This window comes from Colossoma macropomum, unplaced genomic scaffold, assembly GCF_904425465.1.
Source record: "Colossoma macropomum unplaced genomic scaffold, Colossoma_macropomum, whole genome shotgun sequence".
NCBI classification, from domain to species: Eukaryota; Metazoa; Chordata; class Actinopteri; order Characiformes; family Serrasalmidae; genus Colossoma; species Colossoma macropomum.
Window position 1 is genome coordinate 145067 of NW_023495950.1, and position 121896 is coordinate 266962.

Here is a 121896-nt window from a genome sequence, read left to right on the forward strand (position 1 = left end):
TTTTAGTACTCGCTGATAGAGTCTGATGCAGAGTCTGATGCAGAGTCTGATACAGAGTCTGATACAGAGTCTGATAAAGAGTCTGATACAGTCTGATACAGAGTCTGATAAAGAGTCTGATACTGAGTTTGATACTGAGTTTGATACAGTCTGATACAGAGTCTGATGCAGAGTCTGATACAGAGTCTGATACAGTCTGATACCACACTGAGTGACCTGTTCATAATCAGGCAGCGGTCAGTGTAAATGACTGCAGTGAACCTGAACTGTTAAATCAGCTGAATTTAAATGAAGTCTTCAGCTCTCTGTGCTATACTGGATCGAGCAGTGCTGCAGTGGAGAACAGCAGGTTTAGCTCCATGTCTGAAAAGCTCTTCTGTACAGCTGGAGTTTTGATCCTCATCTGTGTCTTTCATTACAGTCTCTGTAGCTCAGTGACAGCAGGAATCACATCAGAGGCTCATCACTGAGCTGTAGCTGAAAGTCCTCTAAATCCAGACAGACACTGTTTGATTTTAGAAATCTTTTTCTTTGGTGATTCACACTGTTTGAACAGATCATCATGTACAGACAAAGCCTCTGATTTATAAACTCACACTGTGTGAAGACGCTCAGTCTGTGCTACGTGAAAACAGCCTCTACAGACTCTGTCTACGGACAATTTTAAATAAAGCTGTTTCATTCGAAATCACACTCTGAGAAACTCTGCAGCTCTGCTAATACTGTGTACTGAAGCTAAATGCCAGGCTGTGATGTAGATGGTAGGATGATACAGTCTCTACAGGCTGTTTTACAAACTGTATTAACTGTAGTGACGTTTATATCTCGTTATTGTATTCGGACACAGCGTATGCTGACGGGAATATGCCAAGGCAGTATTAGTGGTGCGGTATAGGCAAAAAGTCATATCACAGTATAATTAAGATTACTGACTTTTTTCAGTATTTATCGGGGTGTAGTGTATTTGTGCATATTTTTATAAAATCATTTTAGATACATTTAGAGGCATTTTCAAATGTCAAAAACTGAAAAACAGCAAAAATGGAGATGCGAGTTGTTGTTCTAACAGCTGTGAAATCTGAAATATTTTTATTGGACAATTTGCAAACCGGTATGACGATAATAACTAAACTAATACCCTAAAAAGAATTTCGACCGTTATACAAGATGAATCAGTAAAAGTGGTTAAAGTGTCCAGCAGCTTTGAGTCCGACTGTGATGGAGCCAGTAACATTCCTCTGTGTGAGTAGAGGCTCCTTCACTGCGTTTGTTCATTAGCGCGGCAGCGAACATTCGTCTTACGCCACACAGTGTCAGCAGGTACCTGAATTTTAATATAAAAGTAAAAGTAAATAAATGTGGTATCGGACTGATAACAGTACCGGTATCAGGGGTTGGATGGCAAACATATGCAAAGCAATACTGGTTTAATACTTCATTAAAAAGAACAGGCCTTCTGTCTTTCTGTTAGACTAACTTAGTTCATTTCTGATTTAGCAGGTTTTTATTTAGGAGTGTCATTTAACTGTCAGAGTTCTCATCTAGAATAGAACTATTATTATTACTAATTCTGACCATCATCATACAATGATCTGATAGCTGGGTCTGTTATCTGGGTGCAGAAACAGTGAAAATATTTTCAGTATTTTGTGTAAAAGACACAACCAACACTGCACTGTTTAGGTTCAGCTCATTAGCTCCTCTGAAGAGGCTGCTTCTCTAACTCATCCAACACCCCGATTTCCTTTGGTTGTTTAAAACATGTTTTTAAACTCTAGCCTCCACTGACATCACCTGAAGAGTAACTTACAGTTCTGTGCTTAATCTGGCTTAAGTCAGTTTTTTTTTCTCTCTTCCTGTTCATTTTTCCATTCAGTTACCGGTTATCTGTTTATTACCACTTACAGATTGTCGAATATCAGAATTGGTCAAAATGCACATCCCTCATAAATACATCACCAACTAAATGACCAGTTAATATTCATTCAGTTTATTTACTGAATGTTTCTTTTAGATTCAGGTCTCCAGGTCGCAAATTACGTTTAAGATATCTTCAGCTTTATCAACAATGATTCAAAATAGTAATAAAACCAACCACAAAAGAAAAACCCAAAACTGACGTACCAACAAACAATACTCAAAAAACCCACAGTTGAAGATGTGGAAAATTTATTTAAATGATAAAAATCAATTTAGCAGCTCTAGAAATTCCTCAATAATAAACTATAGGAGTCCCACAAAAGAGTCTTTTCACAAGTCTCTGTTCCAGCCACTCCCACCCTGTTCCAGGAGTCCAGTCCATATTCCTCTAAGCTTTTCCAGCTCTACAGCAGTTCATTTTGGAAATCCACTCTAGTCCTTCAGGGCTCCAGGGGAGGATCTCAGCTGCTGTGAAGGGCAAAGGGTGAAGTAAACAGTCATCCCAACCTTAGAAGTAGCAGATCTGTCTTAAACTTTTACACAACACAGATGTATACGTCCCTTTATCAGAACTGTGTCCCTTCAGGAGTTTTTCACTGTCTGCTCTTCAGCTGATGTGCTACTCCTGCAGTTTCCCTCAGGTCTGCTGCTCGTGTCTCCTTCTCCTCCTGGAGAAAACAGAAGCAGGGCTCCTCATGCTCTAGTAGAAATGAGTTCAGAGCTAACACCAACATTCAGTTACACACTTTTACTTCCATTAGAATTAGGCAAAAATAATCAGCATGATATTAAAAATCATGTTTATCAGTTATATCACCACACCAGTACATGTGGTCTGCTGCAGCTTTGACCTGCTTTCTGTTTTATTTTAAGTTTATGCACTTTTTTTAACATGAGCTGTTTAAAGTTATCAAAACTATTTCAACTGCAACTTATGTGCTAATAGCACTCCCCACTTGAGAAACTGAAGACTGCAAGCTATTTCCAAAGCCACGCCCACATGCTTTACATATCAAAAACAAATTGAGGTGTTATTGTGGAATTCAGCTGAAGATGCATTTGGAAAATACATGTAGAATTATATTTTAACAATTTTCATAAATTTACTCATCTACACCACTGGGATATTTAACCTGTGTGGAAAATACCACGATTTTTTCTCAGACAGTAAATCTCACAGCACAGACAGCGAAATTTACTCAGTCATGTAGTAGAAACTTCTCAGCAATGTACCAGATTTTTCCAGATTAAAAACAGATCATTATAAATGGACAGTTCTGGTCCTAACATCTGATTGGCTGAGCTGTTTTCAAATATATAGATATAAACACACCTATGACGCCTCACAGCACCTGAACTCTGTATTATGTAGTCCTTGTGCTGTTAATGGAATAATTGACTCAAAAGCTGCATGGAAGACTGAGTTTACTGATGAAGTAAGAACCCGTTTTTGTTTAAACTGAAAAGCTGATGACTTGTTTTCTTATCTAGAACTAGACTCTTCAGCTACATAACAGGCTAAAACACACAGGCTAAACACCTCAATCATGAATATCACAGGCTTGAATTAAACTACTTACTATATGATTCACGGTAAAAGTAGCATCACACAGGCAGCTTCTTAACAAACCTCCCTCTCTCTCTCTCTCTCTCTCTCTCTCTCTCTCTTTATATTTTTCCCTAAAGGAACATGAATCCCAATTTCCCAGTATATATGATTAATGGTAAATTAGTCCTCTCCAGTTCACCTCTCTGGTTCTCTGCCAGTTTCATAAACGATTATCACCTTTTAATCATCATCATGATGATATCTGATTACACAGCGCTGTCACCCAGGCCTAGTTAGAACTAGACAGTGGGCTTTTCTAATCCTCCTTTCTCTTTCTTTCTCCACAGGGGCTGCAGCAGAGGTCCACAGAACACAGCAGCGCTCGTGGCTGGATCGCCCAGGTGAGTGTTCTCTTTTTTCTTATATAGGGTCCAGAACAGGTGAGTCTACACATGAACAGCTCTGTAATAGGGTTAGTAGATGGTCTCAGTCACAGTCAGTCCAAACACAGATCTTTACTGTCTAATTCATACAAACACAGCTCACACGTGAAGAAAGAAACTCATTTAAATGGTTTAACCCTTAACGCGAGTCAAATCAAAGCTTAGCCACACTTTAATAAGACTGGACTTTGCTTTGCAACACTCAGTGAACACTATTAGATTCATCTGCTTTGTATCTACATTCATTCTCTATTTTTCGTCCATTTTCTATCTTTATGTCCATCTGTTTCTCTGCATTATTGGTCAGCCTGTCTTTACTCCATTCGTCAGTGGTCAGGACCCCACTGGACCACTTTGAGCAGATATTTTTTGGATGGTTTCCCAGCCGTGAAGTAACACTGACATGTTAGTGTCATAAAAAATATCTTTGTGGTTAATTAGAATATACAATTATAAAGTGTGACAATTTAACTTTTAAGTAAATTTAGTCTTTAAAAAAAACAACTAGAGTAAAACTCAAAAAGGTATTACCTTGGTTTTATGTGGATTGAGAGGTTTGCCATGGGGGCAGTGTGTACATATTTTTGTGTACATACATTTTATTTATTTATTCATTATTGTTTAGTGAGGGCAAACCTGGCAGGATAGATTCGAGCATTTTACTCTTCAGGGCTTCTGGTAGAACGGTTGAAATATTAGGCCAATCTGGGTCATTCACACTTTCTTTGCTTGGAGGTTTTTTGTCTCATCTATCTCTCTTTCCTCTGCCCTCTTACACTTTCCTCTCCATGTTCCTCACTATGTTCCCTCTCTGTCTATGTAGGTAAAAGTGCACCGGGGGAGGGGGCTGGACAGGGTTCGTACGGGTGCTTAAAATCCTTGAAAATGCTTGAATTTTACTTTTGTCTTTTCCAGGTTTGAAAAGTGCTGGAATTTTGGATAAAGTCCTTGAAAATATTTGAAAGTGTAACTGTATTTCTTTCATGACAAATAGCTCTCTGACTGAATAATTCGGTTATTAAATAGAAAAATAAGTCACAGCCTAAAATGCAAACTCCGCCTGGGTTCGCGTGTGCATCTGCATGTGTGATAGTGATGGGAATTTCGGCTCTTTTTGGTGAACCAAGATCATTTGGCCCAGAATCAGTCAGAAGCTCTGACTCTTTCGGCTCCCAAACGGCTCTTCATTATACCACCGCGGAGAGGATCGCCCTGACATTCTGCCTTGTATTAAGTTTCAAAAAAGAAAGAAAGAAAGAAAGAAAAATGGCTCTTGGACGGGAGCCAGCTCTCATTGTTCATTTAAAACAGGAGTCGGCAGCATGCGGCTGTTTTACTGCCCTGTTGTGGCTCCACAACTGAATTAGATTAGTAGGTAAAAATAAAAAAATCCTCCTTTACAGTAAAATAAAGCTCTGCTGATCGTTCAACACAGTTTAACAATAAATGGTCTTAAACACTGGAGTTAATGTAGAACTGCTAATTCACCAACCTTTGACCCTGAAGGTTGACGTGTAGACTGCTAGTCACCATAGCAACACAGACAATCTCACCTAGCTAGTAGCTAACGAAAAGGCAAAGAGAAAGATTTAAGACGAACATCGATAATTTGGAGATGAATGGACTTATTTGCATTTATAGTCACTCCAGCTGGTTTCCTGATACGTTTGATCTGCAACAAGAAACTAAAACACTAAAAAGTTGCGAAGCTGATGCCAGATTCTAGTTCGAATTGTCCTGTTCCACCTTAAATGGTGTAGCAGTTGCATTCTGGTTCCTCAGGCACCATTTAAGGCGGAATGGCAAAATGCGAACAAGAAGCTGACGAATAAGAAGCGACTTCAGCCTCGTAAAAAGTTGAACATTAAAAGACGTTTTACAAGAAACTGTTCTATTTTTGTTGAAAAGTTTCCTGCTGAACATGCATATAGCTGAGCTTTGGCTTAAAGCAAAGTAAGTCTACATTTTATATTATATATGTTTTAGCTTATACTAGTACATTAGCACACACTGAGTCATATTTACAGCCAAGATGTTAAAATGGACTTAAAATGTTGTGACTCACAAGGTGGTTTGTAATATTCTGTATATGACAGTTTTTATAGTGTATTTTCTAATATATGTCTGCTCAGACCTGCATATGTACAGACATTCATATCTGCATATATACAGATATACACATATCTCATATGTACAGATACCCACACATCTCTTTAGTTTCTTTCACATGGCTCTTTTTATTCTTATTCTTTATTCTATTTATTGTATTTTCTAGTATTTTTCCCTTATTTAAATACTTGTTAACAGTCTGAGTATTTGTCTGGCCTGTTTTGTATGTTAACATGTCATATGTGAGCACTCACCAACCACCATACTTGACGAAATAAAGTGATTCTGATTCTGAAATAAAATGGTTATTTCACCTAAGTAGTTTACAATAAATAAATAAATAACATAAATATACACTCAAAAAAATAGTGGCGCCCAGAAAGAAGTGTTGGATTTCAATGCTTTTTGGAAGGAAGATAAATGTTACCAGGAACAATACATGATTAAAAATTTAGACTGATATGGACAATATTTATTGAGCTACATATACAGAATAATGTCTCTCAGTACGGCCTAACGTAACATGCCAGACGTCTCAGCATAGAGTTGTAGAGGTTTCTAATGGTGTCCTGCCATAATCCATCCCATGTAGCTTGAATATTCTTACGCAGTTCCTGCAGATTTTGCGGTAGGGGTGGAGTGTTGATGGCATGTCCAATAGCGTCCCACATATTTTCAACCTGTGTCTTCAAGGCAGCTCTTGAGATGGCAACAGTCTGCAGACGAGCGCTGTCCTGTTCGAATAGCACACCGGAGTGTACATTCAGAAAAGGAAGGGCCACTGATTGCAGGACCTTATCAATGTAACGTTAGGCTGTCAAAGTGCCTGTAATGAAGACCTAAGGTGACCTGGCATCCCCACACCGTAACACCTTCTGGACGTGTGACCACAAACCGTACATTTTGAGGCCTCCACACATGGATTCGTTGGTTGTCTCCACCATGACAAAAGCAGGACTCGTTACTGAAGATGACCCGCCTCCATTCTGAGTCACTCCATGACAGTCTGGCATGACACCATTGCAGTCTTTGGCGACATTGATGTGGTGTTAAGGGTAGTCGTCGTAACAGTCTGCGTGCATGTAGTCTTGCATCATGCAACCGTCTGCCAATGGTGCTGGCACTCACAGGATGACTCATGGAGGTCATCACTGCTCACTGAATGTCCACAATCATGGCTGTTGGGTCACTCCGCACATGTCGGACAATCCGTCAGTTCTCCCTCTCTGTGGTTCGTGCATGTCTCCCAGATCCTTCATGTCGCTGGTGTGTGTCTCCTTCTATCCACTGCTGCCAACAGCATGCTATTGTAATTTGCTATGGCGTCGATAAGACTATTCCATTTCTCAGAGCCCTACGATGTTATCCTTCTCAAACTCTTCCAACTGCTCAAATTGCTTTTGAAAAAAACGTTGCTTGCGAAGGACAACAACATCAGAAGTCAGAATGGAAAGCACACGCAAGACGACCTTATATAGTCAGTCAGGTACAGCAATAAGGCTCGTCCTTGCTTATGTCATATGAGCATGAAACCTGAATCATTTGCATGTCTCACAATGTCAAACTTACCCACCAAGTTTCATTCCTGTTGGCTGATTCTTTCTGGGTGCAACTAATTTTTTGACGATGAGTGCATTGACCTGTTTCCACTTCTCTAAGGACTTAATGAAAGATAAATGACAATAAGTATATGTTAAACACTATAACATTTTGAAATTTTGAAAAGGTAAGGCAAAAATCGAAATATTAGTACAGAATGTCACATTATGCACACACCAAAAGTATTTCTACTGCAGTTTTAATTGGCAGACAAGCATCTCTCACCTAAATTGAGGATTAGACCATGGCTGCCCAAAGTCCAGCCTGTGGAATAAATTGGCCTGTGAGGACGTTTAGTCTGCCAGAAAGCTACATAATCCCAACCCCATCCCCCAATGAGTGAACAAACATTTTTATAATAGATATGATTTACTGAATTCTTATTTTTCCTTTTAAAATTGTATTTAAGTATTCTTGTGATAAAATAAAATGCAATATCATAAATCACAAACATTGCATTTGGCTCTGATTAGACTCAACTGTTCAACAAGTCAACTGATATTTGGTCTGCAAACCAAAACCTTGAGGACATCAGCCCTGTGGTCAGAAAGTCCACTGTTTTTCTCATTTGTAAAGCATTCTGAATGACAGCAGTGTATGAAAGGTGCTAGATAAATAAACTTGCCTCGTGGTGCCCTACCTTAACGCAGAACTAGAGGTTGGCAAAACTGATACACTCAAATGCACTGAGAAGACCGTGCACAGATCATGAAGTCTCAAAGCATATATCCATGATTTTTCAACCAGCTTTGATTTTCACTGCTATGCTGATGATACTCAGCTGTATGTCTCTATGTCACACACCTCTCTCTCTGTTTTGCCCTACATTTCAATCTGTGACATTAAGCAGTGGATTACTGCACATTTTTAAAGCTAAATACAGATACAACTGAATTATTGCTCATTTGACCTAAATCCCTGGTTGCATGACACCCAGATTTTCAAATTTTGCTTGACGCAGTTTCCGTTAAAGCACATTTCTGTTGTTTGTAACCTCTGTGTACTTTTTGATTCTATTCTCTCTTTCAAACCCCACATAAGAGCACTTGTTAAAAGTGCCTGTTTTTCATCATTTTAGTATCGCCAGCCTACACCCTATATTGAGCACGAAAGACACTGAAACACTGATCCACGCATTCATAATGTCTCACCTAGATTATCGTAATTCTCTTTTCGTTGGTATCCCAGCAAAAATCTTGCCACACCTTCAATACGTTCAAAACTGCTGCTCACCTATTTGTCTCTTCCAAAAACTGCTCACATCAGCCCAGTTCTCTGTCAGCTGCACCAGTTACCTATTTCTGTTTGCATCAAGTGCAGGGTCCTTCGCTTGACTTTCAAGGCCCTGAATGGTCTACCACCACCTTATTTGGCTGACCTCCTTATCACCTATACTCCTTCCTGTTTTCTCAATACTTTCATTGCTTTCCTTATCTCACCTAATTTTTTTGGTCTACTGTGATTATGTGAAATCCTTATTGTAAAGCTGCCTTTGGTATGTGAAAGGCATTGTAGAAACTGAACTGAATTTGGATTTTTAAAATGCTAACTTACCAAAACAGATCTTCATTTTAGAAGAGAAGAATGTAACTCCCACATCGCATCCCACACTGTCACACACTGTATAAGATAACTGATATTTTTAAATAATCCAGTTATATGCTAACAGAAAAATGACTTTAAAAATGTCTATTAGAAGAGTTTGAGTAATTCAAAGATTGGATTTTCAACACTTTTTTCTTTTTACTATGTTTTACTACTTTTGTTATATTTCACATTGAGTGTTTTTTCTTGTCATTTCTTCAGAAACGTACAAGTCATCTCCAGCCCCTAGTGCCCACTTTCCTACTAAAAAGTTTCCAAAATATAAGAACATGATGTCTAGAAGGATCGCTAGTACTCAGGAAAAGTCCTCTGGTACTCGACACACCAGAACATCTCAAAGACAAACTCAAATACAGGAAAGACGAAAACTCATAGGAAGTGTGGAAAGAGTCCCATCAAAACACACCAGCTCATTCACACAGGAGAGAAGTCGTATCAGTGCTCAGAGAGTGGAAAAAGTTTTAGTCAACAGAGTGGTCTCCAAAAACACCAGCGGATTCACACCGGAGAGAAACCATATAACTGCTCAGAGTATGGAAAGAGTTTCAGAGACAGAGGAGCTCTCAGAATACATCAGCGTGTTCACACAGGAGAGAAGCTCTATCAGTGCTCAGACTGTGAAAAGAGTTTCACTATTAGGAAGCATCTCCAACTACATCAGTGCATTCACACAGGACAGAAACCCTATCACTGCTTAGACTGTGGAAAGAGTTTCAGAGACAGAGGAGCTCTTAAAATACACCAGCGTGTTCACACAGGAGAGAAACCATATCACTGCTCAAAATGTGGAAATAGTTTTACTACACAGAGTAATCTCCAACAACACCAGCAGATTCACACAGAAGTTAGACCATATTACTGCTCAGAGTGTGGAAAGACTTTTAGAGAAGCATATGTTTTCAAAATGCACCAGCGCATTCATACAGGAGAGAAGTCGTATCACTGCTCAGAGTGTGGAAAGAGTTTGAGGCATTCAGATACTTTGAAGACACACAAGTGCATCAAGAGCAGTGGTGGAAGTAGCCAGTAATGGGTGTACCCATAACGCCAATCCAGAGGAGAAAGTCTGGAGGGAATGTTACAGCGGCTCAGGTCCAAAAATGGTTCAAATTCAAGTTTTTAGAGATAACAAACTACTGTTGTTTTACACTGTTTCTGAAGTACATGAATTTTTATATTTTCTTGTTCTGAATGCCAACTCTGGCCTACAGTTCATACACCCAATAAAGAGGTGTGGTATGTCCCCCCAACCCAGTTCCCAAAGTAGACTCAAACATTTTGCTGCTTTATTTACTTTAATCGTTTAGTTTAATCAAAAGGATTCACATTATTAAATGAATTGTATTCTACATAGAAAAATAAATTGTGAGTACTTAATTAATTTATCAGTCTAACTTTTTTCTTTTATTGGGTTGTTACTAAATACAACCCTAAAAAAAGGCCCAAAAAAGTTGGGACGATGTGCAGAATGTGTATAGATGTAAACCATATTTTTAAAGGAAAATACTACGAAGACAACATATCACATGTTGAAAATGACAAATTTTATTGTTTTTCGAAAAATATATGTCCATTTTGAATTTGATGCCAACAACATGTTCCAAAAACGTTGGGACCACTGTGTTTCATCACCTCTTCTTTTAGCAACACTGTAAGCATTTGGGAACTGAGGAGACACTGCTGTAGTTTTAAATGTGAAATGTTTTTCCAATCTTGTTTGATACAGGATTTCGGCTACTCAATGTATTTTTCATGTCATAATGCCAAATGTTGTCAGTGGTGACAGATCTGGACTGCAGGTAGGTCAGCACCCTGACTCTTTTAGTGCGGAGCAGTGCTGTTGTTATACATGCAGAATGTGGTTTGACATTGTCTTGCTGAAATAATCAAGGCTGCAAACTGTGTTCACAGACAATGTTTTTCAGCAGTGTTCCTTAGCCCATGCAGTGATTTCCACTACAGAATCATGCCTGATTTTAATGGAGTGCCGTCCGAAGGCTCAAAGATCATGGCCAGCCAGTATTGGTTTTCAGCCTTGTCCCTTGCATACAGAGATTTCTCCAGATTCTCTGAATCTTTTAATGATATTATGTACTGTAGCTGATGAAAAGCAAAAGTTCTTAGCCTCTCTGAGATGCTTTTTTATACCCACTTACGTTACTGACCTGTTGCCAATTAACCACCAGGGGCCATATTACTGAAACAACTTAAGTCTGAAATCTTATCGGCTTAGTCACCATGACAACTTCACTTAAGTCTGAATTTAGAACAGAAGCTATTACAGAACAACAGTTCTTAAGTTCATAATCTCATCCTACCTCCAGATACGAAAACAGTATTACAGAAACATCCCAACTCAACAGAATTTCCTAAATACTGTCCTAACTTTAAGATAAAGGTGTCTTAATTTTTATTTTAACTGCCTATTTCTATTATTTCATGCAGTGACAGGCAGCACAGTTCACTATAACCAGCATAATGACGCTACATTTATCCACACTGAAGACGATGGGTTTTTTCCAAAAGCGTTTTAAAAGCCCAGATGCTGCAGACTTGATAGCCACTATACCCTCTTATTACCTCTGTGTGTTATTTTGATGAAAACTCATCAGATAAAATATCGCAGTGATGGTGGTGAATAATGAGGAGACAGAGCTGAACGTGTGTCTGTTTATTAGGAGGAATAACGTTAGCGCGCTCGACTAAAGCGTTTGGGAAATGAAACTGAAAGTGGAGAATAACAACGCTCTGAAAAAACAGCACTGAACATATCACAACATTATAAACTTAAAGTTTATAGCGCTTCAGTTTTGTTTGACATTTTTAAATCACCAGAATGTAGGAAGTGTTCACTGCATTTGAGTGTAAAAGACAACAAATTTAAAGACTGCCCTGTGAACAGGAGTTTCAAGAGGTTAGTAAATGTGACTCGCCCCACTGACACTGAACAACTGAGATACTTACATATTGTAGCTTCTCTTTCATAATGCTTCACCTGCTGGCCTGCTGGGCGTTTGAATCTAGCTCTGCCAGGCTGCTCTCCCCAGTTGACCATCACGCCACAGAGAGTAGGGACTACATTTACAGTCATGGTGGTCCAAAGGGAATGATAGACACGCTTTATAAAAAGGCTAGTTTTCTAAAGGATTAATCGGCGGTGTAAAATTAATTTTCTTTTCAAGATTCAAGATTCCTTCATTGTCACTACACATGGTATAGTGAAATTAAAATTATCATTAATGGGTATTAATTAATGGTTATTAATGGTTATTAATTAGTCAGAAATGTGTTAAAAATAATGAGTAAGCAGTTTTTACAAAAATGAAAAGCGCAACAGTGACCTGTTGTATCTGTAGCTGACCAGTATAATGCTGACTGACGGACAAAACAAAGCAATTTAACTAACAAGTAAGATCTAAGGTTTAACAGAAGAACTGAATGTGGGCTCACTATTTGGCAAGCAATGGGTCACTGATGCCCTTTTCCTTTAAGCCGCAGGAACAACAGTTACATAGAGAGAAATAAGGAATGAACTGCCCCGCAATAATCTCTGTTTCTCTGTACCCCAAGTGAAAGAAGCAGAGTGAGTTCACTCCCCTGGGTTAGCTCACATATGTGGTGTGTTAGCTAAGCTAGTTAGTAGAAGATGGTTATCACTATTCTTTATTTCACTATGAACTTCACTGGGATTTTGTGCTCACATCGTAGCACTCTCTCAGTTTCTTTTTTTCATGACAGTTTTGTTTCAAAATGACATTTCAGTTCCTCTTCTTTTTTCCAGCGTTAGTTTGTTTTGGGAACACTCACAACTTCATAACAAGCATTTTTTCTGTTTCTGGGTTTTGTGTCTCTGTGCTGTCTATGGTAGATGATCTGTGTGATGTTTGTTCTCCTCCTGGACATCAAAGTGCCTCCAGGGTAACGCTTTATGGTTGCTGTAACGTAAGACAAGGACTTGCTTACACCAAACTATCCTACCAGACAAGGCAGCTCAGTCTCTGGTAGTGGAATCACTGTGGATCTGCAAGAAAGGTGACTCTGGGGAAATGAAAGTGTCCAAAGCAGACTTGTTTAGAATATGCATGAAGGACCCTTATGAACGTCTTTGCTAACCTAATCAGTGACGTTGTGCTTAGTTAAGCTTGTGAACCAAACCAAGTATCCATTATCATAGCTTTATGTTTTAGCCTGATTACTGATTAAATGATTGATTGAAAAAATCAATCAATCAATCAACTTTTATTTAATCTCGGAGAACATTGAGGGTGATCCTCATTTACAATGTTGCCGAGTAGATACAGAGCAAGGGACTGATGATGTGTAAAAACATATAAAAAAATAAAAGATTCAAGAGATTCAAAAGAGTTTTATTGTCATAGGCACAGCAGAAACAGGCAGTTACACTGTACAATGAAAATCTTACTTTGCTGTTCCTCCATTCACCAAATATAATCTTAATATAGTCTTAGAATAAAAAATAGAAAAAATAGAAAAATATAAAATATAAGAATAGCACTAAAAACAAAAGTAAAGTACAGTTATGTGTGCAAAGTTGAAGAAAATTAAAGTTACATGTGCGTAGTGCAAATATGTAGAGCAGCGGTTCATAAAGTGCATTAACAGATGTAAACAGTAGTATTCTGACATCAGCAGTACAGTGTATGTAAGGTGCAGTTATTGAGTGCAAAGTCAGCCAAAAGTTAAACCAGTTCAGAGTGGGAGGGGGGAAGAGGTAGTGTGTGAGGTGTTCACAAGCCTGATGGCCTGTGAATAGAAACTGTTCGTCAGTCTTGTAGTCCTGGACTTCACACTCCTGTAGTGTCTGCCTGAAGGTAGGAGTGTGAAGAGTCTGTGCTGAGGGTGTGTACGGTCCCTGATCATGTTGTGGGCCCTCCTGATGACCCTGGTGTGGTAAATGTCCTGTATTGAGGTTAAGGCTGCTCCTGAGATGGACTGTGCAGTTTTGATCACACGCTGGAGAGCCTTTCTGTCCTGAGCAGTGCAGTTTCCATACCGGACCGTGATGGAGCTGGTAAGAACACTCTCGATCGTACTCCTGTAGAAGGTGCTGAGAATTTTGGCTGGCATGCCAAATTTCCTCAGCCTTCTCAGAAAGTACATTCGCTGCTGGGACTTCCTGATGAAAGTAAATTTAATAAATAAAAAAGAATCAGGTAAAAAAAGTTAAATATCAATAATACAAATACATAAAAAATACAATAAAAAATGCATAAAAATACAATAAAAAATTAAAACCATAGTAAAACATGCTAAAATGTAAAGATTAATAAAAATCAAAGCAAATCAAAATAAGATCAAAAAGTAAACAAAAACTATTGAAAAGACTAAAATAATAATAATAATATGAATAATAAATAAACTAACAAATAAATTGTAGTGAACACCACCATCTGGTTGAGCCAAAATCACCTTGTTTAGAAGAACTCTCCACATGACCCAAACTAAAAGCTTTGGCTCCACAAAGTCAAAGAGGTAAAAGCCATAAAACAGGATTAAGTTGCTGACAAGTTTTACAGCTTAAAAGGACGTTACCTTGGGAATCTGGACACTGTGGGAGGTTAGCAACCCCCCTTTGCTCCGTATGGCGTACCAGGCAGCTGTAAATCCTTGCCTGGAATCCAGCTACAGGCCTCACCAAACTTTCAACTAAACTTGTGAATTACAAGAAGTTAAGTTTCTAAAGTGCGCACCAATACAGAATTGCCACCATTCAACAGGGTGCATTTCAACTAGTCTGGAGACACCAAGAACGAGGTTGTTATGAGAATCTATAACAAAGTTAGCCTTTTTTAGATTTTATTGACAATTTAAAAATGGAGCCACAACACCCCCAAGTGGTGAGAATGAGGCACAACACACCACCACCATAAGGACATGTGCTTATAAAGAACCCAAGAAAACTTGTTGCGTTGTCTGCTTGATTATCAACATTTATATAATCTGTAAGCAATACTACTTATTTTATTAATCTTATTGTTATGTGTATTACCTAAATATTACCTGTATCTTTTTCTACTATTAGGTGCTAGAAATATGTATTGTATAACTTTGATAACAGAGACAACCATTTCATGGTAATGAGTTTAGGCCATTGACAAATATGTATCCTGAATGTGGTTCTCTTTTCTTTTCTTCCTTTTGTTCCTTTTCTTTCCTTGTCTTCATGCATTGGGTCATATCCAGATATTACAGGCAAACATTACCTGTGTTCTTTAACATGTGTTGTGTATAAGGTAACAAGGGTTAAACTCTCTCTTATACACATACTGAATATACTAGTTGTTCATTGCTTGATTTTGAAAGTTAAACCAATTTGATGATATAAGAATGTTTCTTTTTCTTTGTTTAAAACTAACTGAAACAAAGACGGCAGTGATTCTGGGGAAGGCATTCCTAAAATTATGCACAACCAATCAGAGTTGGAAACAATGAATGGCTAGTTAACCGTTAGGTGAGGAGAACCTAACAGCACTCTGGCTCCACCTCCAAAGGGTAGGGCCTACAGCTGAGGAAAACCGGAGCGCACCGCAAATTTCAGGAGTCCTGCGTTCTCAACAAGATAGCTAAATTTCTAAGTTTGTTCTGGCCTTGGTCAGGGAGACAGGTCAGAAGTATTAGAACATTAAATTTTCAGATCTGAAACCTTTGTTTGTTTTGTAACTTGTCTGTCCGTCTACACAACTTAAGTTTAAACCACCCTCAGAGAAGGAAGGTGGATATTTCTTGTCTGGCCAGGGAGAATATATCCACAACATTCGAATCTGCTAAAGAGAGGTAGTCAGTCAAATTAGTATTACCAGCCTCAGAACCCTGATTGCAATTTAAACCTCATCAGTGGAGTGGGAGCAGTTCTGACACCATGGAGACCCGGCATCGCACCCAGAGCCACGCAATAATCGGTGAACAGATTGACCATCAAAAGGCTGATACTGTTATCCTCTATTTACCCTGAAAGGTGTTTCAGTTTCACTTTAAGTTCAGTTTGTTTCGTCTATTCAGCTGTAAATAAATCAGATCTGAGTTTATCAACACTTTATTTATTAATGATCATAATTATGAGAGTTTAATCAGCTCTTTATTGATCTTCCACTGATTCTGTACATCATCTCCATCTGAATCACCTCCAAACCAGAGAAATACAGACTGAACTACTTTATAAATGAGGCATAATACAGCACAGCCAATCAGAACAGAGCTCATTTACATATATCAGTCTTAAAGGTACAGTAACAAATGCAGACTGTTTATTTACAAAGAACAAAGAGAAGATCATGTATATGTAAATGATCATGTAAAAGTACATGTCGATACAGAAAAGAGTAATAAGGAGAGAAAGAGAGACAGAGAGATAAAGAGACAGACAGAGAGATAGAGGAAGATATAGAGACACAGAGAGAAAGAGAGAGAAAGAGAGAGAGATTACCGTTTTCTATTTTTGAAATTTTGTTAAAAAAACACAAGAGAAAAGAGGGTGTGTATGTGTATGTGTTGTGTGTTTTCTGTTTGTGTGTTGTGTTTTCTGTGTGTGTGTGTGTTGTGTGTTTTCTGTGTGTGTGTATGTGTTGTGTGTTTTCTGTGTGTGTGTTGTGTTTTCTGTGTGTTGTGTGTTTTCTGTGTGTGTGTGTGTATGTGTGCATATGTGTATGTTTTCTGTATGTGTGTGTGTGTGTGTGTGTGTGTGTTTTGTGATTTTGAAGATTTTCAAGATTATTTATTTTAAACACACTGAGGAGCCCAAACCCCAAACTGTAAACCCAGCGCAGAGTGGTTCAGTGAATGTGGTGCTGAATGTGTGTAGGTGTGTCAGTGTGTGTGAGGAGATGCTGTAGAAGGACAGAGTGCCGGCCGGACAGTCCACATACACTCCTACTGTCTCAGAGCTGGAGGGACGAGCAGAGAGTTCAGTGCTGTTATTATTGTGATAGACAGAGTAACTGTCATCAGAGCAGCTCAGAATCCAGGACTTTACATTCCATCCAAACCGACAGTCAGCACTGTCTCCTTTCCTGCTGATTGAGTTATATGTTACTGCTATATCAACCATCCCGCTCCACTCAGCCTCCCAGTAACAGCGTCCAGTCAGACTCTCTCTACACAGAACCTGCACACAGCCATCAAATCTCTCTGGATGATCAGGATACGACTGTGAATCTTTCACAAATTCCACCTTTCTGTTCCCGTCAGACAGAGAGAGATAACTGTTCGCTGTGTTTGGATCCAGAGTGAACTCACAGGAATCTGCACACAAGAAGAGACATTAGAGTGTGAGTGTGTGTTTATGGGGTTTAAATGCCTGAATATGCGCTAGTTTAGTTGTTCTATGTCGTTTATGGGGTTCAAACGCCTGAATATGTGCTAGTTTAGTTGTTCTATGTCGTTTATGGGGTTCAAACGCCTGAATATGTGCCAGTTTAATTTAATTAATTAATTTAATTTCATCAGCAGCACTGACTACATAAAAATAAATGAAAATCAATAATCAATAATAAATAAATATCTAAGCCGATCCATAGTGTACCAAGATGATCTATACCTTAATATCTAAATTTGTGTATTTGTAGTCATTTCCATTTTAATGATGCCTTTAAAACAGCCTAATTAAATGTGAATCATTTTAGAGCTAAACATACAATACAGTGTATATCAGCAAAAATTATCCATGTAGAAATTACATTGCATACAATGATATGTGCACAAAAGGTTTTATTTATTTATTTATTTATTTATTTTGTGGTGCCTGATGCATTTTTCCACAGCATACGTTCTCTGTAATGCCTCTGTTTTTTATCCCTGTTTTCTCCCCTAAAAACCACCTGTTAATGCACTGGAACTTCTAACTGGTTCTAACTGCACACCAGAGATCTGTGAGCTACACTGCAGCAGAAATAATCTAATCTAATTAAACCATAGATTAATCTAATTAAACCATTTGAACTATAATAATAGTATATTTCTGATTTCCCCTAATATATATTGCTGTAATAGACCAGTAACGTTGAATTAGTTGCTAAAAACAGGTAGTTAACACCAGGTAATTAAAATAGCTAGCCAGTGATTTTTATCATACAAAGTCTAACGTTTCTGGTTACTATCGTTTGTATTCAGTCAGTGGTATTAATATATTAAATGTAAATGTGTATTTCTGATTGGGCCAAAGTCAAAATATGAGCAATAAACACCTGTAGCGGTTAGCATAAATGCTAATACCCTTAGCGACAATACCAGCTAGTTTACATTATTGGACTCTTTACAAAATTATTAATTTACAAATAGTAGTTGGCTCAATAATATATCGCTGCAGTTTATATTCTGGTGCAGTCTGTGAACATGTAATAGTGCAAACATGAAGCTGAAGTTGGGTTCTTATTCACCAGCTTCTCGTGCAAATTTTCCGTTCCACCTTAAACGACACCACAGTTACGTTCTGACGCCTGTGCAAATGTGCATCATTTAAGGTGGATCAGAAAATCTGGACGAGAAGCCAAATTCAGCTGATTGTTCTTGCGTTCTTTATGTATTTCTCTGGTGTAAATGATTATCTATTGTTTGTCTCCGTGTTCAGGTATAAAGTGAATAAATACATTGCTGCTGTTGAGTCCAGTGCAGCTGGCTAATGGTAACGGCAGCAGACATTCAAGCAACACGGCAGGAAGGAGTTGATGCTATAAACATGATGGTGCAGAGGTTAATTTGTAGAAGGCTGTGTCTCTTAATCCTGCTCCCCAGAGCAGCTGATCCAGCTAATAAAAGACTCCATAATCAGTTAATGAGCTGGATCAGGGCTGTTCTCTTCAGGAGTACCTGAAACTGTACAGTGCTTCCCAGGTTGAGAATGTGTGTGAATGTCACACCAGGCGATATGGTTGTAGCCTAAGGAGACTTTAAAAGATGCTTAGATCTCAACAGAACGGTTTACCGGCCCTTAAAGCACAAACATCAACATTACTTTTGAAATGACTCTGCAGCTTCTTATTTACATTTAAATAAAAACACTATTGGATTTTTGGAAAAATAATGTCCCAGTTGTCTGTTATTCTGCCTAATGTTACCTTAATAAACACATGTTAAAGTGTGAAACACTAAAATTAATAATTTGACTGTTGCTGGCTAAGCATGTCAGTAACCAACAATATGTTCATTCAGTTTGATGATGCGGCGGAGAATCACCCGATAAGTGATGCCCTGCGTATCACAACATCCACAGACTAAACAGAGGAACTGGAGACAGAATTCTTCATTCTTCATAAAGGTTTATGTATCCAAATGGGGTTAAATAATGTTATGGCAGTGAACAGTGGCATGTTTTCCATATTCATCAAGACGCTATAGAGCTATTATATCAGGACTGTATGATTGGAGTTAGAATCTATATGATGTGTTAAACGACATGGAGGGGTCTTCACTGGCAGGAGCTCCAGCAAAAATATAATTTAAGCTGTTAGACAGCATCTTTGTTTCAGTTGAGTGACAAAAACAGACAAGCTGAGACTGTTAGTACTGATCATTCTGTTTTTTACACTCCTAAAGTGTTTTACTCTTCAGTAGTAACTTTGTGTGTTTTTACTTTAAAATGTTGTGAAACTAAAGGAACGGTTCACTGAAAAATCAAATTCATCCAATTTTCCCCTCACAAGCCTCATGAGCCAAGACCTGTTTAGTGTCTTAAGTTTGCTTCTTTATCTTTAGCACTACGAGGCTAATTGAACCTGTTAGCTACATTAGCTTTGTAGCTCCAATTCTAAAACTAAAAGTAAATTTCAGACACCAAACCTGTCTCAGCTCATAAGCTGTGTAAATGTTATTCTGCTGTATAAAGGAGCATCCAGACGCCTTTTTAACTCTCTCATTTGTGTAAGTGAGTGTGTGTGTGTGTGTGTGTGTGTGTGTGTGTGTTTGTGTGTGTGTGTGTGTGTGTGTGGGTGAGTGTGTTTGTGTGTGTGTGTGTGTGTGTGTGTGTGTGTGTGTGTGTTTGGGTTTGTGTGTGTGTGTTTGGGTTTGTTTGGGTTTGTGTGTGTGTTTGTGTGTGGGTGAGTGTGTTTGTGTGTGTGTGTGTGTGTGTGTGTGGGTGAGTGTGTGTGTTTGTGTGTGGGTGAGTGTGTGTGTGTGTTTGCGTGTGAGAGTGTGTTTGTGTTTGTGTGTGAGTGTGTGTGTGTGTGTGTGTGTGTCTTTGTGTGTGTGTGTGTTTGTGTGTGGTGAGTGTGTTTGTGTGTGTGTTTGTGTGTGGTGAGTGTGTTTGTGTGTGTGTGTGTGGGTGTGTGTGTCTGGGTGTGTGGTGAGTGTGTTTGTGTGTGTGTGTGTGGGTGTGTGTGTCTGGGTGTGTGTGTGTGTGTTTGTGTGTGGTGAGTGTGTTTGTGTGTGTGTGTGTGTGTCCACATTCATTGGCTCCAGTTCAGCTTGTAACCAAAAACCAAACTGGTTTAACTGATCAAAGTTTCACAAAAGAATATTTTCCAATTTGGTAAGTGGTGCTCTGTGGTCAGTAGTTCTATCAGTGGTGCTGTGTGGTCAGTAGTTCTATCAGTGGTGCTGTGTGGTCAGTAGTTCAGTCAGCAGTGCTGTGTGGTTAGTAGTTTGATACGCAGTGCTGTGTAGTCAGTAGTTCTATCAGTGGTGCTCTGTGGTCAGTAGTTTGATCAGCAGTCCTGTGTGGTCAGTAGTTAGAGAAGTGGTGCTGTGTGGCCAGTAGTTTGATCTGCAGTGCTGTGTGGTGAGTAGTTTGATCTGCAGTGCTGTGTGGTCAGTTGTTTGAACTGCAGTGCTGTGTGGTCAGTAGTTCTATCAGTGGTGCTCTGTGGTCAGTAGTTTGATCAGCAGTCCTGTGTGGTCAGTAGTTAGATAAGTGGTGCTGTGTGGTGAGTAGTTTGATCTGCAGTGCTGTGTGGTCAGTACTTTGAACTGCAGTGCTGTGTTTTCAGTAGTTCTATCAGTGGTGCTGTGGTCAGTAGTTAGATAAGTGGTGATGTGTGGTTTCCACTGCAGAGTCATGTATGTTTTTAATCCAGTGCCACAGTTGTCAATCATCAACCACCCGGTGTTTTTTTTAGCATTACACAACTTTACCAGCCTCTTGTTGCCCCGTCCCAATTTTTTGGAATGTGTTGTTGGCATCAAATTTAAAATCAAAATAAAAAAACAATAAAATTTCTCTAAATATAGGGTTTTGCACATAATTGCATTTTGTTTTTATTTACATTTTGCACAGCGTCTCAACTTTTTTGGAAATGGGGTTGTAGATAATTACAAACAGACCACTATCAGAATATCTCTGACATATGATGAGAGGCACTTTAACCAGCTTGTGGGCCCTGTCTGTCTATTTGCACACAGCATCCAAAACATGAAGCTAGTTTCTTATTGTCTAGTTCTTTTTCAGATGTTATGTGTGACACCATTTAAGGTGGACTGGAAACTCTGACTAAGAAGCTGAACAGGAAGCCGGTGTCCCCCTCACTCATACCTTTTGGCTCAATAACAGCGAGTTTGAGAAGAGTTTGTTAGCTGATACCAAACGTGATGAACTAAATTAATCAAACTTGATGTTTGAAAAACTTTTATTTTGTTAAAATAATAGAAGTACAGTAAGTTTGAATATAAAAATCTGAACATATCTGATCTTGAGATGAACTTGTATGTGCTCTAGCTGTGAAGCGTCCAATCTGTTGTGCAGCACAAAACAACTGAGGTCTGTGACAAGCTATAGCCTATTGTTTGATCCAGTGCCATAGGTAGACATACATTTTTGGGTAGGCCTGTGAAAAAGTGGGTTGGCCAACATAGTACATGCAATTTCCAAATGCGCTAATGTCCCATCAGCCTACAGCCTATTCCAGCCATGCAGTCGTCACCCTACCTATTCCAGCATTACTGCTTTATGGTAATTCAAAACAATAGCAATTCACCAGAATACAGGATTCATATAGACACAATCAACACTGCAGCACCCTTCACTATAAAGCCTATGTCTGCTCATCACAGCCATGTTTGCCCGGTGAAGACGACATTACTGAGATAAAATCAGACAGCTGAGACGTCCACAGATGAGAAAAAAACAAAACAGTAAACGTTAAAACCTAAACTTAATCACTGTAGGCTAAAGCGTACTGCCACAGCAGGAATGAATAATACTTATGATCCATTCATGTCTTACCTTAATGCACTAAAGCAACGTTAGATGCTTATTTTCACATTTTCACATTTTCACAAAGCCCATGTTAGCCTTTGTAGTAATATAACATTGTAAGTACAAAATATTCAGAAAATTATCATCCTTTTACCCGACTGGAGCTTCAAATTCAAACACTGACATGCTGAACAAACTGAAGGCTTGAGACAATGGTGGATAGCAAACGTTGCTGTGCATTGAATGGAGGGCTAAGAAGAGAAGACGGAGTTTGGGGGAGAGTGTAATGATTTGATTGGGCATAATACAGACAGCTCTCACAGAAAACAAATCAAATTTCCCCAAGACCTGTGATCAATCTGGGCAGGTGCAGGTAGTGGAAGGGAAATAAATAACTAAATTAAATAAATAAATAGAAAACATACAAACAGAAAAACCAGCCAATTAAAGGCCCTGAATTACTCTGGGCCCTGGGCTTCAGTCCCTGCTTCAAGTTGCACGTGCATATCATCCCTTTCAGAACAAAACCTTGTACCTCTATTTTTGTTGTTTTTTAAAGTTTTTGCAGAATTTGAAATTGCCAGCTGCTCCTTAGAATGTGTTAAATTTCATAATGAATTGGTGAATAGAAATGCTACAGAATTACTTGGAAATGCTATTCTGTTAACTTCCATTCAAAGTTAAGTAGATTTATTTCTTCCTCTGTAAATAATTTCACTAAACACTGATTATCGGAATTTAAAGATTTTTTTGCTGCCTTCAACTCCAGTCAGTGCTGTGAGGCTTTAACTGTATTGTACAGAGACAGTCACAAACAGATAAATATATTTAAAGGAGTGCAAAATAAAAACAGCCTTGAATAAATACAGAATGCAGATCTGTAGGCTAAAGAAAAATATACACAGTGCAAAGAAACATACTGCGAAACATTATATAAAAAACCTATAGAATGTAGTAATCAGAACTAGAAAACAGCAGAATTGTTCAACTTTCTATGTAGACATTGGCAAATGATCACAACTGAACTGAAAACTTCATCTCTATAACCTCAGTTCAGTTTGAGAGTCTGTTTCACACTGAAAGTCAAAACAAGCAGTAAATCAGAAATAATATCCATTAAAAGCTGAGAGCAGAGTTACCTGATTCTGAGGTCAGAGTTCAGAGTCTTTAAAGCTGAGAGCAGAGTTAGCTGATTCTGAGGTCAGTGTTCAGAGTCTTTAAAGCTGAGAGCAGAGTTACCTGTTTGTGAGGTCAGAGTTCGGAGTCTTTAAAGCCAAGAGCAGAGTTACCTGATTCTGAGGTCAGTGTTCAGAGTCTTTAAAGCTGAGTGCAGAGTTACCTGATTCTGAGGTCAGTGTTCAGAGTCTTTAAAGCCGAGAGCAGAGTTACCTGATTCTGAGGTCAGTGTTCAGAGTCTTTAAAGCTGAGAGCAGAGTTACCTGATTCTGAGGTCAGAGTTCAGAGTCTTTAAAGCTGAGAGCGGAGTTACCTGATTCTGAGGTCAGAGTTCAGAGTCTTTAAAGCTGAGAGCAGAGTTACCGGATTCTGAGGTCAGTGTTCAGAGTCTTTAAAGCCGAGAGCAGAGTTACCTGATTCTGAGGTCAGTGTTCAGAGTCTTTAAAGCTGAGAGCAGAGTTACCTGATTCTGAGGTCAGAGTTCAGAGTCTTTAAAGCTGAGAGCAGAGTTACCTGATTCTGAGGTCTGTGTTCAGAGTCTTTCAGAGTCTTCAGGTAGAAAAGTTCAGCTCCGTCTTTATCAGGATCTCCAGTCCTACAGCAAAGACACACATCAGCTCATGTATGATAATATGATCTGTAGTTTCTCACAGTCGACCAGTTTATTATATCACACTCCTGAACACACACTCAGCTTCTCTACTGGAGTTTAGACTGAATGATAAACTAGCTCTTCCTTTCCCTCAGAAAGAGAAAACCAGTTGGAGCACATTCCGTCACATTAGAGTGTATCTGATATCCAATCTTAACAAGACTGGGCAAGCAGAGTTTTGATGGATCAACATCAACTACACTGCATTTGTCACACAAGTGTCTATTACACTGGATTTATTTACATACTAAACTTTATATACTAGATGGAGAATTCTAGAGGTGTAAGTAACGTACATTATATTTACTCTCGTTGCTGTACTTGAGTACAGTTTTCCCTGTAACGGTACTTTTTGGAGTAGAATTAAATCATAGTATTTTTACTCTTACCTGAGTTAATATTTAATAAAATACTTTTACTTAACTACTTTATTTTTTAATTAACCAATTAAAAAACAGCAGCTCTGGCAGGAAAAACACTACAGAGAAGTTCAGTTTAGTGGAGAAGGACAGAGGAGAACTAAACCAGCACACACAAGGAACAGACCATCCAAACGGTCATCTGTGTTCATTTAACATGAAATAAAGAAATGGTGTTATTATCAGTGGCCAAACACGAAACCTGCTGAGATCCGCTCTTACAGCTTGACTCCAGCCTGAGGCAGCGTTAGCCGAGCTAAACAGGTACCGAGTTTATGGTTTTCTTCTTTCTTTTATGATGATTCTGTTTATTAAACTTAACATCTGCTGCGTATATTTTATTACAGTGTCTGTCAGCTGCTTTAGTTAACAGGTGTCGACCACAGTTTCCCGTTTATAAAGCCTAGTTTAGTGGCTGTTTTGGAGATAAACAGTCGTTTACGGCTGTGATAAAGAAATCTAGTCTAATACAGGTTCTTCATAAACTCTGGACATTGTTGCGCTGTCGTTGTTTAAGCTGACTGGCCTGATCTGATCAGACTGTGGTGGAGTATGACGTTTGTGTGCTGTACACAGACCAATCAGAGATCACCTCATATTAATAACGAGCTCTCAGAGACATCAGAGCATCACTCAGACTCAGTTTAAACAGTGAACCATATTATTCAGACCATCGTTCAGTCTGACTGTAAAAAACTGTACAGTTATTAGTAGACTTTGTTCAGTCAGTTCATCACAGAACTCTGGCCAACTCTTCTTCCTCTCTCTTTTTATTTCTCTCTCTCTTTCTCACTTTGTCTCTCTCTCTCTCCTGGTGTTTGTCTTTAACTGCTATTTAACTGTCTAATGCAGTAATAATGTCTGATTCTGTATCAAGTGATCAGCATGATTAGTGAAATATATTACAGTAAAATCAAAGCTGGTTAAATTACTGATGCTGCTGTGATTTTAATGGTGTAAATGTTCTGAACAGACAGTGAAAATACACAGTTTGAAGGCTGTGAATGTGTTTACTGTTTGTAGAGGTTCACACCTCTTAACGTAAGCTAGAGTCCAGGGAGCTGATGGGCAGCAGGACTCTCACTAAAATCTACTGTAATTCTGACTCTTAATCAGTTTATTTCTTTTTAAAGAACTTAATTAAACAGCAAAATCCTCTGCTCAGTCTTTCAGGGACTCTGAAATACTTTACTGGAAACAGATAAACTAGGATGTCTTATATAATTATCTAACCATGAAACACATGCAGTTTAATGTAAACCTTGTTCCTTAATCAGTTCACAGAAAGATGTGTAACTAGCAAAACTGTGATCAGTCTCAGGTCTCAGAACTTTTTTTTTCTCACATAATAATGTTTTGTTTTAGTGTTTTTCTGTACGTATTATTTCCGATAATGTAGCCGAGTCAGCTCAGAAATATTTTCAGGTTGTGACAGCAGAAATACAAAAAAGTAACTCAGTACTCAAGTAGTCTTTCAATAAACTACTTATTTACTCTTGAGTAATTTTATTTACTAATACTTTTACTTGTATTTGAGTAAATTATCACTACAGTAACAGTACTTGTACTGATGTAGGGATATCCAGTACTTTTTAAACCCCTGTCAAATTCATATTTTAGCCCACCAGCTGCAGTTACCAGTCAATTTTATCATTACACTATTAACTATCATACGTATATGACTGCTACTGCTAATCATAATGATAAGAAGAACATTCAAAGGGTTCAAGTACAAAAAATTAGACTGTTAACAGTTTAATTATAAGGGATTCTTATTCTGATTGCAGGTGCTTTCAATGGTCAGTCATCATCCAGAACTGACAAAGGAGTTTCCTGACTAATCTATGTTCTTTAATGATTTGTTTGATAATTATTATTATTATTATTATTATTATTATTATTGTGACATAATGTGCCTACTGCTATGTCTTTAAAGAATCCATAAAGACAGATTTAGTAGCTGGGGCTAAATTAAAATAATAAGATGTTATTAACATACTAACAATTTGTCAGACTTTGAGATAATTTCCGCTATTAAACATCCGTCATAGAGCTACTCAGAATCACAGTCAAGCAAAATGTACATTTTCTCTTGAGAGTATAAAAATAAAAGCAAACACAACTAATTCTCTCTAGCATACATGCTAGTAGTGTTAGCTTTAAAGCTTCTGAGCCAGCTAATGTTACACTGGTGAATCAATGTAACTTTATAAAGCAGTAATTCTGGTTGGTGTAGTGTAGTTGGTAATACAGTGGACCAGTCAAGTGGTACAAAAATGCTGTCAGAATAATCTGGGGGTCAGGATGATTCAGGAGGAATAAGGTGCTTCTTCTAAAATTCCATAAGAGAAGCATCATTAGACAAAAAGAGACATGAGACACTACTGGCCCCATTTAACACCACATAACACCATTTTATATACATATACATAACACCTCATAAACACTTTTACAATGCAATAAGCACTTATTACACATTAGGCCAACAGTGAAAAATGGAACTGGGTAGAATGTGTTTATTTAGCTGTTCAGACTTGGAATAGAAATTTGACACATTATCATTTTGAAATACTGTCATAATAAAAAAAAACTACTGTACACCCTATTACTGTTATACTGCCCAACTCACAAGCACTAGCTTGTTATCAGTTCTCTAGAATCTGATTCTGTGACATTAAAATCACAGATATGCAAACTAGTCTGTGCAAATTTACCACTTTCAATGATAAACATGCTACTCGATGCGTCACTGACTATCTGTTAATCTGACTTTTACAAGCGTTAAATGAAACCTCTGAGGCTGAAACGCTATTTGAAATCAAGTCTCCTGAGCAGTAAAGTTGGTTTCATTTTAGTGTTTATTATTTCTCTTAGTTTTTGAATGTTGGGTGCAGAAACGTCAGTGTGTGTAATTTATTATTGTTTTTAACTAAAACAGTCAGTTTCCACTTTGTGAGAAATCAATGCCTTTTAAAACTCATAGGACGCTGATTTCTGTGGACGGCAGCTGAACTGAGGAACCACCTACAAATTACACTGCTTGGTTTCTGAACTTTTTCAGTGATTAATATTCAGAGTTTGTCTGTCTGAACTTAAACAGATTACACTGATTTGTCATCTTTATGTTTGGATTTCCACATTTGGCCATTTCACTAAATATGAGATCAGTGACCCTCTGAATGAAACACAGTTTCAGTTTGTGTTCCCACTGTGATTCTACATCACACACTTAGTACAGAAAAGTACAAGATAAAATATTCATTTCATTTTTTTTATTCCAAACTACACAGGACTTATTTATTTACCTGATTAACTCCAGTAAAATATTTCATGATATTTTCAAATGGATATATGCAATTATACGGTAAACGGAATACACTTTTATAGTAACTCTATATACCATGTGTTAGAGTGTTATAACCAGTGAAAAGTCTCAGTGTTTCCTGTACATTATAATATACATTATAATATTGTATGAAATCTGTTGTAGCTCATTCTGTCCTTGATGTAATGTTAATCGCTTACACTGAGGCAGTAATACAATCATGATCATCACCGATCGCATACATATACCGGTTATTAAAAATGATCATGTCAGTCAGTGTTATTAATAATAATAATAGTAATGAACTGATTGTCCTTTTACGCTGCAGGGTTTCCTGATAAAGCTGATAATGTTCAACTCAGTTTAACCAACAAAACCTAAACACACACTTTAATCAAACTACATAAGGAAGAACTGAGTCCATACAGTGAACAGTACACTCATACAGGCTTGGGCTTAATCTGGGTGAGTTTATTTATATATTTATTGACTTTGCTCTGTAAAACTTGTGTGGAAAGGTCTTTGTTTTTGTCACACTCTCTAGCTGTAAGGTTCAATAAATCACACTTTAGAAAACAAATTTCTTTTTGGTAAAATAAATAAAGGTGAGTACGGAAATTAAAATACAAATTTGATATGCAAAATGAGTAATATATTTGTATGCAATATTGGGCTCAAAATAAAAGTTCAAATGTAATGCAGTCATTTTTTTTTGGCATTTGGTTCAGTATTGACACATTTACACAGAGATTTAAGCACTTTATTATTTTTCAATTAAATGAAAATGTCTTTCCAGAACGGCATATTCATGCTTTATGTTATTATAAAAGAATGGCGTCCAAATGATACATTTACACTCTGTAATAATGCATTTGAAATCACATTATAGAAGAGAAGATCGAGCTAGAAAGCTGATAAAACTCAAATCTAAAAAGGGAAACGGAGCCTCTCCTGTTTGCAATCACATGTTTTCACCTACGGCTGTCATTTTGTGGCAAAATGATTTTTAAAACTCACTTTGATTGCATTTCATTTTTCACCTGTCAATCATCCCATCAGGGCGGGACCAACAGCCTCAGTGGAAAAGGCTTCATCTGAACATGGCAACTAAAGAGTATTAGCTATTTTTCAAGTGAAGTAGATTAGTATATCCATTGGTGATGTTTACTGTTTTCTGTATACGTGACCTGATGTACACAGGATTATACATGACTGAGAAAGTGTTCAATCAAATGTGTGGCCAGGTTTTCTGGTCTATCAGTCTGGGAGTCACTGATAAACATGAGTCTAAAGTTGGCTTTTTATTTGCTACCTTCTTGAATTTTCTGTTCTGACTTAAAATCTGATACATTCTGCTGTTTAAATACACCAGAATAAGAAGCTTAAACTATGTTAATATCTAAATAACTTGAGCCTTAAACTGAGAGTGGAGGTTGAAAGACTGTGCTTATAACCAGGGCAGTGGGGAGGCCCACCATTCAGATATCTTCTACAAAGTGAGCATCAGATGTGGATACATTGCTCTACCATCACCTGTTTACATGCTATATTAGCTGCAGAATTAAGAGCTAAAAGTCTGTGTTAATATTAGCTAATGTCACATTCCCAAACAAGGCCTCCATCTACTGTTTTTACCAGCAAACATGAACAAGCTCACTGCGTCACACATAAACCAGCGATCTCTGTAATATTAACTTTTAAAAAGGAAATGAGAACTTTTATGTTGTGTGGATTTGATAAGAGTTAATTTATTTTGATCTACTGGCAGCTGTGCAGTTAATTGGCTCCAGGTGCTGAATTAGCAGTAATAGTATGTATCCTACGCACCGTGTCCTTTCAGTGTCATAAGACTGTGAAGCAGTGTGTCACTGTTACTCCTGTTTATAACAGACCCATAATATTACATTTACTCTGAATTTGGCTGAAATATGACATTGTATTGAAAAGGTATTATGGCTGCTCCCAGCTCAGCTACTATGACTAGGTGGCTGTGTGACCTACATGTATCTAAGTAACTGTATAAGAACTTAAAATCTGTTTTTATTAACAGAGAAGAACACAGGAATACAGTAATATATCTACGTCTGATGCTCACTATGTGACGACAGCCCTCAATGCTGGATTAAATGATTTAAAAATTCAGTTTTAAATTTTTAAAAGTTAATATTACAGAGATCGCTGAAATATGTGTGACGCAGTGAGCTGTTTCCTTCAGAAAGGCGTATTGAGTTTGATGACGTATGTGATCTGTGTTATACTGTTTATGAAATGATATTTAAGAGATGTAAAGGACTCCAAAGATTCTGAAAGATGTATGTAGCCATATAGTTCACCCTGTGGAATCTCACACCTGTGACTATCTACTGGATAAAAAGCTGCTTCCCATTGTTATGATACAAACTGTTATTTTTCAGTGATTGTTTAATTATTTAAATTTCAATATGTTTAGGTTTACCTATTCAGTTAGAGCTCAGTGTACATGCTTGAATATAATTCCTACAAGGAAAACTGAATTTTTAATGTTAGAATGTTTGAGTTCAAATATTTACTTGTTTGCACTGAATTTCTGATATGAAAAATATGAATAAAACATGAACAAAAGCTAAAATGCCTAACACAATTTAGATGTTTCAAAGCTTCAAGCATGTCAAAGTCAGCTGCTGTCTGCATCTTCACTTACATATGATTTTACTTCAACTTACGATGAGCCTAAATCAGTCTTCTGTGTTACCTGTTTCATCAACCTCATCTCTACACTGTAAAATACCTGGTTTTGAGGTTTGGGTTGTTTAAAAATATCACTTTTGTTCATCTGAAGTATTATTTAACTTTGTTTTGGATCAGTCAAAGTATTTCTTTGACTGCTTGTTAAATATTTTTGGGTTTAACTGACAAAACACTTTTTACAACATACCAGCAGACGAGCAGAGAATTAGTGGGAGCATAATGGGTTTACCTGTGTTTACATTTTTCTACCACTAGGGGTTTCTGCATATGCATAGACTAGTGTGATTCTATATATACAGACATTCTCACACACAAGTAAAAAATGATAAATGGTAAGAGACCCCAGGACTGAACACCCCAGGCCAGCTTCTTGCTTGTAAATCATCCAGCAACAGATGGGCTGCAGTCAGTAACTGTAAACCTACAAATAGCGCTTATAGATGTTAATGATAAAATGGCCAGTGAGTGTAGCTACGAGGTGTAACTTGAAAATCTTGAAAACCATCTTAAAAAATCATTTTTAAAAACTGTTCAGATCAAATTATTCTGACAGCATTTTGCTATCAGGTAATTACAGGACACTGTGTTTGGGTTTTAAACAAAAATGTAAATAAGTAAACACCAGCCTGCTAGCAGCAGTGCTCAGAGTAGGCTGGGTAATGTTGGTGTTTCAGAGACATTAAATCCATTAATTGTGCTTCAGTGTTTTCTACCTCCATTCAGCGCCACACTAAACGTGTTTGACCGTTTCATTGTTATTCATTGTCTAAGGGAGAATTATCTGATATCTGATATATATAAACAACACATTAAACTACTGCCATGTTTTTAAAAGCCTCATCCAAATTCAGAATAAATAACAAGGGTTTACTTGGCAAGACTGACCTCAACAGGTCACAGTCGATGTTACCTTTGATAATAACAGCTACTGAACATATTTATTATTCCTCATATCTCAACACTCTTCTCTCTATATTACACACATATAGGTGTGTGTGTGGCTAGAGAGAGAGAGAGAGAGGTAGAGAGAAAGAGAGAGAGACAGAGAGAAAGAACAAGAGGGATAGACAAAGAGAGAGAGAGAGAGAGAGAGAGGACAAAAGGACGCAACAGTGTAAATGTTTAGCATGTTGTTACCGCTAGATGGCGACACTGGATCATGTATGAAGAAACACTGAAACGAAACTGAAAGTAACTATAAGCTGCCGCAGTTAAAGAAGGAGAGAAGCTGCAGATTTCAGTGCTCTGGACTTCACTCTGTGTTCATTAGGTTTGACTGCTCTAATGTGAAACAGTGTAAAACAAAATGCTTTTGGGTTTTTAGGTTAATCTGATTCAACTCTGAAGTATTAAGTTTAAATATTTTCAATAGATTTAAAGTTATTGTGTTTTCCTACTGCTCTGTGATCGCTGTGAAATCTGGTCTAAAATCCTCTAAACGTGTCCGAGCGACACCCCTGAGGGTCTTTTTTCTGGGTTGATTTGTTTCTGTTAAAAATAGACCTAAACAGACAAACTGTTTCAGGACACTGAGTCTGTGTTTATTCCTCTTTCAGCTCTCCAGAGTCACAGTCTGCACAGCTCCTGTTTTTAGTTTTATTCTAAATAATAAAATATGGTGTTTATTTTTTCATTTTGCTAAAGTAATAAAACGCCTGCTAAATTATTTATTGCTTTATGTTATCATTTTAGTTTTATGATACAGTGTTATGATGGCACATAATTTAAACAGGTGTTCACACCAGCACCAGTATCTCGCCTAAGAGCACGACCTTGAGTGTATTATTGTCATTATACCACAGTTTAATCACTGATAGGCCTATTTATTATTAAACTAAGAGGAAAAATGGTGATGAAAACTTATAAACATGAAATCAGTGTGATGTGGTGAGTCTTATACTCCATCACCAGCCCTGACACATGCGGGAGACTGGTAGTGTGACCATCAGAAGTTTGGACATTTAAGTCATGTAAAAGGTTACTTACCTGAACTCCTTTGACGTGCGTCCTTTAGGGGATGTCGGCAAGAGCTGGGGCTCCTCTTATCATAATCGGACAGACCCACTGACGTAGGGAGTGGGGGTCCACTCTCATGTGGGTCCTGTACAGAAAAGGAAATATGTTAGAGGGATTGTGATCTTTGTATGTAACGTGTATACTGTCATGTGTTGCAACCAGGTGTGTGTTACTGTACAGTGTGTGTGTGTGTATTAGTTATGTACGCCAGGGTTGTTGTTTGTTGTAGGCTGGGGCGGAGCTTAGAGTACAAGAGCTCCAGGTCAGCCATTCAGAAAAACCTGTAAACAACAGATTTTATACTTTAAAACACATTTCACTACAAACCATTTTACAAACAATATAAAAATTTGTTTACTCCAAAGAGAAGAACGAAGTAGCTACTAACACAAATGAATTCAGCCTATCTAAGCCCCACAGTGCAGCGTCAGCGAAGTCATGATTTCGATATGCACAGTGAGAGGAAACAGGTGGAACTGAATGTACCGTAACACCGGGTCTGCTGAATGGTCTGATATGTGTATCATGACTGTAGCTTAAACTGCTCTGAAGTTATGAATGCTAGAACTCAACTGAACATTTTGGGTTCTGGGGTCTGAAGGTGTCAGCGCTCTCTGACTCCAGTTAAAGCTCTGACTGAGTCACAGTTTTTCAGCAGTACAGGTTTCTACATCTACACTCTCAGACAGCACGTTATTCAGAGTTACACCGTAAAAGAACAGCAATGAAAATACAAGTATAGCATCTGTAAGAACATTAAAGTCCATCTGAAATCAAAATTAAGCTCTTTTACCTGGTTAGTTTCCCCGGTCAGGGTAAGAATGATATCGTTTAAAAGACACAATTCCTGTTTCCCATAATCTTACCATGAAAATATAAAGACTTCTGTCCATCTCTAAAACATCGGTAACATTTCACTTAAACTACATTACACTGACATAAACATGCCATAAACACATCATGAAAGATGTCATATGCTGTCAGATGATGTTCAGAAATAAAGTTTTACCAAATCATCTTCTGATTCTTGATTATGTTGCTGCGCAACAAAAATAATATTAACCAATCGTGTCATGTTTCCCATGCCCCTCCCCCCACCCTCACCTATTGTTGAGACAGATTCTCAGCTCGCTCAGAGCCCCTCAGAGACCCTAAGCTCAACTCAGAAATACGTCACAGTAAAGAGTGAAAATGGGTTATATTTTCTGACTCACACTGACTTTAATACTAATCACCCACCGCCAGGGCTGAGAGGGTCACGGTTCTCCTACCAAATTCAGGTACTATGAAAATACAGTCATGTGAGGATGTTATAAAGTTCGATCCAGCTCATCTTAGAGCAGCAGTTCTCAAATCAGTCCTCAAGTCTTGACAGTCCATTTAGTGTTGTTCTGTTCCTGTGTTGGGTTTGGACAGAGTAAAAATGTAGATGGTCTGGAGGGACCAGCTGAGTCAGTCCTCAGGGGGAAACCATACATTTTCAGTAGCAAAATTACATCCTCACTGTTCTGTCATTCACTCAGTAGTGGTTTAGCTGTGGATCTATGAGGTTTAAATGCAGCAGTCAGTTCCAAGGAATCACAGACAACTGAGCATTAAAACACACGGCACTGTCAAAATAAGAATGAGTCCACCTGATAAACCAGGCCATCACATTATCTCATGATTGACTGAACCAAAATACTAATCATAAAGGCTTATTAGTCATTTAAAAGTAGATTATTGAGGTCAAATATAAGATTATTAAACTAAAATATAGTGAAGCATATTATATATTAATTAACTCTAGTACTGTATTATATTATATTGTATTATATCAGATATAAATTATGAAATAAACAGTTCTGGATCTAAAATGGACAGATGCTGTTTCATTTAATTCTGCATTAATATGGCATAAAAAATGGTTATGTTGTTTGGTAACCATAGATTTAACCAATTATACTGAAAAACCTTTAACAAAACATTAATTCATCTGTTGAACATTGGTGTATTTTAACATATCCTATTTTGTTGCTGCAGTAAAGCTGTGCACTGCAGTGGTGTTTCCACAGTTAAACACTGCTTGAGGACATTGGGTCCAGCTGGACATTTAAAACAGGTTTATTTGCTTCATGAAAAAAAAAAAATACACACTGAAAACCCACAAAAGAATTGTGGGCCGATGCAAATTTACAGTATTTGGCATATAAGAAATCTAAACCTTAAAAAATAGTAAAATAATATGCAAATAAATAAATACTTCAGCCTCACTAATAAATAAATAAATAAATAAAAGCCTCACTAGTTTCTGCTTTTGGTGTTTTCTTGTGAGATGTTTCTCTCCGTAAAACAAAACAGACACATGTAAAATGGCAAGAACATAATTATAAAGAGGAGAGGCACTGATAGCATTTGATTTTTGCCATTTAAATGCGTTATTAAAGAGTGAAAATGCACCTAAGATATTAAAGCAATAAGCCACGAGAGGTAAGAGGTAAGTATCTTTGGTCACCAAATCACCACCGCGAGTCTCCTGTCAGTCTGACGACGCCACTTTTCTCACGCTGGGGCTGAATCTCAAACGGCTCCCTGCTCCCTACATAGTGCACACATAGTTAGTGCGGTTTAATTTCAGCACTGCTCTCCTTTTAAAGCGGATTCTGCCCACTGAAGTCTGTTAATCCAGGCTGTAGCTCCACTTGATCCAGCGCTGCTGAACAATCCTCGTTTCTGTTCTGCTCTGAGCTGAAAAAGGTCCCGAGCGGCTCCATACAGACTGTGAGCGCCGTTTGGAGGAGGTTTTATCGGTGAGTAAACCGGTAAATCAGCTGGTGTTGATGCTGTGAGCGAGTCGCTGTGAGCAGCTCGTAACGGTCGCGTTCGGTTTAAACAGACCCCCCGAGCGCCGGAAAGAGCGCGCGCTGCAGAGCGCGGCCAGGTAAACACTCCCGCCGGATCTGATTGGTCTAAAACTCCTGACCGGCACTCGATTCTCCTCTGACCTGCCCGCTTCGCTCAGCTCTGCTCTGCTGAATGACCCGCGCTGTGTTTTAAATCCAGACGCGGCTGAAAAGTAAAACTCAAATATTCAACATTTTAGCGCTTCATTCCTCTGAGAATCGGAAGAGTCTCGATTCACTGAGTCACTGGCCAAGAGTCGATTCATACTCCCTGACGCGCTGGAGTCGAAGAATCGGTTCTTTTGGAATCGACTCCCCATCACTGCTTCAGCCTCGTATGATTCATCACCATAGCAACGGAGCTAAGAAAGCGCGGGAACGGCAGAGGAAAGAAAGGCGACTGAAACCAAAGCAGCTCCACATTTTCTCTGAGGTGAAGTTTAACAGGCGCTATAAAAGCTCCTGTTCCGCAGTCCGAGTCCGCCAGCTGTTTCACTTCCGGCGCTCATTGCTCTAAATGAGTGAAGTGAGATTAATAATGATTTGGCATCAGTTTGAGCCTTTATACATTTAGTGCATATGAACTGTTATTTGTTTCATATTTGTTTGTTTCAGACCTTCTTACTGAACTCCTGTGTTCTCCTTTTTTTTAATAAACGCTGTTTGAACTAACTGAGCTAACAGAACTAACTGAACTAGGGAAAATCAGGGTTCAGTCCGGATCATTTTCCCTGTTCATCAAATCAAGTGTCTGTGAATCGTATCAGTGCTGTGAATCTGATACTGCTAACCCTGCAGTCGTTCCCCTTTATAACCAAAGTTCACTCGTTTATTGTTTAACTGCTCTCGCAGCACTTACAGTATGTACTGTAACAGATCTGTGTGTTTCACAGATTCTGATTCCCTTCTTGTGCAGCTGCAAAGCTGCCAGTGTTCCTGTGTGGCAGGTACAGCTTTGTGCAGCCATGTGGCAGCACTTCTGTACCAGACTGCACATTATTCTGACCTGAAGCCCACCTGTCCCCCCAAAAACTGACCTTTCCGTTATCTCTGTACTTCCCTCGATGAACAGACTGAGATAGAACTTACTTGAAAGTAAGCTTAATTGAGCTTAATTAATTGTAAGAAGTGACAAATTCCATTTACTGTTTATCATAAATATTAGTAATTACAATATTTTATCATTTAATTCATTTATTAGAGCTCAGTAAATTACAGCTGTTACATCAGTAAAATGTTGCTGTTAGGCACTGCATTTCATAATTTTAAACATGCCCTGAGTTTTCATAATTTCACAGGGGTGTCCATTTACAATTTAAACACGTTGTTTTATTATTATTGTTGTACATCATTTGTATATGTAACAGGTTTATATAGGAAATGATTAACAGTGTAATAAAGAAACATGACTAGCATTGGGGGGTTTTATTGTCTTGTGTAAACTATGGTGATGGTTAGAGGAGCAGGACTGATGTAGGGGAGCAGGACTGACAGGTAGGTGGCCAAAACACTGAGCTAAACTGATTTTATTACAATAATTCAGTTTTCAATCATGAACAATATAAAACAGATTTAATATAAGTATAGACAGATAATTGATATTTACAAGATTTACATTTTGTCTTCAAGACAGTAAACACCCTCTGATAGGCTTTGGGGTTGGAGGTGGTGGGAGGCCAACACTTCCATGTTCAGAAAGGCCCAGCAGAGGACCTCACTGTCGACAACATCAGCTGACTAAATGTAAATGCAATACATCACAGGTCCCCAACCCTGGTCCTTCAGGACCCCTGCCCTACAAATTTGAGTAGTTTCCCTGTTCCAAACACCCCCACTTCAAGTGATGAAGGGCTTGTTAATCAGCTGATTAGTTGGATCAGGTGTGTTGGGCGCAGGGGAAACACTGTGCAGTACAGGGGGTCCTCCAGGATGAGGGCTGGGAACCACTGTAATGTATCAGTGCTATGCTGGCTTCTTTTCCTGAGCCTTTACAAGAGGCCCGTTTTCATAGTTAGTCAGGAGACCTGCAGCAGTTTAGAGCTGATTAATATTAATATTACCAAAAAGCCAGAGAGGAATCTACTACTGCGTTCCAGTCGGGAGGCTGCTGTCTAAGTAGGCAGCATTCTAAGGCAGCATTTGTGCTCTGGAGACAAGTGCTGTCCCATTCGGCAGGCGGCATAAGGCAGCTGCCTTCTAAGGTGCCTTATTTTGACCAAATCTGAAGGCAGCATCGCATGTATCCTTGTCGGTGAAGACAATCCCATAATGCTGTTCACCTGCTGAGAGTTCCATCGCTCCGGTCTGATAAACATGGCGGACGAGGAGTTTAGAATGTGAGTTATCTCTTCACTTCTGTCTTTACTGTTTCGATTAATTGTTGTTTTTGTGTAAAGTATTGAACATATTTGTGTTCCCAGGTAACAAAATTACGTTCTCAGAACGTTCCCCTAACGTTCCATTTTGGTTGTGGGAACGTTGCATTGGAATGTTCCCTCAATGTTATTTTGTTCAGTTTTCTTAATGTTCTCAGAACGTTCTTTATATTATGTTATGAGAACGTTCCCAGAACATCACCTCAGCCTCATTTGCAACAACAGTTTAACATTTAAGGCTGTCTTGGAACGTTCTGACAACGTTCAGAATCATGTTCTCTGAACGTTCCTCTGACGTTCCATTTTGGTTGTATGAACGTTTTATTGGAATGTTCCCCCATGAATCTGTCCAGTTTTCCCTAAACATCAACCCAACCCTGCTGGAAACGTTCTAGGAATGTGGTCTTGCAATGTTCTGAGAACGTGAAAACATTCCTATAATGTTCTATTAGGGTTGTGAGATTGTTGCTAAATTTAAAAAGGCCATTTTTATGTTTCCATAACATCTTTCTTAAAACCACCGACCCAGATTATCACCTCAGCTTTACATACACTGACCACTGAACATTCCTGGAATGTTATCTTTAAACGTTCTTCAAAGGCTTACAGTTCCAGTTTTCTTAACTTTCTTAGGACATTCAGTGCAAGTTAGTAGAACATGCCCTAAAACGTCTTCCCAGTATTTTTGTGCAGCCAGCAGTGCTCAGAGTCAAAAGTTCAGATTTTTCAATGTTACTTTAACATTTCATTAACATTTTCTCAGTCTAGTTAATGTTGATCCCTCCCAGTCTTGACTTCCTTCCCTCCATCCACATTCCCACCCACTGAGGCAAAATCAATGAAAGCATAGTGGATTTAATAAATGTTTATTATTATCACTAATATTATTAATCAATTCAAGTGAATGACCAACAAATGAAAAAGTGGTGAAGTCCATTAGGGTGTCTCTGTATTCTCCACCTGCAGAGTAAACAAATCGGTTATTTTTCCACATTTATCAGTTCATGTAAAGCATTGTTACACTCTGTTCAAGCCATTCTGGGCAGTTAAACACAAAGCTTTCTTTAAGTTACGTTGCAGTCTTTGGTTTATAAGTCAAATGTGCAGGAGGTGCCTGTGGCTCTTTTTCATGGCTGAATTCCTCACATGTGATTGGAGGCTCTGCACAGCAGATATTTAAATAATGTTGATCAGTACTGAGGCCTTCTTAGCTTCAGGGTGTTTGATTGGCCTGTATAGTGGCCTTGAAGTGACATTATCACTGACATTTCGTTCCCCTGCAAATGTCCTGGTCGCTCTACACTTGGATTTCATGTGCGCACTGCGGACTACGGCAGAACTGAATTGCAGTGACCTGGAAGTGTCTTCCTCCTTCTTTCAGTATGCGACTCTCTTTCAACACAGATTTTGAAGATTTAGTCTTAAGTGTAATTAAACACTTCAAACACAGCTACAATCCGCCTGTTGACAGTGTTCAGAGTTTGGTTTTCATGTTTTTTCCACAGTGAAAATCATGAAATGTCACTGTTTTATGAGGTGAATGGCAGCATTTAATATGCCATAAAAATTAAACAGCCAACTTAAACACAACTCCAACAAAGGAAGAAAATTACCCTGTTATCAGAAACACTGCAGTGTTTAAACATACTTTCTGACACACACGGGTTATGAGCTACATTTCATTTTACTATTTAAATTCTGAACAAGACGTCTGCAGTGCTTGGGAAAGTTAAATACATATATGCCCATGTTAAAATTCCATAAACAGAAGGAATCAAACTGTTAGCAGAAGACTACCCTGCAGTGTTGAAGACCTCGGGTACACAGAGAATGAGGTTCATGTAATCTCACAGTCTGAATGTGGTACTGCAGTGAGTTCCCTGGTAAAAGCTTGATTTGAATATTTTATGAAAACCTAAATATAATATGTAATAAAACCTGATTTATTCTGCCATTTGGGAAAATGTTATTCAAAACTGAAACAGTAAAACTACACAAACTTATTCCATGTGTATCTGGGGAGGTGTTGTTCAACACTGCAGTCCCTGATAACATCTTGATTTCAATGTTTTATAAAATTTTAAAAGCTGCCTTATTTTTAATGAAACTTGATTTTTTTCAGAATTTTAAGCAAAGATTATTCAAAAAGACCTAAATTCTTTGTAAAACCCAGGAGTTTAATGTAACTGCAGTCTGTAGTAGGGCTTCATCAATACCAATCACTTGTACTCTTGCTTATACAAATTTACAGATACCAACATCTGGTACCAGCTGATACCGTGTGACATAAGCATAGAATATGCTTTTTTGTCATATGTGACACAGATGTGTTACCTGTGTGGCAGTGTAAACGGGAAAAAAAACAAAAAACATATTGAATCTGACATTGAAATCCCATATATATCCGAATTGTGGTAAAGCAACTCCGTCTGAACAACCAGATCAGAATTCAAGCGATGCAAACATCAACTCAACTCAACTCTGAATGAGCTGTAGTGTTCTGTGATAGTCATAGTATGAGCTGTGATACTGTGAGTCTTGTTATTAATTTATTTAAGTTATTTAAACGCAGAAACCAGAGTGATAAGTTCCACTTTCCTTTTATTTCATTATTTTATTTCATTTCATTCATTATAGCCCATTTGGGGTTAGGTGCCTTGCTCAAGAACACTTCAGTCATGGACTGTCAGCCGAGGGGATCGAACCGGCAACCTTCCGGTCACAGGGCTGGTTCCCTAATGTTAGGTAGTGTCAGCATTCTTCAGATTCAGAGGATCTTCTAATATGTGTCTGTTTAAGAAGTAAATAAACGGTGTCCAACATGAATTACTGTGTTAAATTATATCCTTTTCAGTGTCCAGTGCTGCAGATAGGGAGATCTGTGTAAGTGCTCGGTGTTACCGGTCCTTAAAGAAAAGTGAGGAACCACACAGACTAGAGGTCCAAAGACTTCAAAGAAGGTTGAAGGAGTTGAACCAGTTCATTGTTACAACATTGCAGTTCATGAACCCATTTTAATTCACCCAAGTAGATTTACTGTTTTATAAGCTGATTCACCTTTAGGTTTATATGTATCACATATAGCCACACACCTTACCAGTAACCACCTGCCATCACCTGGGTCACAGAAGTTCTTTGATGCCAGTCTCGAGGGTCTCGAACACGAGCCGTGATTTCAGTCCATAACAAATAATCCACGCATGGGGAGAACATGAAAACTCAACACGCATGACGGTTCAAATGTAGTACACAGCTAAACGAAAAGAAATAAAAGTGTGGAAATTAAAATGGGAGCAGACTACAGTGGCTGTTCTGTTTTCATTATCTTTTTGTTCAGTTTATACGTAAACATATTATTCTTCACCTTCTTTTACTCTAATGAAAAGGTAAGGTTATGTCAGGTGAAGGATGAGGTTTCTTGAGTTTATGATATTCAAACTCCAAACGCTCAGGTACTTCTCTTAGATAAAGCTCCTCTTGGTCTTTCACCACTTACCATTTAACTCACTCCATTTTCTTCAAATAACAGAATACCTGTGCTAGCAGATCATACATCTCTACAGCAAGGGGCCCAATCCCAGTCCAGGAGATATACAGTTTTGGTAAGTTCAGATCTCACATACCTAACTAATATTCAGAAGCTCCTGAAGACCTTCATTACCTGGATCAGGTATGTTAGAGTTGAAGCTAAACCCTGCTGGACTAAGACTGGGCACCCCTTCTCTGTAGAGTCCCACTGTTTGTTAGAGTTCTAGAGCAGTAGTTTCCAGCTCCAGTCCTGGGGGGACACTAAAGTGCAGGGCAGTGGGCCTCGAGGACCAGGGTTGAGAACCACAGCTCTAAAAGGCAGTCAGGGCCCCACAGTATTTACCCTTTTAGGACCTTTACCCCACAGTCTTTGCAGCACTGTTACAGATTTCCCTGGATACTGAAAACAGGACACACCTCAAATGTTACACGTGCACATGTGCAGCTGGTAAAGACCAGTGTGACCACACAGTGGCACTGCTGTACCAGACTGCCCACTATAGTACAAAGGGAATCAAGGTCATTCCCATCCCTGCTGCCGGCACAAGCAAGCCTCAAACATGGCACAGACCTCGGTAAATAATAGCCTATTACTGGCAGTTATCCATGCATTAACATGATTACAGTCACTGCAGTCACAGAAGATCCACCATTTGAAACAGTGGAAGTGAAGTGTCCCAATGTTGAATCCATCGCCCATGTTCCTCATGTCCAACTTGCCAGTGGAAGAGCACACCTGAAAAGGTCACACAAATACTACACACAGATTCAAGGTGACACCAAGAGTGATTCCACTGTGGAGAGAATCTGGAGGAATGAGACATTTATAGTCATGCTGAAAGAAAACTTGATCTGTTCTACTTCAATGTCTACATCGACTCCTACCTGTCCAAACACTGGTTTATGTTCTCTGCATCAAAGTTCATTCATAAGACTTTTTTTAAAGAAAATTAAAAAAATAATATTTTTTCTCTGAACATTCATACAGTCTGTTATGTGTTACCTGTTATGAGTTAATCCATTACTTCTTATATCTGCCTATAAAGAAAGAAAACAATAAGGAAATGAAGGATTTAAAATATTGCATTGAAAGCCAAATTAATAATTCTATCGCACTAATGTTAATGTTTAATTAAAAATATAAATAAAAATATACCACACTTACTTTGTTGACTGCTGCTTGTTGTTTACTGCTAACACACAGAGATGCTAGCCTGAGATGGAAAGGATAACTATTTAGTGTCTCTCACAGTTTCTTTCTATTTCAGCCATAAAACGTTACTGTGAGAACTGGGTTTGCCTTGGACAGACTGCACATCCATATCCAGACAAGTTTAAGTCCTCTTTCTTTATTAAGTTCAAACATTCAACTTGTAAAGTATTTACAATCCTGATAGTATTTAAAATAGTTTCTGCTACAGTGACTGTATTGGCTCTTCTGCAGTCCCTCTTGCCAACTGACCAACACTCAGTCTGTCACATTTACTCACCCGGAAGCCGCAAAGGCCGCACAGACATCCATTACAAGAACAGTGTAGTCAGTATTTACATGACCATTTCCTCATCTGTACAGGTAAGTATACATTGAGCTACAGCTTTGCTTAACTTGTTCATCTCTTCTTACAGGTTTTTAGCTACTGTTACTCCTCTCCCAGGATTACAACGGCACCAACCGGCCCCGAGAAGAAGACACAGACTGCTGCAGACTGCTACAGAACTAGAGTATCAACATTTTAGTCCTTTTAACTGTCTCTCTGTTATTCAGGTGTAACGCTCTAAAACAGTCTTGGTGATGTTCCAGGTCTCACTTGCATCGTCACACAGTCCTCCAGTGTGTTTTAATTTGAAGTACTTACAAGCTGACAACAAGGAGCAGTGCTGCCAGGTGACTCAGTCAGTGTGGTTCCAGTTCCACGGGTCCTTGGTAGTTCACCAGGAGACAGCAGTTGACTCATATCTGATTTATGCTGCCAGCTAGTTTAAGAGGAATTACAGAGTCAAAGATGTGAAATATGGGAGGCAAATCCGGCCAAAAAAGAAATTATAATTAAAACAATAAAATGTAAATGCAAACCTCTTTTTGCCATTTCTTTTTCCAAACATCTGCGCAAATATCCTGCCAAGATTGAAAATGAAATGAAATACCTACATTTGCAATTTCATTATTCACATGAGCACGAGTGATTTGTGGCAAAAATAAAAATAAATTTAAAACAACTATTTGTCATGTCATTTTAGTCGTTATTCTGAAATGCAGAATACGAGTCAAAACTAAAACCAAAATGCCGTGTTTACGTTCTTATTTCTCTTTCACAGCGATCAGCTGCACATCTGACAAAATGATAATGAAAATGCAAAACTGATAAATTAACAGCAAAGTGACAGTTTGTGATTCAGTTTTCGGCGGGACGCGCTTTAAGTGTCAGAATGAAAAGGCAAATGCAAACAAACATCAGCGCCACCTGCTGGAGAATTACGTTACATTTCCGACTTTTCGTTTTCGTTTTCATTTTCAAACTGACCAACATGCAAATATATGTTAATTAGCACTGGGCGGGGCTACGGGGTACATTTTAGGACATCCTTAGGCCTCCGAGTCAGACGGCATCATTCCTCAAGCTAAACAACTTTGAGTCTCGAGAAAAACCACCGTCATGACTCAGATCTGGTGAAACTGAACGTCAGACCAAACAGCTTCAGAGAAAAGGAATCAGACCAAACGCAAGCTTGGTCGATCATAGACTGGTTCATATAACTTAGAAAACTATTGTGTATCTCGATATAAACACCAATATAACATTTCCAGTGTTTTCTGACGGTGTTTGTTCTGACGGTGGCATTGGGCCTAACTCCCTCCACTCTTCTGGAAAGGCTTTCCATAAGATTTTGGACTATGTCTGTGTTTTGTGTCCATTCAGTCAAAAGAGCATCTGTCAGGTCAGACGCTGGTGTTGGATAAGAAGGTCTGGCTCACAAATGTTCCAGTTCATCCCAAAGTTGTTCAGCAGGGTTGAGGTCAGGGCTCTGTGAGGCCACTGGAGTTCTTCCACACTAAACTCGTCAGACCATGTCTTTATGGAGCTGCTTTGTGCACTGGGGCTCAGTCATGAAAGTATGGTCGTATATTTGTTCAGTTTTGTGAAAATCTGTGCATGAGAGAACATTCCGTGCTTAAGACCCTCGTTACTGCACTCAAAAGGGGTTTCAAATTATTTTCATGTCACGACTCACATTTAGAGGCAGCGTTTGTCCTGAGACCCCCACTATTTTGTGAAGTACAGTAAATTATTAAGTCTTTAATCCTTTAGTCCAATTTTACTCAATATACTGCTCTTCAATCAAACACACTGTGGAAAAGAATGAAACAGCTTATGTCTATGTTTTAAATACTACAGTGAAACTGTGGAAACTAAAATATTAAATTTAGATATTACATTATTTATTAAATGGTGTCAGTTAGATCTCTAGGCTACCTAGCCATGAACTCTGACTGCTCTTACTTTGGCATGATGATCACTGATGTGTTACCAGTAAATAATCCCCAATGAGAGGTTTTATTTTAATATTTCTACATTATTGTAGAGTCTTACAACAAGTGGCGGAAACTGTGTTACCCCTTGGCGTAGTATTGTTTACAAATTGAGCCCTGAGGTGGGGTGGGGGGGCTTGGCGGGGAGGGGGACGGTATATATTTTAGGCAGTGATGCATTCTGGATCTTTCTTTACTGTTTTAATAGACTTCATTCATTCTTACACTGTAAAAAGTGGAACAGAATAGAATTTGATTTGAAATGTTTTTTGCCGGTTTTGGTTTCTGCTTTTCAAACCTAACAGAGAGGAAAGCCTGAATGGTCCAAACAGGACTGTGAAATGACGCTGTTCTGTCTGAACCGACGTGCTTCTCTGTATTACGAAATGAGAAAATCAGGGAACTATGAAATCATTAAAAGTGCTGTTCTGTATTTTTTTCTTCAGTTATTTACATTGAAATTTTGTGTGTTTTACACATTTCATTAACAGCGTATCTGTCAGTGTGTCTTCATTACCTGTGTCGTCTCTCTCTCTCTCTCTCTCCCTCACTCTCTCTCTTTCCTTCTCTCTCCATCACTCTCTCTTTGTCTCTCTCCCTCTCTCTCTATTTCTCTCTCTCTCTCTCTCACTTTCTCTCTCTCTCTCACTCTCTATTTCTCTCTCCCTCACTCTCCCTCACTCTCTCTGTCTCTCTCCCTCTCTCTGTTTCTCTCCCTCTCTCTCTATTTCTCTCTCTCTCTCCCTCTCTCTCTATTTCTTTCTCTGTCTCTCTCTCTCTCTCTATTTCTCTCTCTTTTTATTTCTCTCTCTCAATTCTTTTCATATAGCTTTACTGAAAATTGTAATTAAGAACTGCTGTCAAAGTAATGAATAGAACACTTAACATTAATATTCACAAGATTGATTAACTTAACATCTAAAATGAAAATGTTTTTATATTGAATAATAATTTATTAAATTGTTGATTTGAATATTCTAAACAACAAATGGTGATTTCAAATGTTTTGTTGCAATTTAAATTATTTTGGGGAAGAATAAGAAATCATAAAATGATAAACAATTTAGTGTAAATTAGTCTACTTAGAACATTAATCTGACAAATCATTCACATTACATTGTTGTTACAGGTAATTTATTTCAGATCCAGCACTTTTGAGAGATCCACCTGTCGGCACATACAGAAGCTGAGCTTTCTGGAGAGACAAAGGTTACACTTGTAGTGTCCAAATCAAATATTCAGAGTATTGTCATATGTTAACTCACTCACAGCAGCCTCAGAGAAGGACACTGAAGCCTGGCTGATGTTGTTGAAGCCTGTTACAGTGTTGTAAACATTGATCTTCTCCACAGTTGGAGAATCTGCCATTATCTTTAAATCCTGGCTTCAACAGAGTTCTGTGGAATGGGTTTCCACATGTATGGAAACTATGCTAACAAACACAGCTTGCGTTCAATGAACACTGCTGGATTGCAGTAAGATTGAGGAGACATTATTTACACTTAACATGTTAAAAATGCTGAATTGCAGTATGAGTGAGAATTATACACATGCACTGTTAACCATTTCAGTGCTGCGTTATTATGGAGTTTTTAAGCAGCCTTTTATCATAACGCTATTAAACTCACACTCTTATGATCTAATCAAGAGTTTTATATTTTCCTTGGATATTCCCTGAACATCAGAAAGAACAAGAAGTCTGGAGAGGGCCTATAGGAGCCCCTTGTACATTTTAGGCCCATCTTTGTCCCCAGAAACCCTGCAAGAGAAAATAGCATAGACCAGCTTAGCTGGCCACCAGCAAACCAGCATATGTTATGTTGTAGATGCTGTTATGGTGGTTGAACAGCTCAAACAGTAACAGACCAGCATAAACCAGTGTAGACCAGCTAAGACTGACGTGGCATGCAATGTCCAGTCATTGTTTTATTTCTAAAAAAATATAAGCACAACATAAGCATTCTTTAAGGAGGACTAAAAACATTTGAACTGGAAACCACAGTCATTAACTTAACGTATTCTGTAGATTAACTAATGGGTTGAATATTCAATTCTCATTCAATTTCTACAGCCTTCAATCAAGTCTCACTCAAAAAGAGCTCATTACTGTAAAACTTTAATTAACAGTCTCTCCATTACCAGAGAAGTAATGCAGACCCAGTTTTTTTTCTTTAGAATTTAAGGTTTTGCTGAATATGATGGCCTTTAATAATCTGACTGACTAATCCTCTCAGTACATGTTTTGCTTTGTGAAGCAGAGCTGTTTGTTAATGGCCTGATCCCACTTTGATCTTCAATCCAGCCCCCCCGATCCTACAGTGTTGTTGGAGAAACAGAAACAGGACCTGTGTAGATTCAGTACTGAAGTTATCCGGTATCAATCCAACACTAACACACACAGCTTTACACACCAACCCAGTAGCACACGTTTATCCAGTCCTTTACTGAAGATCAGATTGTAAATCTGAACATCTGTGTGTCTGAATCTGTCTGTGCACAACTCATCTGTAAATCCACACAACGTTCTTTTAGCTTTTAATATTTACCGAACACAGGTTGTACTAACATTACATCGCACTGCTCTGTGTGCATGAACTCTCACACATGTCTACAACAGATAGATTCATAGATTGTTCTGCAGTGCTGTGTGGTCAGTAGTTTGATCAGCAGTGCTGTGAGAGAAACAGTAAAGAATGGTAAAGAAACGCTGACACTAGATAGCATGACAAGATTTTCCTGAACCCAAAACACAGCAGCACCGACACATTTACAGCGTCTGAGAGAACCAAAGTCTTGGCTTATCATGTTGATCAGAAGACTGTGGATCAAAACCCCCTTTTACATTTAAATGTAATAAAACCTTGTATGTATAATCTACGTGTCTTTTAAGGACAAATTCTTCAGCTCTAGTATTATAAATACTAGAAATCAGAACTGAAAGTAGATCTTAAGGACTGAACGCATGTTGAGAGAAACACACGAGCACCAGCTTGGTGTCATTTCTCTGAAAAAGAACTGAATAAGAATCTGATGCTCTCTTTTTGGAGGTTCGGACTTTCAGACCAATTACAGGAAGGTGAGACAGGCTATTATCAGCCACTAAACAATAGAAGGAGAAAAAGAACCAGAAGAGAAGAAACATGAGCCACGGAAGCACAATAAGTAATAGTAATCTAGCTTTTGTAAATATTAGCTGAATATTATTGCTGTAGAGAGTTAACAGTAACATTAGCTAACAGTCGGCTGAATCACAGAAAGGAATCTGAATCTTCTGACCAGTAAAGCTGGTTTTATTTTCACTTTATGATTCCTGCTCCAATAGTTTTTGAAGGATGGGTGCAGGAATGTTATGATGTATAATTTATTATTATTTGTAACTGAGACAGTCAGCTTCCTCTTTTTTCCACAGCTTTTGTGAGAAATCAATGCTTTATAAAACCTGTAGGACACATTGATTGTAAAGAACTTTAGGTGAAGAACATTAATCAGAGATTTTCCTTTCACACTGCAGGGTTTCCTGATCAGCTGATGGAGCTCGACTTAGGCTGCGTTCACTCAGCAGGTAAAAGAGGCCCAAATCCGATAAACACACTGAATCAGACATTTTCAGATTTCATATATGCTTTCATATTTGGTGCCGAAATCCGATCTGTATCCGATCTGCGGCAATGCGACTCAGTCTGAACAGCCAGATCGGAATTCATGCGACTTCTACGTCAGTCCAACTCGACATTCGTCATAATTTGGCGCTGCTGAGGCTGATAAACATTTAGTCTGATGTTTCTGTACCAAAACATTAGAAGAGACTCATCAAGCCGCTCCGAGTCTGAAGAGGTTTTGGACGAATCGGCCGAGCGCGGCCGGAGGAGCCCGAGGCTGCAGTGTCAGACACCAGTTTAAAGAGGACCCGAACCAAAGAAGCGACCGAGGCTGAATAACGAGCCCTTTTTACGGCGAACTCGGACACACTGAGGGTGATGAGTCCAGCTGTCAACCACTGGAACCTCATAATCGCTCCTGTGATGCTGGCGAAGACGAGACTAAAGCTCCGGGAGCGACTGGCGTTCACTGGCCGTCATGACTGTTTACCTCTGGACGAGCCGCGTGAAGCTGTGTTTAGGAGCTGATCTGTTCAGACTGATGTCGCAGATTTAAAGGATAATCTGAACAGACAAACAAACAAATCGGATTTGGTGAGAAAATCAGATTTGGGCTACTTTTACCTGCTGTGTGAATGCAGCCTTAGTTTCATTCATCAAAACCTAAACACACTTCAATCAAACTCCATAATGAAGAACTGAGTCCATACAGTGAACATTACACTCATACAGTTATAAACAGGCGTTCATTTCCTACCTTTATATTTCTGGACACTGTGTGATGTTAAACAGGCCGTTTCTCCTCTGGAGTGAATGTAATGTTGTCTGTTCTGTTCAGAGAGATGATGAAGTCACAGTGGGTGAAGTTCACTGAACAGCGTCACTAAAACAGGTTCAGTCTAAATCTCAGTGATGCTGTGAGGAAGAAAACACTCTGCATGTCATTTGACCTACAGTCTCACTGAGACACACAGACTTATACATATGACTCAGATTACATGAGGCAGCATCACATTAATCACACTGATCGCTGACATCTGGATAAAACTTTGATAAGTGGGACTTTGATCTATGAACCCTGTGTAATACCTTAAACTGTATCAGCTGAATTCTTGCACAAGGAACACCTGACCGTACTTTATATATGGCTTTGTCCCACCTTTGCTCCGTGAAAATAGAGCCCAGCTCATGTTCCCAAGCACTTCTGCTCCTATTAAGAGAGAAAACATCCGTACCCATTAGTTGTGAATAAACCCTAGATATAAGAGGTTTCTGAGAAGGATCAAGAGTCAGAATGTTATCCAGTGGTTGTCCAGTAGGAAGGCAGGTATAGTCTAAAAAAGGGAAGAAGCCCTATTTCTCTATGGCCAGAATGAATAGGGTTTTCTGAAAATCACCTCTATCGCCCCCTGTGTTAAATAAAGATGTTCAGAACCCGATATGTTTAGTTCTGTGAACATTCTTCTCCTGAATATCACTGGACCAAAGCTTTAGTAAACAGTGGAAGAAGGACTATTATTACAGATTCAAGCAATTTTGAGAAAATAAAGTCGAGTTTACTGCTAACAGTTCAAAAGAAAAATCATTCTCTCCACAAATATCCATGTGCAAAATTCTTCAACTCTCCAAGTCAGTATTTTGTGGCACATCCTTTACACTTTATAACAGCCTTCTGATATCTCTCTACCGGAATATTTGCCCATTCCTCATATGCAAGAGCTTCCAGCTCATTAATGTTCATTGGTTTCTGTGTTGGCACAGCTTACTTGAAATCCCACCAAAGATTTTCAATGGCATTTAAATCCAGGGACTGAGAAGGCCACTCAAGGACATTCCAGGACCAATCCCTGAATCAAGCTTTTGTTGACTTGAATGTATGTTTGCGGTCACTGTCTTGCTGGACTGCCCAATGATCACTATGTTGTAATTTATGGACTGAAGAACACATTCTTCTCCAAAATGGCTTCGTTTTGCAAAGAATCCATGATGCCAGACTCACAGTTGGGATTGCCTATTGCACCTGCAGCAAAACACTCCCACAACAGGACCCTCTTCCATGGGGGTGGTGTTTTTTTTTCATAAGCCTTGCTTTTCTTATCTCCCAGTGCTCCACAGACCTGTCAGAATTCCTTCTTGCATATTAAAGTTGACTTTTTATGTGCTTTTTGGTGGAGTGCCACAAGATGTTCAGGCATGGGGTTGTTGCTTATGTAATGTTCTTATTATCGTGTTCACTGATACTTCCTGCCTTCATCATATTGTACTGCAAATCTTTTGCAGTAATGCAAGGGTTTTTCTCAGCTGTTCTTTATTCCATGCCCAGGTGGGTTTCTGCTGAACCCTGAGTTTTAAATGTACATGTAATACTTTCAGCTGGGTCTCTTGAAACATTAAGTGTCTGGGCCAGTTTCTTTGCCATGTTTGCTGATTACGAGCCTGAACACATAAATGGGCAGGATTTATATATGTATCAGAGCTGAAACAAATTGATTGTCATTATAGAATTCCTAAAGGCTTAATTGTGTTATAGAACAATTTTGTAGCCTTACAGCAGTGATTTAAAATCTAACGATATTAAATAGGGGTTTAATAATTTTGAGTGCACTGTGTCAAGCATAAAGTTTGGTGGAGGAGGGATAATGCTGTAGGACTGTTTTCAGGGGTTGGTCTAGAACCCTTAGATCCAGTGAAGGGAAATCTTAATGCTTCAGCACCAAGACATTTTGGACAATTGTACACTTTTAACATTGTGGGAACAGTTTGGGGAAGAACCTTTCTTGTTCCAGCATGACTGAGCCTCGGTGCACAAAGCAGCTCCATAAAGGTATTGCTGGGTGAGTTTGGTGTGGAAGAACTTGACTGGCCTGCACAGAGTCCTGACCTCAACCCCATCCAACACCTTTGGGATGAATTAGAACAGCAATTGCGAGCCAGACCCTCTCATCCCACAGACACACTCCAAAGTCTTGTAGAAAGATTCCCAGAAGAGTGGAAGCTGTTAGAGCTGCAAAGGGGGGACCAACTCCATATTAATGTCTATGGATTTAGAATGGGAGTCATAAAAGCTCCTGTAGGTGTGATGTGTAGGTGTCTGAATACTTTTGTCCATATAGTTAACATTTAACAGCTATGGCTCCTCTAAATTTGCGTTTTCTGTCAAGAACAAGTGGAAAACATGTATGTTAAAACCTGAGCACAGTGCCTGTTTTAAGACACTTGTGTTAAAAATAACTTGTGCATTGTTTTTAACACAAACATTTTAAGTGTGAATATCTTTTTAAATTTTATGTACAAAATGTAGATGAAGATGATCTTACATATGAAAACATCTGGATGATTTTTAGGATTTACAATTTTCTTTTCACAACTGTATATTATTAAACAGTGTACAGGTTAAAAAATCATTGTGATTGTTATTACAGTTAACTATATACAGTTAGCTGTATATTAACCCGCTAGATGTGAAACAACATGCTAGCAATATATGAACCCGCTAGCTGTGAAACAACATGCTAGCTATATAGTGACCCGCTAGCTGTGAAACAACATGCTAGCTATATAGTAACCCACTAGCTGTGAAACAACTTGCTAGCTATATCTTTACCCGCTAGCTGTGAAACAACATGCTAGCTATATAGTAACCCGCTAGCTGTGAAACAACATGCTAGCTATATAGTAACCCGCTAGCTGTGAAACAACTCGCTAGCTATATCTTAACCCGCTAGCTGTGAAACAAGTTGCTATATTTTAACCCGTTAGCTGTGAAACAATTTGCTAGCTATATCTTAACCCGCTAGCTGTGAAACAAGTTGCTAGATATATCTTGCTAGCTGTGGAACAATTTGCTAGCTATATCTTCATCCGCTAATTATGAAAGAACTTGCTAGCTATATCTTAATCCGCTAGCTGTGAAACAACTTGCTAGCTATATCTTCACCCGCTAGTTATGAAAGAACTTGCTAGATATATCTTAACCCGCTAGAGGTGAATCAACATGCTAGCTATGTCTTAAACCGCTAGCTATGAAAAAACTTGCTAGTTATATATTAACACGCTAGCTGTGAAACAACTTGCTAGCTATATATTAACACGCTAGCTGTGAAACAACTTACTAGCTATATTTTAACCCTCTAGCTGTGAAACAACTTGCTAGCTATATATTAACACGCTAGCTGTGAAACAACTTACTAGCTATATTTTAACTCTCTAGCTGTGAAACAACTTGCTAGCTATATATTAACACGCTAGCTGTGAAACAACTTACTAGCTATATATTAACACGCTAGCTGTGAAACAACTTGCTAGCTATATATTAACACGCTAGCTGTGAAACAACTTGCTAGCTATATTTTAACCCGCTAGCTGTGAAACAACTTGCTAGCTATATATTAACACGCTAGCTGTGAAACAACTTACTAGCTATATTTTAACCCACTAGCTGTGAAACAACTTGCTAGCTATATATTAACCCGCTAGCTGTGAAACAACATGCTAGCTATATAGTAACCCGCTAGCTGTGAAACAACATGCTAGCTATATAGTAACCCGCTAGCTGTGAAACAACTCGCTAGCTATATCTTAACCCGCTAGCTGTGAAACAAGTTGCTATATTTTAACCCGTTAGCTGTGAAACAATTTGCTAGCTATATCTTAACCCGCTAGCTGTGAAACAAGTTGCTAGATATATCTTGCTAGCTGTGGAACAATTTGCTAGCTATATCTTCATCCGCTAATTATGAAAGAACTTGCTAGCTATATTTTAATCCGCTAGCTGTGAAACAACTTGCTAGCTATATCTTCACCCGCTAGTTATGAAAGAACTTGCTAGATATATCTTAACCCGCTAGAGGTGAATCAACATGCTAGCTATGTCTTAAACCGCTAGCTATGAAAAAACTTGCTAGTTATATATTAACACGCTAGCTGTGAAACAACTTGCTAGCTATATATTAACACGCTAGCTGTGAAACAACTTACTAGCTATATTTTAACCCTCTAGCTGTGAAACAACTTGCTAGCTATATATTAACACGCTAGCTGTGAAACAACTTACTAGCTATATTTTAACTCTCTAGCTGTGAAACAACTTGCTAGCTATATATTAACACGCTAGCTGTGAAACAACTTACTAGCTATATATTAACACGCTAGCTGTGAAACAACTTGCTAGCTATATATTAACACGCTAGCTGTGAAACAACTTGCTAGCTATATTTTAACCCGCTAGCTGTGAAACAACTTGCTAGCTATATATTAACACGCTAGCTGTGAAACAACTTACTAGCTATATTTTAACCCACTAGCTGTGAAACAACTTGCTAGCTATATATTAACCCGCTAGCTGTGAAACAACTTGCTAGCTATATTTTAACCCACTAGCTGTGAAACAACTTGCTAGCTATATTTTAACCCGCTAGCTGTGAAATAACTTGCTAGCTATATCTTAACCTGCTAGCTGTGAAATAACTTGCTAGCTATATATTAACCTGCTAGCTGTGAAACAAGTTGCTAGATATATCTCGCTAGCTGTGGAACAATTTGCTAGCTATATCTTCATCCGCTAATTATGAAAGAACTTGCTAGCTATATCTTAATCCGCTAGCTGTGAAACAACTTGCTAGCTATATCTTCACCCGCTAGTTATGAAAGAACTTGCTAGCTATATCTTAATCCGCTAGCTGTGAAACAACTTGCTAGCTATATCTTCACCCGCTAGTTATGAAAGAACTTGCTAGATATATCTTAACCCGCTAGATGTGAATCAACATGCTAGCTATGTCTTAAACCGCTAGCTATGAAAAAACTTGCTAGTTATATCTTAACCTGCTAGCTGTGAAACAACTTGCTAGCTATATATTAACACGCTAGCTGTGAAACAACTTGCTAGCTATATATTAACACGCTAGCTGTGAAACAACTTACTAGCTATATTTTAACCCTCTAGCTGTGAAACAACTTGCTAGCTATATATTAACACGCTAGCTGTGAAACAACTTACTAGCTATATTTTAACTCTCTAGCTGTGAAACAACTTGCTAGCTATATATTAACACGCTAGCTGTGAAACAACTTACTAGCTATATATTAACACGCTAGCTGTGAAACAACTTGCTAGCTATATATTAACACGCTAGCTGTGAAACAACTTGCTAGCTATATTTTAACCCGCTAGCTGTGAAACAACTTGCTAGCTATATATTAACACGCTAGCTGTGAAACAACTTACTAGCTATATTTTAACCCACTAGCTGTGAAACAACTTGCTAGCTATATATTAACCCGCTAGCTGTGAAACAACTTGCTAGCTATATTTTAACCCACTAGCTGTGAAACAACTTGCTAGCTATATTTTAACCCGCTAGCTGTGAAATAACTTGCTAGCTATATCTTAACCCGCTAGCTGTGAAATAACTTGCTAGCTATATATTAACCTGCTAGCTGTGAAACAAGTTGCTAGATATATCTTGCTAGCTGTGGAACAATTTGCTAGCTATATCTTCATCCGCTAATTATGAAAGAACTTGCTAGCTATATCTTAATCCGCTAGCTGTGAAACAACTTGCTAGCTATATCTTCACCCGCTAGTTATGAAAGAACTTGCTAGATATATCTTAACCCGCTAGATGTGAAACAACATGCTAGCTATGTCTTAAACCGCTAGCTATGAAAAAACTTGCTAGTTATATCTTAACCTGCTAGCTGTGAAACAACTTGCTAGCTATATATTAACACGCTAGCTGTGAAACAACTTGCTAGCTATATATTAACACGCTAGCTGTGAAACAACTTGCTAGCTATATTTTAAACCCGCTAGCTGTGAAACAACTTGCTAGCTATATATTAACACGCTAGCTGTGAAACAACTTACTAGCTATATTTTAACCCACTAGCTGTGAAACAACTTGCTAGCTATATTTTAACCCGCTAGCTGTGAAATAACTTGCTAGCTATATCTTAACCCGCTAGCTGTGAAATAACTTGCTAGCTATATATTAACCTGCTAGCTGTGAAACAAGTTGCTAGATATATCTTGCTAGCTGTGGAACAATTTGCTAGCTATATCTTCATCCGCTAATTATGAAAGAACTTGCTAGCTATATCTTAATCCGCTAGCTGTGAAACAACTTGCTAGCTATATCTTCACCCGCTAGTTATGAAAGAACTTGCTAGATATATCTTAACCCGCTAGATGTGAAACAACATGCTAGCTATGTCTTAAACCGCTAGCTATGAAAAAACTTGCTAGTTATATCTTAACCTGCTAGCTGTGAAACAACTTGCTAGCTATATATTAACACGCTAGCTGTGAAACAACTTACTAGCTATATTTTAACCCTCTAGCTGTGAAACAACTTGCTAGCTATATATTAACACACTAGCTGTGAAACAACTTACTAGCTATATATTAACACGCTAGCTGTGAAACAACTTGCTAGCTATATATTAACCCACTAGCTGTGAAATAACTTGCTAGCTATATTTTAACCCGCTAGCTGTGAAACAACTTGCTAGCTATATCTTAACCCGCTAGCTGTGAAATAACTTGCTAGCTATATATTAACCTGCTAGCTGTGAAACAAGTTGCTAGATATATCTTGCTAGCTGTGGAACAATTTGCTAGCTATATCTTCATCCGCTAATTATGAAAGAACTTGCTAGCTATATCTTAATCCGCTAGCTGTGAAACAACTTGCTAGCTATATCTTCACCCGCTAGTTATGAAAGAACTTGCTAGATATATCTTAACCCGCTAGATGTGAAACAACATGCTAGCTATGTCTTAAACCGCTAGCTATGAAAAAACTTGCTAGTTATATCTTAACCTGCTAGCTGTGAAACAACTTGCTAGCTATATATTAACACGCTAGCTGTGAAACAACTTACTAGCTATATTTTAACCCTCTAGCTGTGAAACAACTTGCTAGCTATATATTAACACGCTAGCTGTGAAACAACTTGCTAGCTATATATTAACACGCTAGCTGTGAAACAACTTACTAGCTATATTTTAACCCACTAGCTGTGAAACAACTTGCTAGCTATATTTTAACCCACTAGCTGTGAAACAACTTGCTAGCTATATTTTAACCCGCTAGCTGTGAAACAACTTGCTAGCTATATCTTAACCCGCTAGCTGTGAAATAACTTGCTAGCTATATATTAACCCGTTAGCTGTGAAATAACTTGTTAACTCTATGCTAATCTGTTAGCTGTGAAATAGCTTTTTAGCTCTTTGCTAACCCTTTAGCTGTGAAATAGCCTGTTAGCTCCATGTTAACTCACTGGCTGTGAAATAGCTTGTTAGCTCTACACTAACCTGTTAGCTGTGAAATAGCTTGTTAGCTCTATGTTAACCCGTTAGCTGTGAAATAGCTTGTTAGCTCCATGCTTACCCACTAGCTGTGAAATAGCTTGTTATCTCTATGCTAACCTGTTAGCTGTGAAATACCTTGTTAGCTCTATGCTAACCTGTTAGCTGTGAAATAGCTTGTTGGCTCTATGCTAAACCTTTAGCTGTGTAATAGCCTGTTAGCTCTATGCTAACCTGCTAGCTGTGAAATACCTTGTTAGCTCTATGCTAACCCTTTAGCTGTGAAATAGCCTGTTAGCTCTATGCTAACCTGCTAGCTGTGAAATAGCTTGTTAGCTCTATGCTAACCTGTCATCTGTGTAATAGCCTGTTAGCTCTATGCTAACTTGTTAGCTGTTAAATAGCCTGTTAGCTCTTTGCTAACCCGTTATCTGTGAAATAGCTTGTTAGCTCTATGCTAACCTGTTAGCTGTGAAATAGCCTGTTAGCTCTATGCTAACCTGCTAGCTTTGAAATAGCTTGTTAGCTCTATGCTAACCTGTCATCTGTGTAATAGCCTGTTAGCTCTATGCTAACCTGTTAGCTGTGAAATAGCTTGTTAGCTCTATGCTAACCTGTCAGCTGTGAGGTAGCTTGTTAGCTCTACGCTAACCTGTTTTCCTCTATTCAGCCTGAAAGGTGTTTCAGTTTCACTTTAAGCTCAGTTTGTTTCGTCTATTCAGGTGTAAATAAATCAGATCTGAGTTTATCAACACTTTATTTTATTAATGATCATAATTATGAGAGTTTAATCAGTTCTTTATTGATCTTCCACTGATTCTGTACATCATCTCCATCTGAATCACCTCCAAACCAGAGAAACACAGACTGAACTGCTTTATAAATCAGGCACAATACAGCAGAGCCAATCAGAACAGAGCTCATTTACATATATCAGTCTTAAAGGCACAGAGACAAATACAGACGGTTTAATTATAAAGAATAAAGAGAAAATAAAAAATGATCATATAAAAATGAATAATTACTGTTTTATACATAAAACCACACAAACACTACAAACAGAGCTCAGAGTGAAAAATACAAGTCGAAAACAGAAGTGATGAGAGAGAGAGAGACAAAGAGAGAGACAGAAAGAGAGAGAGAGAGACAGAGACACAGAGAGAGAATTCAGTTTTTTTTTAAGGCTCTGTCTGTGTGTGTGTGTGTGTGTTGTGTGTGTTCTGTGTGTGTGTGTTCTGTGTTTTGTGATTTTCACTCAGGAGGTTATTTTATTTTAAACACACTGAGGAATCAGAACCGACCCAAAACCCAGCGCAGAGCGGTTCAGTGAATGTGGTGTTGAAAGTGTGTAGATGGGTCAGTTTATCATCAGAGACGCTGTAGAAGGACAGAGAGCCGGCTGGACAGTCCACATACACTCCTACTCTCTTACAGCTGAAGGGAGGAGCAGAGATATCAGTGCTGATATTATTGTGACAGACAGAGTAAATGTAATCAGAGCAGCTCAGACTCCAGGACTTTACATTCCGTCCAAAATTACAGTCATCACTGTCTCCTTTCCTGCCGATTGATTTATACATTACTGCTATTTCACCCGTCCCGCTCCTCTCAGCCTCCCAGTAACAGCGTCCAGTCAGACTCTCTCTACACAGAACCTGATTATAGTAATCAAATCTCTCTGGATGATCAGGATACGACTGTGAAGATCCCACATTCTCCACCTTTCTGTTCCCGTCAGACAGAGAGAGAGAACTGTGCACTGTGTTTGGATCCAGAGTGAACTCACAGGAATCTGCACACAAGAAGACACATTAGAGTGAGTGACTGTGTGTGTGTGTGTATGAGTGTATTCGTTTTTATAGTTTATAAGGACCTTTCAACTCAACTTCATTCTCTGTCATTTATGGGGTTTAAATGCCAGAAGATACTTTAGAGTGTGTGTGTGAGACTGTGTGAGTGTGTGAGCGTGTTGGTTTTTGTAGTTTACAAGGACCTTTCAGCTGATTCGATTTGATTTGATTAGTTTAGTTGTCACATTCAGAAACTCACAGCTAGTTCAAAAATAAAAGTTAGACTTCAGCTGTAATAAGACTGTCTTGAACTCCTTTTAACAACAGTCAATCAAATAAAGGGAGTAAAATATTTCATATATGAAAAGATAAAACTGATATTTTTCTATAAGGAGTGGAGCCATCATGAAAAATGGCTGCCATGGAGCTGAGAAAAAGAACTGAATCCAGAAGAAGAGGCAGCAAATGTTACACCTGTTTATAAAGACAAAGATGGGTTTGGTGTGAAATATATAAATCCAGAAAAAGGTAATTTAATATTCATATTTAATTGGCTGTGTGTGTTTATTTGTTTTAGGTTAATGTGGTTTGATGTGGTCAACATGTTCGCTGTTTTCTCTCGTAGACTGTGAAGTATTCAGCTGTGTCCATTCTGATAAGGGAGGTTTTCTTTTGGATCACAGAGGAACTAATAACTAAACATGAACCTGAAAGGAGACAGAAAATCTATAATGATGTCCTGAAAGTGTTCATGTCTGAATTTCATTACAGTGGAAAGGTTTTTGGTGTGAATGATATTACTCTCTCATTTAGCTGGACACTGGACAGCCACTTCTTTAAGACCACCTCCTTGTTTCTGCACTCAGGGTGACAAAGTATCAGAGAAACAGATGGACTACAGTCTGTAACTGTAGAACTACAGAGTGAAACTATGTGGTCAGTGGAGCTGATAAAGTGGACAGTGAGTGTAGAAAAAGAAGGTGGCCTTAATGAAGTGGCTGGTCAGTGTAATATGTGAGGAAAGGCTGATGTGCTAATTTTTAAATGGTTTTCTGTTGTTTTTGTGGTTCTAGAACTAAAAGTTCTGTTATGCTTTATTTATATGTTTCAGTGTTGATGCTGCTCTGGAAGACGACTCTCTCTGGAAACTTGATGAATGATGACCCTGTTAGCCCAAAATGAAAACAACCACAGTAGCAGGAAAAACCCATCTGCTATAACAAGCATTAATATGGAGATGCAGGGTACTTAAAGATGAACATTCACTGTGAATGAAAACAAGATTAACTGATGTTTTCATTTCTAGTCTTTTTCTGAAACTTCCACATTGATTCTCATAATCATACATTTACAGATGGCAAATGAAAAAGACCAACTACAACCACAAGAACAGCGTCTAACGCAGCAAATCAGATCATGGTTGGAACCACATTTCTGAATTTTACTTCTGTTTCTGGAACATTGCTGAGTCAGATGTTCTCATCACAACTCTGGTGACCGAGAAGGACCAGTTCCAGCCTGAGGAGCAGCTTCCACAGGTAATTTAGAGAAACTGTTGCTGTGACTATCAGAAAAATGTTACACACATACACACACACACACACACACATACATACACATACATACACACACACACACACATACACATACATACACACACACATATATATATATATATATAAATATGTGCTGTAAGAACCTGTTACATGTAGATACAGGAAGATGGCAGATACAGGAAGTAAAGGAACCAGGAAGTGTGTTCACTGTTCAGCCAAAACACGCTTGATGTACACTGAGAAAGAGATCAGAATGAGAATGGAGAAAGTTTAGCTACAATGGAGATGCTGGCCATAGAAAAGGAAATTGCTGTTGCTACAGTAAAGGCAGAGGCACTTGAGGCAGCAGCCACTATGAGTGAAGGAAGACTCAGCTGTAAACTCCCAGTTGCTTCATCACCATTTGTGTCTGCCCAGCGCACACAAGATTACGTGGAGGAGCAAGTTAAGATATGTGAGGAAAGGAGTTTAGCACAAGAGGAGGATCCACCCTTTCAGGATGAGGCAAAGTTGTCACACACACAGCCATCTATGGTCAAGCCGGTATACAACCCGGAAAGCGTTATTCCGCCTGCTGCAAATACTCATGACTTCTCCCACACCCCAAGTAAACAGGAGTCTCCAAACCCTTTCCCTATCTCAAACGTGGATTGCACTCCAACCCAGTTCAGCCAGCCTCTTCAGTGTTACCTTCAAAAATGAGGAGGAATGTCTTCCGTCTTGTCCACAGAGCCAATCAATACTTCATTCTCCTGATAGCAACACCAATGCTAGGTCTTTTCACCCTCACAGTTATATGCAACAGCCCACTCATGCTGCTGATTCCCAAACAACAGACTTTGTGAGATTTCTAGCATGACGTGAACTCATCACTACTGGTCTGCTTCAATTTAATGATCAGCCAGAGAGCTACAGGTCTTGGAGGCGTTCTTTCCTGAATGCAGTAAGAGGTTTGGATCTAAAATGTACTGAAGAAATGGATCTTCTTGTCAAATGGCTTGGAAAAGAGTCTGCTGAGCATGCAAAGTGCATAAGATCCATACATATAAACCAGCCAGCAAAGGGGCTGAAGATGATATGGAGCAGACTGGATGAATGCTATGGTTCGGCAGAGGTAATCGAGAAAGCTCTGTTCCAGAAACTAGACAGTTTCCCCAGAATCAGCAATAAAGATTATTCAAAACTGAGGGATCTTAGTGACTTGTTGATGGAGTTGGATGCCGCTAAAGCAGAGGGAGATCTTCCTAGTCTTTCCTATTTCGACACAGCCAGAGGTGTCAACCCCATAGTTCAAAAGCTTCCATATGGCTTACAGGAAAAGTGGCAGTCCCATGGATGCAGCTATAAACAACATCTAGCTGCATTTCCTCCTTTTTCTGTCTTCATTGCCTTTCTTTACCAGCAAGCTCAGATTAGAAATGACCCAAGTTTCATGCTTACAGGTCAAACAGACTCCAACAAAGTGGAAAAACCTCCATGGAGAGCTAGCAGATCGAAAGAGGGTTTCTGTCCACAAAACAGACGTGTCACCAGTTGCCCGCTCAAATCAAGACAGAACAAGAAAGAAACTGGATGATCCTGACAAGACATGTCCTGTCCACAATAAGCCACATTCTCTACAGAAGTGCCGCGCATTTCGTGCAAGATCCATAGAGGAGCGCAAGAACTTCCTGAAAAAGAATGGTATCTGTTTTAAGTGTTGCATCTCCACAGCACACACTGCCAAAGAATGCCAATGCACTATAAGGTGCACTGAATGTGATAGTGGTCTGCACCCTTCTGTTCTCCATCCAGGACCACCGCTGTGGGGCAAAGATACACACCCCTCCTCAGAGCATGGCGGGGAGCGGAAGTCGACACCAACACCTGTGGAGGAGATATTACAGACAGGTCCTGCTCAAAGATCCTTTTAGCCAAAGTGTATCCTGAAGGATGCCGTGACCAGGCGATGAAAGTATATGTTATCTTGGATGAACAAAGCAATAGGTCTTTGGCTCGCTCTGACTTCTTTGACACATTCAACGTGCAAGGCCCCACTTCATCATACACTCTGAAAACCTGCTCAGGTGTGAGTGAGTATATGGGCAGGGCAACCTCTGGCTTCTACATTGAGTCACTAGATGGTAAAACCATTCAACGTTTACCAAGATTGCTGGAATGCAATGAGATACCAGACAATAGAGCGGAGATTCCAACGCCCAGTGCTGCCTCCTTCTATTCTCACCTGAAGCCAATAGCTTACCTCATTCCAGAACTGAAGCCCAATGTGCCCATCATGTTTCTGCTTGGCCGTGATGTCATCAGACTCCACAAGGTTCGTAAGCATATCAATGGTCCACCAGATGCTCCCTATGCCCAGAAGCTCGATCTAGGGTGGGCGGTAATGGGTAATGTCTGTTTGGGGAATGCTCACAAGCCATTATGTGTAACCACCCTCTTCACAAATGCCCTAGAACAAGATTGTCCTACTCTCTTTGAGCCCTGTCCTAGTATCCTCAATGTGAAGGAGAAATTCTGCCCCAAATCTTCACAGTCTGTTAATGCATGCCTTGGAGAAACACTTACCTGTGAAGGTGATGGCTTAGGCTGTAATGTGTTCCAGCTGACAGGCAATGATAACAAGAAGGCTCCATCCATTGATGACCTCACTTTCATGGCAGTAATGGAACAGGACCTTAAAAAGGATGACGGCAATAGCTGGATAGCTCCTTTGCCTTTCAGGTGTCCAAGGCCTCGGCTTCCTGATAACAAATCTCAGGCTTTTAACCGCTTCTTCTCTCTCAAACGAAATCTTGAGAGGAAGCCAGAGATGAGTAAACACTTTTTCTCATTCATGGGAAAGATATTAGAGAATGGACATGCTGAGGTTGCCCCTCCACTCAAGGAAAATGAGGAACGGTGGTATCTACCTACCTTTGGCGTGTACCATCCAAAAAAGCCTGGTAAAATCTGTGTCGTGTTCAATTCCAGCGCCCAGTATGGTGGGGTATCTCTCAATGATGTCCTCTTGAAGGGGCCCGACCTCAATAACACGCTCTTGGGTGTCCTCATCAGATTCCGCAAAGAAGCTGTTGCTGCGATGGCAGATATTAAGCAGATGTTCTACTGCTTCCGTGTACGGGAACAAGACAGGAACTTCTTACGTTTCCTATGGTTCCAAGACAATGATCCTGCTCAAGATGTTATTGAGTATTGTATGACTGTGCATGTCTTTGGGAATGGTCCCAGTCCAGCAGTTGCCATTCACTGCCTAAGAGAGTCTGTGAAAGATGGAGAATCAGACCTGAAAGATTTGGACTTGGGCTCAGATACTCCTATGGTACAGCGCAGCCTGGGCCTTAATTGGGATCTGAAGACTGACAGGTTTATCTTTAAAGTTGATATTGAAAGAAGCCCTTCTCACGTAGTGGTGTCCTGTCAGTGGTAAATAGAGTGTATGACCCTCTTGGCTTCATTGCTCCCATCACAATTCAAGACAAACACATTCTGAGAGAGCTCACTCAAGAGAAATGTGACATGGATTCCCCATTGCCAGAGGAGATGTTAGACCAGTGGACATCCTGGAAAGACTCTTTAAAGGACCTCATTCACCTGCATATTTTGAGACCCTACACCAAAGCTTCTCCCTCTGAGGCCAAGAGAAGAGAGCTCAGTGTGTTTTCAGATGCATCAACAAAGGCAATAGCAGCGGTTGCTTACCTGACAGTGATTGAAGAAAGCGGGAATTCTCACACAGGGTTCGTTATGGGCAAAGCGAAGCTGGCTCCCCGGCCTGAACACACAGTCCCTAGGTTGGAGCTCTGCGCTGCTGTGCTGGCAGTGGAGTTGGCAGATCTCATCTTGTCTGAGCTTGATATGCTGTTACGACCTTCTACACGGATAGCAAAGTAGTGCTAGGATATATATACAATGAGATGAGACGTTTCTATGTATATGTGAGTAATAGGGTTACACGCATAAGAAGGTCCTCTCATCCACGGCAGTGGAAGTATGTATCCACGGATCAAAACCCTGCGGACCATGCAACCAGGTCAGTCACTGCTGCTCGTCTTTTGGATACCACATGGCTCACTGGACCCACTTTCCTGACTCAAGCTTCCAGAGAATCTCTTGGACTGGACACCTTTGAGCTTGTCGACCCAAATACAGATGCTGAAGTCCGTCCTCAAGTCTCCACTCTCAACACACAGGCTGCTCTTCAACAACTTGGATCCCAGCGTTTCTCCAGGTTTTCCACATGGTGGTCTCTAAATCGTGCACTTAGCAATGTCAGTTATATCTCTCACAGCTACCACAGCAACCCAGATAAAGGAGGCAACAGCTGCAGAGGATGGCACTTGTGTCAACAAGCACACACAGCTGAGCAGCTTGGTCAGTCCAAGTGCATAATTATCAGGGCCGTCCAGGAGGACACATATGCTGACGAATTGGCTTGTTTGAGAAAGGGTGGGAAGATTCCTCAAAAGAGTCCTCTTAAAAACTTGGACCCCTTCATTGATGGACAGAACCTTCTCAGAGTCGGGTGTCGTATAAACGAAGGAGTGTTTGGGATAGGAGAAAAGAACCCTCTGATAATTCCTGGTAAACACCATATCTCAACACTGTTGATTAGACACAACCATGAGCAGACTTCACACCAGGGATGCCTCTTCACAAAAGGTGCCATCCGTACAGCTGGCTATTGGATCATCGGTGTGAAGAGACATGTGAGCAGCATTATCCACAATTGTGTTACCTGTCGCAAACTCCGTGGCAGACCTGAGATGCAGAAGATGGCTGATCTGCCGGCCGACCGTCTATCCATGGAACCTCCTTTCACTAATGTGGGCTGCGATCTGTTTGGTCCATGGGACATTGTTGCACGTCGGACGAGAGGCGGTTTAGCCCACAGCAAAGATGGGCAGTGATATTCACCTGCATGGCTGTGAGAGCACTTCACATAGAGGTCATCGAATCTCTTGACACGTCAAGCTTCATTAACGCTCTCCGCCGCTTCCTCGCTGTAAGAGGTCCAGTGAAGCAGATCCGTTCAGACAGAGGAACAAACTTTGTCGGGGCATCTGCTGAACTCAAGATCCCATCAAACATCGATTCAGCTTATGTCAAGAGGTACCTTGCAGGAAGAGGCTGTTCCTGGCTATTCAACCCTCCCCACGCCCCTCACATGGGCGGTTCATGGGAGAGGATGATAGGAATTGCTAAAAGAATCCTCAACTCAATGTTTCTCCAACTGGGGAACTCAAAGCTAACGCACGAAGTACTTACCACTCTGATGGCAGAAGTGGCTGCCATAATCAACACCAGGCCTCTCATACCTGTGAGTACAGACCCAGATGATCCAGTCATACTTACGCCCACTACTCTCCTGACTCAGAAAAGAAGGGCCCCTTCAGCTCCTTCTGACGACTCTGGAACCAGAGACCTTTTCAAACGACAATGGCGCCAAGTACAGCACCTGGCTCAAACTTTCTGGAGCAGATGGAGGAAGCATTACCTTACTTCTTTGCAGCCGAGGAGGAAATGGCAATCCAGCCAGCCTAACATTGAGCCTGGAAGCATTGTACTTCTCAAAGATCACCAGCTGGAAAGGAATGAATGGCCTCTGGGAATTGTCACCCAGGTCTTTCCCAGGAAAGATAATGTTCGCAAAGCTGAGATTAAGGTCTCCCGTCAGAATGGGACTAAACTGTATCCGAGACCGCTGTCAGAACTAATTCTTCTTCTACCTGCTCACTAGGACCTATTATTCTCTAGTTCTTGTGTAATTCAAATGGCATTTAATAATGCCAGGCAGGGAGTGTGCTGTAACAGCCTGTTACATGTAGCGTTTTCCTACCACCTAGTGGCGGATTTTGGCATACATGTTCTGGTGTCATCACACAGGAAGTAAAGGAACCAGGAAGTGTGTTCATTGTTCAGTTACATGCTGATGGACTTCTCCACAATCTGTTCATGTCACACATCAACCCATGTCACTAGAAAACTCGGACTTCAGTTCCCAGAACCCTCAGGACGATCACGTGACAACGCAACTTCCCTCCAACTCGGAGAACTCAACAGACTACATTACCCACAATACAATGGGGAATCACATGACCTCCGAGGAGATTCCACGCTCCTTTCAGATGTCGCGCTCACCTGAGTACTGAATGTTTGCACCTGTGTTTTGAAACACATGACTCAGTCAGACTAGCATTTAAGCCCAGGCTTTAGTTTAGTTTATTGCGAGGTATTGTTTCTTTACGAGCATCCCCGCGTGTTGTTTGATGTACGTGTTTTGACCTTTATTTAGTTTTTTGACTTTGCCTTTTGTACTTTTGCCTGTCTCTGCCGATCTACGTTTTTGGACCTTTGCCTGTTTTTTGACTTTGTTATTGCCTTGCCCCTTTTTGGACTTTGTTTGCTTGGTGATATAATCACCGCCTTATAGTTTCTCTTCTAGAATTGACCCACGCCTGCCTTCTGACCTTGCCTCTGCCTAGCCCGATTAAAGAACCTTTTGTCCTTTTAATCCGCAAGCGTCTGGTTTTTGACGAATCCTTACAGTTCGCATCTGCTATCATCTGTTGTCTTTCGTTGCATCGTCTGTATGTATATTCTTACTATAATGTTTACCCTTACTTATGTTTAGATATTTGTTGAGTTTATGCTGTTTCTGTGCTATTTTGCTTAGTTGAATATAGCATCTATAAGCAAGCTTCTATCATGCACTGATAATGTTAGCCTAGCTATTCAGTGTTACAGGGAGCAACTTATTCATGTAAATGTCAATGATTAGAACACTCAACTAATTTGAGATGTATGTTTTTTTCGTAGTTTCACAACTTCCAACGTCATTAAACCTGTGGACAACATTAACTGTCTTCAGAGTCGTGATGTAAAGAAGATGTTGACACTTGCTGTTAGTGCTCTCAGTCAGTAAGAAAGACAGTACAATATTATATTATACATATATACACATACATACATATATACATATACATATATAATAATTATATATATATATATGTGTGTGTGTGTGTGTGTGTATATATATATATATATATATATATATATACACACACAAATGCGCTGCGTGTTGGACCTGCTGCATGAGGTGGATCAGTCGGTAACGGTCATTACAGTTAGATAATTTAAACAGCAAATGATTAATAGCATATCTTTATGAATATGCCTTTATTTCATATTAAGGTGGCCATTCTTATATTTAGCACACTGTGCTGTACACATATTTTTGATATGCCATTCTGAAAGTGATGAATGAAAGGTTAAATAATTTAGAGTTGTTTCCACACAATGAGGAATTAAAAAAGTAAAAAATAAAAAAAATGGGTTGATTGTTTTTGATGCTGATTAAAATCTTTAACAGTTTGGAATAAACACTGGACTACATGTGCTGCTGTCAGCCATCTCCTTAAGTGAAAGCTGCAGTTGAGGAGTGTTCCTTCAGTTGATGAATCAGACAGCTCTAGAGAATGGGAAGATATACATTCAGGGAAAGTTCAGGTGAAGTCCGTCTCAGAAATCAGACTGTCATAGGAAGCTGCAGCTTTAGGCAGTGGAACAAATGACTTCTGTCCATCCAGATCAGTCACTGTAACGCCTACAAGAAAAGAGCTCTTGGAGGTTAGACGTGCTGATAGTGAGACTGATTTTCAGGATGAAACCACCGTTCAAAATTTCTCACCACTTGAAAACCCTCATGAATGAGGCTGAAGTTTCAGAAGCATCATTGTTCCCAAAGTACTCAAAAGGATGTAAAAGACTGCTGGAAAAAGGGGGTTGGAAGCTCTTGAGTGCAATGAAACAAGATGAGGTTGCCTCTGTAGTATGCTGTGACTTCTGTATTTATCAACCAGCGCCATCTTTCTTCAACAAACAGGGCAATGACCCGACCAAATATGAGTACATTCAACAGACGCTCCATGAATCTGGAAGGTTTTTGATGACGCTGTAAAACCTGCAAGCTTCTCAAAGGTCAATCAAGCTGTCAAGAAGGTGTCAGACTATCATGAGGAACAGAACTGCTACTAAACGCCGAGCCTAGCACTGAACTTGGGGCACACTTTGCAGAAGGTTTGTGAGATCCTTCACTGTAGGGCTCTTATGGCTGAAGATGAAGAGTTAATCAAGTCAACTCAGACTGAAGCTGTAAACCACCAAAGTCAGAGCTGATCTAACATACAGCTTTAAACACACTGAATGAAGCAAAGTTCAACAAACCATCAACACTGCCTTTCATCATGATGCTCAGCTTCTTCACAAACTCCTGGAGACAACAGCAGATGCAGCATCTGAAATCCTGAAAAAGCTCCATCACCACAAAGCTATGCAGAGCTCGCTAAAACTACCCTCACAAGAATGATTGTTTTTAACTGAAGATGTGCTGGAGAATCTCCAAGATGAATCTTAAAAGCTTTTAAGAAAGAGATAAAACTCTTCTTCATGAAGATGTTGCAGTTGGCCTTTCTAAGTTTGAACAGAAACTCTGCAGCCATTTCAGAGTTGAGATCAAAGGTAAAAGGGGTGAAAGTCACTGTCCTTCAGACCAAACATGGTAGACGCTGATACTTTTAGTTAGTAAAAGAACGGCATGTGGGGTTCAGGAGGCCAACAGCTTCTCGTTTGCCAGACCCAGCTGTCAAAGTCATTACAGAGGACAGGACTGTCTGAGGTTCTACACAGTGCAGTGTGGTGCTCAAATCCAGAACATCTCAGATCAGCACACTTGTGTAAACATGTGGCGACTCTCTCACAAATTCTTAATCTGAAAAACAACAAATTGAATCAGGTTTCAGACTTTTTGGGTCATTTGTGAACACCGTGAGTTTTACAGGCTCCCAGAATAAAAACTCAGCTGGCTAAAATATTAAAACTTTTGCTGGCCATGGAAAAAGAGCGTCTCCCTGGTCTACAAGTTCATTAAATTAACTTACATTAAAAGATTAAAGTGATTTTCTTTGTCCCATAAAGTTGCTATTTTGGAAATATGAGGTTTTGATCCAGCAGTGATGATATAGTCCATGACTAATGTAACGTGTTGAATAGTCATTACCAATATAGTTTTGCTTTCTGCTACATTTAAGATAAAATCAACACAACTGATGACGGTGATGGAAGTGAACCTGAAAATGAAGCTGTGGATGATGCCATGAGAGCCCCAAGACAGACGGGTGAGTTTCTTTAACAGCAATAATGTATAATGATTGTTAAATGGTTTGATTCTCTTTCAATCTAAAGATATAATTTTACATACATGATACTGTACATTTCATCTAGTTATCCCTACTAATATTCAAATATTTAAACTCCATGGTCACTTTATTAGGTACTGTTATCAGCTCCACTTGCACAGATGCACTTTGTAGTTTTACAATTACTATTATCTGTTTTCCTGTAAAATTTGTTAGCCCCCTTTACCCCATTCATCAGTGGTCAGGACCCCCCAGGACCCTCACAGAGCAGGTACTATTTGGGTGGTGGATCATTCTCAGCACTGCAGTAACACTGATGTGGTGGTGGTGTGTTAGTGTGTGTTGCGCTGGTCTGAGTGGATCAGACACAGCAGTGCTGCTGGAGTTTTTAAACACCTCAGTGTCACTGCTGGACTGAGAATAGTCCACCAACCAAAAATATCCAGTCAACAGCGTGTTGGGCAACCTGTGGGCAGCATCCTGTGACCACTGATGAAGGACTAGAGGATGACCAACACAAACTGTGCAGCAGCAGATGAGCTATCATCTCTGACTTTACATCTACAAGGTGGAGTGACAAGGTATGAGTGTCTAATAGAGTGGACAGTGAGTGGACACAGTGTTTAAAAACTCCAGCAGCACTGCGGTGTCTGATCCACTCGTACCAGCACAACACACCACCACCACGTCAGTGTTACTGCAGTGCTGAGAATGATCCACCACCCAAATAGTACCTGCTCTGTGAGGGTCCATGGGAGCCCTGACACACTGAAGAACAGGGTAAAAGGGGGCTAACAAAGTATGCTAAGAAACAGATGAACTACAGTCTGTAATTGTAGAACTACAGAGTGAAACTATGTGGTCAGTGGAGCTGATAAAATGGACAGTGAGCTTAGAGACAAGGAGGTGGTCATAATGTTATGCCTGTTTGGTGTATGAAAATAAGTTTCCTTTTCTACGTTAACACGTTTTAAAAGACAGCACTGAAAAATGTTTGTTTATTTGAGCTCAAGCTGTTTCTGTCAACAGTTGGAGATACTGAGTATTGGCAGTAGGGTAGAACACACCTGTGTTTGTTCACAATAAAATATATTAAGAGAGATGAGAAGATAAAGTATGATTATGGAGGAGATAATCTTACATGGCGCACCACTCAACGCAAGATTAGAACATTATTTTTATAATGTTTAATAATTAAACATTATTACTGTCTAGTATAATTTAAAATTTTGTACCTTTGTATCCTGTTCCTAACAAACCAGTGCTCATTCTGACTGCACAGTGACGTCTATGTTATATTATGTAAAAATGTGTTTTGCTCATCAAAAGACAACATTACTGTAACATCATCCACGGAAAAGATCTTTGATGCATGTTCACAGGTAACAGCACAACAGAGCCAACTAGCTCGTTCTCTGTATGTCTGAATCAGTAGTAATTTATGTGTGAGTAGATGTGACTGATGTCTAGTTTATGAGAACATTACTGGGTTTATAAGAGCTGAATGTGGCACTGTTTAGACTTTATTTGTAGTCAGTCAGTGATCTGCTAGCTTAGCTGACCTTTTGCATGGTTGAATTTAAAACTTCTATTTAATATTTTCTACAAGACTAATGTTGATGTTCTCTATTCATTGTATTTTCTTTTTCTTTTTTTTGTGCTAGATATAATGATGACGTGAATCAAACGAGAACTACATTTACTTCAAGAAATGTCACATATGACGATCTGTCATTTATATTATACTTTTTGTAGATTCAACCCATGACTTTAGTAAGAGCAGTGTTTGTTTTGTGAGGGTTTAATGAGAGACTGGAAGAGTATAACATGTTCATCAGTACCTAAGAACTACCTTTAAATCAATTTTAGAGCTGTCCACCAAAGAATTAACATTACAGTACGATATCCAAGTAATATCTTGCGCTTCTACTCTGCTCTGTGCATCACTGAATTGTAATGTGTTTATAAGGTCTATTCAGGATGCCATGGTGAGATTATGGAAGAATTCTTAATATATATAGATGGAGCTCAGTCTTTTTGTATGGTGATGGTGTCACTGTCTCTATATAAATGAACTCTGTAATCATATCAAACCACTGAAAACTTGAGTTCTGGTGATGCAGAAGGTGGATTTTACTGTGTCTCTAGGGTGATTGACGATGATGATAAAGCAGCTAATAGACCAGTAGCCTGTTGCCTGTGCTTAACTGAATCTTCTACCCTAATTTGTGATGTAGTTTTACATTAAAAGCTACACTGGTAGCTACGGTGGTTAGTTTAAGACTGTGCTGCAGAGAATATAAATTCTTGAACATGTGCACGTTAAAACTGATCATATAAATGTGTAAACATTGTCCTTACATTTATTTTTTTATTTGGCATTTTAAAAAGTACAGCAAAAGGTTTCCACAGTAGTACGAGGTTTTTCTTCCTCTCACATATTAAATGACCAGTTCTGATTCACACCTTCCTCTTTTTTCAGCAGTTTCAGAAACATTCGAGGCTGTTTAAGTTTTGTCTGGCCTGGACAAATCCTCAGTTTTTATGGGCCACTTGCACCGATTAGATGGGCTTAGATATAAAAGTAAGTTAGGCTGCATGTTTCATTTTACAATTCATGTGTGCCTGAAAAGCTTCAAGAGTTTATATATACCCCATTTGATGGAGTCATGAATTCAGGCCTCTTAGATTGTCGTCATTATTTGTTTCTCTTTTAGTCTGTTCTGGAATCTGGAATAAAGCTTGTCTGGTCAAAAGCGCTTCTGATGAGCAGAGACAAGTTCAATTTAATTCTAAGTTCAGCTTCAAGTTCAAATTTAATTGCTTCTTAAACAGCATTTCTGAATGAAGAACTGTGATTTTAAAAGTTTACTTTTAAACCTCAGAGTGGTTTTGTGTGAGGGTTTGTGTATCCATTGAATCATGATTTAGAACGGCAGCGTCACACTTTCACTCCAAAATTCACACACTTCCACCAGAGCTACAGAGATGTATTATTTCCACTATATTCCATCTAAAATATGTACTTTTTTAATAACCATAAGTACGTTTGAAATGTGGTGGTGTAAATATGTATGTAATGTTATACAGTGTTGATTTTTTTTTAACAGGTAATGTTAAGTGAGCTAAGCAAACTAGCTGGAGCTAATAAGGTGGAAGTTCATGAAATATAACATAAGCATAGATCCTCTAAGACTGTTATCTTGGGCACAGATGCTCAACATAAATAACATATTTGTAGCTTATATATAATTTAGCCCTTTGTGTTAGCTGAGCATTCGTTAGCCGTGGCTGCTTTGCGTTTAGCAGACTGGGGTAACTGGGGCTGCTTTATTTTGAATTGATGTCAGGTGCAGCTGTTTAATCTTGAAATAAAGACAAGAGGCCTTATTTTCTCTCGAACTGAGGGCGTTAATAGGTTAAGATACATGACAAGTACAGCATGTTGCAGTGTAATGGAGCTAACCTGCTGCAGATGTGGTGAGTTAGTGATAGCGATAGCTATCCATGCTAGCAGCTAGAAATAACAGAAACCTGATTAAGGTTTGCTTGTTGATTTTTTAAAACCAGAGTACTTTCATGGCTTTAAATGTTGTAGATCAGATTTATTTTAAAGTGACAGAGCAAGTTTTTTTTTTTTTTAATTCAGCCAGACAAGTTTGGGTCAGCAGTGCTGAAGGGCGGTGTTGGGTCGTGTGTGTCCTGCAGAGAAGCGGTGGCGTTCTGAGGTGAGCTTATGGCTAATGTTAGCAAATATTTGGACAAAAATAGTGTTTTATATGCTGGGTGAATTCAGAATGTGATAAAAGCCTGAAACAGCACGTTTATCTGATCATTCACAGTTTTATACTCAGACACAGCTGGATGGTTGAATGTTCAAAGCTTATAAATGTATCCAGACTCTACAGTCAGGTTATGTTTCTTGTGTATTTTTGTGTTTTGTGCTGCCTTCTTTAAACTATAAAGGTGGGCTCATGATTAGAAACGCTGGTGTGGTATTTCCACAGTTAGCAGAGCTGGACTAAGACTAGTTTACTCATTCTATGAGTAAATAAAGCTGAGCTGAACAGCTGAAGGCCTAAAGGTGCTCTGCAGATTTAAAAAAATTGACCAGGGCAACGTTTAGTGTAACACCTGTTCTGCTGTAGTTCCTGAGAAACATGAAAAGTATAATCTATATGTGAGGTCTATACTGATGTTTTAATAAATTAATGTTTTTAATTAGATACAATAATGTTTATACCATAGAAATTAATTGTTGAATGTGAAAACATGTTTCATGATTGTTTTACTCACATGACTTTTTACACACCTTGTAGATGAGGTGAGATCACATGTGACTATGGAGAAAGTCTTAAACTTAAAGACTTAAACTCAGATTTGTAAAATAAAGGTATTTATCCTCAAATTACTGTCAAAGGCGTTTTTGAGCTGTAAGTCATGAATGTAATCTTCAGTGTTACAAATGAAGTGATATATGATGTACTTAAGTTGAATGAAAATGTTTAGCCAGCTAAAGAAATGGTGCATAAAGGTCTTGGATTAAACATCTGATATACACACACACACACACACACACACACACACACATACATACACCCATACACAGTTTGGTTGATACTCGTAACTCACTGATCTGCGTATTCCAGCACATTATGGAAGTTATTATATACTGAGCAGGTGATCATTCTTAGGATAGGTTATTTTGTCTCAGCTCCTTAGTTGATGCTGTGCAGGCCATGGAGTCACCTGGTAGCCTGTAGTGCTTGTGCTAACAGGCTAAACATTTAAGTAGTACAAAAGAAACTTTAGAAGCACAAAGGGAGAACAAAATTATTCAAAAATAAACTGGCTTTACAAAATAATAACTGTAGACGTTCACACACCGGACACTTCATTAAGTCCACTTACTTGTATCTACACTCTGTCCACTTTATCAGCTCCACTGACCACATAGTTTTACTCTCTACCTCTACAGAGCAGACTGTAGTCCATCTGTTTCTCTGCATACTTTGTTACCCTGTTCTTCAGTGGTCAGGACCCCCATGGACCCTCACAGAGCAGGTACTATGTGGATGGTGGATCATTCTCAGCACTGCAGTAACACTGATGTGGTGGTGGTGTGTTAGTGTGTGTCGCGCTGGTCTGAGTGGATCAGACACAGCAGTGCTGCTGGAGTTTTTAAACACCTCAGTGTCACTGCTGGACTGAGAATAGTCCACCAACCAAAAACATCCAGACCAAAGCGTTCTGTGGGCAGCATCCTGTGACCACTGATGAAGGACTAGAGGATGACCAACACAAACTGTGCAGCAGCAGATGAGCTATCGTCTCTGACTTTACATCTACAAGGTGGACTGACAAGATAGGAGCGTCTAATAGAGTGGACAGTGAGTGGACACAGTGTTTAAAAACTCCTGCAGCACTGCTGTGTCTGATCCACTAGAACCAGCACAACACACACTAACACACCACCACCCCGTCAGTGTCACTGACCCACCACCCAAATAATACCTGCTCTGTGGGGGTCCTGACCATTGAAGAACTGGCTAATTCTAGAAAAGTCTGTAATCAGTCTTACCATATTCTACAGAGTGCACCTATATGGTAAGATGAGCTGATAAAATGGACAGCGAGTGTAGATACAAGGAGAAGGGCTTAATGAAGTGGTCAGTCAGTGTACATGTGGTATAAGACATATGAAAATATAAGTTTAAACCAATTCAAAGGACAAAAAGTCTGTGAAGCACTAGATGAGCCAGCACTGGAGTTTGGCAGTGCAGCATTATATGTTGCGGAGGACTCTGTGTTTTGTACACAGGGCCTTTTAGCAAACCTCTGATAGCAAAGTAAAGGGTGACCCGTTTAGTCAATATCTAGTTAATATTTAACTAGTACTCAGTATTAACTAGTTCTGTGCTTGTCTGAGAAATTAGTGCCTAGAGAAGGTTATTCAGCAATGTTTGAATGTCATCTCACTCGGTGTCTGTATTTACATTCAAGGTACAAAGATATTTGCCAAATTGATTGAACACATTCTGATTATATATTAAGACTGAGGTGGTTATTCTCACTCTACTCAACACTCCTTACACATGCTCAGTACAAGTAATCCGATCCAAACTTAGTATAGACATTACCATGGCAACCAGCGTGAGTCCAGTCAGAGTGAGATGAGCAGCAGTGAGCAGCGCTTGTGTTTTTAATTACTTTAAAATGATGTCAGACTCAGGAAAACGTCCTTATTAAAGAAGGCCGAGAGGAAGACGTTGTGTTCTGAGACACATAAGCTGGACGTCCGTCCCACTGCCATCTTTTAAAGATCAGAGCATAAACTTCGTCTCCTCTGCAGACCAGTTTCTGCTCCGCCATGTTGAACGCTATAAACTCTCACTATGACACGACGCACAAGCAGAACAGACTTAAACTTTCCGATAGGGAATGTAATCAGATACAGGCGTTTACACAGATATTATTCTACTATTTAATGGATTATTTACAGGATTACCCACCTCCTTCAATCGGATAGAAACTGTATTCGGAATGGTCTCAATTAGTCTATTCCGATTGAGGTGTTTACGTGGATGCATTGTATTCTAAATGAGCTAGGAGTTAATTATTAACATTATTAGGCTGCAAATTAATGTGGCTAGTTTTCAATTTGGCAAACAGTCAACTGGTCTAAATGAGTGAATAATGATATGTGCATGAATGCTTGGTTAACCGTCTGAGGTACCAGTTTCTGAACACGGAAAATCACTTTTTGACTACATACGTCTCATTACAGGAAGATGAAGAAAACATACAGGACAACAATTCAATGACTGTGATTGTGATTTAACGTGACTGTTTACTTGGAATAGTGAGCTTTATAGAGTGTTAAACTTTGCTGCTCTGAAACAAGTGCATTAATGTGTGTTGCTAACTAGGTTAACTACTCTAGCTGATCATTCCAGAAACAATGAAAAGATATTTCTCTGACAAGCTGACTGTTTTTCACATCATCCACTGAGGGGAAAAAAACAACTTTACAGAAGATGAGGAGGCCTCATCAGTATCCAGTATACTGGTCAGCTGTGATGTTAACTCATTAGTTAATATGAAGAGGCAGCCTCTGATACTTTGCAACACAAAAACTTTCAGTTTTTTTTTTTTTGGCTGTTTATGAGTAATAAAAATACAAGTGTTATTTTGTGTGCTGTAAGATTTTGTGCTCCATATTTTTTGAGAATCCTAACTCCAGAACTGTCACCTAATAAGTAAGCATACAGTCCTACATTAATTTTAGCCAATGTTCTTTTTTTAATTTTTAGTCTATTATTGTGTTTTCCTTCTCTGTGGTTAACAGAGTGTCTGTTCATTAACTGTTACAGATTTTCACATATCAAATTAGACAGAATACATATTCCTAATACATGCACTTGTTCAGTTTTCTGGAAGTATTGAATGAAAAACATACTGTGACATAATTTATCACTGTAACATTGTATCACCCAGCCCTTACACACATTGTGTTCCAGCAACACACACAACCATTTCAGTGTCTCGGCTGTGCTGAGAATGATCGGTTATGGTGATCAATCTATGAATAATCATCTATAATGAATGACCAATCTATGGTGGTCCCTTTTCACGGTTCACTGTTTATTATATCGCTTCTTGTGTAACAATTATTTTATGGTGTAAACTACTGGCTACAAGAGAGAATGACGTTCATTAAATATTCCAGCCAACTTATCATTGATGCTGGCCTCACACCAAATGACTAAGCCACTATCACAGACAAATTTTCAGTGTATAAAATCATTAGAGTCTTGTTAGAGTGTGAGGTGGTCCTTGAGAGCGAGCGGACGAGCTCATGCATGCAGTGTCTATATATAGACAGCATTACTGAAGAAGCATCAATGTTTTTTCCATTTTTTCACCCTGTTACAGTGGTTTCTTATTTTGTTTATTAGTTTTTTATGGTTTAGCTCATAACACCCAGTCAACAATGCTGAATCACTGCATGTTGTGTTGATGCATAAATCTTTGTTAAATAAAAAAAAGTACCTGCACATTTTACAGGTAAATAAAAAAAATTCTGGGTGATGATCTAAATATAAAGTTCTACAGTGAACTGGGCTGAGCCTCAGATCTTTACATGCCCAGTCAACGTATCTTTCCATTTGTACTACTATAGAGTGTAGAAGGAAAAATGGTTTCTCTCCTTGTAAATTTCCACCAGGTGCATGATGGGTAATACTCTCAAAACTCTAGTTGCAGTCTTGCAAATCATGACACTGCAAGATCCCCAGTCTTTGCAAAATCATAGTCAGTGACTAAAACCTCTGTGATTGTCTTTAGGTGTGAGAGGGTGTCAGACTTCAGTCTTTTAAAACTCTTTCAAAGTCTGTTTAAAGTCTTCTAGTGTGTGGTTCACATTAGGCTGTGAGTAGAATTTGGAAAAAGGGGACAGAGCTGATCCTTTGAGCCAGACGAGCATGAGTGCCTTTACAAAGAAAGGTAATTAATTTAAAATTAAACTGTTTAAGAATATATTAACATCAGAGGAAGTCACTAAGTTTGAGTAAACTTCAAACTTTCAGATACCTGATAAATTCCTGACTCATTTTCCATAATTCCTTGTTACGCAGCGTCATGACGCATCATTTATACACCTGATTATTATTTAAGTATTGGAGTTTTTTCTGTTCCTGTCCTTGATTTAACAGTCAGAATGATGTGTGTGGTTAGTTTTCACAATGTCCTTAGTGTTTTCATCTCCTGATATTTAAACTGGAAAATGTCCTGACTGCACTGTGAAAGTTCAGACCTCTTAAAGACGGTAGATAATAAAATATCAACTGATGAACTTAATATATGAACTTTCTGTAACACAGAACTGTTTTCATCTCTAGATCTCTCAGAAAGGTGTGTTCCAATATTGTAGGTTTGTCACGTGTCCTGAGTTTTCACAAAAACAAGTGTGTGTGTGTATGTATGTGTGAGTGTGTGTGAGAGTGTGTATATATATGTGTGTGTGTTTATTTACATTTCTTCAGTCCTGGTTTGATTCTGTTCTCACCTCCATGTTCCACTCTAAACACACACACACAAATAATATATTAATTCAAATGTTCTCACCTTCCTCCCTCTCTCTCTCTCTCTCTCTCTGTCTCTGTCCGTCTATCTCTCTCCCTCTCTTTGTCTCTGTTTTCCATTTGTCCAGTGTAAAATTATACATCTATAAAAACATACATACATAAACATGTAACATATGTACACACACACACAGAGTTAAATAATATATGTATGTGTGATTAACAAAGATTCTGTTTTCATTCTTCTCTCTGTGTGTAACAGCTGTAAACACATGTATCTGATAGTGTAACACATCCTGGTGTCTCTCCTAAACACATCAGTATCAGATCTTCAGTTTGAATCATTTCCTCTTCTAATGATGGATCTCAGTTTAAACTGAACTGTAATAATCTTCTCTGAGATCTTTATTTTTGCTTCATGAGGAGAGAAAATGGTGTCTGTTTCTGTTCTGAGCTGCACTGATTACAGAGTCGTTCTTCTGTGGACCTTCTATGGGTTTTCAAGACCGATACCAATTATTAGTAATCAGGGACCCTGATAACTGATACTTGGAGCTGATATATATTTACCATGAATTTGATGTTTGTAGTGTGAAAATATGCGAACGAAACTCAATTTACATTAAATGAATATTAGAAAGTTATAAAATTAAAGTGATCTGAGCTTTACAGTTCTGATCTTTACATATCTGAACAGTGCAGTTTGTAAAAAACAGTAACAAAAAATTTTAAAGTATCTTTAAACATAAAATAAATAACAAATGGCTCTCAGTGATTTTCACATCCTGTGATGTTTGTAAAAAAAAAGTGAGCCTAACAACTTTAAACTGAATAAACTATACAAAAATGTTTACACAGGTTTTAACATGTTAACAGAGACAGTGTTGAAAGGGTCACATCAGGAGAGGAGAGTATTCAGTATGAGTCTGAGAGAAAGTCTAGATACAGACTAAAGACTGTATAAAGCCTAAACTAACCAAATACACAGAACTGTAACTGTATTACAGTAAAAATATTACAGTGAACATCTGATGTGATGAGATCTCTATTCCAGATCATAGGAAATTTCCCCATCTAGCACTGGATTAAATAATTTTAGGATGGGCAGTTTAATTTAGCTCTACTGTGTTTTAATATCTCAGTGTTGATATTGTCAGTTCTACATGCTTTACCATTTTTAAGAACTGTGAGTTGTTTGTGGTATTCCACCACAATATCAACACTGATCACCATAATATCAACATTGACCACCACAATATCAATGCTGATCACCACAATATCAACACTGACCGCCACAATATCAACACTGACCACCACAATAACACTGACCACCACAATAACAACATTGAAAACCACAATAACACTGACCACCACAATATCAACACTGACCAACACAATAACACTGACCACCACAATATCAACATTGAAAACCACAATAACACTGATCACCACAATATCAACACAGATCACCACAATATAAACAGTGACCACCACAATATAAACAGTGACCACCACAATATAAACACAGATTGCCACAATATCAACACTGACCACCACAATATCAACACTGATCACCACAATATAAACACTGACCAACATGATATACACAGATTGCCACAATATAAACACTGAGCACCACAATATAAACACTGACTAACATGATATAAACACAGATTGCCACAATATAAACACTGACCACCACAATATAAACAATGACCAACACGATATCAACACTGACCACCACAATATAAACAATGACCACTACACAGAGATGAAACGATATTAGAATTTATCTCGGTTATCAAAATGATCACGATTATCGGTATTATCGCGATATTGTTCAAACGTGTTGAAAAGTAAAATAAATAAATACTGATACACAAACTGAAACTCGTTTCACCAACTTTTATATTAACACAAATAGACTTGGCAGCAATATGCACTTTTTGTTTGCATAAACATTAAAAGAAATAGTCAATACATTTGTAGTATTACTTTTGTATTACTTACAATACTTGTAATACTCTGTAAACAAAAGAATAGCAAAAGTATTATTACTGTTATTATTACTACTACTGTTATAACTATTATTACTGTTGTAATTATTTTATTGTTATTATTATTGTTATTATTAATTACAATAGGGATTTCCCAGCATAGAGAATTAAATCTCGACCAACTCTGAGGTGGGTCTTAATGGAAAATTACTACTTCTAAGAAGTGTTGCCCTATGTAGGGGACATGATTTGAGACAGTGTTATTCTCTTCTCAGACAGTAAACACTGCAAGCAAGATGAGAAAGGGGAGCTGTGCAGATTGAACTTCTGCAGCGTCTCGTTCCAGAGCTTGTGTGACTTAACTCAGAGCTCATTTTGGAGACTCCACAGAAATATTTAAAAAGCTTTAGTTTCGATTGACAGTTGATTCACCGATTGTTTGACGCTAAAAGCTTCTTTTTATATTATTAACGAACCATAAGCATAAGTTAAACCACACAGACCATGACATTTCTTCTAGTTCGAAGTCCCCACAGACTTCACAGACAGTTAAAGTTAACCTTGCATTCTTGCAAGTAGCGGGTGGTGGTCGCGAAGATGACTCGTAAGGTTGGATGTGTTGCCCCCTTTCGCAGCTATTTTCTTTCGGCATGTTCTGCAGACAGGGTGGTCATCTGCAGACAGGGTAGTCATCTTCAATTAACTTTCCTTCTGCATTCTTATAAAACCCAAAATATGACCCGAAATATGGTCTTCTTAGAAGGCTGAAATATCTCCGAATCTCTGTCACTACATTCCGCCATGTTCTACCTTCTCTCCCTCTCTCTCCCCCTCCCGCTCTACACACACACACACACACAGGGCTGCATCTGAGAGAATGATTCTGCCTTTGTTTGACTCTGTACAGCGAGTTTTTCACACCGTAGTAATCGACCACGGTTTTAACAATACTTTAAAGTTTAAACGGTACTACTAACCGTCATTAATTTTACCGCGGTTTACTATGAAACCGGTAACCGTTTCATCTCTCCTCATTTAAACACTGACCGCCACAATATAAACACAGATCGCCACAATATAAAACACTGACCACCACAATTTAAACAATGACCAACACAATATCAAAACTGACCGCCACAATATCAACACAGATCACCACAATATCAACACTGACCACCACAATTTCAACATTGAAAACCACAATAACACTGACCACCACAATATCAACAGTGACCACCACAATATCAACAGTGACCACCACATATTGATTTTCTTTTTTTACTATTTATAATGACAAAAATATTATTATTTCTTATAATCTTATATGTGGAATCATCTCCCGACCTCTGTTTGGGTCTCAGACACACTCTCTACATTTAAAACTAGACTCTAAATGTCTGCCTGATTCGCCACATGGGAGCCACCAGAGCTGCTAGAGTCACCAGATCTCTGTTGGCTGATCTGCACCGTTTTGACCACCATGGAGCTTCTCGCTGTACAAAGCTGTGCAAACCTCACCTGCATGTACTGACCCTCCTGCTGCTGCTGCTGCATAAACTATCAAATTAACCATTGCTCCACCTGTTTTTCCCCGTTTTGTATTACAATATTTCATACTAACGCTGTTTGCTAGGGCAAGGATGCAGAGGAGGATGGGTCCCCCTTTTGAGTCGTGGTTCCTCTCAAGGATTCTTCCTCTTGCTCTTAGGGAGTTTGTTCTTGCCACTGTTGCCATTGGTGATGCTCATGGGGGCTCAGATCCGGATTTTTCTGTAAAGCTGCTTTGTGACAACACCTGTTGTAAAAAGCGCTAAATAAATAAACTTTGACTTGACTTATTTCATTGTAGAACTGCACTGTGTTGCTTCGCTCAGCACCGCTCTCTCTCAATTTCTCTCTGAATCTGTCTCTCTTTCTCTGTGACTCTCTCTGACTCTCTCTGACTCTATCTCTCTGATTCTCTTTCTTTATTTCTCTATCTCACGCTCTCTGACTTTTTCTGAGTAAGAGAGACAGACAGAGAGAGTCAGACACATCTGACTTTCAGTTAGTCTGGAATATCCAAGCCTTGAGCTCTGTGTTTAGCTTGAAAATCTTAAATGATGATTTTCAAAACTGTATCGAAGACACTGACATCATACAGGAGACGTGGTGCAGCGCTGACTGTTACTCACTGTTCCAGAGATACATAGAAACTACAGCACCATTCCAAAAGCTGAGCACAGTATGCCAAGGCAGATGCACAGGAGGACTGATTATAGAAACATAGTCACTTCACAAGGACTTGTTCCTCTCCGCTATATAAACCCCCCTCAGAGCCCCCCCCCCACTACTCTGAACACAAATTCTCTGAGTTGGAGAGAGAGGCTTGTTGTTTCCAGGCCCAGGGAAAAGTACTGGTCTGTGGTGATCTGAACACCAGAACAGGGACATAACCGAACTTTACATACACAAACAGGTCGTTTTACAAGAAAGAAAAGATCTTTGATTAATAACAATCATCTTTATCCCCACAGAAACAATCATGACAGAACAGACAGAAACAGAGAGGAATTTCCGCAGCTCTGTCAGAGTCTGGGTCTGTATATTGTCAGTGGTAGGACACGAGGGGGCTCTTTAGGAAGATACACGTTTTGCTCATCTCTCGGGAAAAACACAGTAGACTATACGATAACAGATTTAGAACCTTTCTGTCTCAGTACATTTACTGTTAAAGCTCTAACCCCTCTGTCTGACCACAGCCAAATTACTGTGTTCATTAAAAGGATAGAGACCAACAGCACTGAACACACAGCCCAGTGAGCTGTGCAGCATCAGATCATACAGATGGACGTAAAGACAGCTTTCTGGACACCCCACACACTCACAGTAATGAATGAGTCAATCTGGCAGTAAAGAATCTAAATATGATCTTTGACAAAACTGCCCAGAAATGGCTAAACTGAAAATTAGGAAAACATCAAAACCTACAATCAAAAAGAAGAAAATTGGTTTGATCAAGAGTGACAAAATATATAAAAGAAACTCAGGAAACTGTCAAATCAAAAGCTCAGAGATCTAAAGACTAACATTCACCTTCTTTACTGTGAAACACAATCAGCATAAACACATATGCAGAACCAAAAAGGCTCAGTACACTTACTGAGGAGTCAATCAGAACAAACCAGTTCTGGGAGAAAAAGGTTAAAAACAGAGACCACGGAGACCTGGAACCAGCTTAAAAACAGGAACCACAGAGACCTGGAACCAGCTTAAAAACAGGAACCACAGAGACCTGGAACCAGCTTAAAAAAAGAGACCACAGAGACCTGGAACCAGCTTAAAAACAGAGACAGAGATCTGGACCCAGCTTAAAAACACAGACCGTTGAGAACTTAACATATCTTAAAACAGAGACCACAAAGAACTGGACCCAGCTGAAAAAGAGAGACCATGGAGAACCAGCTCAAAAACAGAGACCATAGAGAACTGGACCCATCTTAAAAACAGAAACCACAGAGAACTGGACCCAGCTTAAAAACACAGACCATGGAGAACTGGACCCAGCTTAAAAACACAGACCACGGAGAACTGGACCCATCTTAAAAACAGAGACCATGGAGAACTGGAACCAGCTTAAAAACAGTCCATGGAGACCTGGAACCAGCTTAAAAACAGAGACCATGGAGACCTGGAACCAGCTTAAAAACAGAGACCATGGAGAACTGGAACCAGCTTAAAAACAGAGACCACAGAAAATCCAGTTTTAAGAGCAGCAAGACTGTAAAAAGCAGTGCTGGGTGATGTGCCATTAACCTGAACACACTAGCCTGGGTGGGAAAACATTACTGTTTCACTGAAAGTTTTTTGTTTTTGAAACAACTTAACGTTTTTTTTCATTTTTTCAGCATAAGTTTTAATGGACTGTCCATTCTTCTATGGAAACTGGAGAGGGTTGGAGTGTTGTTGTGGGGTTGTGGGAGGATTGGAGGCTTCGACAACATTCTACGAGTGGCTACTTGGGGCTGAAGGGGCAGCGGGTGCCATTTTCTGTAAACGTATCACAGACATTGTGGTGCAGCCTTACTCTCTTCAGCTCTGTTTAAGAGGAGTTCACCCGGCCATTCAAAGACACCTTCTAGCATCAGTCCCACTGCTTCAGACTGGTAACTCCATTTACTGCATCTTATCAGAGACTGAGTAAATTATATTGTTCTAATGAGCTGAAAGGTTAATATTCTTGCTTGTTTGTAACGTATAACTGTTATGAAGTGTAACTGTTGATTCTTTAGTCTTGATTCAAATTGCTGTACAAGTTAAAAGGATGAAAACTTTTTTTGTATTGAGAGCTCTTCATGGTGAATTCTGACAGGTTTATTTGCCATTTGAATTTCCTGTTTTCCTGAAAAAAAGATTACTGTATTAGAGCCTATATCCACAAGTTCTACATGGTCATTGTTGCTTATTATTTTATATTTTAGTATTGATTGCACATTTTCTTATTCAAAGTGAAAACTGAACTAAAGCTAGAAGGAAAACACTTGTAATTCATCCATTAATAAATACTCATTTGTTTTTATTTACCCTTAAACCGTTATGTACCCATTTGCTGTATAAATAAAAACAAAATGCAATGATGTGCAAATCATTTAAGCCCTATATTTCATTGAAAATAGTACACAGACAACATATCAAATGTTAAAACTGAGAAATTGTATTGCTTTTTGAAAAATATATGGGCCCTCTGGCGGCACTGCATTAAAAACAGAGATGATTCTGTAGTGGAAGTCACAGCATGGGCTCAGAAACACTTCCAAAAAATACTGTCTGTGAAAACAGTTCGTCGCTGCATCCACAAATGCAAGTTAAAACTCAAAAATGCAAAGAAGAAACTTAAATAAACTTATAAATAAACAGGATCCAGAAATGCTGCCACCTTCTCTGGGCCCAAGCTCATTTAAAATGGACTGAGGGGAAGTGGAAAAGTGTCCTGTGGTCTGATGAATCAACACTTGAAATTCTTTTTGGAAATCATGGACGCTGGGTCCTCCGGGCTAAAGACCACTCAGCTTGTTATCAGTGCACAGTTCAAAAGCCAGTATACATGATGGTATAGGGGTGCATTAGTGCCCATGACATGAGTGGCGTGCACATCTGTGAAGACACCATTAATGCGGGACAATATATACAATGTTTTGGTAACATATGTTGCCATCCAGATGACGTCTTTTTCTGGGAAGGCCTTGATTATTTCAGCAAGACAATGTCAAACCACATTCTGCATGTATTACAGCAGCATTGCTTTGTATTAAAAATGTCTGGCTGCTAAAATGACCTGCCTGCAGCCCATACCAGTCACCCACTGATAACATCTGGTGCAATATGAAATGAAAAATACGATAAAAAAAGACCCCGAACTGTTGAGTAACTGAAATCCTGTATCAAACAAGAATCGGAAACATTTCACTTTCAAAACTACAGCAGTGTCTTCTCAGTTCCCAAATGCTCACAGAGTGTTGTTAAAAGAAGAGTCGATGAAACACAGTGGTAAACATGCCCCTGTCTCAACTTTTTTGGAACATATTGCTGGCATCAAATTCGAAATGGGCATATATTTTTCAAAAACAATCAAATTTCAGTTTCAACATTTGATATGTTGTCTTTGTAGTATTTTCCTTTAAAAAATATGGTTTACATGATTTGCATATCATTGCATTTTATTTTCATTTACATTCTGCACAGAGTCCCAACTTGGAAATGTGGTTGTAATTATCCTGGAGTTGGGGAGTCTCGCCTGTCTTGCTAGATCTCGGGAGGGCGGGTCCAATGTCAGCTCTGACTAACACATGCAAGTTTCAGGTTGCCACTGTGATCTAGATATTTCCTGAAGCCCACCTTGCCACATCTTCAGCACACATACACACTGATCATTTCTGCAGCAAGATAGGTGCTAACACACTTACACAGGTGAGTACTGAGAATAAAAGCATCAGGTGTGGGGGACACAGATGTTGTCACTTATTCAATTTTCCCAGGTAAAGTATTACACGTTACCCTTACTAAGCTGAGACACAGCACCCGGCTTACAAAAGCACGTGGGCCTGATGGTACTGAATGAAATGAAGTTCAAGTTCTAAATTTCAGTTGGCTTTTGTAAAAGTATTTACTTCCCTGAAATCTGTATACAACAAACACCCATCTTTAAACACAGATAAATTTCACCCTAATAATTACCGAGGCATCTGTGTGAACAGTAACCTGGGGAACTTAAAGTGTAGCATCTTAAATTGTAGGTTTTTAAACTTCCTTACTGAGCAAGTGTGTCTAGTCAAGTTGTATTCTTACCAAATTACCACACCACTGATCATATTTATACCCTACACACCCTAATATATGCTGTCCAAAATAAAAATATTTGCATGCTTTATAGATTTTACAAAGGCTTTTGATTCCATTTGGCACCAAGGATTATTTTACAGGCTTACTGAAAGTGATGTAGGGTTAAAACATAGGAAATAGGCGTGGAATAAAAATTTGCAATAAGGATATATAAATGGTCTACGCTGCTCTTAAACTCTTTAGAAAAGCTTTGGCAATACAGGTGTTAGTATCTGTCATGCCAATAAAGAAACTTTGAACTGAACTGAGAAAGAGAGAGGGGGTCAGCAAGAAAGAGCTGTAGGTAATGAAGAGCGAGAGAGGGGTGTCAGCAAGAGAAAGCAGATAGTGCAGAACATACAGGTGAGAGAGAGGATTAGAGAAAAAGACAAAGAGAGAGAGAGTCTAAGAAACTATATGTGAAAGTGTGGGAGACTGTGGGTAAATGTGTGTGAGAGAGAGGGAAAAGAGAGAGAGAGACTGTGTATATGTGGGAGAGAGAGACTGTGTGTATATGTGGGAGAGATGGACACAACGTGTGTATATGTGGGAGAGAGAGAGACAACGTACCCCCACTCTACTTACCCACACCCTTCACACCCCCACTCCACTTATCTACACCCTCCACACCCCCACTCCACTTATCCACACCCTCCACACCACAACTCCACTTACCCCCACCCTCCATACCCCCACTCTACTTACCAACACCCTCCATACCCCCACTCCACTGACCCCCAACGTTGCAAATGTCATTAGTTTACTAATTTGTATGGTTATAATTATAAACAGTGATAATAGTAATACTCTAATATTGTGATCATAATTAATATGGTTATTATTTATGTTGGTTCTTTTTATCTTATTCTGTTTTCATTACTGTTTTTGTTGTTCACTTCAACTGTTCTGATGCTTTAGAAACACTGTACCTCACAGTCATGCTAATAAAGCTATTTTGAGAGTGAGAGAGTGTGTGTATGTGAGAGAGAGAGAGAGACAATGTGTATATGTGAGAGAGAGAGAGACAGTGTGTGTATTTGTGGGAGGGAGAGAGAGAGACTGTGTATGGGGTAGAGAGAGAGACAATGTGTGTATATGTGGGAGAGAGAGAGAGAGAGAGAGACAGTGTGTATATGTGGGAGAGAGAGAGAGAGACAGTGTGTATATGTGGGAGAGAGAGAGAATGTGTATGGGGTAGGGAGAGACTGTATATGGGGTAGATAGAGACAATGTGTGCATTTGTGGGAGAGAGAGAGACTGTGTGTATGTGAGAGAGAGAGAGACTGTGTGTACGGGGAGAGAGATAGAGACAACGTGTATATGTGGGAGAGAGAGAGAGACAACGTGTGTATTTGTGGGAGAGAGAGAGAGAGAGAGAGAGAGACAGTGTGTATATGTGGGAGAGAGAGAGACTGTATGTATATGTGGGAGAGAGAGAGACAGTGTGTGTATGGGAGAGAGAGAGAGACAGTGTGTGTATGGGGGAGAGAGAGACAATGTGTGTATTTGTGGGAGAGAGAGACAGTGTGTGTATTTGTGGGAGAGAGAGAGACAGTGTGTATTTGTGGGAGAGAGAGACGGTGTGTGTATTTGTGGGAGAGAGAGACAGTGTGTATATGTGGGAGAGAGAGAGCCAGTGTGTATATGTGGCAGAGAGAGAGAGAGAGACAGCGTGTATGGGGTACAGAGAGAGACAATGTGTGTATTTGTGGGAGAGAGAGAGAGACAGTGTGTGTATTTGTGGGAGAGAGAGAGACAACGTGTGTGTATTTGTGGGAGAGAGAGACGGTGTGTGTATATGTGGGAGAGAGAGAGAGACAGTGTGTATATGTGGAAGAGAGAGAGAGACTGTGTATGGGGTAGAGAGAGACAGTGTGTAAGGGGTAGAGAGACAGTGTGTATAGGGTAGAGAGAGAGAGACAATGTGTGTATTTGTGGGAGAGAGAGAGACAGTGTGTGTATTTGTGGGAGAGAGAGACAGTGTGTGTATTTGTGGGAGAGAGACGGTGTGTGTATTTGTGGGAGAGAGAGACAGTGTGTGTATTTATGGGAGACAGAGACAGTGTGTGTATTTGTGGGAGAGAGAGACGGTGTGTGTATTTGTGGGAGAGAGAGAGAGACAGTGTGTGTATTTGTGGGAGAGAGAGACAGTGTGTGTATTTGTGGGAGAGAGAGACGGTGTGTATTTGTGGGAGAGAGAGACAGTGTGTGTATTTGTTGGAGAGAGAGACAGTGTGTGTATTTGTTGGAGAGAGAGACGGTGTGTGTATTTGTGGGAGAGAGAGACAGTGTGTGTATTTGTGGGAGACAGAGACAGTGTGTGTATTTGTGGGAGAGAGAGACGGTGTGTGTATTTGTGGGAGAGAGAGAGAGACAGTGTGTGTATTTGTGGGAGAGAGAGACAGTGTGTGTATTTGTGGGAGAGAGAGACGGTGTGTATTTGTGGGAGAGAGAAACAGTGTGTGTATTTGTGGGAGAGAGAGACAGTGTGTGTATTTGTTGGAGAGAGAGACAGTGTGTGTATTTGTTGGAGAGAGAGACAGTGTGTGTATTTGTGGGAGAGAGAGACGGTGTGTGTATTTGTGGGAGAGAGAGACAGTGTGTGTATTTGTGGGAGACAGAGACAGTGTGTATTTGTGGGAGAGAGAGACGGTGTGTGTATTTGTGGGAGAGAGAGACAGTGTGTATATGTGGGAGAGAGAGAGCCAGTGTGTATATGTGGGAGAGAGAGAGAGAGACAGCGTGTATGGGGTACAGAGAGAGACAATGTGTGTATTTGTGGGAGAGAGAGAGAGACAGTGTGTGTATTTGTGGGAGAGAGAGAGACAACGTGTGTGTATTTGTGGGAGAGAGAGACGGTGTGTGTATATGTGGGAGAGAGAGAGAGACAGTGTGTATATGTGGAAGAGAGAGAGAGACTGTGTATGGGGTAGAGAGAGACAGTGTGTAAGGGGTAGAGAGACAGTGTGTATAGGGTAGAGAGAGAGAGACAATGTGTGTATTTGTGGGAGAGAGAGAGACAGTGTGTGTATTTGTGGGAGAGAGAGACAGTGTGTGTATTTGTGGGAGAGAGACGGTGTGTGTATTTGTGGGAGAGAGAGACAGTGTGTGTATTTGTGGGAGAGAGAGAGACGGTGTGTGTATTTGTGGGAGAGAGAGACAGTGTGTGTATTTGTGGGAGACAGAGACAGTGTGTGTATTTGTGGGAGACAGAGACAGTGTGTGTATTTGTGGGAGAGAGAGACGGTGTGTGTATTTGTGGGAGAGAGAGACAGTGTGTATATGTGGGAGAGAGAGAGAGACAGTGTGTATATGTGGAAGAGAGAGAGAGAGACAGTGTGTATGGGGTAGAGAGAGACAGTGTGTATGGGGTAGAGAGAGAGAGACATTTCACTAATATCTTAAGTGATTTTAACAATAAAAGCTAAAGCTAAGCTAAGGGTTAAAGCTAAAGTGTCAGTTGACATTTGAAAAGTCTCTAACATTCCGAGGCAGCTACATGCAAATGAGCTCTCAGAATGAGCCAATCAGAAAATGAAATAAGCCATTTCCAAACACAAGGCCATGTAATGATCTGCGGGGACCTAAACGCGAGAACAGGAGACCAACCAGCCTTTATCAGAATTCCAGGTGATCACTTTATAACAGGAAATAACATTAAATTCCCTTTTGACTCCCCCAGAGAAAACTAACAATCAATAAACACACATGGGAAGAACCTACAAGTCAATGTCGAAGATTCTGTCGAAGCCTGGGTCTGTATATTGTAAATGGACGGCTTTGAGGGGGCTCCATCGGTCAGCTCACCCACAGCTCAGCTCTAGGCAGCAGTACGGTGGACTACGCCATAACCGATCTGGACCTGACTTTCCAGCCAACAATCCAGCCAAATGTAGAAACTTCTCAACCTCTCAATGGGGCTCAGGACAGCACTGAAACATATCTCCACGTCATAAACAGTCAAAAAATCCAGACAATCCTTTAATCAATCCATAACTCCTTTCTGTCAAACATCTATCCCCAAAATAAAGGAGCTGATGTGGCTGTGGAAAACCTAGACAGTATTTTTGATCACGCAACCCAAATATGTAATCTGTCTGTTCAGAAAAACAAACCAAAGAGCACTCAGTCAAACAAATCGTTTGATCAGGACTGCAAAAGCAGAAAAGAAGGTTAAAATGAATCCAAGCAGAAACACAGTGAACCACAAAATCAGGATCTGCACACAAAATACTATGAGGTACTGAAAGATTATAAACATATACTGAAAAGAAAAAAGTTGGTATCCAGTTGGTGAGACTGTTTTGTACAGTTTTATCAGTTAAATAAAGATTCAAGAGGAATGACAAATCACAGACTGTTATTTTCATTGCATTTTACAAAATGTCCCAAACTCTTCCGGAAATGTGGTTTATATTTTTGGATCTTAAAAGGACACTTTAAAATATGAATCAATTGAAATAATGCTAATAAAGAGAAATTGTTTAGCAGTATATGTTCAACATCAAGAGTCCTTAGATAACTTTCAAACCAGAAACATAGAAACTCTATCAAAGCTGTGCAGAGACTCTCAGAGGGGCAGGTGCTCAAAATAAAAAAAGGGCACATTGATTAAAATATTACAATTACAGCACCACTACAACTACCAATATTCAAGCAGAACATAAAAATGAAGCATACAACAAACATCATCATGTTATACAATGAGAAATTGTGTTGTTAATGTTATTTCAAAATATCAACAAAATAACTTGCTTTAGATAGGTAACAATGACCAATGATGTAAATGATTGAAGCTTTAAATAATAAATGACTTTCTGACTGGTTAACCCTGACTATCACCATAGAAGCTGATAAAAGTACACCTTATTAAATTATTTCAACAAATATTTTATTAAATTATTTAATTGACTGCTCACTATGCATATATCAACAATAAGGCTTTTGTTCTAGTAAGTCATTTGTCATTATCAGTATTCTACCAACTGATGTTCCCCGTTAACCTGTTAGCAACTTAGCTAAAATCTTGCATTTATCTCTAATTAAGCATTACATTCTTTAATGCTAATGTTTGGCACTAACAACATATTACCTACACTTAATTTATTTTAAGAACAAAATTTAGCAATTAAAGTATGCTGACCTGGTAATCATTAGGCCTCTTCAGAAATATTTAGAAGAAAACAGATTATTTTTAGCTGGTGATGAGCACTCGGCTACCCCGTTACAAATGACATCACAGTATTCAGATACCAGCTAGCGACGACTGGATTTCTCTATACTATCGTAGTAGTTTACCGCAGTATATCTCACACCAGACAAACTGAGTCCTCCTTTTAGGTACGTTTAAACTGAAAATAGTGCTTTTGTGTCGTGTTTGATCTACAGTATCATCAATTCTCCTTGTTTTGGAGTGACAGAGCGCTGCTTCAAGTTAGCCAGCTGCTAAAAACAGCTAGCATGGAAAGATCTCTCGCTCTCCCGCTCTTCAATGCCTCACAGCTCCCTCAGTTTACTTTCGTTTAAATCAGGGCTGTAACTCATATTAACCCACTTCTTTCTTTCTATTTCGTTGCTTGTGAATGCACCAATACTTAAATATGACTGTCCGAGCGCTGTAACAGCTTAGTTGTGAGTATCAGACGTGATTTAACGCTGGTAAAGCTGGATAGGATGTTAGTAAAGAGGTGAGTTCCCCGCAGGACAGTACAGTTACGCCACTGACCTCGTCACTCAGACTCGGTCACAGGAGAGCAGATCACCGGTCGCTCCACTCAAACAGGGAATGTATAACTCCGCGTTTCAGCCGTTGCTAAAGACTCATCTTACTCACGGCCCCCTCCCTGTCTAATCATGTCGAAAAACTCGGAAGTGCGCCCTCTCCTGGCGACAGCAGAGTAGTGTCGCTTTCCTTGCAGTAGTAAACTCCACCATGGCTTTCGCTGAACGTGGAAATGTGAGAATGGTGTATTCTATTGAACATTTATCGGACATGGCTTATCGTTCTTTTGAGGAAAAGTTATATCGCGATAATTATCGTTATCGTTTTATCGCCCAGCCCTAACCCAGGGTTATGAAATTTGGAAACAAGTCATGTGGACTGATGAAGTTAAAATAGAACTTTTTGGCTGCAATGAGCAAAGCAAAAGGATGGAAAAAATGGAAAATAAATACTGGCAAATTCTGGAAGCAAGAATCACATGCTTGGTAAAAAGCTGAAGATGAAGAACAGGATAATGATCCTAATCAAAATCCACAATGGATAATCTCAAGAGGCACAAGCTGAAAGTTTGGCCATGGGCCTTACAGTTCTCTAACCTGATCATAATGGAACATCTGTGGATAGACCTCAAAAGAGCAGTGCATGTAAGATGGCCCAGGAATCTCACAGAACTAGAAGCCTTTGCAAGGAAGGAAAAAACAAGAACTGAAAGACTCTTAGCTGGCTACAAAAAGAGTTTACAAGTTGTGATACTTGCCAAAGGCAATTTGTTATGTTTTTTGATAGTATTTTTCAAAATACTGCACTACAGATCTCCTTGTTTTTTTTTTCTTTGTTCCAACTTATATCTGAAAATAATGAAATAGGAGACATACTGTGTAATTTGAGAACGTGTTTTATCAAGTATTGTGATATAACATTTTTGTGATATCACCCACTCTAATGCTTTGGCATCAAATGAAATGCTTGGTGCAATAAGGCAGATTTCCATTAATTATAAAATACAAAAAGAGAAATCAAATATTTGATGCATTTACAAAGCAGCAGACCCCATTCATATAATAATAAAGCTCTCAAGTACCAAGAGTTGAGCAAAGAAAACCCTCACTTCTCAAGTCCTAAGGCTAAAGTTCTACACTAACGTTCACTAACCCAGATACAAATTCAGGACCAGAACACACCAGCAGCCCTGATTAGAATGAAACAAATTACAAAAGACCCTAAACAAAATTATATCACATAGAAGAACATCAATTTAAAATCACCCTCTGATCTAAAATTGAGAGAAACTCTGATGAAGTGCGGACTCCACGGCCAGACTCCATGGTCATAGAGAGTGGCAGACATAAGATGTCTTGGCTGCCTAAATAGCAAAGACTGTGTCAGCATTGACAGCTAATAAGACTGAGACAGTGCTGCACTTACTGACAGAACACACAAATTTCAATCAGATTCAAACAGAATTCTTTACTAAAGTTATAACGCACTCCCTGTAGTTAAGAAGCTTCTCAACATGGAAAAGCTGCTCTGTGTTCTATGTGAATATAATGAGTGCAGTCTAGGAGAGTTAGAACAGTCTAGGTGAGTCAGCTGCATTCTAGGTGAGTGAAAACAGTGTAGGTGAATGAGAGCAGCCATAGATATTATAGCATACATAAACTAGAATCAGTATGCTGGAGAACTGTTAGAAGTATAGAAGGAGCAGATAATTACTGTCTTCAGTAGTTTGTTCTGATTCTACCACACACACAAACACAAACAAACACACATAGGCACACACACACAAAAGCATCTCTGAACACAGATGTTCATACCTGAGGGTGCTCAGTGTGCATTGTGGATCCTCCCGTCTAGCAGAGAGCAACTTCACTCCGGACTTTTCTGGGTGGTTGTAGGTCAAATCCACTTCTTTCAGGTGTGACGGGTTTGAACTCAGAGCTGTAGCCAGGGAAAAACAGCCCTTCTCTGTGATAATACAACCAGACAATCTGCAGAGAGAGGAAAATTTATGTTAATTCTACAAGTTCTTCTGAAGGGTCAGTCTCTGTCACTCATCCAGCACCAAAATCTGCCACTCTAACATGCAGTGACTAAAAGTCTTCTCTGGTTTGATTAATGTTACCATCTTTTTTTATTGGCCCATATTTTTTTTAATAGATATTCTTATCTCTTTGTTGAAAATTAAACAAGCATAACTGATTTTTGTGAGTGGTGCAATGTTTTCAGATATGCTAATATTCTACAGTGTACTACTATATCACTGTGAAACTACATTACTACTGAACTTCTTAGTCTGGTAGCAGAGATGGTACCAGGTTTCTCCATGGCCTGAGCTGTTCTGACAGACATAGCACCAGTAACTAAGGTAGGCAATTTTTTTTGCAAATGGTCAATTAATTACTGTAATTTTTCCTTTTATCTAGCTTTATGTTTGAGTCTTTTCCTTTATTTTATTCCCATTGCTCAACCATTGCTATGTGTGCCTGGCCTTTTTCTGCATGCTGAATGTGATATGCTTAGAAATTAAGCTCTAAAATCTGACATTACCTTGAAATAAAATTTCTACTAGTGCTGTTTATGGAATAATCTTTGATCATTGTTGTTGTTGCTTGCCAACCATAGCTGATGGTTAACAAACTATATTACTTAGAGAAATATTTAATCATTTTTGTCTGGTTTGGACTGCACTGTGGGATGAACAATGCAGGACAAATTGTATAGGACTATTGGATTTTTTTTTATTGTTAATAAGGCTGTGTTTAGGTCTGAATATCTGGACAATTGAACATTCAAAACTGTAAAAACCTTGATTAGCATTCATGATGCCCTCATACATTCCCAAACTTACAGTAATTATTTCACTTTTATTGGTTTGGCAATGCACAAACTGTCCTTTCCTTTGCTTATTTTAGATGCATATTATAAATTTGCAAGGCAGCCAAGGCAATTGGGTAGTCGCTGATATAAATGCCAGTTTCCTTTTATAAGGGGAACATGTCAATGTCTCCTTTTTGTAAGAACAACAAACTGTTTTAACTCTTTGATTTTAAGGTTTGAAGGATAAAGAGGAGACAGCATGGTGGACATAATTAAAGAGGGGACAAATTAAATACTGATCAATTTAGTTGAGAAGTGATGTTATACTACTGTTAAATTCATGTTAAATTAATATATGTGCTGCTTTTTTCCTGACACTAACTGTACATAAATAGCATTTTTTTTTTATTAAAAAAAAATAAAAAATCAATCTCATGAGTGAAAAAAAGCTCCCTTACAAGCGAGCAAAACAAGGAAAATGGATGGTGGGCTCTTATGCTAAGCCCTTTGGACACAAGAAGCATTATCAGAAAATTACACTATGAAGGTAAAAAAAAATCAGCTTTTTCCTTTTTTTCGTTTTCATTCGACCAAGGATTACTTCTGTTAGTGTTATAGACGTGCTTTAATTGGAAACAAAGAACCGACCTGTCCTATCACCCCTGGCATCCAAGATGACTGAAAGAATGCTCTTTTGATGTCTGTGAGCTCTTCCTCCTGGGAAACTGAATATTCATGAGTCAAATTACTGATTGCAGTTGCTACATCTCTGAGATTACATGACATAACTGGCTGAGAAATCCTCGCTTTATCAGCAACTTTGCTTTGAAAATCGCAGTTGACAAAAATGTAGTAGCTGTTAGTTAAACAATGTAGCATGTTAGTTAGCAGTGCCACGACCCTGAAGACCCATGAATAGAGCTGGGCGATATGGCCAAAAATGTTATCACGATAAACAAAATTCATATTGTTCGATATCGATACATATCGCGATAAATGTCAATCATTATTTCTTTCACATTTGAAGGCTGAATTTTGCTCCTGGGTGGTTAATTGTGGTTTTAAACTATCCTTTATGGTCAGAACACGACAAACACTCACCAACCAGTGGAACATTTCACAAATCTGTCATGGGAGAGTGGGAGAAAGTGTCTAGCGAGCTGTTTTTATCACCTGGAAAAGCACAGCCGCAGTTTTTATAATAGTCATAATTTAAGAAAGAAAACAGATTATTTTTAGCTGGTGATGAGCACTCGGCTACAACGTTACAAATGACATCACAGTATTCAGATACCAGCTAGCGACGACTGGATTTCTCTATACTATCGTAGTTTACCGCAGTATATCTCACACCAGACAAACGGAGTCCCTCAAAGCCTCACAGCTTCCTCAGTTTACTTTCATTTAAATCAGGGCTGTAATTTACATGAACCCACTTCGTTCTTTCACTTTCGTTGTTGGGAATGCACTAATACTTAAATATGACTGTCCGAGCACTGTAACAGTGCTGTAGTTGTGAGGATTGTGATTGTGATTTAACGCTGCCAAAGCTGGTTAGGATGTTAGGAAAGAGGTGAGTTCGCTGTAGGACAGTACAGTTACACTCACACTCGGTCACAGGAGAGCAGATCACCGGTCGCTCCGCTCAAACAGGGAATGAATAACTCCGTGTTTCAGCCGTTGCTAAAGCCTCCTCTTACTCGTGGCCCCCTCCCTCTCTAATCATGTCGAAAAACTCGGAAGTGCGCCCTCTCCTGGCGACAGCAGAGTAGTGTAGCTTTCCTTGCAGTAGAAAACGCCACCACGGCTTTCGCTAAAACCTGGAAGTGTGAGAATGGTGTATTATATCGAACATTTATCGGACATGGCTTATCGCTCTATCGAGGAAAAGTTATATCGCGATAATTATCATTATCGTTTTATCGCCCAGCCCTACCCGTGAAGTTTCGTTGGCTGCTCCAAATCTGGCAGCAACTGCTGAGCTAACTGCAGTATCATGGCCCGTGGGACACGGTAGTTGCTAATGAGCATTTTGACGTTAAAACGCAACGCATCATTTGGGTCTGCCAAAAGTCTTTCAATCATTTAACATCGTTGTCGAATAAATATAAAGACATTATTCTAGTAAATGCTAAGGTTGTTCTATAACAGATACCCATAAACAATGGGTTCTATCTCCAACTGAATGTTTTAACACTAAAAATGGAAACTTTAAGCAGAAGTTAGGACACCTGTGGGGTTGTCTTAAAGTCAAGACAATATTTAGGATATTTTGGCAACTTAAGATGTTTCTGTAATACAATTTTCTTATCTGGGATTAAGATAAAATTATGGACTTCAGAACTGTGGTTCTGTAATGTGTAACTTCAGTTAGGACAGAAGCCTTAACTAATGTTGCCATGACAACAAAGCAGCTCAGATCTCAACTTGATTTTTTTTGTAATACGGCCCCAGCTCCCTTCTAACAAAGTATGTGGAATGCATATGTGGAAGGGGTGGCAGCAGAAAATGTTTTCTTTTATTTTTTCCACGAAAGATAGCACCTGGAGTTCACTGGACACTATTGGAACTGGGTTATATGGGTAGATGAGAAAAAAGTAATTTTTTGTCAACAAACATTGAAAGTGGGCATAAACAAAATAATGGTTATACTGTAGACAGCCCCATCCCCATTGTTAAGTATGGAGGAGAGTTGTGTTGTTTTGGGACATTTGTTAGGATAGATACTATGTTATATTTTGGACTCCAAAGAGTACCAGGAGATTTTAAATGAAAATCTGTCAGCTTCCTCCAAAATACTAAAACTTTGTCATGGCTGGATCCTCCAGCTGGACAATGGTCCAAAACATACATCTATATCCACACATATATGGTTCAATGATCACATAATCAAGCTTTTGTCATGGTCACCCAGTCCTCTGACCTAAAACCTATTAAAGCCTATTTGTCGAGTTGAAGAGGTGGGTCCAAAAGAGAGTACATGGAAACCTAGAAGGATCTGGACAGATTCTGTATTTAGGAGTAGATACTTTGCTCCATATTCTCTTTTCTCATCATTATAGGTTATGTTAGCAATTTTCATGAAATATAGGAATACTGACCTGAGTATCTGCAGTTTGCAGTTTGTACTCTTCAATCCGGCAGAAAGCTTCTCCACTCCTGAATCATACAGGTCATTATTACTGAGGTCTAGTTCTTTCAGGCAGTAGGGTTGTGTTTGTAAAACTAAGTGCAGAGAATTACAGGACTGTGTGCTGAGTTTACACTCAGCAAGTCTGCAAAATAAGAATGAAAGCAATACATAATAAATTAAAGAAAAATTCTCACGTATTGGTTGCATATTTCCATAGTACTGATATAGAATTGCATGTCTTGAAATTTTGAAATTCTGACCTGAGTATCTCCAGTTTACAGTGTAAACTCCTCAGTGCAGCAGAGAGTTTCTCCACTCCTGAATCCTGCAGGTCATTATTACTGAGGTCAATTTCTTTCAGGCAGGAGGTTTCTGTTTGTAAAACGGACTGCAGAGTATTACAGGACTCTGCACTGAGTTTACACGCAGCAAGTCTGGAAAAGAAAAGTAAAAGCAACATATAGTACATTGAATAAAATCTTATATATTGGTTGCATATTTCCATAGTGCTAGTATAGAATTGTAAAATGTTATGAAATTTTGGAATTCTAACCTGATTATTTCCAGTTTACAGTGTGAACTCTTCAGTCCAGCAGAGAGCTTCTCCACTCCTGAATCCTGCAGGTCATTATTACTGAGGTCTAGTTCTTTCAGGCAGGAGGTTTCCGTTTGTAAAACTGACTGCAGAGTATTACAGGAGTGAATGCTGAGTTCACAGACAGCAAGTCTGAAAAAGAAGAGTAAAAGCAACATATAGTACATTGAATAAAATCTTATATATTGGTTGCATATTTCCATAGTGCTGATATAGAATTGTAAAATGTTATGAAATTTTGGAATTCTAACCTGATTATTTCCAGTTTACAGTGTGAACTCTTCAGTCCAGCAGACAGCTTCTCCACTCCTGCATCCTGCAGGTCATTATTACTGAGGTCCAGTTCTTTCAGACAGGAGGTTTCTGTTTGTAAAACGGACTGCAGAGTATTACAGGACTCTGCACTGAGTTTACACACAGCAAGTCTGGAAAAGAAGAATAAACGCAACGTATAGTACATTGAATAAAAACACTTTAATATTGGGTGCTTATTTCCATAGTGCTGGTGTAGAATTGCAAAATGTCATGACATTTTGGAATTCTGACCTGAGTTTCTCCAGTTTACAGTGTGAACTCTTCAGACCAGCAGAGAGCTCCTCCACTCCTGAATCATACAGGTCATTATTACTGAGGTCCAGTTCTTTCAGGCAGGAGGTTTCTGTCTGTAAAACTGACTGCAGAGTGTAACAAGACTGTGTGCTGAGTTTACAAACAGTGAGTCTGGAAAAGAAAAGAAAAAGCAACATATAATACACTGAATAAAAACACTTATATATTGGTTGCATATTTCCATAGTGCTGGTACAGAATTGCAAAATATTATGAATTTTTGGAGTCCTTACCTGATTATTTCCAGTTTACAGTGTGAACTCTTGAGTCCAGCAGAGAGTTTCTCCACTCCTGCATCCTGCAGGTCATTATTACTCAGGTCCAGCTCTTTTACAGAGGAATTTTCTGTTTGTAGAGCTGTACTTAAAGTTTCAAAGGACAAAGCAGTGAGGTTACAGCCAGCAAATCTACAGGTGGGGAAGAAAGCCGGTAAAATATATGAAGATTCTCAGTGTTTGCACTTGAAATTATCAGAAAAGTTTAATACTGACATTGTATTTTGTGATACTAGCTTTTAGTCTTGCACCGACATGGTAATGTGGAGACACATTACCTTCGCTCCCTCCTGTTCATTGTTTTTTAAAAAGTTTACACCAATTTTGAATTTGATGCCAGCAACACATTCCAAAAAAGTTGGGAGAGGGACATGTTTATCACTGTGTTGCATTACCTTTTTTCTTAACAACACACTATAAATATTTGAGAACTGAGGAGACCTATTACTGTAATTTTGAAAGTGAAATGTTTTCACATTCTTCTCTGATATAGGATTTCAGTTGCTCAGCAGTTCAGGGTCTTCTTTTTCATATTTTTCATTTCATAATGTGCCAAATGTTTTCAATGAATGACATGTCTGGACCACAGTTTAGCTCCTGGACTTGCTGGCCACGCTGTTCTAATACATGCAGAATGTGGTTTGGCACTGTCTTGCCGAAATCAGGATGGCTATGGCCGTATATGTTGATCCAAAACCTGTATATGTCATTCAGTATTAATGGCGCCTTCAGAGATGTGCAAGTCAACCATGTCATGTGCACAAATGCACCCCCATACCAACACAGATGCTGGCCAATGAACTGTGTGCTGACAACAAGCCAATCCCTCTTCTCTTTACCTCAGAGGATGTGGCGTCCATGATTTTCAATTAGAATTTCAAATTTTGATTCTTTTGAATATGGAACATTTTTCCACTTCATCTCAGTCCATCTTAAATAAGCCCAAGCCCAGAGAAGGCAGCAAAATTTCTGAATCCTGGTTACATATGATTTCCCCCTTGAATTGTAGAGTATTAACTTGCATTTGTGGATGGAGCAACAAACTGCTCACTTGAGCCCATGCAGTGATTTCTACTACAGAATCATGTCTGTTTATAATGTAGTGTCACCTGAGGGCCCAAAGATCACAGCGACCCAATATTGGTTTTCAGCCTTGTTCCTTGCATACTGAGATTTCTCCAGAGTCTCTGAGTCTTTTAATGATGTTATGTACTGTAGATGATGAAATCTCCAAGTTACTTGGCATTTTACATTGAGAAATGTTATTCCTGCATTGTTGCACTATTTGTCCATGCAGTTTTTCACAGAGTGGTGAACCCCTGCCCATACTATTTACTTCAAAAAATCTATTCACAGGTGCATATAGTGCTGTCATGGTGTGCTGGATTTGCAGTGATATATTTATACTTTTACTAAACTCAGTACGTTATGAAAAACAACCTTTACACCAAATTACCACCATTATCCTGCAGTAGTGGGGATGATAAATGCATTAATTCACAGAATTTTGTTGGTTTAGGTAATGGAGAATTTTCTCCATTACCTATACTTCAGGTGTGCAAATTGAAATGCATTGAAACCTAAACTTCTTATCAGATTGACACAGCTGGGACCAGTAACCATCAAACAGGCTATATTCTCCCACAGTCCCCCACTGTCCATTGCTCTTTCAGCAGAATTAAACTGGTAAATGGGTTCTTGACTTAAATTTAATAGTTGAATGCACTCATGACTTGATTCCAACACTGGATCCCAGTGGCTGCCCTAAAAAAATTAGGTAATCACCTAGTGATGAAACCTAACAGAAAAGCATGCACATAATTGCAGGAGACTTTCGATTTTTATTCTAAGGCAAAGGAAATTATAAACTCTGTATAAAACAAAGCAGTACAGGAGTAGATGCTAATAGATTAAATAGGACTAAATGTTAAACCACCGGGGTATGGCAAGAGACAAAAACATCTCTCTGGACCGTCTTCGTACGGTAGTGTTTTGTGAATACATTTGGTGAAAAAAGTCTAGGTTTTCAACACAACAAATAAAATGTTGATCAAATGAAAGTATTCTTAGCCTATGTAAATTCTGTTCCTGTCCATTTAGCACTTCACTTTTTTTGAGCGAAACGTTATAGAAAAACAGTGTGAAGGTCATTTCGCAAAGCTGGTGAGGCTGTGTAGGCTGTATATAATCTTTTATAATTTTTCATTAACCTTTTTTAGACTCCCTAGACTTTTAACATTTTGTCCATTTATTATACCACAGTATTAGCTTAATAATGGTTATGTTTAGACTCACCGAGCCTTTCTGCAGTTTGTGATAGCTGGGATGAGTCTTCTGTATCCTTCCTCTGATGTGTTAAATTTCTTCAGGTCCAAGTCTTCCTTCATATTCTCTGACTGGACACGCATGTAGGCTATGAATGAACATTGCGCAGGAGAAAGCTGCTTTTTTGAGAATTTATCTAAAATTAGAGAGAAACAATGGAAATCTTTCAGAAACCACCATCTTAAAGTGCCACAGAATTAAAAAGTCATTTTGATAAGATAATCCTTTATTAGTCTGACAACGGGGAAATTCACAGTGTTACAGCAGCAAAGGGTAAGCAAGGCATTTAAGAAAAAGAATTAACAAGCAAGTAATTAATTTTGTTAAGTACTTAACAAGGTTTTTTACGGTTTGTTACTTGTTACTAAAAAAACAATATATATATTATATATATATATATATATATATATATATATATATATATATATATATAATACTAAAAGTAAAAAGATAAGATAAAAAATATAAACTCTATCCTTCACAAAGAATTAACAATATAAAGAATTATAAAAAGCTAGGATATTTATACTGTAAGGATATTTTGCCCAAAATTCACATGAGGTACTGGTTTATATTACATTATTTTATATATTTTATGTTTATATTATACGGGATGGTGAGGAGTTAACAATATAAACAATTATAAATACAAATCTAAAAAAATATTACACTATAAAGATTTTTTTTAAAAATAATTACACATGGAGTGTTGATTATATTGCACACAGGAAAAGGTGATAAATTCACAGTTTATGTTCTGTAGGTGTGTGAGGTCTAATGGTGGGTGGAGGAGGTTCTACTGGGAGCAGTGCTGGTTGTACAGTCTAACAGCAGCAGGAAGTAAGGACCTGCGATAGTGCTCCTTCACACACTTGGGGTGAAGCAGCCGTTCACTGAAGTAGCTGCCCAGTGCGGGAGTTGTTCTCCAGCATGGATGCTAGTCTGGCTAACATCCTCCTGTCTCCCACCGTCTGCACTGGGTCTAGTGGGCTTCCCAGGACAGAGCTGGCCCTTGTAGGAAGATTTCAATTCAATTCATCAGAACCAGATTTGGTTCTGATGAATTTGTCGCCTGGTATTATACATTTCTATAACCTAAGAATAGCTCTATTAGTTAGTTTGCATTGAAGTCCCTCTAGTTACTGAATAAGCCTTTTTATGTAATAAGCCTGGAATGTTAAGGGGTTAATGATAAGTAATGATAATCCATAAGTATGTGGTCACCTACACCAGCCATTTGAGCTTGTTGGACATACAATTCCATAGAAAAGAATACAGAGCTATAATAGTATAACTACATAGAATAGGATAGTAATATAGAGTCCCCCTTTTTGGCTATAACAGCCTCCACTTCTCTGGGAAGGCTTTCCACAAGATTTTGGAGTGTGTCTATGGGAATTTGTGCACATTTGTGTACATACTACTTCATAGATTCACCTGTGCTCTCAGTGTCTGACTCAGAAGCACTCTATGTAATAAACTACATTTATGTTATTTGTCCCCTCTGTTACAGTGCCAAAGATAACCTTTTATTTCAGCAGCAGGACTAGAGCACTGATTCTCTGGTCCTAGCTCTTCCTCCCTTCTCTGATTCTCTGTTCACACAGCAGGTAAAAATGGCCCAAATCCAATCGTTTCCTCATATGTGACACAGATGTGTCATCTGTGTGGCAGTGTGAACAGCAAAAAAACACTGAATCTGACATTTTCAATTCCACTTTGAGACTCATTTATATGTTGTACTGAAATCTGACCTGTAGCCGATCTGTGGCAATACGATTCAGTCTGAGCAGCCAGATCAGAATTCATGCAACTTTTACGTCAATCCCACTCGAAACTTGGCATTTCATGCTGCATAGTCAAGACTGTTTACCTCTGGATGAGGTGTCATGTGAAGCACTGTTCATTTGTGCATGCAGGTCGGTTTAGAAGCTGATCTGTTCAGATTGATGTTGCATACAGGACACATTTAAAAGATAATGTGAACAGCCAAACAAAAAAATTGGATTTGGTGAGAAAATCAGATTTAGCAGGTAAAAGTGGCCCAAATCCAAACTTTTCCTCATGTGTGACACAGACGTGTCATCTGTGTGGCAGTGTGAACAGCAAAAAACACATTGAATCTGACATTTTTAAATTCCGATTTGAGACTCTTTCATATGTGGTACTGAAATCTGACTCAGTCTGAATAGCCAGCCAGTCGGCAATGTGACTCAGTCTGAACAGCCAGATTATGCGGCTTGTACGTCAATCCAACTCGACATTCGTCATAATTTTGCACTGCTGTGACCTCATAAACATTTAGGCTGATGTTTCCGTACCGAAAAATTAGTAGAGACTTATCACAACCTTTCCGTGTTCGAAGAGGTTTCGAAAGAAATGGCTGAAAGTGGCCGTAGGAGACCGAGGCTGCAGCATGAAAGAACAGTTAAAACTCTGAAAGCAAAGTTTAAAGAATCCGAGGACGCAAACCAAAGAAGTGACCGTGGCCGAATAACATGCCTTTTTTAATGCTAGCTAGAACACATTCTGGGTGATGAGCCCAGCTATCAGTCATTGGAACTTCATGATCGCTCCTGTGGTGCTGACGAAGATGAAACTGAAACCTTTGGGAGCGACTGCCGTTCGTACATAGTCATGATTATTTACCTCTGGAGGAGGCGCCATGTGAAGCACTGTTCATTTGCGCATGCAGGTCCAAACTGTTCAGACCGATGTCAAATATAGGTCACAATTAAAAGACAATGTGAACAGCCAAACAAAAAAAATCGATTTGGTGAGAAAATCAGATTTGGGCCACTTTTACCTGCTGTTTGAACATAGCCTTAGTGTCATGCAGGTGTGCCTAGAGAAAAATAATTATTTTGTTTCAGTAGAGATATACAAGACTTCTTCTGCTCCTTCTTCTAAATTTGAATAAGCTGATCTTTCATTTCATTTCAATACATATATGCTTCAAAATGCTGATACTTGGTGATTGTATTCTGTGTAGTGGACTTGGCTATTTTTCATTCTTAAACTGATCAGAACGTTTGGACAAAGTTAAAGCTTTAACTTGAAATGCCAAGAACAATCCCCCAGGCATTGTCAGAAGAAAATCTGACTAATGAATTTATGGCCCCCACCTATTGATTATCTCCCAACACCCCCTCATCTGGCCTCAAAACGACCGATCACCCTGAAATGTTAATGGACTGCCTCAGAATATCCCTTTTAAAACACTCTAAGGAGGACAAAAGTAATTCTGAATACACACTGAGTTTATGACGCTTGCAAATTCCTTTCCCTCTTCCCCTAACACACACATCTCATCTCCATACAAGGGAAGGCATCTGGCTCAAGGAACAGACTCTGACCAGATAATCATTGCAACCTAATGCACCCCTCTAACTAAACCCTTTTGGACCAGTTCAAAGACGACTGCCCTACAGCGATGTTTAAAATCAGATTATTTCAGTAAAATACATTTCTTTAGAAGTGCCAATACACTTTATTTATTTATAATGTGGGTATGTCTAAAGACAGCAATATCAGTTTCTACATATCCTCATTAAATATACAGACTGATCAGTTCATGTATGAAGCTTTTGAGAGTCAACTTGCACTCAGATTTTTAACCTCACTAACATGAGGTTGCTGACAAACCTGGTTGATCAAAGTGCTGTGTAAACTGACTTTGAAGAAAATATCAAATTAATAAAAGTTCAATCTTTTGAAAATGAAATTCTTATGCATAACAATCCACAAAAAAAGAGCACTTCATTCTGTATAGAAAGTAATCAAATGGTAAGCTAGACTGAAATTTAGAGATGCAACAATAAGAAACTTATAGGTGGTTAATCTAATTTCATCTGTGACATTTAATAGGTCAATAGGTATTATTATTGCAACATTTATTTATTTATTTACAACTATGATTTATGCAGTATCCCCATAATTCTTTCACTCTTACACTTATTTTTAAGCTGGACCACTCAAAATTGCTTTTTGACCATTTATGTTATCAAATGTTATTAATCCTATTTCCTGTGAATAAGGACAAATATGACTTAGCATATCTAATAAGTGCAGTGCTATGACTTGTTCAAATTTGAATACATTTACCTTAAAGTATTTGATTAACATGCATAATATGTGTGTTTCTGTTATTGACCCTTTGACAGAATAATTCATAAAACAGCCCCCAGATGTACATATGTAAAAACATTCAGTGATGTGACCGCAGTATGCACTCACAGTCTGTGTTATACAAACTCGATTTCTGTCACTGGAATTGAATTACATCATTGTAGAATGCTTTGGTGGGAAATTACTTACTAAGACTGCCATGTCATAATTACAGAACTTTCAGTTTCTTTTTTGTCTTGAGCTTGTTGGTGGTTCCATGATTTCACTGCCTCTTTTGAACCCTGCATAGTTATTGGTCAGGGCTGGGCACAGTTTATGTGATAAACTGCAGTCTTAGTTAATCGAATGATAATTATGGTTGCATTAAGGCACATCCTGCACTGCTCTTGTGTTCATAAAAATAAAAATATGTGTGGACTATATTGTTGTAATGAAATAGGATGAATAAAATGTTACATCAGCACGATCAGATTTTTAGTTCATCTGTTTTGGTAATTATGTTGATGTAATATATTTTATTAATTTGGAACCACTTGACCCATTTAAATATTATTTTAATTTGAATAATTAAAGCACCATTTTTTCCTTGTACTACTGAAATGTAACTTTGCCAGTTCTGGCAACCTCCTGATGCTTTAAAACAAGTATTAAAATGTGATTTTAAAAAATCAACAAGTTAAAAAGTGAATGTGGTCCATATAGAGGAAGTGAGGTGCACAGAAATTAATTATAAATATTTACTGATAATTTTTAGCACTAAAGAACCTGACAAGGAGTTCAGCTTTTTGAATGTGATCATGCTAAATTATACAGTCTCCCAGAAGTCATGACATTGCACAACATAATCTTTTTTGCACATGTATACAGTCCATACGGAAAATGTTTTTTAATATAACTTATTCCTGAAAATTCTGAATTAAAAAATTACCTTTCAAGATGTAAGCTGTAAAGGCGGTTAATACAATGGCAAACATTAAAATGCAGATGATGGCAATCTTCCAAGCATGAAAACCTTTTCCTGAAATACAAACCAGATAAAATTGTACTTATTTTGTGATATATTAAGCATAGTTCAGAATTTAGAATGACTATGTGCAAGAAATATTTAGAAGTTTTTTATGAAATGTGGCCAAAAATATCTTTTATGGTCAGAACATGACAAACACTCGCCAAACAGTGGAACATTTCACAAATCTGTCTTGGGAGAGTGGGAGAAAGTTTCTGGTTGGCTGTTTTTACCAGCTGGAAAAGCACGGCTGCAGTTTTTGTAATATGCATAATTTAAGAAAGTTTAGCACTTTAGTGCTAAATGGTTTTGTTTCTCAATAACGTCAACTTTGTACGAACAGCAAACATTAGCTGGCTCGGTACGTCAGTAATAGATCACACTGCCTTACTGCTATCAGTCCTACCACATCCATGTCAGAGTGTATTACAGTATTCCTATTTTTAGCTATGTTTAAACTGAAATCAACTTTTTTTGTTGTTTGATCTACAATAACATCAATTCGCTGTGCTGTGCGAGTGACAGAGCACTGCTTCAAGTTAGCCAGCTGCTAAAAACAGCTAGCCCAGAAAGATAGCACTCTCCTACTTTCCAATGCCTCACAGCTTCCTCAGTTTACTTTTGTTTAAATCAGGGCTGTAACTAACACGAACCCAGTTCTTTCTTTCACTTTCGTTGTGCTGTAGTGGTGAGGAGCAGACGTGATTTAATGCTGCTAAAGCTGGTTAGGATGTACAGACAGGGGTGAGTTCACTGTAGGACAGTACAGTTACGCCACTTATCCTGTCACTCAGACTCGGTCACAGGAGAACAGATCGCCGGTCGCTCCACTCAAACATGTATAACTCCATGTTTCAGTATATTTGGTGACTCATTTTACTCGTCACCCCCTCCCTCTCTAATCATGTCGGAAAACTCTGAAGTGCGCCCTTTCCTGGCGACAGCCGAGTAGTGTCGCTTTCCTTACAGCTACCAGGGCTGTCGCTAGAACATGGAAGTGTGAGAATGGTGTATTATATCGAAGATTTATCAAACACTTCTTATAGTTCTATCAAGGAAAGTTATATCGCGATATTTATCATTATCATTTTATCGCCGAGCCCTAATGGTAACATGTAGAGTATGCTTGTCTCTGACACTGAATGCTATGCTGGCATAATTTCAAATTTTGTATTTAAGAATCTAAAGTACTGTATGTGGTGTTTTATGTAATGATGAGTTAGTAACACTTGATGGTCTCAAAGCTATACTTAATTCTGTTGTTAACAAGTAATTAACTATTATTGATATATTAGTTAACTGTTAATTCAGCATGGTTATTACTTAGTACCTGGTTAATTAATGGAGGAAATATTTAATGATTTAACAGTAGATTGATTTAATTGTAACTACTAGAAGTGTAATTTTGTTCTTTTTGAGTAAATACACATGAATTTGTTGGCAATACAATAAGCAGAAATTAGTACACAGTAAATACACTAGGAACAAAAGACAAACTATCAGTTTAACAATGTACTCAAATACTACATTCTTAATCCATTACTAAATAATAAATACTGCTTAATCAAATGTTAAGTAATATACCAATAAAGCAAAATTGATAACTTAAAAATTAATAACTAATTTGAGACCTATACTGTAAACTGTTACTGATTAATTAATGCATTATTGGAAGTTAATAAATCAGAACTAATCATACAATGAAATTGCAATGGCTCTTACCTTTAACTTCAACATAAATATTTATAATAATATAATAATAATAAGTCAAGCAATGAAACTGTTATCACTCACCTTTAACTTCAACATGAACAGTGATGTCATCATACAGGGACCCAGACTCAATATAACACTGATAAACTCCCTGATCAGAAGCTTGGACTCCTGAGAGTTTCAGTGAGGTGTTTCCTTTCTGCAGTTCAGTTTTAAATAGAGCTGTTCTTCCTCTGTACGACTTAATCTGCTTATCATTTGTATCTTTATGGTCTTTATAGAGATGAACTAATCTATTATCACTCAAATCTGTTCTAATCCACTCCACCATCATATCCACAGCACTGATGTTGGGTTGGAGAGAACAGGGCAGAATCAGATCTTCACCAGCGTCAACAACAAGGGACTCAGCCCGGCCAACTACTTTAAAGTTCACTGTAATGGAAAATATAGTGTATAACAAAACAGTAGTATTTAAAAAAAAACATTTCAGTGTATGTAATTGTATATATGAAATTATATAAATGAAAAAAATCACTGATTTCTGTTTTTTTTTACACATTATTCTGCAAACTGAGTGCTAACATGCTCCAGCACAGTTGTTCTTTTAATTCATAATTCATCTAATCCAGGGGTGTCCAAAGTTCAGCCTCAGGGCCAAATGGGGCCCACGGACAGATTTTAATTGGCCCATGGCTTCTGTATAAGAGTGTGTTAAGAATGGCCCACCAGCCAGAACATTGCATCAGCACCTTAAAGTTATAGTGCAATGCACCGCCATGTGATACCAAAGTTAACTAAAGTTTGAGTCTTTCTTCTCTGACTAGACCTTCAGCTTAATTACTGAAGTCAAGACTACAGCCATAAAGTACAAACACTGAGAACAGCACCAACTTCTTATCAGAGCAAATTCAGTTGTTTAGTTAAAATTTATTTAATATAAAATTTTTGTTTGGTTTGTCTCATTATATTTTGGAACAAATAAACACTTTAATAGGATAATAACTATTACATAAGACATGTTTTATTGTTACTCTTAAACAATTTAATTATTGGTTATAAGAGCTTACCGTTCCAAATTGCTCTGAGCAATCCAACAATAAAATGAGCCTAGTGCATATTTTATACAGTGACAGGAAACATGGTAGCTCACAGAAAGCTCAAATTCCATATGCGGATATTTCTAAAACTTAATATTTTGAATTATTTGCAAATTATATTTTGACTCACAGACATTTTGACATGGTATGATCTGGCCCTCTTTGAAAAAGTTTCAACACCCCTGATCTAAACTAATGTCTCAGCCAATGAACCTGAGGTCTTCTGCTTATGTGGCTGAACTACAGGGCAGCACCGTTGGCTACATGTTTGAATATCTCATAAGACCATGGAAGTGTCTGAATGGCTGATACGTGAAATAATGAGGGCATCATGGAACTACATATGAAAATCAGTTGTACTTTAAGCAGTATGTTATAAATACAGAATAATAGATGAGGATCTGTTTTTTCTGATTTAATTGATTGGTACATTACATCAAAGAATGTCTTTTTTTTTTACATTTTTCTTCTATAATTACTTAAATTATATCAATTGTAAGGTAAGCTAAGGTAAGTAAGGTAATATTTAAGTAAGTTACCAATTCTAATGAATCAGGTGAATGCTCTTTTACTTGCATGTTTAATGCACATTTCTCCCTCAGATACACAGCTTTTTACATGACAGACACATACCTGACGTGGACTCCATGAAACCAGAGAAAATCAGTAGCATCACACACAGAAGCATCATTGCTGAAAAACAGTCTGAAGAGTCAAAAAGCAAAATTAGAGCACTAATTGCATGCAAGATGAACCATTTAACTACAAAACTTCAAGCAGCATAAACCTTGCACACTGAGCAGAAACTAAACTATAATTTAACGATTATCCTAATTTAGACACTTAACAAACAGTAAGTACATGTACATGAAGCATTCATGGTATATTCATGAACAGTACAGTAACACTTCATTATAATTACATAATCAGTTTGAAATATTCATTGAATACATTCATTAATAAGTAGCAAGCATATATTTTAATAAACTGAAAACATACTCTTTGATGTTTAATACATACATGAAAAGATATTAAAATATACATTTTTTTTAATTCCTGTTTTTGAGGAAACCAAAACAATTCTATGTGCATGATATTCAAAAGATATACCTCATTCATTGTTGTTCACTTAATTACACCTGAAAGACATTCATGTTTCATAAATATAGTGCAAATTAATGACATTTCACATTCCTATACATTACATGCACTAGTACAGCACTTCAAAATGTGATGTGCATTATACTGGAGAAATATGTAGGAACAATTAGATATTTTCTCGCCATTTTCTTGATGATTTTAGAGATAACTTTAGGAATCGCTTTCCTAAATAATCTCTTGTAATATTATAAGGTAAGATGCTGATTTAGCTCTTACAGCTTCAGGTTCAACAGAACTGAGACACTCTACAGTAGTTTCGGTATACTGTCATTATTATGACAGTGCTATATGAGCTGTGGTAAAGATGATGTGATGAGCATTATTTTATTGACTGTCACAAAGGAAAAATTCAGCTTTTTAGTACAGTCTTCAGTCTTCAAAGTATATTCATTAAATTGTCATACAGCATTTTGATGTGAAGGTTTTGTAATGTGTTTAGTAAAGTGTTCTGAATAAACTAGTGACAGGACTCTTGGGTACAGTACAGTACACTGCTACATCTTGGTTCTTATTAAAATGAAATCAGTATTGAGCAGAGGTGAGAAATAATGACTTTCGTTCACTCTCATTACTGCACTTACTCGAAAAAATGTCAGCTATTTATTAAACTTCAAAGCTGTTGCATATGTTTTATTGCAAGTGCTTGTTAGCTAGCTAGTTACCAGGTGTAAACCCATTGCCTGTTGACATGTATAAAATACAGTTTTGGAGGTTTACAGCCATATAAGGAAATGTAAACTAATACAGGTTCCCCATAAACTTTTTACAATAATTCTGTTGTGCTCTGATTTCTTTTTCCTTAGTGTCCTAAATATTAATGTGATCAGACTAGGGGTGGTGAGGTGTGAGCACAGTGTATGATTTATGTGAAATTCTTCATGAGCATGATGTACATGGACAAAACAGAAACTGCTTTGTGTGAGAAAACATCACACACTAAAATTAAAAAAGTATTGCTGTAATTTTCAGACCATTGTTTGATCTGATTGAATAAAGAATTATTTAAAGTTCTGTGTTTCGAATGTAACTTACAACCTCATTTCCAAATAAGTTGGGAAGCTGTGCAAAATGTAAATAAAAATAAAATGCAATTATGTGCAAATCATTTAAACCTTATAGTTAATTGAAAATAGCACAAACACAACATATCAGTGTTGAAACTGAGAAATTTTATTGTCTTCTGACAAATATACATATATGCCCACTTTAAATTTGATGCCAGCAAAATGTTTGACGTTGAAATGTTTGAAAAACTTCTCAGTTTCAATTTGATATGTTGTCTTATTAATTAATTGATTGAATGATCTGAACATCATTGAATTCTATTTTTATTTATATTTTGCACAGCAGCCCAACTTTTTTTGGAAATGGGGTTGCATCTAAAAATGCATTAAGAAAGATAAATTTACACTTTAATCTCACCTTTAAGATGGTACCACATCATTAGGGACTCATTGTTCTGTCAGTTCATCACAGAACACAGCCTGACTTCATCTTTCTCTCTTTCTCAACCTGTCTACACTAAGTGTAAACGTGCACTAGTGGAGCACTTGTTTCAGTCTCAGGACTCAAAACATTTTTCTCATGTAACATCATAATTTGCATTAGTTTTGTTTGTAGATTATTTCCAACGATGTAGCCGAGTCAACTCAGAAATGTTCTCAGCTTGTGACTTCAATTACTCAAGTAATTTTCCAATAAACAATGGTTGAGTAATTTCCTTAAGAATGCCAAGATCTGTGAAACCACTGATTATGAAAATTATAAACTCCCCCTTTCTGCCACATTTCTAAACCCCACCCCTTCCCCCCAGTACCATGTACACCAACTGTTTGAGTTTGGACAGATGAGATAAGAGCAGAGCAGAAACAAAAAATAAGCTCAGACTGTAACATTATTGATCAGAAAGATTCTGTCTTTTTTCACTCTGTCTCCAGTCACTTGATTCACTTGCTGACAGCCTACGGTCTTTATCTTCTAAACTTACCTCAGTTAGCAGAAATGGCTGAATTTAAAATTTAATTATTTACACAGGTTTACCTGCTCAGATTTTTTTTCAGTCTTTATTCTCAAAACATGTCAATGAGGCTTTAGTCAGTTGGAGTAAAGCTGTAAAGCAATCAATACTAAAGCATTTTCAAAATAATTCTGCCATAGAATGAGCTTTTCTACAGAAAAAATATGCAAAATATTATTTGACTCATTATGAACTCTACAGCATTCAGTCATACATGAACTCTTTATATATAAATTAACTGAATATAAATAAACCACAATCACAATCACACTTCTTGAAAATAAATGTAGAAAAGCATAAAGTGCATTATAAAAATTACTCTTCATGATGATACTACAATGGCCTCCATGTGTTTGCTGACACCGCATTCACATAACTACACTGGTATCTGTGAAGGGTCTACTAGCCTGAAAACATCTTGAGGAAACACTGCATGTGTATAAACTTGTTTTATTGACTGTCTTTTCCAGTACGAAACTAACCAAACGAAAATGGTACATTATCACAGAAATCCAAACTCTGATGAGGACTTTAGCAAACAAATCAGGTGTAAAGACAGTCTTAAACTCCACATTCCTACATTTCAATAAAATATCACCCGATTCGCGCATAAAATTCACTTCTCTGACAGTTTCAGTTTGAAAGTGTTTCACTCACTGGAAACGAGCAGAAATAGCAATAATAATATCCATTAAATCTGAGAGCAGAGTTACCTGATTCTGAGGTCAGTGTTCAGAGTCTTTAAAGCTGAGAGCAGAGTTACCTAATTCTGAGGTCAGTGTTCAGAGTCTTTAAAGCTGAGAGCAGTCACCTGATTCTGAGGTCAGTGTTCAGAGTCTTTAAAGCTGAGAGCAGAGTTACCTGATTCTGAGGTCAGTGTTCAGAGTCTTTCAGAGTCTTCAGTTAGAATTTCAGCTCCGTCTTTATCAGGAGCTCCAGTCCTACAGCAGAGACACACATCAGCTCATATATAATAATACGATCCGTAGTTTCTCACAGTCGCCAGTTTATTATATCGCACTCCTAAACACACACTTAGCTTCTCTATTGGAGTTTAAACTGAATGACAAACTAGCTGTAACTTCCTTTTCTTTAGAAAGAGAAAACCAGTTGGAGCACATTTTACTCTCATTATATTAAAAGTGTATCTGGGGTCAAATCAAACTCTTCGAACGTGTATTTGCATATAAAACTTCATATTGATGTATAAATACTCAGGGCTTTGGGTTTATATGTGTGTAAAGTCAGTAAACACTGAACAGACTGTCTGTATGTGACCGAGAAATCCAGACAGACAGCAGTGCTGCTGTTTTAATGGTCTCATTATTACCTACATCATCCATGTACAGTCAGATTAAACAGGTTCTAATGTTCCACTCATACATGAAGAGAAATACAGCATGAAGCTCAGTGACAGAGTTACTACAGGAGAACTTCAGGAAGTTACTGTGTTTCTGTTCACAGAGAAATGGTTTCAGTTCAGGTTCACAACTCAATGAGTGTCTGAATGATTTCATTAGAAAAACATGAACTACTTCCAGATTCCACACACAGGAGTGGCTGAACACAATAATACTGAGAGAGAGAAAGAGAGAGAGAGAGAGAGAGAGAGAAACAGAGAGAGACACAGAGAGAGAAAGAGAGAGTCAGAGAGAGAGAGAGAGGGACATAGAAAGAGAGACAGAGAGAGAGACTTTTAGACTTTTAAGCACCTTTATTTAACATACCATAACAAAAACATAACACAAAAAAACCTTTGTTATCCAGATTAAACCATTAACAAAACATGAGTTTTCCAAACACACCACAAACTGTGTCCTTCAGAAAGTTATTACAAACCCACCCTGATCGTCCAGCTCACAGATGAAGCCCCCCACCCCCCACACAGCAAAGAAAGTGTCTACATCATCAGTTAGGGTATAGTAGGCATATTCCAACAGGAGTCGCCTTGACGCCAAACCCCTCACCATTAAATCAGGATCAGTTCCCCCGCGCCCTTTGATCCTGTTCTTCCTGCTACACCAAATAGCCAGTTCCACTGCTCCATACAAAAAGTTTAAAAGTATGACCTCGTCCCTCCTCGAGACAGAATACTTTGGTCCGTAGAGAAATAAGTTCTGGTCGAAGACACCCAAAATCGCTAAACCCCAATTTCTAACTAAATTTAAAATCTGGCATAGGGGAGAACACTGTATGAAAATATGAAACAACGTTTCAGAAACCCCACAAAAATGACACCCATCCCCAACTAAAGGATCAAGTCGTGCCACGTGCCTGTTTGTGGCTAGTATCCCATGTACAATCCTCCACTGGAGGTCTCCCACTCTCTTTTCAATGGGCCTCTTGTACAGAGACCGCCAGCTACCTTTAGGTGACGAGCCTGCCCCCACAACCTCAGTCATTTGGTTTCCTGCAGATCAATGAGAGACCAAAAATTCAAGACTTTAGTGCAGGCAAGTTTACTGATGCCAGCTTCCAAGAAGCTGACCCTCAGTGCACCAGAGACCCGGGACAGTGTCGGAAATGCAGAGTTAAAGAACAAAGGTTCCTCGAATATGCACTTGGATGGAACTGCGCAGCTCTCCCTTGAAAGAGAAAAAAGCTGCCAGGCCTCCACAGCTGCTGAGTAAAAAGGAGTCAAACCTCCTAAGTCCACTGTTCCTAGCGAAAGGGAGAACAGGTGTCTGTCCAGGCCCATGTGACCAGCAACCCGCAGAAGGGCACAGGCCAGATCCATCCAAGCATGACGTTGGTGATACAGAAGCTGCTGCACTGCCTGTAAGCGTAAGACAGCGACTCTGGAGCGGATATCCATCAGCCCTTGTCCACCCTCCTGCACAGGAAGATACAACACTGCAGCTCTCAACCAGTGCTGACCACTCCAGAAAAAGTCCACCAGCGCCCTCTGAATGGCATTAATCAGTTCTCCAGATGGATTCAGCACAGTGAACTTATGCCACAACGTTGATGCTATAAGGTTGTTGGCGACAAGAACTCGCCCCCTATATGATAACTGGGGTAGCAACCATGACCATTTAAGCAACTTGGCACGCACTTTCTCCATTAGCCCCTCTCAGTTCTTAACCTTAACTTCCTCAGTTCCTAACCAGACCCCTAAGAACTTCAACCCCTTCCTACCCCACTGTATACCACCTGGAAGTAGTGGCAGAGAGCTATTCCCACACGGACCACACCATTAAGCTTCTGTCTTATCCCAGTTTAGTCTTGCAGAGAAGGCTTGTTCATAAGTCTTTAAAGAATCTTTTAAAAACATCACATCTGCTTCATGACGTATCACCACTGTAATATCATCAGCATAAGCAGTGAGTTTAATGGAATTTATCCCACACTGCAAACCTGACAGCTTCTTCCTCAGTAAGCAGAGAAAAGGCTCAACTGCAATAGAGTAGAGCTGTCCTGAGAGTTTCACTGCTGTCCTGAGAGTTTCACCCCCCCGTATCAGATACCTCTGACAGCCTGTCCTCCTCATCCATGCCCTCCTACACCGACACAACTGACTCAGACTGAGACTCACTCACAAACATAGACCCTGCAGTGCTACACCCCTCACCACTCAGCCCAGCCACCTCACCACTGTCCACTACAGCACAACACTCACCACTGACCCCAACACCAGCTACACGTTCACCTTGACTAGCATGCTGCTGATCCCCCTCACTCTCCTGAACATTCTCCACACCCAAACGCTCACTCACCTCCTCTCCACGGTTCACCTCCCGAGCCGAGGACGTGCCTTCACCGGGGTCTTGGGTCACATCCACCTCGGCGGTCTCCCTGCGCTCGGCCGCAGTGGAGACCCGGTTCTCCTGAGCTGCCGTCTGATTTTTATGTGGGCACGCAAACCGCTTATGGCCGATATCACCACATTCAAAATATCTCAAGCTGTCCGTACTGGCGTACACCATGAACGAGCTCTCTCTGTGAGCGATGCGGAAAGAGGCCTCCAGCGTTTTATCAGAGCTGTTCAGAAACATAAACACTCGCCGCCTGAAGGACAGGACGCGTTTGAGCGCCGCGGCCGTACAGCCGAGCAGGATCAGCGATATCGCACTGGCGAATTTTCCGAAGCGGCTCAGCTCCTTAGCGATTAGTTCGTTTGAAATAAACGGCGGGACATTGGAGATGGTGACCTTCGTGGCCGGCGTCTGAAGCGGAGACACCGGCACAAAGGTCTCCAAAACCCAAATGCCGCTCTTGACTAGATGATTTACCAAACGCTCGTCTTTTAAAAAGACGACAACAGCTTTATTAATTCGCGAGGCGGAGTAAATTTGGTCATTTCCAACTTTGTAGCCCACCGCTAAAAGCACGTCCTCGACTGTAGCTTCAGCGGCTAGGGCAAGTCTAAAGCCATTAGAGAGGGACAGAGAAGGCGCCATGGCCTCTCACCACTCACAGCGGCTACACACACCACAGTAAACACTAACAATCAGAAAATAAAGTCAAAGAAAGATACGAGAGAAAAAGAAAAAGTGAAAACTCTCCAACACACCACAGCACCCTCACACACAGCACTCTCACACCGCCCAACTCCCAGCATGCACAGAGAGAGAGAGATAGACAAAGAGACAGAGAGGGAGAGAGAGAGAGAAAGAGAGGCAAAGAGAGAGGGAGAGAGAGAGGAGAGAGAGAAAGATGCATCACAATAATTCATTTTTCTAAGCATTAATAAGTCAATAATAAGCAGCAGTGCTGTGTGGTCAGTAGTTTGATCTGCAGTGCTGTGTGGTCAGTAGTTTGATCTGCAGTGCTGTGTGGTCAGTAGTTTGATCAGCAGTGCTGTGTGGGCTGTAGTTTGATCAGCAGTGCTGTGTGGTCATTAGTTTGATCTGCAGTGCTGTGTTGTCAGTAGTTTCATCAGCAGTGCTGTGTGGTCAGTAGTTTGATCAGCGGTGTTACTGTGTGGGCTGTAGTTAGATCAGTGTTACTCTGTGGTAAGTAGTTAGATAAGCAATGCTGTTTGGTCAGTACTTTGGTCAGTGATGCTGTGTGGTCAGCTGTAGAGCCAATGATGTTGCATGGTCAGTAGTTTGATTCATAGTGCTCTGTGATCAGTAGATAGAACAGAGGTGCTGTGTGGTCAGTAGCTCAGTTAATGGTGCTGTGTGGTCAGTACTTAGATCAGTGATGTTGTGTGGTCAGTTATGTAGTTACACTGAAACTTATCTATTTTTGTTATTTTTTACTTTTTTGGGGATACATAGTTTTGTTCTGATAGTGATCAAATGCTGTATGATTCCCAGAACAGAATTATGGGATTGCTTATTCCAAAAATGATGCATGCAGAGATACACATGGTGTGTTTTAGTGATCATGTTATTAACTGAAAAGCCCTAAAAATCTGCTGTGGAAATACTAAAAAAAAAAACAGCCTGACTGCTGCACTGATCTCTGAGTGCAGCTTTAATGAGCTCAACAGTGTTTTCTGGTCAGTAGTTTGAAAAGACAGTCAGGATTAATGTGATGGCTGAACAGCTCCACTAGTGTTCTTCACACAAATCACTGTTATTCTGAACAGTGTAATTTAAAATATAAAAGGTAATTTAAATAATTACACACAATCTCCTTTTCCATTGTATCAGAATATCTCTGACTTATCATGAGACATACTTTAACCAGCTTGTGGGCCCTGTCTGTCTATTTGCACTCAGCATCCAAAAACATAAAGCCACCTTCTTATTGTCTAGTTCTTTTTCAAATGTTATGTGTGGCACCATTTTAGGAGAAATGGAAACTTTGAATAAGAAGCTGAACAGAAAGCCAGTTTCCACCTCACTCATACCTTTTGGCTCAAAAACAGCGAGTTTGAGACACAATTTCTAAATGCGCTAATGTCCTGCAATGTCACATCACACTACCTAATCCAACACTTCTTCTCTATGGTAGTACAAAACAGAAAATCAGCCAGAATACAAGATTCACGTAAACACAATCAACACTGCAGCACCCTTCACTATAAAGCATGCATCCACTCATCACGGCCATGTTGGCCCAATGAAGATGACAAAATTAGACAACTGAGAAAAAACCCCAGCAAACTTTAAAACCTAAACTTAATCACTGTAGGCTAAAGCGTACTGCCACATGAACTGAAGGCTTGAAACAATGGTGGATAGCAAAGGTTGCTGTGCAGTGAATGGAGGGCTTAGAAAAGAAGGCAGAACTTCATGGAGAGTGTAACGATTTGATAGGGTATGATACAGTGACAGCGCTCACAGAAAAAAAAAAATCCTAAGACCTGTGATTTTGCGTAGGCCCAGGTAGTGGAAGGGAAATAAAAATTTCACAAAAAAAAAAAAGACAATCAGACAAATTCCTCAGGGGCCCTGGGCTTCAGCCCATGCATTAAATCGCCCCTGTATATAATCTCTTTCAGAACAAAACTTTGTATGTATTTTTGTTGTTTTTTAAAGCTTTAACAGAATCTGGAAATGCCAGCTGCTCTTTAGAATGTGTTAAAATTTCATGATGATTCGACGAATAGAAAATTACTTGGAAATGCTATTCTGTTAACTTCCATGCAAAGATAAGTAGATTTTTTTCTTCTTCTGTAAACAGTTTTACTAAACAATTATTATCAGAATTTATTTTGCTGCCTCCAACTCAGTGCTGTGAGGCTTTAGCTGTATTGTACAGAGACAGTCATAAAAAGATAAATATATTTAAAAGATCCCTGAAGGGAAATCGAAGCGCAAATTAAAAGCAACGTTGAATAAATATAGAACACAGATCTGTAGGTTAAAAAACAACAGAAAGTAATAATCAGAACTGGAAAACACCAAACTTGTTCATATTACTCACATTCACATTTTATCAACTGATCACTGAACTGAAAACTTCCTCTCTCTAACCTCAGTTCAGTTTGAGAGTCTGTTTCACACTGAAAGTCAAAAACAAGCAGTAAATCAGTAATAATATCCATTAAAAGCTGAGAGCAGCATTACCTAATTCTGAGGTCAGAGTTCAGAGTCTTTAAAGCTGAGAGCAGCGTTACCTAATTCTGAGGTCAGAGTTTAGAGTCTTTAAAGCTGAGAGCAGAGTTACCTGATTCTGATGTCAGTGTTCAGAGTCTTTAAAGCTGAGAGCAGAGTTAGCTGATTCTGAGGTCAGTGTTCAGAGTCTTTAAAGCTGAGAGCAGTTACCTGATTCTGAGGTCAGTGTTCAGAGTCTTTAAAGCTGAGAGCAGAGTTACCTGATTCTGAGGTCAGTGTTCAGAGTCTTTAAAGCTGAGAGCAGAGTTACCTGATTCTGAGGTCAGTGTTCAGAGTCTTTAAAGCTGAGAGCAGTTACCTGATTCTGAGGTCAGTGTTCAGAGTCTTTAAAGCTGAGAGCAGAGTTACCTGATTCTGAGGTCAGTGTTCAGAGTCTATAAAGCTGAGAGCAGATTTACCTGATTCTGAGGTCAGTGTTCAGGGTCTTTAAAGCTGAGAGCAGAGTTACCTGATTCTGAGGTCAATGTTCAGAGTCTTTAAAGCTGAGAGCAGAGTCTCCTGATTCTGAGGTCAGTGTTCCGATTCTTTCTGAGTCTTCAGTTAGAATTTCAGCTCTTTATCAGGATCTCCAGTCCTACAGCAGAGACACTCATCAGCTCATATATGATAATACAATCTGTAGTTTCTCACAGTCGACCAGTTTATTATATCACACTCCTGAATACACACTCAGCTTCTCTACTGGAGTTTAGACTGAATGATGAACCAGCTGTAACTTCCTTTTACTTAGAAAGAGAAAACCAGTTGGAGCACATTCAGTCACATTAGAGTGTCTCTGATATCAAATCTTAACAAGACTGGGCAAGTTTAGTTTTGGTGGATCAACATCAACTACACTGCATTTGTCACACAAGTCTCTATTATATTGGATTTATTTACATACTAAACTTTATGTACTGGATGGAAAATTCCAGAGGTGAAAGTAACAAATTACATTTACTCTCGTTACTGTAATTGAGTACAGTTTTCCCTGTAACGTTTTTTTGAGTAGAATTAAATCTTTTACTTTTACTCTTATTTGAGTTATTTTTAATGAAACACTTTTAATTTGCTACTTTAATTTTCATAACATTACAGAGTAAAAATAAATTATAACGTATCAGCTCAGAAACCAGTATGAATGACACGCGGTTAAATGTAAAAGATTCACCAATCAAAAACAGCAGCTTGGCAGGAAAAACACTACAGAGATGTCCAGTTTAGTGAAGAAGGACAGAGGAGAACTGAACCAGCAAATATGAGGAACAGACTGCATCCAAATGGTCATCTGTATTCATTTAACATGAACTAAAGAAAACGGCATTATTATCAGCGGCCAAACATGAAACCTACTGAGATACGCTCTCACAGCTCGACTCCAGCCTGACGGAGCGTTAGCTGATCCGAGCTGAACAGGTACCG

General features: G+C 38.9%; 2 protein-coding genes across 7 annotated transcripts; both read right to left on the minus strand.

Annotated features, from left to right (window-relative positions):
- Positions 1-16907: 16907 nt before the first annotated feature.
- On the minus strand, positions 16908-46363 carry LOC118803732 (stonustoxin subunit beta-like). Its single transcript, XM_036564223.1, has 3 exons — positions 46265-46363; positions 32652-32766; positions 16908-17484 (listed from the first exon to the last, which is right to left on the minus strand). The coding sequence occupies exons 1-3, from the start codon at positions 46361-46363 to the stop codon at positions 16958-16960; spliced, it is 741 nt and encodes a 246-aa protein (XP_036420116.1). The 3' UTR covers positions 16908-16957.
- An 11724-nt stretch (positions 46364-58087) lies between these two features.
- On the minus strand, positions 58088-121048 carry LOC118803726 (ribonuclease inhibitor-like). 6 transcript variants are annotated; one of them, XM_036564210.1, is made up of 16 exons: positions 120944-121048; positions 114344-114423; positions 111415-111443; positions 110938-111009; positions 109286-109639; positions 107414-107503; positions 102328-102493; positions 99991-100164; positions 99696-99869; positions 99401-99574; positions 99108-99281; positions 98815-98988; positions 98523-98696; positions 94419-94592; positions 78480-78526; positions 58088-58697 (listed from the first exon to the last, which is right to left on the minus strand). In XM_036564210.1, the coding sequence occupies exons 4-16, from the start codon at positions 110993-110995 to the stop codon at positions 58174-58176; spliced, it is 2457 nt and encodes an 818-aa protein (XP_036420103.1). In that variant the 5' UTR covers positions 110996-111009; positions 111415-111443; positions 114344-114423; positions 120944-121048; the 3' UTR covers positions 58088-58173. The 6 variants fall into 6 exon arrangements, with proteins under 6 accessions (XP_036420103.1, XP_036420105.1, XP_036420104.1 ...); XM_036564212.1 differs by lacking the exon at positions 120944-121048 and adding an exon at positions 120305-120358; XM_036564211.1 differs by lacking the exon at positions 111415-111443.
- Positions 121049-121896: the final 848 nt, after the last annotated feature.

Coding starts and splice junctions, on each gene's coding strand:
- LOC118803732 (XM_036564223.1), bottom strand. CDS start 46,363: ATGGCAGATTCTCCAACTGTGGAGAAGATCAATGTTTACAACACTGTA. Junction 32,767..46,264: donor TGTCCTTCTCTGAGGCTGCT/GTGAGTGAGTTA, acceptor TTTTCTGTACAG/GACCCACATGAGAGTGGACC. Junction 17,485..32,651: donor CGCACGTCAAAGGAGTTCAG/GTAAGTAACCTT, acceptor TCTTGTGTGCAG/ATTCCTGTGAGTTCACTCTG.
- LOC118803726 (XM_036564211.1), bottom strand. CDS start 110,995: ATGATGCTTCTGTGTGTGATGCTACTGATTTTCTCTGGTTTCATGGAG. Junction 100,165..102,327: donor ACAAACTGCAGAAAGGCTCG/GTGAGTCTAAAC, acceptor CCCCACCTGTAG/ATTTGCTGGCTGTAACCTCA. Junction 78,527..94,418: donor TGCACACTGAGCACCCTCAG/GTATGAACATCT, acceptor GTGTGTGTTTAG/AGTGGAACATGGAGGTGAGA.